Source organism: Ahaetulla prasina, chromosome 3 (assembly GCF_028640845.1).
Source record: "Ahaetulla prasina isolate Xishuangbanna chromosome 3, ASM2864084v1, whole genome shotgun sequence".
In the NCBI taxonomy this organism is placed as follows: Eukaryota; Metazoa; Chordata; class Lepidosauria; order Squamata; family Colubridae; genus Ahaetulla; species Ahaetulla prasina.
In genome coordinates this window covers 210,891,102-211,015,049 of record NC_080541.1, presented here as the reverse complement: position 1 = coordinate 211,015,049, position 123,948 = coordinate 210,891,102, and the positions used below count along the sequence as shown (strand labels likewise).

Sequence of the window (123,948 nt, the reverse complement as noted above, 5' to 3'; positions counted from 1 at the left end):
CTCCCAGGAGGCTTCAGGGCAGTCTCCTAGGCCCAAAACAGGATGCATCTGAACACCCAGATATTGGCATGGAAGCGTGCCCAGTGAACACCTGGCCACCTGGCCTGGAAGGTTGAGTGCTGGCCTGCCCATCTGTGACAGAACGTTGCTCTTCCGGGTTCCGCCACTCCTACGCGTGCGACGGCCAGCTGACTGGTGCGCATGTGATCACAGGAATGCAGAATAGGAGCCAACGAGGCCACACATTCTTTGCAGGATGGTTTTGCGTCCATAGGTTCACCAACACTGGCCTAGAGGGTTGCCCCTGCATGGCCCCATGGGAGTCTGACAACCAATCAGAATACAAGTTCAAATTCAGAAGCCCAGAAAGGGCATAAAACTGAGGCACTCTCAGTATCTCTTCCCTTTTTCTTCTTCACCCAACACCATCAAGGCATATGATCCTGTCCACCATTAAAAACTATCTTTCCAAGCAGCCACCATGTTTCCAGTGTCTTTCTCCCCACTTGGAACTGAACCCAGAAGGATATTTCTTCCAACACTTCCAATCCACGTCTTTGGTCCGTCCATTCTCTTGATTCTCTTGGTTACTCCTCCCCACCAGAGGAAGAGCAGAGAATCAGCAACGCACTAACTTGGTTGCAGTTTTATTCTTGGCTGATCAACTGAAACGTTCGGGAGAAGCACCAACACCTCTTGGGTCACTGTGTCAGTCCAGACCTTTTGACTCATGAGTGTAATTAAAAAAATGCTCTGGAATGCAGCTCACCTCCCTTTTCAAAAACAAATGCACTGGGAACTCCGGCATGATGTATGATGAAAATATTCCGAATCGTTTCCTAGATTGCATGGAGAGGGGAAAACATTCTGCTGTGAATTGTGAAGGGAAAAAAAAAAAGAATTAATGGGAAATGTTAGCCTTGGCTCTTGGTGCTCAGTAAAATGTGTATCCGGGAGAAGGGAATCTAGCTGGAACAGGGAGAGCAGAGCAGGGAGCAAGGCTGGCCATTTCCACTTCTCAAAATACCCAGGGGGGAGGAGGAGGAGGGGGGCTTTAGGGAAGGGGTGGGGGATTGCTGGATACTTTGCAGCTGCCTTCGATTTGCATGCTGCTATTGGGTTTTGGCTCTGGTGCTGTTCTTGTGTTTCAAATGCAAATCTTCCCTCTGAAAATGAAATTAGCAGTGGCAGAGGGAGCATGCAAACCATACCGATATGGATATATGTTTTTTTTTTAAAAAATAACTAATAGAAAGCTTTGGGGAGGGTCTGTACATCAGAGGAACAGTTAACCGTTTACTTCCCAAAAGCTATTATGCTCTTGTGTAAAGCAAGGCAGTCTGGGGCTTTTTTGGGGAGTTAAAACCTTGCAAAATTATAACGTTGAGACTCTTTTGAATCTAAAGCAGGGGTGAAATGCCCCCTGTTCGGACCGGATCGCCCAATCTGGTAGAAATGGCAGAGGGTGGTTTGGAGAAGCAAAAATCCCTGTCCCCTACATGCCCAGCTGAGCCACGTGATCATCAGAGGTTTTTTTTTTTTAATTTTTAAAAGCATTTTTCTTCACCCGAAAAAATGCTTTTAAAAGTAAAAAGCCTCTGATGATCGCCTCAGCTGGGATTATCAGAGGCTTTTAAAAGTATTTTTCTACAGCCTCTTGGCCAAGTGGTTATAAAAATGCTTTTAAAAAGTTCTAGCGATCCCAGCTGAGTTGCCTGATTGTCAGACGCTATTAAAAGCATTTTTTTACAACCTCCTCGGCCGAAGAGGTTGTAGAAAAAATGCTTTTAAAAGTAAAAAAATAAAATAAAAATTTGCTTCACCCACCCAGTCACATTACCCCCCAAGCCATGCCCACATAACCGGTAGTAACAAATTTTACATTTCACCCCTGGTCTAAAGGTTTTGTTTTCTTTCTTATGCTTAATGCCAAGAAAAGATGTGTGGCTTCTTTAAAAGCAGTAATTGAATTAATGTTCACAATATTTCTTTTCCCAGGTTCCAGGAAGTTTTCTTCCTCTATAAAAGAGGCTCCCCCTCCCTCCCCCAATCTCATTCGCAGGATCCTTGTTTGACATAATCCTTCATTCATAGTTGCAAAGTGTCAACAATATCTGTTTTACAGGAAGTCCTTGACTTACTGCCACAATTGAGCCCAACATTTCTGTTGCTAAGTGAGATAGTTGTTCAGTGAATTCTGCCCCATTTTACAACTTTTCTTGCCACCGTTGTTCAGTGAATCACTGCAGTTGTTAAAGTTAGTAACAGGGTTGTAAAGTGAATCTGGCTTGCCCCATTGACTTTGCTTGTCAGAAGGTCGCAAAAAAACTTGGCCCCAGGAGGACATTGCATTCATCATAAATATGAGTCAGTTACCTAGTGTCCAGATTTTGACCATGGGACCATGGGGATGCTGCAATGGCCATAAGTGTGAAAAAGATCTTCAGTCACTTTTTTCAGTGTCGCTGTCTTGGAAGACACTGGGTCCATCTGGGTTCAGTTCAAGTGGAAAAACACACTAGATTCATGGAAGTTGCTTGGAAAGAAGGTTTATTGATGAACAGGATCACATGCCTTGAAAATCTTTGGCAAAGAAAAAGGTAAGAGATGCTGAGAGTGCCTGGGTTATATGGCCTCTCTGGGCTTTTGAATTTGAGCTTGCATTCTGATTGGTTGTCAGACTCCCATGGGGCCATGCAGGGGTAACTTTATAGGTTGTCTTTTGAATACCAGGCTTGGTTGAGCCTTGCTGGGTGATGATGTGATTAAAGGGTTTTGGGCAATTCCTAGTATGGCTCTGCTTGAAGGCGGGAGATCTTTGTTATGTAGAATTGACTGGCCCAGGCCCTAATGGCCCATTGACAAAGGTGGGGTGGGGCCTGAGTTTCTGCCTCTCTTTTAGGGGAAATATTCTGCCTTTTTAATATTTCCTAAAATAACTCATTTTCCTAGGAGAGGGGTGGATGCTAGCTTCCTACAATTGTAACAAAATGAACTGTTGTAAGTTGAAGACTATTTGTGTTTTATTGAATGCCTGTTCTCCAAAATTGCCATCTTCCTGACGTTTTGTTCTGTTTTACCTGAAAAAGCTCCTTCGCTGGCTTTCTCTTCCTTTCATCTTCCACTGAGGCTTAAATGGAAGGTAGGAAGACAGGAAAGGATTTTTACATAGACAATCAAGTACAAAGAGTGACAGGTCACTCATTCAGATACATGCTCTCAGCCATCAGGTAAGTAACTTAGCTCCAGAAACCTTCCCGTCAATTATGGAAAAAACTTTTCTTCTTTTAAAAAAGTTTTATTAAAGTTCATCATGAGATAAAATATAAATAGAAACAAAGTCAAGAAACATAAAGAGGAAAAGGAAAAGTGCAAAAAATAATGGGAAAAAAGATAATGAGGGTTTTTTTTCAGTGCAGTAGGGTATAGGTAGAGTATATGATTTACATTTCTAATTTTTCCAGTACTGGACTTGTTCAACCATCCATCTTACGTATAGTGACCAGACGTCCCACTTTTGGCAGGACAGTCCCGCTTTTTAATAATTTGTCCCGCTTCCAGCGGCAATTCCAAAAAGTCCTGATTTTTTTTTTGTTTCACTCCCATTCTGGAAATGGGAGGCGGCAACGCAAGAGGAGGAGGCGGAGAAGGGGGAGTGGTGGAGAAGGGGGCGCGAGAGGGAGGAGAGATGCTGCTTGTCTTCACCAGAGAGGAAGAGAAGAGCCGAGAGGAGAGCCGAGGAGAGCCGAATCTGCCTGAAAGAGCCGAGAGGAGAGCCGAGCCTGCCTGGAAGAGCGAAGCAGCAGCAGCTGGTCCTCCTCCTTCAGGCAGGTGGCAAGACTCAGCACGCATGTGCAGCGCCCCCCCCTCCCGGTCAATGGTGTCCCGCTTTGCCATCGCTGAAATCTGGTCACTTTAATCTTACCTCCCAATTATTTTTTAAATCACACAAAATCTTGCAACATTATCAGTTGTCCTAGGATTCCAAGGGTTGTGTAAATATCTCCCTCAAGTTAAGCTTGTAACTAAATAGACACATCTAAGTTATTTCCTTGGTTACAATGCTGAAGTTCTTTCTCACTATATTCAACTAGGATTTTCCAGTGGTCTCCCATCCTTGTACTAATAGGAGTCAGCTGATCTCAGAAGAAAATACCAAAAATCACAAAAGATGTTGGCCTCTAGGCCAAATTTAGATTTATTTATTAAAATATTTATATGGCTGCCCAATTCACTCACAGTGACTCTGGGCAGCTTACAAAATAAGTATAATGTCAGGGTGAACTTGAAATCTTGCAAAAATCTCAGAACAGAATGTTAAACATCTTGCAAGAGTTTTGAGATGAAAGAGGTGAACCACTTAATTTCTTTAATTATTTTTGTATTAATTAATTTTTGGAGTCCACGTTGCACACTCTCTTGTATTGGTTGATTTTTTTTTGGATGTAATCTGTTTTGTTTAATTAGCTTTTCAACCAAAGACGTCTCCCTGCCTAATTTCTATCTATTTTAAATAAAAGCATTATTTGTCCTCTTTGTCTTGGCTGGATTGTATTTTTATCATCAACTACCCACTAATAAACTTTTAACACTGCTAAATAGTGGCTCTATTACGGAAGATACTTCAATGGTGGTTTCTAAAATGCCCCTGGTTTTTTGGGTTTTTTTCTACCAAAAACGTCACAATAATAAAATCTTGTTCGTGTATATCCAAACTCACCACCAAGGAGTTCAGAACGGTGAACGGTGTTCTCTTTTTCTCAATATTATTCCTGCAAAAGCACTAGGTAAACTGGGAGACATATCCAGGGTGGATTAAACTTCTTTTTAATAGCTAGATTTCTGTGTTCAAAGAAGATTTGGCATTCAATCAACATACAAGTCCCTGCCTGTTGCAGACTAAAATGAATCAGTCCAAGAAGGGAGAAAAAAAGATACATGCATTAGTACCAGTGGTGGGTTTCAAATTTTTTTACTACCGTTTCTGTGGCTGTGGCTTGGTGGGCATGGCATAGCTTGTTGGCGTGTCAGGGGCAGGATACTGTCAAATCCTCATTCCCTCCCATTCCATGGGAAGGATACTGCAAAATCCCCATTTCCTCCTGATCAGCTGGGACTCGGGAGGCAGAGAATAGATGGGGGCAGGGCCAGTCAGAATTTTTACTACCAGTTCTCCGAACTACTCAAAATTTCTGCTACCGGTCCTCCAGAACTGGTCAGAACCTGCTGAAACCCATCTCTGGTTAGTATTTCATTTACTTTTTGTAATAATAAGTTTAGCCTGCCCTTCTTTTTGTTTTATTTTTCCAGTGTATATGGTATGTACAGGCCTGAGGAGAGGGGGTTACAGCTGATACATTGTTCTGGGACCCATGGAGCTCAAAGGGGGCCCATGAAGGGAATTTTTTAAAAAATTTTTTACAAAACCAAATTTTTAAAAAGAAAAACAATATTGGATATTTACTTCATACTCTATACTTCGTGTGTATAGCAAAACTGCCTTGCAGCCTTGTTTGACATAACCTTTATTAATCTGAAACTCAGTGAACAGTAATTTAGGTAATTTATTGAATTTTAATTTCATTACTTATTTATTCAAGTTTGCAAGTTTAGTTTCATTTCGCTTATGAGTATATAAATTCATTGCTTATATATATTGTTTCATTATTGTTCATACACTAATGCAGGGGTCACCAACCTTTTGGACCTCCAGGACCACCAAATTCATAATTTTAAATCTGGCAGACCACTAATAGGAATGTTTTTTAAAAGACAAATAGTATTTAGTGCAATATAAAAAATGCAAATCATCTTTCTGTGGACTACCACAATTTTCACGCGGACCACCAGTGGTCCACGGACCACCAGTTGGTGACTGCTGCACTAATGTGTATTATTGTTTTTATTATCTTTTACAGAAGTACCAGTCCTCTTTCTAATATATTTACAAGTATGTTTGAACGTAATTAATAAATGTGCAATTATAATATTATTGATTTATGTGTCCATGTGTAGATGTGGGGGCCCATATTAGTCTTGTTCCAGCACTTAATAATCCTCTTGGCCGCCCGTGTGTGTGTGTGTGTGTGTGTGTGTGTGTGAGAGAGAGAGGGGGGGGGGGAGAAGGCAACTGGGAGGTAGCTTGCTCTTTCTAATTTCATTGACAGCGGTGGTGATATATAGGGTAATTTTATCTTCACAACCTGTAACAAAGGATAAGACAGTAGTCATCTTACATTCCCCAGACAGTAGGAGATGTTTACTTATTCTCACAGTGAACTCTCTCATCATTCATCTAGCTTTATTAGCCTGCCAGGAAGCTGTAAACCTATAATTTAAGAAATGTATCACGAAGGGGAAAGTCTTTGTTTGCTTATTTGTTGGTTTAGTAAATATAGCTTGAGATCTGGAATTAATTCTTTTTGATTCTGCTTCTCTCCCCCTCCCTGCTCATCTAGACATAATGCCTCCCACAAGGCATAGCTTTGCAGGAAAGTAGCCATGGTTGCAGACTTGTGGCTAATGCCGTATCTTTCAGAGATGGGCACAAATGAAAGAAACAGAAAGAGAGGGAGTGGAAGTTGGAGAGGGAGAGAGAACATTGGGTTATGTGTTATGGATCACAGTTCTAGCGCTAGCACATAGACTTACATACCGCTTCACAGGACTTTGCAGCCTTCTCTAAGCAGTTTGCAGAGTCAGCATATTGCCCCCAACATCCTGGATCCTCATTTGACTGACCTTGGAAGTCTGGAAGGCTTGAGCAGCTCAGAATTGAACTCCTGGAGTGAGCAGTAGAGCTGCATAGCTGCATTCTAACCACTATGACACCACGATAACCATGATAACACCACCATGATAACATCTATTTCTGAAATAACTTATTGTAACAATCATAATCTTGTAAGGAACTTCACAGTTCAAGCCCTTTCAACGCAGGATGTGGTCCGGATTAGTAACTTATATACCACATTTTTCGGACTATAAGACACACCAGAGTATAAGACACACCTTAAATTTTGGGGAAGAAAATAAGAAAAAAGCTGATTGGCGGGTAGATGGCCTCCTGAAATCAGCTGTTCCCAGAGGTGAACTTTAGCAACAGGTTCGTTGGTTGTGAGCTCTGCGCCTTGGCTTTTTTTCAGCCTCTGAAACCTCTGTTTCAGAGGCTTTTTTTCAGCCTCTCAAAGGGAATTTTGGAGGCTTTTTTCATCTTCTGAAACCTCCGTTTGAGAGGTTTTTTTCATCCTCTGAAATCTCCATTTGAGAGGCTGGGTGGGGCTACATTCGGTGTATAAGACACACCCAAATTTTCACCCTCTTTTAGGGGGGAAAAAGGTGCGTCTTATACTCTGAAAAATACGGTAGTTTCTAGCAAATAAAACACCTGAAACCTTGGAATTTTGTTCAAGTAACTCATGGAATCCAACAGGTCCAGAATGAATGATCATAGAATCACAGAAAGGACCTTTTGGTCAGTGAGGCCAATCTAGAGAGCTAATTTGGTCTACTAGTTAAGGCACCACGTTTGAAACTGGGAGACTGTGAATTCTAGTTCCACCTTAGTCATGAAAGCCAGTTAGGTGCCTTGGGCCAGTCATTCTCTCAGCCCAACTCACCTCATAGGGTTGTGGTTGTGGGGAAAAGAGAAGGAAGGCGTGTTGGATATGTTCATCAGCTTGAGTTATTTGTAAGAAAATATAAAACCTCTTGTTCAGAGTAGGAATCCATGTTAAGGCCCCTGTGGCTAACACATGCAATGACCTTCCTAGGTAAGTGGTTCCATGGCGTGATTACTGCTACTGTTATAGACTTTTTCTAACGTTCAATTAGAATTTGCCTTCCTGTAATTTGAATCCATTATTTTATGTCATGTAATTTGAGATAAAGGAGAACAGTTTTGATATGCTTCTGCATGATAACTTTTCAGGTCTATAGCACTAGTATATTCCCCCCAGCAATCTGGCTCCTCATTTTACCGACCTTGGAAAGATGGAAGGCTGAGTCAACCTTGAGTCAGTCAGGATCGAACTCCTGGCTGTGGGCTTTCAATATTGCATTCTAACCATGTACCACCACGGCTCACATCTCCTGTTAATTATAATTCTCAAGGCTAAACTTAGCCAGCTTTTTTAGTTTTTCTTTATAGGGGTTAGTTTCCAGTTTCACAATCAACTTTTTTGCATTCTTTAAAGCTGCTTTCATTTTTCCAAACCCTTCTTAACCTGTGGTACCCAGAATTGGACACAGTGCTCAAGGCAGAGTCTGACCAGAGAAGAGATGGAACAATTACTTCACACAGATTGGAAATCATAAGCCTGAAGATGCACCCTGATATTGCAATTATCTTTTAGACAGCCATATGATTTTGTTAATTCATGCTCAGTTCAGAACCAGTTATGATTCCAAGAATTTTTTCACAAGTACCAATACCAAAGCAGGTAATGCTCTGAGCTTATTAAAGTCTGACTTATTGAAGGTGAAGATGTACATCGTATGTTCAGGTTTAGAACCTAAAATAAAGAACTCCAGCATTAGAAGAGAAAAATAAAAAGAGGGAGGAAAGTGGGGGAAGGAGGACCCAGCTACAGATATTCACTTTAGTACATGGTGAGCTTCAAATTAAGGGTATTGATACTTTGAAAATCATCAGAAAAAAAATGTTCTACATTAAACCAGCTGCCTTTTCCCAAGCTTCCATGCATTCAAAAGAAAATAGAATAGAATAGAATAGAATAGAATAGAGAAAAGAAGAGAAGTGAAGTGAAGAGAAGAGAAGAGAAGAGAAGAGGGAGGAGAGGATAGGAGAGGGGAGGGGAGGGGAGGGGAGAGGAGAGGAGAGAAGAGACGAGAGAGGAGAGAGGAGAGGAGAGAGAGGAGAGGAGAGGAGAGGAGAGGAGAGGAGAGGAGAGGAGAGGAGAAGAGGGAGGAGAGAAAAGGAGAAGAAGGAGGAGAGGAGAGGAGAGGAGAAGAGAAGAGAAGAGAAGAGAAGAGAAGAGGGAGGAGAGAAGAGAAGAGGAGAAGAAGGAGGAGAGAAGAGAAGAAGGAGGAGAGAAGAGAAGAGAAGAGAAGAGACATGTCTGCTTTTAAAGGGTTGATGGGCCTGGTAGAAAATGGCGCCAAACATGAATGCCTATCACTTTCTCTTCTCATTTACCACATGTTCAATTGGAAAATTTAAAAAATAAAAATCACAAATAGAGTTTCTCTTCAAACATCCCGGTTTAACCAAAGTATTTGAGAACCTAGGACTATGTGTCCCATTTTGTGTTCAGTAAAAGCCTTTTGTGCATGCAGTTACTAAGGGCTAAATTGTTGTTGTTTTTTCAAACTCGTCAATTTTAAGATGGGTGGGCTTCAATTCCCAGAATTCCCCATCCGACATATTTCTTTGTAGGCATTTTGTCCCATTGGAAATGGTCCTGGATTCTGAGAACCAAAGAGGCCTGTTTAGTGTGCAGGCTCCCCACTACTGTTTCTCTGCACTAGGTTTTTTTTTTTATCATTCACATACACACACACACTCCTTGCATCTCCTCTATTATTTGGCTTTTCTCCAGGCTCGAAAAACACCAAAGTAGGGGAATTCTTATCTATGCATGAAAACCAGCCTTTATTATCTGAGAGGAAGTATCTCTATAGAGACCGAACCTGCCCTCTCAATAATAGGAGATAGAGGTTTGGCTGTTGAAATCTAACCAGCCCTCAGTCAGGGAGGGTATTTGTAGCTGGCGTTTCCCAGCTGCAAACACATTTCACAGCCACAGAAATCCAGAGTTTGGCTGACTTTATAACTCTGCAATATCACCTCCTCCTTTGGGACTGTACTTCAGAATTCTGTGTTGCAGCTGAAATACAAAGAGATGCCTGTTGATAAGTAACCCTTGAAGACTGGGCTTTGTGTGAAATGAAACACACACACACACAAATATCCCACCATTTAGTGACTTTGGCAGGGATCATAAATAACTCTTGACTAATTTTGGGGAGAATTCTTAGCTCCATAATGGGCTCCCTGAGGATTCCTTTCTTTGAAGGGGCTGATAGTAATGAAATGTATTTATCAGAGCTTGATTATTTTGAAAGCAAAGTTATATAAAAGTAGAAAACCCCTCAAGCCGGCAATCAAATTTGCTAAGAAAAACAACAATAAGGAGGTACCCTTCGACGTATGACCATAACGGGGACCAGAATTTCCACAGCTAAGCAAGGCAATTGTTAAGTGAGTCATACCTGATTGTATTACCTTTTTTGACATGGTTGGTAAGTGAATCATGTGATCATTAAGAGAATCTGGCTTCCCTCATTGATTTGGCTTGTCGGAAATCATCTGAGAAGGGTTGCCAGTTGTGCTTCCTTGACTCAGGGATGCTGCTAGTGTCTGAATTTTGATCATGTGACAACGGGGATTCATTTTTGGGTGCACACATGCGCCCTGGGAAGCTCCTCTTCTGGTTTGCGACCCAGATGAGCATGCACACACGCTGTCCCTTTTTGGCACATGGCGAAAAGGTTCGCCATCACTGTGCTACAGTAACACACAATCATGTTGTCTCACAGGTGCTTTTCCAAAAGGCAACTGGACTTGATTGGTTTTTTTCCCATGAAAACATTTTGCTTCTCATTGAAGAAACTTCTTCAGTTCTAGAATAAATTCTAGAAGAACTGAAGAAGCTTCTTGGATGAGAAGCAAAACATTTTCAAGGAAAAAAACCAAGAAAGTCCAGTTGCCCTTTGGAAAAGTACGTTGACCCAACTACGACCTGGATGATTGAGAACTTCCATAGCTACCCACATGTTATTTTATTTCTGGGGTGGAAACAGATTACAAAGGAGCAATTTTCCCACCAAGACTCTAGGTTGGCTTATTTAAAGGTTAGTTTGTTAGATTGTGACTTAATAATTACACTGTCTTTTGCAAACATTAGTAACCAAATAAATAATGCAACTTTAATCCTTCTGCAATCCTTTGAGATATTATTCTTGTTGCTAGCAGATACCTGACTCTGTGGCTTTGGAGGTGGAATGGGTTCCGAGAAGAAAAATGATTTTTTGCGATAGGGTAGCAGAAGAATGTCAAAGAAACAAAAGAGTTAGCTAAATATGTATATTTATGCCTGAGTTTTCTAGTAAAATTTCCTATCATTTGCAATCTATCTTTTTGTAATTGGGATTGAACTAGGGTCTTTTAGCTGCTGCTGATCTATTTAGTCTTGAAAATAAAAGAATCATGAATTTGTTCCTAGTCGTGAAATGGAAAAAAATATAAGTTGGGTTTTGTCATTTGCAATTGTTCAGTGTGGCCTTTGGCCAACTTACGGGCTTTGATGGTGGTATTCAAAAGCAGGAATATAAAGCACTTTATTTATTTGTGGTGAGTGCTGTGAGACCAGATCTCATTCACAACAGGTCGTTCTAAAGTAGTTGACTTCCTATCTGCCCCATATCTGACAACAGTTCCTAAAATAGGTTACCCCTAGCTGCCTGTCCACTTCTGCAATTCTGAAGAGCTCTTATCAGAACTGTAGAGGTAGCAGAAGTATATATATATACACATATATTTTTATACTTATACATACTTATACATACATACCTATACTTATATACTTATAGATACACACACACACACACACACACACACACACACACACACACAAACCTCACAAAGCTACTTCAATCAACCAAGTTCCTGCATTTTGCACCCACTTTGTAATGGATGCAAGTGAGTGTTGTTGATCTTCTGATCTGATTACAGGGCAGGAGAACTGAACTTCGTTACGCAGGTCAAACAGCTTCATTTAAACAGAGTGGCAGAACTGGATTCAAAGAAAGAGTTCCATATAGGCTAGAAATCTAGAGTTTCCAGGCTCAGAAAATCCAGAAACAATTACAGGATGGTTATGTTTTCTATTATCAGGAGTGTCTTGAATACATAGGTTTTCCCTTTTTATTATTTTGTAGTGTAAGCAGGGGTGGGCTTCGAAAATTTTAGCAAGGGGTTCTCTGCCTGGTTGCAGAGAACCCCTTGCTAAAGGGGTTCTCAGTGGCCATGGTGGTGAAGCTGGTCATAGTATTGATAGGGGTAATTACCTTCCAACTCTAAATCCTTTTTCAACCTAAGGGGTGGCTAATCCTGTTGTGGATGGCTGAGCCTCTTGGTGCTGTTTAACTTGTTACAACTTGTCATCTTATTTGAAGTCTCCATCCCCATAAGAGTAATGTCAGGAGTATCACTTCCCTAACTTTAGAAACATCTGTGATGCTATCAGTTCTTCTCATTAAACAAATGTGTCATTATAAAAACTTGGATGATGCATTGATGTTAGGACATTCTCCTTTTCAAGAAGTTGTCTGGCCCCACTTTTATACTTGGCTGTATACAGGTGGTCCTTGACTTATGACCACAATAGAGCCCAAAATTTCTGTTGCCAACTGAGACATTTGTTAAGTGAATTTCACCCCATTTTACAAGCTTTCTTGCCACTGTTGCTAAGTGTATCACTGCAGTTAAGTTAGTAACACAGTTGTTAAGAGAATTTGACTTCTGGATTTTACTTGTCAGAAGGTTGCAAAAACACATCAACCCAGGGCCTTGCAACCATCATAAATATCAACCAGTTGCCAAGCATCTGAATTTTGATCGCAAGACCATGGCTATGCTACAATGGTTGTAAATATGAACAATGGTCATAAGTCACTTTTTTCAGTGCGGCTGTAATTTCAAACGGATACTAAACAAATGGTTGTAAATTGAGGATTACCTGTATAAATATCTGTTAATTATTTATAGAACAACTTCATATCCTTTAGGAAAATGTTTCACAACCTTGGAAGCCTTAAGATGGAGGGACTTCAACTCCCAGAATTCTTCCACCCATTTGAACATACAGACATTAATGTCCTAAAGCAGTGTTTTTTAAAAAATTTTGGTAACTTTAAGATGGGTGGACTTCAACTCCCAAAATTCCCCACTTCAGTTCTGAGGGTTGAAGTCCACCCATCTTAAAGTTACCAAAATTTTAAAAAAGCACTGCTTTAGGACATTAATGCCTGCATGTTCAAATCCTCAAATCCATGCCACCATTGTTATCCTTCTAATCTGAAATATGCAAACATTTTATTTCTCTTGCCATTCTGGTCTCTTGGATTCATTTCCAGTAATTTTTCTGTTCACATAAAGTTTAATAATTTTATGTACATTTTATGCATTGACAACTCATTTCATATTTTTTTATGAATACGTGATAATCCCCTGATTTTATTATGGAACCACAGTGCCCTCTAAAGCATTTTGTAAATTGACCCAATGTTGGGAGGTTTGGATTCAGCTTATGTTCTTTTGCTTGTATAGAAAAACAAAGCTGGTAAAAAGCAGTTTATCTTTTATAATTCTATCAACAGTTATTAGAAAAGTATAACTTCTCTAATGTAATATCTAATATCTGTATAACTTCTACAGATGTAAATAATTTAAGCTATTTATCTCAGATTACTGTAATATTAATATTAATACAAAGAGATAGTTAAAAATCCTAATGAGCTTCTGAGGAAAGATAAATGTAAAAGTGAATGTTAGTTCACTATTAAAATATGTGCTTGGAAATATTCCCTTCGTATCTAAATATCTTCATTAATTTCATATAGATTGATAAATTGTTAATATTTTTATGAGAAGGACAATCTACTGAATTGTCTTTAAGTTATATGGTAGTTGCCATACAATGTATGGTTGTATTTTAATTTCCCTATATTGCAACTGTATTGCTAGGTATAAATTTTGACTTTTATTCCTCGATAGAAGCCAAGCAGTCAAGTCCAAAAACTTGGGTCCAGTTAGTCATTTATGCTGTGATCCTTATGATATAATAGCAGGAATGTGGTTCCTTTCCAGGCAGTATTCTGTATTTTTTACTATGAAAGACTGCTAGATATATTTGGAAGTCATGGTGGAAGTATGCATTTGATCTTTACAGTATTTACAATGAAGGTACTATGCCAGATTTATAGTCCTGAGTTAATAAAGTATATTCACTCCAGAGGTGGGTTTCAGCAGGTTCTGATCAGTTCTGGAGAACCAGTAGTGGACATTTTGAGTAGTTCGGAGAACCGGTAGTAAAAATTCTGAATGGCCCTGCCCCCATCTAGTCTCTGCCTCCCAAGTCCCAGCTGATTGGGAGGAAATGAGGATTTTTCAGTAACCTTCCCCTGGATTGGGAAGGGAATGGAGATTTTACAGTATCCTTCCCCTAGAGTGGGGAAGGAATGGAGATTTTACAGTATCCTTCCCCTGCCACGCCCACCAAGCCACACCCACGGAACCGGTAGTAAAAAAATTTGAAACCCACCATTCACTCTGTTTATAAACTGGACCAGTGGTGGGCTGCAACCGGTTTAACAACTGGTTTTGTGAGCGTGGGCTTTACGTGCGCACGTGGACTTTGCCAAGAATTTATTCAAGAAGATAAGAACAACTCATTTAGATAAGTGGCAATATTGACTTGATTTATGCATCATTGTTGATTTCCCTTGATTTCCCTATATTCCTCCCCACCTCTCAATGAACTCATTTTTGTGTTTATCAAGGTGGCTCCATTGCTTATAAAAACATCCTCATTGCAAAATTACAGTAATGTAATTTTAAGCAAACTTCCTTTGCTTCAGAACTGATATACGGTTTATTACATCTTCTGTTACTTGGTATTGGGTAGGAAGATCCAAAATACTTTTTCTCTGATTTTCCTAGAATTGTGCTAAGGGGAATGTTAGGTAGAAGAGAAGGGTTAGGTTACAATAGGTACTGTATGTTTCAGGTCCCCATCCCACATGATGGAAAATAGTGGGGGTTCAGAGTTACTCCTTGGTCTCAGTCCCTTCACTACAGAACAACCTCTCCTCTTCAAGGTTTGTGCATTTTCATATTCAGTTCAAACCTTTATTGTCAGAGTACAACATGTGTGCAATGAGATTGGCTGAGCCTCCCTTTGTATATAATTGGTTAGAAAATAATATTGCAATGAACAGAGTAATGTAATGTAGAGTCCAACTTGATTTGAGGAAGACTATTTTTATCCTTTACCGGTTGTGAAAGTCTTAGGGGGAAAAAACAGCATCTGTCAAATTAAACATCAGGTTTAACAACTTCTAGCTGACCTTCTTTAATTATCTTAAGAATCCAAACCCAGCTTTCCAAAGCATTTTAGTAAGGTTTGCTGACCTCTGCTGGCGAAAGGGTTGTAAATTGTACTAAAATTCCTATATCTTTCTCTCCACTAGTAACAATCAATTACATTGTAAGGAGATCTTCCCAAACTGATGGACTTCAGATATGTTAGATAAGAGTATTGGTGACCTACCCTTCCTTGATAAGATAAAGGGTAGTATCAGGTTGGGGAAAACAGCTTTAATTTTTTTTTTTTACAGCATGAGTATTCACAAAGTGAAGGGTAAACAATCCGAAATTAGACTCAAACCAGATGGAAGTGGAACTAGATAGTAGAAGACTTGACTTAAAGTCAGTTTTAGACTATTCAGGCTCAGACTGTGGAGACATTTGGCTAACAGGTTATTACAGAGACTTTCATCTCACTAATATTGATAATCAGTGGTGGGCTGCTGCCGGTTCAGACTGGTTCGGGAAAACTGGTAGTTCCAATAATCACCTGGCCCCGCCCACCCTCCCCCACCCTATCCTGTCCTATATTTCCTTTTTTCCAGCTCAGCTGATTCGTGCAGCACAGCTGATTTCCACACTTCCATTGTTCTACTTACGGGGGCTGCCTTAGAAGGTAAGCAGATGAGCTTCAAATTGCTATATTTTGAATGCTACGTGCAAACACGTCAGGTGCATGTGTGCGCAAAGCCTGCATGCATGCGCAAAGTCCACATGTGAGCGCAAAGCACATGCTCACAGAACTGGTTGTTAAACCGGTTGCAGCCCACCACCGTTGATAGTGAAACAGTGGAACAACTTACCTCCAGAAGTTGTAAATGCTCCAACACTGGAAGTTTTTAAGAAGAGATTGGACAACCATTTGTCTGAAATGGTATAGAGTTTTCTGCCTGAGCAGGGGGTTGGACTAGAAGACCACCAAGGTCCCTTCCAACAGAATAATAATTCTGTTCCAAGATTAGTATCTCATTTGTATTAATTACGATCTTACACACTCTGCTGTATTGTAATGTGTACTTGTAAATAAGTATGGTTGCTATGTTTGGATTTGTTTTAGTTGTAAATTGTTACCTAAGTTGTTAGGTTGTGAATTATTTATATGGGATTGCATTTTTGTAATTACAGAATCTCTTTGACATGTACCACACCTTAGTAAATGTGAGTAATAAATTTCTATTATTATTATTCTTCAGCTGTGCCTGGATATCCAAATAGTGTCAGGGACATCCAAGTAGTGTCAGGGATAAAGAACACACTTGAAGTTGGGAATATCATCCATTCCTGCCTTGTCACCAAGTGTCATATCTCACCACATGGTGAAAAATAAACAAATTGGTTTTTATAATGGGCATATAATATTGACTAATACCACACATGTTTGGGTAGCTGGCTCCAACTCCAGATGTTGGAAAGTGTTGCTTTAATATTTAAAAGTTGTGTACTGGGATTGTACCACTTTTTCTGAGCTAAGAGCTTGAAGGCCAAAGATCAAAAGAAGCAGTTAGAGTCAGCCAAGCCCAAAATTTAGTACTGTTATGTAGACATTGAACTGCGATGAAATAGAGTTCCTTTCCACATCTTTAATGCTTTCCATTCTGCTAGTTTGGTAACAATTTTTTGAAATATCAGAAAGTTACAGACAAGCTAGCCCCCAGGGGAAGGGCCTTCTCTGTGGGGGCTCCTACCCTATGGAACGAACTTCCCCCTGGACTTCGACTGCTCCCTGACCTTCGGACATTTCGCCGCGAACTTAAGACATACTTATTTTTACACGCAGGACTGTCATAGGATTTTAGATGATTTTATGGGTTTTTAACTTTTAATTAGTTTTTAGGGTTTTATATGTATTTTAATAATTGGGCCAAATTTGAATAAGTTTTTAGCTATTGTTTTTATTTGTATTGTATGTGTTTTGATTATTGTTTTTATATGGCTGTTAACCGCCCTGAGTCCTTCAAATACAAATTAAATTATTATTATTATTATTATTATTATTATTATTATTATTATTATTATTATTATTATTATTATTATTATTATTATTATTATTATTATTATTATTATGCTGCACACGCAGCACTGGGGCCTCAGGTAATGGTCCTCTGATTTTAACAGTTGAAGGGCCTACTGGATTTGAGGGACCCTCAGTCTCCATCAGTCCCCATAGTACCAGCAGGAGTGGCATTCTCTGGGTCCCATCATTTGAAAGATGTCACCTTGTAGGAATCAGGAAGTGTCCTTGTCATTTGAAATGTCACATGACCTGAGATTAGGTTGGCCCTGACCTTGACCATTAGAAAGGCCTCAAAATCTGTTATGTCCTCATAATAACAACTGCATCTCAGCTGGATAGTTGCCTACCGCTCTCATTGGCTGAGACGCCGGCAACTATACTAGCTCCTATTGGTTCACATGTTTTGACAGTTCCTTTTTAAGCAGTTGTCAGTTGGGTTTGTTTTTCTGCTTAGGTCTGGAGCCGGCGCGAAGTTGCTCATTACTTGTTCTTGCTAATAAAGTGTTATTGTATCAACAACGTTATCAACCTAAGCTGATACTTAACTCGCAGACATATTAAAATCCGTTTTTTTCTCTAGGGCACATGGATTAGGATGTTAACTGAGCCCAAGAAATATTGATTTATTGCTTTCCTCAATTGCCATTCCATGCTTCTTTATGATTACAATTGCTTTTAATTTTATTATTTTAACTTCTGCTAGCTGCCTAGAATTGTAACTATAAGGTTAGTGGTCAGATAAATCAACATAAAGTCACTGGCAGCCTGGTTAGATGATAAGAGCATTCAGAAATATCATCTTATTTTCCTTCTGATTTCCAGGATCTTTTAGTAAGAAACATGAACTCTTGATTAGAAGGGATCAGTGGTGAAATCCAAAAATTTTTACTATTGGTTTTGTGGACGTCGCTTGGTAGGCATGGTGTGGCTTGGTGGGCATGGCATGGTGGGCATGGCAGGGGAAGGTTACTGCAAAATCTCCATTCCCACCCCACTCCTGGGGGAAGGATATTGCAAAATGTCCATTCCCACCCCTCTCTGGGGCCAGCCAGAGGTGGTATTTGCCAGTTCTCTGAACTGCTCAAAATTTCCACTACAGATTCTCAAGAACCTGTCAGAACCTGCTGGATTTCACCCCTGGAAGGGATCCTGTAGAAATTCTTAATTCCTGTCAGTTCCACCTTTAGCAAAAATAAATGTTCAATTTTTTAAGGCTGTCTTTATTATTTTTAATATACTAGAATAGAATAGAAGTTTTATTGGCCAAGTGTGATTGGACACACAAGGAATTTGTCTTGGTGCATATGCTCTCAGTGTACATAAAAGAAAAGATACCTTCATCAAGGTACAACATTTACAACACAATGATGGTCGTAACACTTAATGATACAACACTTAATGATAATCATAGGGTACAAATAAGCAATCAGGAACAATCATTACCAATATAAATCATAAGGATTACCAGCAACAAAGTTACAGTCATACAGTCATAAGTGGAAAGAGATTGGTGATGGGAACGATGAGAAGATTAATAGTAGTGCAGATTTAGTAAATAGTTATTATGTGTTTACCAGAGTGATGGCCTTTGGGAAAAAACTGTTCTTGTGTCTAGTTGTTCTTGTGTGCAGTGCTCTATAATCTATAATTCAAGCTTACAAATTTATTTATTTATTTATTTATTTATTTATTTTGTCGAATATATATTAAATAATATATATAAGTACATTTATATGAGTATATAAGTATATATGAATACATAAAATGAATACAATTAAAGGGAACATTAAGACAGGAACAGTAGGCATGCTGGTGCTCTTATGCATGCCCCTTACAGACTTCTTAGGAATGGGGTGAGGTCAACAGTAGACAGTCTTAGGTTAAAGTTTTGGGGATTTGGGGATGAGACAACAGAGTCTAATAGTGCATTCCAGGCATTAACAACTCTGTTATTGAAGTCATATTTTCTGCAATCGAGATTGGAGCGGTTCACTTTACGTTTGAATCTATTGTGTGCTCATGTATTGTTGTGGTTGAAGCTGAAGTAGTAATTGACAGGGTGGACAGTGTAGCAGATGATTTTATGAGCTATGCTCAGGTCATACCGAAGGCAGCGTAGTTCTAAATTTTCTAAACCCAGAATTTCAAGTCTGGGGGCATAAGGTATTTTGTTGTGATCAGAGGAGTGGAGAACTCTTCTTGTGAAATATTTCTGAACATGCTCAATTGTATTAATGTCCGATATGCAATGTGGGTTCCAGACAGATGAGCTGTATTCAAGAATTGGTCTAGCAAATGTTTTGTATGCTCTGGTTAGTAGTGTAATCTTAACAGAGAAGAAGCTACGCAAGGTTAGGTTTACCACTCTTAATGCCTTTTTGGTGATGTTGTTACAGTGGGCTTCCTTTCCTCTAACCTCCTTTCCGCCTTCTATTTTCCCCACAGCAACAACAACCCTGTGAGGTAAGTTGGACTGAGATCGAAAAACTGGCTCAAGGTCATCAGGCCAATTTTCCTGTATAAGGTGCAACTAGAACTCTCAGTCTCTTGGTGATTGACTCAAATCACCCAGCCAGTTTGCATGCATAAAGCAGGACTCACAGCTTTCTGTTTTCTAGCCTGATGACTTAATTATTAGAATTGAGACTGATATATTCATTCAAGCTTTTGGAATTGTTCTGTGACTTTAGGGTTTATTGCATGGGTGTTAATTATGCCTTAATTATTATTTTTATTTTTAAATGGTATTTCATATATTTTTATCTTGAGGTTTCTGACACCATTACCTGATTATTTATTTATTTATTTTATTTATTTTGTCACAACAGTATATATAAGCGTAAGCATGAAAGTAACTATATAATATATAAGCATATATATATAAGCATAAGTATGTAATAACTATATTGATTGGATATAATGAAATAAAACAATAGGACAGGAACAGTAGGCATGTTTGTGCTCTTATGCACGCCCCTTACGGACCTCTTAGGAATGGGGTGAGGTCAATAGTAGACAGTTTTTGGTTAAAGCTGTGGGGATTTTGTGAAGAGACCACAGAGTCAGGTAGTGTGTTCCAAGCATTAACAACTCTGTTACAGAAGTCATATTTTCTGCAATCAAGATTGAAGCGGTTAACATTAAGTTTAAATCTATTGTTTAACATAACATAACATAACAACAGAGTTGGAAGGGACCTTGGAGGCCTTCTAGTCCAAACCCCTGCCCAGGCAGGAAACCCTACACCATCTCAGTCAGATGGTTATCCAACATTTTCTTAAAAATTTCCAGTTTTGGAGCATTCACAACTTCTGAAGGCAAGTCGTTCCACTTATTAATTGTTTTAACTGTCAGGAAATTTCTCCTTAGTTCTAAGTTGCTTCTTTCTTTGATCAGTTTCCACCCATTGCTTCTTGTTCTACCCTCAGGTGCTTTGGAGAACAGCCCGACTCCCTCTTCTTTGTGGCAGCCCCTGAGATATTGGAACACAGCTATCATGTCTCCCCTAGTCCTTCTTTTTGTTAAACTAGACATACCCAGTTCCTGCAACTGTTCTTCATATGTTTTATCCTCCAGTCCTCTAATCATCTTTGTTGCTCTTCTCTGCACTCTTTCTAGAGTCTCAACATCTTTTTTACATTGTGGCGACCAAAACTGGATGCAATATTCCAAGTGTGGCCTTACCAAGGCATTATAAAGTGGTACTAACACTTCACGTGATCTTGATTCTATCCCTCTGTTTATGCAGCCCAGAACTGTGTTGGCTTTTTTAACAGCTGCTGCACACTGCTGGCTCATATCTAAATGGTTATCCACTAGGACTCCAAGATCCCTCGTATTTGCTCTTGTATTGTTGTGATTGAAGCTGAAGTAGTCTTTAACAGGAAGGACATTGCAATAGATGATTCTATGAGTTAAACACAGGTCCTGTTGAAGGGGGCCGAGTTCTAAGTTTTCTAAACCCAAGATTTCAAGTCTGGTGGCATAAGGTATTTTGTTGTATTCAGAGGAGTGGAGAACTCTTTTTGTAAAATATTTCTGGACACGTTCAATTGTACTGATGTCTGAAATGTGGTATGGGTTCCAGACAGGCGAGCTGTATTCAAGAATTGGTCTAGCAAATGTTTTATAAGCTCTGGTAAGTAGTGTAGTGTTTCTGGAGAAGAAGCTACGTAAGATTAGGTTTACTCTTAAAGCCTTTATTATATCATGCAAGAACCTTGATATTTGTTTTAGTTTTCTGAATTTCTTTTCTTTTTTTTTAAAGCATCTTGTAAATGCAACGAAGTGGGCAGTTTTGTCTGTATAAATACATTTGACTGCTATAGTCATCTGCTGCAGAGACAAATACAGAAAAGAAATTCAGTGGAGAAAAATATTTCTATTACCTGCACACAGGGGGAGCTAAAGATACATGAATAGAATGCTGTAGTTTCTAAGTAGCTGTTGGGATTGGTTTTAATTCTAAAAGAGAATGAGGAAAGAAAGGAAGGAAGGAAGGAAGGAAGGAAGGAAGGAAGGAAGGAAGGAAGGAAGGAAGGAAGGAAGGAAGGAAGGAAGGAAGGAAGGAAGGAAGTTTCTTTGTGTAAGAGTGATTCATTATGTGCCATCAAGTTGGTGTTAACTCCTAGCCATTGCATAGATGGATTTTCCACAGGAATGTGCATATTTTGGGGTTTTCATTTCTGTAAACCCCCCTGGAGTTCAATCAATCAATCAATCAGAATAGAGCTGGAAGGGACCTTAGAGGTCTTCTAATCCAACCCCCTGCTCAAGCAGGAGAACCTATACCATTTGAGACAAGTGACTATTCAGCCTCTTCTTAAGAACCTCCAGTGATAATAAAATGATTTCTTGTCCTAAGATAGGAGGAAGGAAGGCAAAGCCAACCCTCCAATGTTTCTGTAAACATAACAGGCAAGTTCCTTGATGGTGCCATCAGTTGGGACTGGAGAAGAAGTGAACTACTCCTAATTTGGCAGATTTGGGTTCTTTCCAAAGTCATGCACAGTGCTACTTGCAGACTCCTTGAAATTGTTTTTGACTCTTTTGAAATCTATGATCTAAATTCCTTAAGCTGGAACAATCAATTGCTGAGATTGTTCACAGCAAGGAACACTGAGCACGATTTTTGACCTTTGATAATATCTGTGCATGAAACTGGCCCAATGCAACAATTCACAACTCCCACTGTTTGGAAGGAATATTCATCAATATTTTGCAGCGTTCCTTTATACTTTTAAAAAGGTTTTTGTATATGAAGGCTGGAAAGAATATACAGCTGCATTTGGAACACATACAAGGAAAATTTCCAATTAACATAGATATATTTTGCTCTTTTCAAAACTTGTTTTTACTTGTTGAAAGGTGTTATAATAAAAAAACCTATTTTCCTGCTACCTTTCTTCTTCCCTCTTTAACTGATATCTAATCCTCAGATGATCTTGCTGCTATTCTAATAGGAGAAAATTATCCACAAAACAGGGATGATCCACAGTATCAGGATTGCTCTAGAATCCTAAGAGAAGAATACTATGGACCAGGGGTGAAATCTACTTATCGTCCTTACTGGTTGGGAAGTGCACCCGCCGCGCACCCGCGCAGACCTTCTGCATATGCGCAAAACCTTCTGCGCTCGTGCAGAAAGCAAAAAACACATTACTTCCTGGTTAAAACCAGGTTAAAACCAGGAAGTAATGACACCTGGGCGGGTGGGCAGAGCTTTGCTCTGCCATCACTATTCGATCGCCGAACCACCAGCCACAATTGCTACTGGATCATGAGATCCGTTCAGAACCGGGAGCATTTCACCCCTGCTATGGACCCTTCAGATATATTATCATTATTTCAAAATCCTGGCTTTTCTTTTGAAACGAAGCTTCTCATCCTCTTGAAGAACAATTTAAGAACAAAGGAGAAGCATTTTAAAGAGAAACAGAAATAATGTAAACCTACTTTTGGAGTGCTGTGCTGGATCTGACAAACGCATGCTTTTCCAGAGTGACCAGCTAGATGCCTATAGGAAAACCATAAAAGGATAGGATTCTTTCTTTGATATCGTCCAATAGCAACAAGAACTAATATTCAGAGGCATCCCAATTGTTGTCCTCACTGTTAGGAAGTTTCTCCTTAATTCCAGGTTGCTTCTCTCCTTGATTAGTTTCCAATCATTGTTTCTTGTCCTGCCCTCTGGTGCTTTGGAAAATAATTTGACCCCGTCTTTGTGTCAGCTCCTAAAATATTGGAATACTGCTATCATGTCACCCCTAATTCTTCTCTAGACTAGCCAAAAACAAATCCTGCAGCCGTTCTTCATATGTTTTAGTCTCCAGGCCTTTGATCATCTTGGTTGCTCTTCTGTTGGACTGCAAGAAATGAAGGAATGCACTTTCTTCCCCTTCAGTCTTCCACCATTTTACTGGACAACTTCCAGATCCATTTCTCTTGAATACTTGAAATGTTAAATATGCCTCTCATGTGCCTCACCTGCCTTTTTTTTAAGCCAAAAGTTTGTAATGCAAACTTCCTTTCATGGGAAAATGTTCTAATCCTTAATCATTCTGGTCCCTTTTGTACATCCTTACCACTTCTACAGTTCCCCCCCCCCTTTTTTTGGAAGTGCAGTGACCAGAACTGTTTGTAGAATTCTGAACTTTGTCAACCTACACATTTTTTAAAAAATAAACAATTTACAGTGTTGGCAGTTCCTTTTCTAATGATCTCCAATGCAGACTTTGCCTGTCCCATCCACAGTAGTTCCATAGGCACAGTTGATCCAGAAACTGAACAATTTACATCTTTTGAGTCAAATCTAACCAGTTTAGACTGCAATAAGATGTCTATAAACTTAAGGTACCTTCTTTTGTCCCTCACTAACTCTGAAACCCGTTTTCCCATTTGAAAGTCAATTCTACTAGCCTTGAAAATTCAGAAACAAGAAGGAGTATCTTTTTAGCCTAAAAAATGTATTAAAAGGCTTAAGCTATCATGAGCTGTAGCTCACTTCATCAGATGCATGGAGTGGCTAAACTGTTGAAGGATTCAAAATGGGATGAGGTGAGATAAAAGGAAAGAGAAGGATGGTTTTCCAGATTCAGGTTACATGTGGGACAAATTTTCATTATTTTATTTAAATTTTATTTTATTTTATTATTTTTTTCTATGGCCACTACTGTCAACCAAATGATCTGGGTGGCTACAGATTATGGCTACCTTATTAATGAACAGTAATGTATTGGTAAAAACCCACTGTGCTTTTTGGTATTTTCTGAGACAGCGTGAAACCTTTATATATATGTAAACTCAACAATCTATTGCTTAATTGCAACAGATTAACTACTACCAACAGATTAACCAACTACTCCATCCAGTTTTGGTCAGCATATTACAAAAAAAAGATGTTGAGATTTTGGAACAAATGCAAAGAAGAGCAACTAAGATGATTAAAGGCCTGGAGTCTAAAACATGAAAAATGGTGGCAGGATTTGGGCATGGCTAGTCTAGAAAAAAGGAGGACAAGTGGGGACGTGATAGCAGTATTCCAGTATTTGAGAGGCTGCCACAAAGAGGAAGGGGTCAACTTATTTCCCAAAGCACCAGAAAGCACCAGAAGAAACAATGGATGGAAACTAATCAAGGAGAGAAGCAACCTGGAATTAAGGAGAAACTACCTAACAGTGAGGACAATGCACCAGTGGAATAGCTTTGCCTTCAGAAGTTGTGGATGCTTCATCACTGGAGGTTTTTAAGAAGAGACTGGACAGTCACTTGTCTGAAATGGTTTAGGGGGCTGAGCAGGGGGGCTGGATTAAAATACCTCCAAGATCCCTTCCATGATTCTGATTCTAATTGTGTTGGTAAAACTTCTTTGTCAAAACTATGCACTTTCAAATCTGCCCTGCAGTCCTTGATTAAAAGGCTCTGATATTATTTTTTTCTTATTTGGAGTGTCAAAATTCTGTCCATTGATTCTTTTCTGCAAAGTTTGGCTTCTTTGTCCTGCATAGAATGCAGAGGCATCGTTGGCACATGATGGCTTGTATCACTTTAGAAAAAAAAGCACCTGAAAGCACCTCTAACCTTGTCTGTGAAGTTGCTGGGGTCTGAGATGATGCTGTTGGTGTAAATGTGGGGCAAGTAGACACGTGGGTTTGTTGCAGGGTCTGCTTCCCATGTTACCATCATTATCCTGTGGTTTCTGGTTGCTGGTAGGAATTTGCATCAGGTTGTGTGGTTGTGTTTGGGTTTGTTATCAGTGCCTGAGAAAGTACGGTATGGTTGCTCTGTAGGTATTGCAGCTCATTAATAATGTTGTGTGACTTGAACTGTGAGCAATAGTGATAAACAGTGGCATGCCCCTTTGTTTCTATAATCTGTCTTTTAATAGTCCTCTCTAGAAATCAATCCGGTATGTATATCAGTCTCTTGAACGCCAGGTTTCATTCCATAAGTTTAGATCTTTGTGGCCCAAAACAAATATAATTGTAAGTATAGAGAGTGGCTATAGAGTGTAGACCAGGGGTCTCCAACCTTGACAACTTTAAGACTTGTGGACTTCAACTCCCAGAATTCCTCAGCCAGCAAAGCTGGCTGAGGTATTCTGGGAGTTGAAGTCCACAAGTCTTAAAGTTGCCAAGGTTGGAGACCCCTGGTCTAGATAATAGATTTGGTGATGTGTTCTGGCTGGAAGCTGGAAGCATATAGTAACGTATGGTAATCTGTAGTTTTTCTATATGATAGTGCTTATGTGTGCACTGTGTAGGTTTACAATGATATCAAGGAAGTAAGAGACTGAGTGAGATAGAATGTATCCAGATTCACAGGAGGGAGGGAGAGCATTCCAGAGAAGCAAGAGACAACTCAGTTCGGATAGTTTGTGTGAGAGAAAGAGGCAAAGACAATTCCTCCCTAATAATTTCCAAAGTATATGCTTTAATGTAGGGGTCTCCAACCTTGGTGCTTTGCTGGCTGAGGGACTCTGGGAGTTGAAGTCCTCAAGTCTTAAAGGGACCAAGGTTGGAGACCCCTGCTTTAGTGGGATATCAGCAAGATTCTGTCTATGGGTGAAAAACAATAAAGAAATCTACTTGGAAGAATCACAGCATCTATTCTTGGCTGTTGGACCCTGACATTAAGATTAAACTTGACGGTAAAGTGGAAAAATACTTGGTGAAGTTTGATAAAGGATTCTTTTCCATGCGTGGTTTGATTAAAATGTAATTAATTATGTCCCATGGACCAGTTCGTAGAACAGTATTAGCAAATAAATAACATGTTGCAAAACAGATAAATTTCACATTTTCGTTCATCAAATGAACAGCCAGATCCAAGGGCAATGTCTCCTCTTCCTTGCAATTCTATGTAGGAAACAGCAGGTGAAGCTAAGCAAAATCACATCAAATACCTGTACAATTAGCACATCAAATACCTTAGCCCAAGCTCTCCCCATTTCTCTTCTCTCTGTATACCAATGACTGTACCTCTAACGATCCATCTGTTAAACTACTGAAGTTCGCAGATGACACAACAGTGATCAGTCTCATTTGAGACAATGATGAATCCACATACAGACGGGAGGTTGAACGACCAGCCTCATAGTGTGATCAGAACAATCTGGAACTGAACACACTCAAAACCATAGAAATGGTGGTAGACTTTAGGAGAAATCTTCCATACTTCCACCTCTCACAATACTAGACAACACAGTATCAACAGTAGAGACCTTCAAATTTCTAGATTCAAGATCTAAAATGGACAGCTAACATCAAAAACATCATCAAAAAAGCACAACAAAGAATGTTTTTTCTATGCCAACTCAGAAAGCTCAAACTGCCCAAGGAGTTGCTGATCCAGTTCTACAGAGGAATTATTGAGTCTGTCATCTGCACCTCTATAACTGTCTGGTTTGGTTCTGCAACCCAACAAGACAGACACAGACTTCAGAGGATAATTAGAACTGCAGAAAAAACAATTGCTACCAACCTGCCTTCCATTGAGGACCTGTATACTGCACGAATCAAAAAGAGGGCTGTGAAAATATTTACAGACCCCTCACATCCTGGACATAAACTGTTTCAACTCCTACCCTCAAAACGATGCTATAGAGCACTGCACACCAGAACAATTAGAGACAAGAACAGTTTCTTCCCGAACGCCATCACTCTGCTAAACAAATAATTCTTTCAACACTGCCAAACTATTTACTAAATCTGTGCTACTATTAATCTTCTCATCATTCCCATCACCCATTTCCTTCCACTTATGACTGTAACTTTGTTGCTTGGATTCTTACGATTTATACAGATATTGATTGTTTCCTAATTGCTTATTTGTACTCTATGACTATCATTAACTATTGTACCTTAGAATTATTGATGATTTTTTCTTTCATGTACACTGAGAGCATATGCACCAAAACAAATTCCTTGTGTGTCCATTCACACTTGGCCAATAAAAAATTCTATTCTATTCTATTCTATTCTATTCTATTCTATTCTATTCTATTCTATTCTATTCTATTCTATTCTATAGCTACATTTTAGGGGACAGTTAGCTATTTTACACTTAATATAACCTTTTGAAGTTAGTAAAGAAAGAGAGCTTCCTATAAGAAGAAAACTCTGTTCCCAGCCATCATAGTTATCATAATAATTCCATTTCCTTTAATTTTAATATGGCCCAGATCCAAATAATAGGATGAAAAGTATGCAGATCTAAGATAATTCTATTCTTATATATCATGCAAAGAAAAATGATAGTTGTACATTCAGATGGGAATCATGTTTGTTGAGAGTCTGAACTCAGTAATTCACTACTATACTTCAACATTCCTTCACCATAAGATCTTTATAGTAGCTTATTAACAAAGCTATGGAGTATGAAGAGAAGGACTCTACACTACAGCTGAGCTATGGTGCTATATCCACCTGAACATGACATAAAGCCCATTCTGAAGGCATTTGGCTAACCATGTATCAAACCATGATGTCTTCCTCACTGCCACACCCACAGTGGTATATTATCTACTAAAATTATTTTATGCGTGAACAGTTTTGTTTTGCCAGTAGTCTGACCATATAAATGTTAGTCATAAATGGCTTGTAATATGTTCAGACAGTCATTTGGACTTAGGCAAAGTCCAACAGCAGACTAATAACTTTGATAAATGTAAGCTAGTGTTAGATCATCTCTACATGGTGAACATAGAGCACATACATGCATAACATGCCTTATTTTTCCATATGTAAATCTACTTTTTGACTCTAGTTTCATATGATATTAAAATCTGGTTGTGTTTTTTTTTACATATTCACAAGGGCAATTTCTTTTCAGTGATTTAGTAGGTGGTGAAATCTGGTGACTCTTCTAGTTGGCTAAGATGAGATTTGGAAATATAACCAGCCTTCTCTACTTAGGAATGCATCTGTGGGCTTCTGACCTTTACTTTACTGTGATAAATCAGAGGGAACTATTGGAGGCATTATTCCATCTCTAACACTAATTCCAGATTCAATTTGGCTCAAGGAATCCTAGGGTCTGGGTTAGTTTCATCTGTTTATGCTGTTGGTTTGAGCTCCGAGCTTGGCAATTGGTTGCAAACGTTTCGTCAGCATTTGAGAAGACATGTCTCCTCAATGTATCCTTGAATGGTGACGGAACGTTTGCAACCAAATTGACAAGCTCAGAGCTCAAACCAACAGTCTAACCACCGAGCCAAGCTACTAATATTCAAACACATTTCAATTTCATCTATTCATCTAGACCAGGGGTGTCAAATTCACGTCATCACAGTGGCATCACGTGACATATCAGGACTTTCACCCCATTTGCTAAACCGGCATGGGTGTGGCCAGCGCATGACGCATCCAGCCCGCGGGCTGGGAGTTTGATGGCCCTAATCTAGACTATTTTCTTTTTTTAGCATTGAAGATCTGGTGGCCATCATTTATATATTTATCCCAATGAGATCACTGCAAAAAACTTGATATATAAGACATCCCTTGAAACTATTCAAAAGCTACATTTAATGTAGTTTATAGTTTGGGGAAAAAATGACTAATATTGCATTTGTTCATTGTTTCCTTATTTATAACATTTATGTGCTGCTTATTTTGCAAACCATCAGCTAATAGCATGTAGCAGTAAATCAAAAATAATTTTAAAAACGGGGGAGTGGTAGAGAATAGTTGCTTTAACCAGTGTACTCCTTTCAAAATAAATTAATTCTTGAAATAATTGAATATCATTATTATTACCCTTCCTATTTATTAATGCATGTTATTATTTTTAAAGTTCTAAGAAACTTTGTCATCCAAATGGATACCTGGCTACACAGATTTCTGGGCAAAAAAAGTGCTTTAGGAGCACAATCAGGGGGGAAAAAAACCCATTTGAATGACAGGAGTAGCATTCCTGATGGAGGTCTGTATAACACTCAAGGGCGGGGGGCAGGGAAGGAGTACCCTTCCTCCTAAGAGTAAAGAACACCTGGACTGAATTAAGCCACGCAGATCTTTGAGCTGCTGGACAAGCTGATTTGGCAATGTCCATTTTCACAGGGTCTGAGAACTTGCAACAAATAGGAGACAATTAACAAGAACAAAGACATTTAACATCAAACATCCCTTTGCCTCTGAAAATTAATTGGGGGAAAATAGGCCTCTTAATCAGTTGCAGACTTGCAACTGTAATAGCTAGCGTGACTCCACTTAATTATGACACTGTAGTCTGGAGCGAAGAGCGGGGTTCTCAGTTTTGTCCTGTAGGAGGTGAGAGGGCAAAAGAGGAACTGCATTAAAAGGTCACCAGAGGAAGGCAAGAGGCTGCCAGTCAATATGGTAGCCTTGCATGATATAAAGCAAACCAATTAAAAAGAAGACGAAAAAAAGCTTGTCAAAGGGGTGCAAAATATGTCCATGTTATTTATATCTGAAATCCCTCCAGGGAGTTCAAAGACATTGTGCAGGGCATTTTTGCATGAATCATATTTCATAGCAAAAAACACCAACAAAACAACACCAACACCCAAACCAAAATAAAACAGAAATGAAAAATACAAAACTCTACCCTTCTTTGCATGAGCATCCTTCCAAAAAGCAAAGAGAGAAAGTCCTTTGAATTTTTTATTTTGGACAGGCTATAGGACACTTGCTAATAGCAATAGCACTTAGATTTATATACTGCTTTATAGTGTTTTACAGCCCTCTCTAAGCGGTTTACAGTGTCAGCATATTGCCCCCCCCCACAACAATCTGGGTCCTTATTTTACTGACCTTGGAAGGATGGAAGGCTGAATCAACCTTGAGCCTGGTGAGATTCAAACTGCCGAACTGCTGGCAGCCGACAGTCAGCAGGAGGAGCCTGCAGTACTGCATTCTAACCACTGCACCACCACAGCTCAAAATATCTGGAATTTCTGAATTTTGGCCCAGCAAAAGAGCAGAGTAGTGGGATGATTAAGCTCAAAAATAATATTCTTAGCACTGTTTAAGATACAAAGGGAGGCCTCAGATCATGCCTACAAGCATCTCAAGAGCTTCCTTGGGAAACATGGTCCAGAGGGAAGGTAGGGGAGGGCAAATACCAAGGCAGAAGGTTCTTTCAGGCAAGGAGGAAGCAAACAAATTGGCTACAACAGGGGTCCCCAACCACCAATCCATCAACTGGAACTGGTCCGTGGCATGCCAGCAACCGGGTTGTGCAAACAAGTGAAACTCCATCCACGGGATGGAAGCAGCACACAAAATCACACACCCTCTAGTCTGTGGAAAAACCAGTTCCTGGTGTCCGAAATGTTGGGGTCTGCTAGGCTGCAAGGGTACTAGAGGAAGCTGGAATGCTTTCTAGCTTGCAATCAATCCCAGTGGAACACTCTTTGAATGATGCAGGAGTAGGAATGGATTTCCAGAGAGAAAAATGGCAGACTACAGGACCCAGGAGCAATATTCAGGTGACCCTGAGGACACAGATAAACCTCCAAGGGCTTCAATGACCCTCTAAAAGGATGCAAATGACCAGCTGTCTGCAAGGAATATAAATCCTCCCATTCCCCACTATCCTGTCAGAGCTGAAGAAGCTTCTTGGATGAGAAGCGAAATGTCTTCAAAGAAAAAACAAGAAAGTCCAGTTGCCTTCTGAAAAAAGCAACTTTGGGAATCCCAGTGATCCACTGAACTAGTGTTATGATTAGGCTACATGATTAGCAGGCTGGGACAGGCTACAAATTGGAGAAGTCTTCTGATCCACCACTAGCAGTGCTGGGTTTCAAATTTTTTTGCTACCGGTTCTATGGGTGTGGCTTGGTGGGCATGGCTTGGAGGGCGTGAACTGTAAAATCTCCATTCTCACCCCAATCCAGGGGAAGGTTACTGCAAAATCCCTATTTGCTCCTGATCAGCTGAGACTTGGGAGGCAGAGAATAGATGGGGGCAGGGCCAGTCAGAATTTTTACTACCGGTTTTCCAAACTACTCAAAATTTCCACTACCGGTTCTCCAGAATTGGTTTGAACCTGCTGAAACCCATCTCTGACCGCTAGGAACAGCTGAAATTACTTCTTGACCCATTTGCAGCCATAAGCTTAGTGGTGAGTCTCCCCTTGGTGAAGCTGTCCTATAATCTCGATTTTATAGAATGTGGGCTGAAAATATCAAATAGGAGCTTCAAAATCCAGGATTCAGTTCTGTGGCATTGTTTAGATGAAAATTTCCTGGGTTGACAAGAAGTAAAATGGTTTGTACATTTTACTTCTTGTCAACAAAAGAGTTCATAATCTTTGCCATTGTGGGTGACCAGCTTTCCTTAGCTTGTGCTCAGCAGATGGGCTGGACTATGAACAAGGGCCAAAAGTCATGCTAAATAAATTGTGAGAGGTGGGAACTCCTTCCCTCCAAACAGCACTGCATTGAGAAATATGCTGATAGAACATGAGAAACAAATGATTCACAACTGGTCTGCGAACCTCATCACATTTTACTTTTTTGCTCTTCTTTAAAATTACTTTAGATGGAGTGATGGTAAAGTAAAGTAAAATTACTTTAGGTGGAATTAAGATGCTGGGCTTGTCCGTTGGAAAGATGACAGCCTGGGTTTGAGACCCAAGTGTTGTGTGGCGTGGTGAGCGTCCCTCTTTGCCTAGCTTCTGCTCACCTTGCAGTTCGAAAGCATGCAAATGCGAGTAGATAAATAGGTACCACTTTAGAAGAGAGGAAGCAGCGCTCTGCAACATCATGATTGCGGAAATGTCTTTGGACAGTGCTGATTCAATGACCTTGAAATGGAGATGAGCAGTGCCTCCTTATAGTCGGCAACAACTAGCAGGGATTATGCAGTGGAGTACCCCAAGGCTCTGTTTTAGGCCCAGTACTCTTCAACATCTTCATCAATGACTTGGACGAGGGGATAGATGGGGAACTCATCAAATTTGCAGATGACACCAAGCTGGCAGGAATAGCCAACACTCCAGAAGATAGGCTCAAGTTACAGAAAGATCTTGACAGACTTGAACATTGGGCGCTATCTAACAAAATGAAATTCAACAGTGAAAAAAGTAAGGTTCTACATTTAGGCCAAAAAAACAAAATGCAAAATGCTCAATAGTAGTACTTGTGAGAGGGATCTTGGAGTCCTAGTGGATAACCATTTAGATATGAGCCAGCAGTGTGCAGCAGCTGTTAAAAAAGCCAACACAGTTCTGGGCTGCATAAACAGAGGGATAGAATCAAGATCACATGAAGTGTTAGTACCACTTTATAATGCCTTGGTAAGGCCACACTTGGAATATTGCATCCAGTTTTGGTCGCCACAATGTAAAAAAGATGTTGAGACTCTAGAAAGAGTGCAGAGAAGAGCAACAAAGATGATTAGAGGACTGGAGGATAAAACATATGAAGAACGGTTGCAGGAACTGGGTATGTCTAGTTTAACAAAAAGAAGGACTAGGGGAGACATGATAGCTGTGTTCCAATATCTCAGGGGCTGCCACAAAGAAGAGGGAGTCGGGCTGTTCTCCAAAGCACCTGAGGGTAGAACAAGAAGCAATGGGTGGAAACTGATCAAAGAAAGAAGCAACTTAGAACTAAGGAGAAATTTCCTGACAGTTAGAACAATTAATAAGCGGAACGACTTGCCTGCAGAAGTTGTGAATGCTCCAACACTGGAAATTTTTAAGAAAATGTTGGATAACCATCTGACTGAGATGGTGTAGGGTTTCCTGCCTGGGGGGTTGGACTAGAAGGCCTCCAAGGTCCCTTCCAACTCTGATGTTATGTTATGTTATGTTATGATTCCTTTCCTTAAAATCACTTAGACAATCTAGACTTTTATGATCTTGTCTGTATAGTACTATAAAAGTGAATTCTGGACTTACAACAGCTCGTTTACTGACCGTTCGAAGTTACAAACGGCACTGAAAAAAGTGACATGACCATTTTTCATGCTTATGACCATTGCAACATTCCCATGGCCACGTGATCAAAATTCAGATGCCTGGCAATTGGTCCATATTTATGACCGTTGCTATGTCCCAAGGACGTCTGACAGGCAAAATCAATGGGGAAGCCAGGTTCACTGAACAACTGTGTTGCTAACTGAACAACGGCAGCGATTCTCTTAGCAAACACGACAAGAAAATTCATACAATGGGGCAGAACTCACTTAAAAAATTTCTCACTCAGCAGTCTAAATTTTGGGCTCAGTTGTGGTCATAAGTCGAGGACTACCTGTAGATAGAAGTCGAGATTAGCCACATGAAAAAGTCCTGGGGATTCCACAACTGAACATGTTGTGAATACAGTTTACTGTAGGAGCTGTCATGATTGGTGAATTGTTAAAGGATATTAACAACATCAGCATAAAGCCCAGAGCAACCAAGTCTGCTGTTCTGAACAGGCCAATGCTGGAATAATATTTGCAAACTTATTTATGCTTAGCTCATTCACAACTCCAGCTTTGACCAATGATATTTGTCCTACCTCCCCAACTGTCATTGGACTAAATGTCATTGGACTAGCTGTTGAATTATTCTGGTTTGCTTGTTTCATCCAAGTTTTGAACCACCATGCTGATATTTTGGGCTTCCTTTTGAATGCATAATTCAAATTCAAGTTACATGCCTGTGTAAATTACTTAGCTCCAGAATCATATCCAAGATGAAGGGGGAAATGTCATTCATATTTTTGAGACTGGATTAACATCATTATTAGTTTTGTTTTTCAATCAAGCACACAGTGAATGAATTAATACCCTCTGATATTAGACACTCCAGGTTTTTAACAGTTTAACAGAGTTGGAAGGGGCTTTGTAAGTCTTCTATCTAGTCCAACCCTCTTCCCAGGCAGGAGACCCTCTACACCATTTCTGACAAATGGCAGTCCAGTCTCTTCTTAAAAGCTTCCAGTGATGTAGCTCCCACAACTTGTTATCTATTCTGGCTAAAGATAATCAGTGTTATACTTTAAGTTGGAAAACAGTATTCTAAGAGTTGTAGAATAGAATAGAATAACGGAAGGGACCTTGAAGGTCTTCTAGTCTGCTTAGGCAGGAAGCCCTACACCACTTCAGAAAAATGGTTCTCCAACATCTTCTTAAAAACTTCCAGTGTTGGAGCGTTCACAACTTCTGGAGGCAATTTCTGTTCCATTGGTTGATTGTTCTCACTGTCAGAAAATTTCTCCTTATTTCTAGGTTGAATCTCTCCTTGTTCAGTTTCCATCCATTATTCCTTCTTTGACCTTTGGGTGCTGTGGAAAATAGTTTAACCCCTTCCTCTCTGTGACAACCCCTCAAATACTGGAACACTGCTATCATGTCTCCCCTGGTCCTTCTCTTTACTAGACTAGTATAAGTCGAAGTTAGCCGAAGAAAGGTTGAAGCTGTTCCGTATGAACTTTATGGTCTCTTGGCTCAAAATCGTGTGTGTGTGTGTGTGTGTTGAGAAACAGTATATGGACAGTTCTAAAAATACACCATGAATTGTTCCCCGTCAGTCCTTCCAAGCAAATGCTAGCTGCCCTGTAGTATCCATGATAAGAATTGTGTACAGCTTTTAACCCTGAGCAGGCAGATGTGCTAATTCTTCAGGACAGGCTGCACATATAAGTGTGTGTTTATAGAAACAATACGTCTCCCTTAAAGAGAAAATCGGACCATCAAAGAGCGAGCAAACAAAGTCCTTGTGTTTTGTTTGGTCTTTTACTAGTCAAAAATGGCTGTCCTTTAATAAGCCCTGGAGCCAGGACTCAGTAGGATAAGGCTTTTATAGGCCAGAGACCCCCATGTCAGCTTTCCTTTTCACTGACCTGTGTGCAGCTGAACTGAATTTTCTTCCTAAAGAAAATGATGATTTGCCAGTGCAGATTAAAGAAGAAAAGCAAGGGCAGGGGGGGGAGGCGGGTATAAATGTGACATTTCTAGACCACCATTTTACATGCAACTGGCAGCTTAGGAATGTTACACAAGATTTGAAGTTTAAAACAACTCTCACCGTTCCATAGGAGAACTAAAACAGATGGAGTTTTGCTCTGACCTCCTGATCTAGGAAGCCCCGTTGACCCATATTTTCATTCGAAGAGAAGTTTATTTTTGGATTCGGGTTACATTTGGGGATGAGACAACGGGGTTATAATTAGAGCTTGGACAAAACGAGAGGGAACTTGGAGACATTTTTTCCACCACCCCCAAGACATCTGGCCAAAATATGGACGCCTATTAAATTATAATCTGGTCAGATCAAGCTTTTACACACTGGTCCTATTCCAAATAAAGGTTCACTTAAGACCTCGTTACATCAGTGGTCTTAAATAAAGAAATGGGAGGGGATGTCAGTCAGATGTTAAGTGTGGTGCTTGGTCTGGAAAAAGCAGAACTTGCTTATTGTAGATAGAAAGTCTTTCCCAGTCAGGTCAATCTTAACTTTTGACAACTGCCCAAAGACTGTAGTTTTCTTAGCAACATCTTAGCTGTGATTTGTCATTGCCTTCTTTTTTCCTAATGCTAAATGGAGGAAAGGGACACGGTGGCTCAGTGGCTAAGATGCTGAGCTTGTCGATCGAAAGGTCAGCAGTTCAGTGGTTCGAATCCATAGTGCCATGTAACAGGGTGAGCTCCCGTTACTTGTCCCAGCTTCTGCCAACCTAGCAGTTTCAAAGCACATAAAAATGCAAGTAGAAAAATAGGGACCACCTTTGGTGGGAAGGTAACAGCGTTCCGTGCGCCTTTGGCATTTAGTCATGCCGACCACGGAGACGTCTTCAGACAGCGCTGGCTCTTCGGCTTTGAAATGCAGATGAGCACCGCCCCCTAGAGTTGGGAATGACTAGCACATATGTGCAAGGGGAACCTTTACCTTTACCTAAATGGAAGAAAATAGTCCAAAATTATGCAGCTGGCTTTGTTCCTAAGGCAGAACTAGAATCTAGACTTTCCGGGTTTCTAGCTAAGTGACTTTAACCACTAGACCAACTAGCCCTCCTTCTAACTTTGCTTTTGTGGAAAATGGTTGGAACTTGGTGCTTCCTTCTCATCTTGCTTGTGACTGGTAGCTCAACATCCTCTTTACAGAGACAATAGCCAGGAATCCTTTCTGATTCCATTTCCAATCCGAGTATCTTTGCTTGTTGAATGTCTTGCTATCATCAGGGTTACATATAATATATATATATATATATATATATATATATATATATATATATATATATATATATATATATATATATAACCTCAGTGCTGGAATCTTATAAACTTCAGGACTGCTGTGGTTTTTCACTTCAGTTAACTTTCAGTCAAATGTATATTGGCTTTAAACAAAACCACAGGAGAAATATGCTTGCAGGGTTTGAACTGATTGGGTCAGCCAATCAGTTCAAACCCCACCAGCAGTTAAAAGGAAGAAAATAGCTGCGATCACACATTGCTCCCGAAGCTACGGGTTTGAAGCCTGAAGATGACGAATGAGACTTCGTCGAAACGTCGCCAAGACACTTCCAATTTTACACGGGAGAAAACCCGAACAACCAAAGACCTATATACAAACACCCGTGAAAACCTCAGAAAACAAATATATATATATATATATATATATATATATATATAACCTCAGTGCTGGAATCTTATAAACTTCAGGACTGCTGTGGTTTTTCACTTCAGTTAACTTTCAGTCAAATGTATATTGGCTTTAAACAAAACCACAGGAGAAGGAAACAAATGGCATCTTGATTCTATTTCCTCAGCGCAGTAACTGTGAAAGGTTAGCAAAATGTCTGTCAGTTGTACTTCCTGATTATGCAGTTCTGACCCCACAAGAGACTCAGCCCTATGGACTCTCAGCAGTCCCACTGCAAATAATATTACACCCTTGTCCTGGCACCTATTGTGCTCCGTGTTCAGGGGTCAGGAGAGCATAAACTAGCATCCCACATAGTACTTCCTACTGAAATCTTGTAAGATTTCGGGGTAGGAATATATTTTAGGAGGTTAAAAAAAAAGTAAAGCAAGAATTTGGGGGAAAAAAGAAGATACTTTTTGAGGGTTATTAGCAGGGGTGGGCTTCAAAAATTTTAGCAAAGGGTTCTCTGCCCGGTTGCTGGGTGGGTGTGGCCCTGGTGGGTGTGGCCTAGTTGCAGTGGTGAAATCCAAATTTTTTACTACTGGTTCTGTGGGCGTGGTTGGTGGGCGTGGCAGGGGAAGGATACTGCAAAATCTCCATTCCCTCCCTACTCCTGGGGGAAGGATATTCCAAAATCTCCATTCCCACCCCATTCTGGGGCCAGCCAGAGGTGGTATCTGCTGGTTCTCCAAACTACTTAAAATTTCTGCTGCTGGTTCTCCGAACTGCTCAAAATTTCTCGAGCCTCTGGAAGGATGAAAATGGCCTCCCCAGGCTCTGGAGGCCCTTTCCGAATTTCTGGTAGGCCCGTTTTTTGCCCTCCCCAAGCCTCCACACATACCCTGCACTTATCTTCATCCAAAATGGGCCATTTTGGGGACTCCTGGCAGGGGGTGGGCTGGGCTGGGTGGGTGGGGCCAGCCAGGAGTGGGATTTTCGGGGTTCTTTGAACTGCACAGAATCTTAGCTAGAGGTTTTCCCAAACCTCTGCAAACCCCCAGCAGCCCACCCCTGCCGCTAACCATGAATAACTCTAAATAAATATCTGAATATGTGCAATTACACAACTTAAAAGTTATTTCAGTGGATACCATCCTGAACGTCAGGAATCAAAGGCTGTTCCTGCTGTCCTCATTTAGTAGGGGAGAGAGCCACATGAAAAGTGTTGCTAAAATAAATGGGAAAGGATAAGATATAGGTGCCCTCCATAACTGAATGGCCTGTTCCTTCAACCAACATATTTTAAAAAATATAAGGAAAGAAAAACTATTACAGTAATAAGCTTTGACTCCCAGTGGGCCTGGAATCCCTATACTGATCCAGATGATCTGCCTGTTTCTTTAAAGTGATCCCATCATTATCTTCTCTCTGAGGGATAGTCCCATGTTCCTGGGCTGTACAACTCCAGACACTTCCAAGGTTTAATTTAGCTGCATCACTGCCTGGAAGTACAACTCCTAATTTCTAGTTCCAATGTGGTTGTGGCAGTGCTGGTGGCACGAGGAATACCATACTTGGGGTGCAAACATCCAGATCGCCATTGGGTGGCAGAAAATAGAAAAAGCCCTCTCTTGGCTGCTATCTAGTGGTTGTCTGGAAGGTTGATGGCAGATATGGTAGTCATGGTTTAGAGCCTTGCTTGATGGAATCCCAATCTGGAAATAATCTGTAGACAAGATGGTTTCCACCTTTTCTGTAACTGCCGCAGACATAACAAAGAAAGACTGTCAAAAACCACAAACAAGCCATATGAAGATTAGTTCCTGTTTATCAGTCTTTTATTTATACAGTGTCTTTTGATGGTTAGATAACTGAGAATCTCAAACGTTGAGCATTTCCACCCCTTCTTGCCTCTTACTTTAGTCTTTCCATGTTTGAGATCTGAGAAACAATTTGGGTTAGACAAAAGACACAAAGAGAGAAGGTGTTTATGACAACTTGTGTTCTTTTAGAAACCGCGAGCTCATTTTTGTTTCAGAAAATATAGAAGAACTGCAGATCCATGAGTAAAAAATAGAGAATAAAATAAAGATTAGAACAATAGAAAAAGTTACCCATTTTAACTTTCCCGTTTTGTTCTTTTGCTTACATAATTCATAGGATTTACAGTCAATCTATATCTAATGGTATTTTTTAATGTATAGAATCTCTTTGTATCATAGAATGAGTTACATTCCTCAGTTCATCTTTGGAATTAATTAACATATATTTGGATGGATGGAAGGATGGATCATGGATGGATAGATAAATGGATGGATCATGGATGGATAGCTAGATAGCTAGACAGACAGACAGACAGATGGATAGATAGATGATGGATGGATGGAGATAGATAGATATACATACATACATACAGACAGACAGACAGATAGATGATAGATAGACAGATAGACAGACAGACAGACAGACAGACAGATAGATAGATAGATAGATAGATAGATGATAGAGTTTTCTAGGAAACTCTAGGAAATAGGTGAAGTATTTTTGGAATCTCCACAATATTCTATTCTCCCTTAAGAACAGATCTTCTGGAATGGCCAAAGCAAGTATGGAATATTCTAGAATTCCCTGGGAGATTTCCTAGTTCTCTAACATGACTAAGCCCAACCTATATGAGAGTTGTCACAATGCACTTGATTTAATTGTGCAAAAGCATTGCCAGTTTGGGCAAATTAATGATTAGGGTTGCATTAATACTGGGAACCATCAGGACCATGCTATCCCTCCTGAACAATATCTCTCCATTGAATAGCCCAAGGGTGCTTTTTCAAGAGGCAACTGGACTTTCTAGGTTTCCTTTGAAGATGTTTCACTTCTTATCCAAGAAGCTTCTTTAGCTCTGTATTCATCTTCATTGAACAGTTGTTTGCCTTGGATAAGGGGACCTTACTGGTGTGGGAAACTGGTGTGACTCCTGATATTGATATAGAACAGATGGATTGCCCCACCTTTTCTTTAATATAATAGTGCTGGTAGATTCTCCTGGTTGTTTTTTAAAATCAGCTTCTTGCATCAAACATCAACAGCTAGCATTAAAAAAATCAAATAAATAAATTAAATAAATAGCCAGATAGTTACCCCCCCATAACTTTAACCTTAAACTGTCTACTGTGGACCTCACACCATTTCTAAGAGGTCTGTAAGGGGCATGCATAAGCACACCAGTGTGCCTACCGACCCTGTCCCAATGTTCCCCTTTTATTCGTACCCATTTCCTGTGTATGAACACAGGAAATCCATGTTTATACTTATATCTGTTATCTCATACATCTTTGACAAACTAAATAAAATGAAATAAAATAAAATAAACAAATATACATGGCTGGGATTGATCTGGGGCTGGGGAGCAGGTGAGTTTTGCAATCTATCCAAAGTTATTCCAGACTTTGCACAAAGGGTGGGTTCTACTTACCTTTACTACTGGTTTGCAACAGGGTGAACCCTGATGACGTCCGGGTCAGTGGGTGGAGCCTCCTGCCGGTTTTACTACCGGTTCTTGGAGCAACCCACCACTGCTTTGCACGTGAGCCAATTTTTTATCTGTCAGTTTATCAGCTTATCATTCCATAGAGCTGGTCAGTGGGCTCAGAGACTGAGTGGGTAAGGAGCCAGCTCCTCACTCTTTCTTCCAGCCTGGAGATCACTGTAGAGCCTCCCCCGCAAACATCTGTTAAGGAAGTGCGGGGAAAAAAACTGACAGGTATTGTGTGTGTCATGAAGCAGGGAATTTGCACTCTTGTTAAAGACAGGCGTAAGGCTTTTTTGAAAGAGGGCTACATCTGTGTTCAGGCTGTTTCTGGAGATGAATTTATAGTGCCGCAGCCTGAATAACAGATGACATCTGAGGGTACAGTACGGAGCCTATCAGCTTTCGAAGCAGGCCATTTTAAATATGTGTATAGACATTTCCTGTGTGTGAAGTGGTTTTCAGACAGATAAAGATCCATGTAAACAGATAATTGCAAGCTTCTCCGTTATCAGTAAAGGAGAAAAAAGGGTAACTCTTCTTGCTGCATCATAGGAAGACCTTTAGAAAGAAAAGTTTCATCTCAAATGTCTATAGAGATTCTCAGTCAACCAGGTCATGGTTGTCCCAAAACAGAGGTGGTATATAGCCGGTTCGAACCAATTCGCCCAAACCAGTAGCGGAAATCACAGGTGGGCCTGCCCACCTGTCTTGGCTCTATACCATCCTATTTAGGCACGTTTTTGAAGCCGGGCACATGTGCGGAAGGCGTGTGTGTGAGGAATGTGCATGCATGGAAGGGCGGGTTCATGCATGGAAGGCAGGCATGCTCGCACGAACCAATCATGTGCACATGGGGCAAACCAGTTGTAAAATAATCCAAACCCACCATTGTCCCAAAGGTGTTTTTTTTTTTCAAAAGGCAACTGGACTTTGTTTTTTCTTTGAAGATATTTCGCTTGTCATCCAAGAAGCTTCTTTGGTTCTGACTGAATGGTAGAGAATGGAAGAATCATAACTGAAGAAGCTCCTTGGATGAGAACTGAAGAAGCTTCTTGGTTGAGAAGCGAAATGTCTTCAAAGAAAAACAAGAAAGTCCAGTTGCCTTAAAAAAAAAAAGCACCTTTGAGACAATCTTCATTTCAAAGCAGGGGTCTCCAACCTTGGTCCCTTTAAGACTTGCGGACTTCAACTGCCAGAGTCCCTCAGCCAGCCAAGCTGGCTGAGGAACTCTGGGAGTTGAAGTCCACAAGTCTTAAAGGGACCAAGGTTGGAGACCCCTACTTCAAAGGACATGAGGAAAAATTGGTTCTAAATAAGAAGTAGGTCAGTTGCCGAAATTTTTATAATCCTATTGACAATTTGGTTATATAAATTTGTGTTTCCGAATGTGTGATGGACTTCTAGAGATGAAGGTCTGTGTTGTGTAAATGTGGGCACCTAATCTCCACTCTGGCAGTTTTGGACTTTGGAAAAAATGCCGATGCATCCATGTCTTATGGTAGCAGTTTCCAAAATTTTCAGATCACGAGTTCCAACCAGAAACATGTTCATTTAAAAAAAAATCCTGATTATATGAACCTAACCAAGAGGCTGAGTGGCAATGCAGAAGATCCTTGTTATTCCAAAACATTTAGTGATATATTTTGGATTCTTCATTATTAAGAAAAGTATAAAAATTTAGAACTCGCTCTGAGCTAACCTGCTTGTTTTTTATTCTTATTTACTGAATAAAGGATATCTCTCTCTCTCCCTCTCTCTCTCTCTCCCTCTCTCTCTCTCTTGTGTGTGTGAAATCATCACATAGCTGCAGAGGTTTTCTTATTTGTGAAATGGGTGAAATGCTCCCGATTCGGACTGGATCGCCTGATCCGGTAGCAATGGTGGCAGGTGGTTCGGAGAATCGGTAGCAAAAATCCCTGCCCTCCCCATGCCCAGCTGAGCTGCGCGATCATCAGAGCCTTTTTTTTTCTTTTTACTTCTAAAAGCATTTTTTTAAACAACCTCTTCGGCCAAAGAGGTTGTAAAAAATATGCTTTTAAAGGTTTAAAACAAGGCTCTGACGATCCCAGGTGAGGTGCCTGATTGTCAGAGGCTTTTTTTACCTTTTTTTACTTTTTTTTTTTAGGGTGGGGGGTTCGTTTGAGAGAGAGAGAGAGAGAGGGAGGGAGGAAAAAGGAGAGGAAGGAAGGACTACAAACCTAGCACCAGACGAAGCTTCAGAGGAAAATCCAAGGCTGGAAGGGACCTGGAGGTCATCTAGTCCAACCCTGCTCCAGCAGGACATTCTTAGTGAGTTTCTGTCTTTTGATCCCACAGTCAAATAGCCACACCTACCCAGTCACATGACCCCCCCCACCAAGCCACGCCCACCATGCCACACCCACAGAACTGGAAATTTAGGAAAGGAAAGAAATTTAGATTTCACCACTGTTGTGAAAGTCTGAGACTTTCTTATTTACTGGTTGCCATATACGCTAAATAAATAAATGTATTTTGTGTTCATTGTCTCTGGATCGAAAAGAACCAATTGCCTGAGAACGTGATCACTTTCCCTGACACTTTGCAGCTTTAGTGGGAGAAAATTGGTTATATCTAAATGTATACTCCCCCCACCTTTCTTAGTCTTTAAGAGGAGAGTAACGGAAGCCTACCAAGTTCAAGCACACACAACATTCTTACTGGTAGAGCTGCATTGGTTACCAGTTTGCTTCCAGATACAATTCAAGGTGTTGGTTGTTACCTTTAAAGCCCTAAATGGCATGGATCCAGGGTATCTGAAGAGCTACCTCTCCCCCATGGGACAAGCCTGCCTCACTTGTGCCAGCAGAAGAGGCCTGCTACCTATCTCATCTGGTAAAGATTTAAAGCATGTGGGGTTAAGAGAATAGCCTTTTCCATTGTGGTCCCATCCCTGTAGAACAGGGGTCTCCAACTTTAAGACTTCTGGACTTCAACTCCCAGAATTCAAGATGGCTGAGGAATTCTGGGAATTGAAGTCTTAACTCACTGAATTCACAAGTCTTAGAGCTGTCAAGGTTGGAGACCCCTGCTGTAGAACATTCTACCACCAGAGGTGAGCACTGCCCTTCTCTGCGCAGGCACGATGTGAACTGGTAGTAAAGGTAATGTAGGAATTTAGCACCCACCCCCCTCCTAGAAGAATGAAATATTTTAGAAAATATTTAAAAGGCAGAATATATTTCCCTGGATGAGAAATGGAGAAACATGTTTTAAAGACAAAGCAGCTTCCTGACTCCCCCCCACCTTTATCAATGGGCCATTAAAGCCTCAACCAAGCTCACTCCTTTCCCCCCACCTTTGTCAATGGGTCAGAGGTAGAAACTCATCCCCCCACCTTTGTCAATGGACCATCATTTGCAACACAATAGAACAGAAACTCACCACATGACACCTGGGAAGATTACATCAGCCAGCAAGGCTAGCTAAGACTCCCACCCCCTGGGAGTCTGACAACCAATCAGGATACTCTTCCTGTGCCCCAGAAAGTTCAAAGCTCAGAGAAAGCATAAAGCCAGGGAGCGCACAGGATCTCAGCCTTTTTCTGTTCAGGATCTCAAGCCATGTGATCCTGACCACCATTAAACCATCTTTCCAAGCAGCCTCCATGTTTCCAGTGTCTTTGTCCCCACTTGGAACTGAACCCAGATGGATATTTCTTTCAACAGTAAGTAGAACCCACCCCTGGTTAAAATGTATTTTAACCTTTTAACTAGTTTATAAAATAACTTATTTTATAACTACAGGTAGCCCTTGACTTATAACGGTCCATTTTGTGACGGTTCAAAGTTACAACAGCACTAAAAAAAGTGACTTATGACCATTTTTTACACTTATGACTTTTGTGGTGTATCCATGGCCACATGATCAAAATTCAGACAATTGGCAACTATTTATGATGGCTGCGGTATCCTGGAGTCATGTGATCACTATTTGTGAGCTTCTGACAAACAAGGTCAATGGGAAAGCCAGATTCACTTAACAACCGTGTTAGTAATTTAACTACGGCATTGATTCACTTAACAACTGTGGCAAGAACGGTCATAAGATGGTGCAATACTCACTCAATAAATGTCTCGCTTAGCAATGGAAATTTTGGGTTTAATTGTGATCGTTTCAAAGATTACCTGTAATAAGCCCCCCAGAATCATCTTGTAGGGGAGATGGGTGGGATAACAAACAAACAAACAAACAAACAAACAAACAAACAAACACACAAACAAACAAATTCTCACGGAATTTCTGAGGTTCTGCCGAAAAGTTTGAAAAACTCTGCTTTATGGCATGTACAATTTTAGGAAGTAATGTACTGTATTAAAACTATGCAATATGATCTGATATAACTTCATCACGAACATGAAAAAAAGTACATTCATTTTATTATCTTTATTAGAAATCATCATCAGTCATAATCCTACGTTTTATTTTTGGCTGGAAAGATAGATATTGTTCTTTGTACAAGCTGATTAAGATGGATCGTTCTTTCCTTTTTTTAATAAAAGAAATGTCATCGAGCCAATATTTAGAGGCATTGCAAAAAGCAAGTTTTCAACTTAAAGATCCAGCTATAAGCACATTTCTGGTTCATGTACATCTGTAAGACTTCAATTCATTGGATTCAAGTGAACCTGAAGGACAGCTGTGGAATTAAATCCAGTCAAACGTTTCTACATGGGAGGGGGAAATTGTGTCTTGAGGGCATGGCTCATCTTTATTATTTTCCAAGTTCAGTTTGAAAGAAAGTAGAATAAGTTAAAAGAGCATTCTTCAAAGATTTAAGAGTGAAAGGGTAATTTAATGCTTACAAGGTGCTGGAGAACAGATAGTACATTTAATTAAATTGTACTTTACCATCTTCAGAAGGCTTGTGGCAAGCAGCGTACCCTGCATATTTTTAATTGGCAGAATTTAAACTAAAGTTTGACTGAATTGCCAAGACTTCTCAAAATGGATTGTTTTGTTTTATTATATTTCAGGCTTGAGATGAAATCACTTGGAAGGGGAGGGACTGGGAAATTACCAGCAAAGCAAGACTATATTTATTCTGTTTATTTTTATTTCTATTAAAATGCAGAGTACACCTTACTGGTGTTTATGTACCACCCAGCTCAGAAATGTATGAATGCCCTAATCTGTTATTTATTTGATTTAGCATGTATTATATCAACTTGCCTCCAGAAGTTGTGAATGCTCCAACACTGGGAGTTTTTAAGAAGATGTTGGATAACCATTTGTCTGAAGTGGTGTAGGGTTTCCTACCTAAGCAGGGGGTTGGATTAGAAGACTTCCAAGGTCCTTTCCAACTCTGTTGCTCTGTTCTGTTCTGTTCTGTAGAAAAAAAAAATCAGCTGTTATTAACTCAGTTATGTATTTAAAGTTGGCCTCTTGGTCTTTTGGCCCATAGCAGAGGTCTCCAAACTTTAAAGACTTGTGGACTTCAACTCTCAGAATTACTCTCAGAATTCATGCTAGCTGAAATCCAGAAGTCTTAAAGTTGCCAAGTGTGTAGAGCCTTGGTCTTTAGCAGGGGTCTCCAACCTTGACAATTTTAAGACTTGTGGACTTCAGCTCCCAGAGTTCCTCAGCCAGCTTTGCTTTGCTGGTTGAGGAATTCTGGGAGTTGAAGTCCACAAGTCTTAAAATTGCCAAGGTTGGAGACCCCTGGTCTATAGTCTGCCCTGGATACATAATGCACTTAAAGTTACACTAAAGGCTGAGAATACTGGTAGCTGAGCACTCTACACATTTGGGCAGTATTTAATTTTCTGTCTATTCTTCTTTCCCTGGTGGAGGCCATCTTCAATTCAGGGTCAACTTACATTAGGGCAGTGTTTCTCAATTGTGACAACTTGAAGAGGTATGGACTTCAATTCCCAGAATTCCCCAGCCAGCACAGCTGGCTGGGGAATTCTGGGAGTTGAAGTCCACACCTCTTCAAGTTGTCACAATTGAGAAACTCTGCATTAGGGTAAGATTATATTTGTTTTATAACAAATATCTTCCATGTTTAAATAAAAAAAAACCATAGGCCTGACTAGCAGCAATATCCAGTGCTACTGTTTTTCCATGAATTGCTGCAGAATGGCATATTAATTAAGATCCTGGAGGGCTGTATTTATCTATCATTCTTAATAATTAGTCTGGGTTCATCATTTTTTAAAGCTGGTGGATTTTACCAGCTAGTTGGGTGCATCTAACCTAAACAACGTCTATGGAGATTCTCAGTCATCCAGCTAATGTTTGTTCCAAAGTGCTTTTTCAAAAGGCAGCTGGACTTCCTTTTGTTTTTTTCCTTGAAGAGCTTTCTCTTCTCATCCAAGAAGTTTCTTCAGTTCTGACTGAATAGTGAAGAATGGAAAATCAGAACTGAAGAAGTTTCTTGGACGAGAAGCAAAACGTCTTCAAGGAAAAAACAAAGAAAGTCCAGTTGCCTTTTGAAAAAGCACTTTTGGGACAACCTAAACACCACACCATTCAGTTCTATTCGATAATTTCTTCTTCTTCTTCCATTTTAGTGCAGTGCAGGGGTCTTGCAGATTTTGAAATCTCCTGCTCTTTGATAATGATCTGTACTGCTCAGTGGTTATAATGTATACTATTTTGGTAATTAGATTTCTGATTTAATTACACAACACATTTTTTTATAGTAGCAAGAAACTTTCAGCGTTTTCTTAAACTTTTTTCTCTCTCTTACTATAATAATTTAGATAAGACGCCAGAGGGGAAGGCCAGGGCCAATTGTCTCATTGCGTGCCAAAGTCTGAAGCTACCAGTTACACTTGTCAATCTCTTGGCTTAAGTATTTAGCAGTTATAAAGAACTCATTAAAAGAGCAAAGATTTATTTGAAGTACCCTGAGCAGATGGAAGATTGACTTCACGGCACCTTGAACAAAAGCAACTCATTGTGGGTGCAACCCAGCAAAAAATGCTGCTCTTGAGGAGAGTGGTGTGTGTTTTGAAAGATCACAACATGAGGTTGAAATACAGGGGTGACCTCAGGTATCTAAAGAATAGGGTAGAATAGAATAGAATTTTTTATTGGCCAAGTGTGATTGGACACACAAGGAATTTGTCTTGGTGCATATGCTCTCAGTGTACATAAAAGAAAAGATATGTTCATCAAGAATTCTAAGGTACAACACCTAATGATAGTCATAGGGTACAAATAAGCAGTCAGGAAACAATCACTATCAATATAAAGCGTAAGGATACAAGCAACAAAGTTACAGTCATACAGTCATAAGTGGGAGGAGATGGGTGATAGGAATGATGAGAAGATTAATAGTATTGCAGACTTAGTAACTAGTTCGACAGTGGTGAGGGAATTATTTGTTTAGCAGAGTGAAGGCGTTCAGGAAAAAATTGTTCTTTTGTCTAATTGTTCTGTTGTGCAGTTTTCTGTAGCCTCGTTTTGAGTTGAAAAATTTATGTCCAGGATGTGAGGGGTGTGTAAATATTTTCACAGCCCTCGTTTTGACTTGTGCAGTATACAGGTCCTCAGTGGAAGGCAGGTTGGTAGCAATTGTTTTTCTGCAAAAACTAGAGCAAAACTAGATTCCCAATATCCAGTGCCTGAAGATCTCTCAATCTTTAACTCTTACAAAAGGATTTTGCTCTTGCAGAGCGTACTTCAAGCAATTAATTCTTAAACATAAATTGAGCACAATTATACATCAGGCATGCATAACATTTCTCCCCCCCCCCAGTTTATGGGTTGGACACGGTTTTTGAGAAATGCACAATCTCACAAAAGAACATAACCTGAGAAAGAAGTAGATGAGACAGGATAAAAGATAATTTTGATTTAAGTTCATTGAATATTATCAAAACAAAGTTAATTCCACAGAGTGCAGATAAGAATTCCAATATATACTAAACTACTTACTTATCCTTTCTGTTATACACAAAATGGCAATTTGGTGGCAATTGTTAGAAAGATTTCAGGGGCCGCAATTCAGAGAAAACAGAGGTGCTAAAGGATAACAGTGGCCCAAAATAATTATCAGACAGAAACAATATTTAATAAAATTCACAAGAGCCTTATGGAGAAAAAAATATTCCCCCCCCACACACAATTCTCTGTTATATCTAAATCCAACCTAGGTATGTCTCTTTTGCAATTGGGAAAGAGTCCAACTTACTTCCCAAGGCAGTTAGCTTTCATATTGTGTCAAAGACCTCATTATATTTGACAGGCTGCTCACTGAAAGAATCTCACCTGTTCTTTTATCAAACTTTTTTTAAAAAAATTCTCTTATCTTTTTATCTTAAAAATTGTATTGAAGCTAGTTACAAAATGTTCAGATGGATGAGATGCAACTTTGCATATAGGATCTATCTCTTCTTCTTCTTCTTCTTCTTCTTCTTCTTCTTCTTCTTCTTCTTCTTCTTCTTCTTCTTCTTCTTCTTCTTCCTCCTCCTCCTCCTCCTCCTCCTCCTCCTCCTCCTCCTCCTCCTCCTCCTTCTCCTCCTCTCCCTTTTATGACTTTTATTTTATATCATCATCATCATCATCATGATGATTATGATCATCATGATTAATCAAAGAAAGTGACAGAAAAATAGAAAAAGAAAAAGAGATTGCAAGGAATACTAGGACCAGAAAAAGTTAAACAATCTTCACAAGAAGGATCTTCCCTTTCTTCTTTTCTCATGCAGTTAATCAAGCAATTCAAAGTGACAGAGGGAAGTTTTGTACTTTCAGATTTGCAAGATGAATCTCAGCCATCTTAATAAATCAGATAGGAAACATGACAAGATGAGCTACTTTATTGTAAGGCTACATGAAAAGAATCTTTCTCCTTTCACTTTTAACTGCTTGGTCCATTAGGGCAGGTCCTTCTTAAGTGAGGGACGTGGTGGCTCAATGGCTAAGACACTGAGCTTGTCAATCAAAAGGTCGGCAGTTCAGTGGTTCAAATCCCTAGTGCCGCATAATGGGGTGAGCTCCCATTACTTGTCCCAGCTTCTGCCAACCTAGCAGTTCAAAAGCACGTAAAAAACGCAAGTAGAAAAATAGGGACCATCTTTGGTGGGAAGGTAACAGCGTTCCGTGCACCTTTGGCATTTAGTCATGCTGACCACATGACCATGGAGATGTCTTTGGACAGCGCTGGCTCTTCGGCTTTGAAACGGAGATGAGCACTGCCCCCTAGAGTTGGGAACGACTAACACATATGTGCGAGGGGAATCTTTACTTTTATTTCTTTCTCTAAGTTTCTTTCTCTGATCATTCAGCCACTGGGGGCACCTGAGTTTCTTGTCTAATTGTTTCGTAGTTAGCATATCTTCTCTTTCCCCACATTACAGCAGCTTATATAGCAAACAAACACTATTCCAGGAACAGGCTATGAAAAGGTGAGGTTCAAAAAATATTATCTGTGGAAAATAGTCCTTATATAATTTGCTGCCCAAACAAAACACAGAACATTACAAAGATGAACACAACAACAAACAATTTGTTTCTTTCTTGAAATCAACTTGATTTCACATAGATTTTAAATTGCTGGCTATTATTCTTACAGTTGAAGACAAACCCAACCCTGGTGCCAGCTCATCAGATTTCCAGAGCTACAGAAGTCTGGCCGATGAATGTCTTTGAAGAGAGAAAGAAGTAGCCAGTTTCAACTTGAAAAGGAGAAGCTTCCAAACCGAAATCTAAATATTTGGCTATATTAATCAAGCTCAGAACAGTTTCTGTACAGGAGATGCCATATGAGAGTAAAAAAAACCTGGAACATTTCCATTTATGATCATTATTTATGGCCTATTTGTAGCTTATTAGTTGCCTCATAACAAATTTCCTCGGTGATATACAGAGTAGAAAACCAGACAAATAAGAACCGTAGTAGAAAAACCAATAAAAACAATGCTGCTTTAAAATCCGCCCCCTCAAAAAAGACTGGAGACCATACTATATATTTTGATTTTATATATATATATATAAGAATATATATATATTCTTTGTTTACCAAATATCATGATCCCTCTTTGCAGATATTATTTTTGTTCTTCTATGTGGGTTACCTTGAACTGTTTAATTTTGTTATGTTTCTTGTTTAAAATGTTTAATTAAAAAAGCACACCTTCATCCTAAATTTTTCATTAACCTGAGTCAGTCCATATGGGTGCCTTATCAAGGAATTATATATTTGCACTGACCTATTAATAGAATAGAATAGAACAGAACAGAACAGAATAGAATAGAATAGAATAGAATAGAATAGAATAGAATAGAATAGAATAGAATAGAATAATAGAGTTGGAAGGGACCCTAACATAAGAAAAAGTTTTTGGTTATGGCAAGATATTAATTGAATATCAGAAGTCAAACAAGAAGTTAAAGGCAGGATCAAAGATAAAGTATGTTTTTCTGCCTCTGTATATCAAGGTATGCATCAGGCTTGATTTGCCAGATCCTTTCTATCAAAATATAGATAGCAATAGCAATAGCACTTAGACTTATATAGCGCTTCATGGTGCTTTGTAACCCCCCTCTAAGCAGTTTACAGAGTCAGCTATGGACTCCAACAATCTGGGTCCTTATTTTACCGACCTTGGAAGGATGGAAGGCTGAGTCAATCTGGAGCCAGTGAAAATTGAACTGTCGGCAGAATTAGCCTGCAATACTGCATACTAACCACTGCACCTCCATGGCTCTTCACCTCTTGTCCCCATTATATCCCTAAGAAAAATGAACCCCTTGCACAAAGTATGCAAATATTGTTTTTGTCCTGACCTGCTAATTCCTTGGCTGTCCTCTTTATCCAACTGAGATGGGAATTCCTTTTTTTTCAATAAGAGATGAAAGGAAAAGAGCTAATAATGTAGACATGGATTTAGGTAGCTTTCTTGATTTTCTCTTTGCTCATTGAAAATTATTCAAGGTATAAGGGAGAAATTATGAGAAAGGTGGGGCTGGATGAATCAAAAGTTGGAGTTAAGATTGCCGGGAGAAATATCAACAACCTCAGATATGCAGATGATACCACTCTAATGGCAGAAAGCGAAGAGGAACTAAAGAGCCTCTTGATGCGGGTGAAGGAGAGTGCAAAAGTTGGCTTGAAACTCAACATTAAGAAAACTAAGATCATGACATCCGGCCGTCTCAATTCCTGGCAAATAGATGGGGAAGAAATGGAGGTAGTGACAGATTTTATTTTCCTGGGCTCCAAGATCACCACAGAAAGGGACTGCAGCCAAGAAATTAAAAGACGCTTGCTCCTGGGGAGGAAAGCTATGGCAAATCTAGACAGCTTACTAAAAAGCAGAGACATAACCCTGCCAACCAAAGTGCGTATAGTCAAGGCTTTGGTTTTCCCAGTTGCAATGTATGGCTGTGAAAGTTGGACCATAAGGAAGGCTGAGAGGCAAAGAATTGAGGCCTTTGAACTATGGTGCTGGAGAAGACTCCTGCGAGTCCCTTGGACTGCAAAGCGAACAAACCAGTCAGTCCTAGAGGAGATCAACCCTGACTGCTCTTAAGAAGGCCAGATCCTGAAGATGAAACTCAAATACTTTGGCCACCTAATGAGAAGAAAGGGCTCACTGGAGAAGAGCCTAATGCTGGGAAAGACTGAGGGCAAAAGAAGAAGGGGATGACAGAGAAGGTGGTGGTTAGATGGAGTCAGTGAAGCAGTTGGCGTGAACTTAAATGGACTTCAGAGGATGGTAGAGGACAGGAAGGCCTGGAGGAACGTTGTCCATGGGGTCGCAATGGGTTGGACACGACTTCGCAACTAACAACAACAAAGGGGAAATGTAATCAGGATCCCCTGCCTACATGGGACTAGATTCAAAGATAACATGTTTTGTAGTTTTATTAAGAAAGAATCGCAGAATCTAAATAATTTGGCAAACTAAGGTTAAACCCATGTGCTCCAAATTAACCTAAACAGGGCAAACTTTTCTGCGCCAAAGGAGGAGATACAATCTTTTGAACATTGTCTTTCTTTGGTCTCTCAAGAGGCAGAGAACTGCAGCTCCAGCCAACAAGATAATGACATCATACCAGGCATGTTAGAATTTGCAACTCGGAGTCATAGCCCTGCAGTTAATAATACAAGTAAAAACAATTCCAAAGGCATGGAACTTGATTCCTCACTCCAGTACCATTCGGACAGGCATGGTTGTTAGTTCACTTTATCTTGTTCAAGGGGATAAGAGTTTGTAAAAAAATATATAATTCTTTACAGCTTTTGGAAAATAATCAGCTCCTCAGCAGGAATACATATCCATTTCCTATCCCTTTAAGCTTCTTCTTGAATGAGGTTGGTTCTACTCTTAACAGAATAACAGGGACCTTGGAAGGGACCTTGGAGGTCTTCTAGTCCAACCTCCTGTTGAAGCAGATACAGGGGTGGTATTCACTTACCTTCGCTACTGGTTCTCAAATGTGACCCCATGCTTCGCTCGCACGTGCCACCTCCGTGCGTGTGCAGGACCTCCCATGCATGCGCAGAGCGTCAAAAACAGGACGTGATTACGTCCTGGTTGGTGGGTGGAGCCTCCTGCTGCCGCCCTACTGGTTCACCTGAGCTGGATAGAACCGGCTGATTACCACCACTGAGCAGATACCCAAACCATTTCAGGAAAGTGGTTGTCCGATCTCTTCTTTAAAAGTTGTGGAGCAACCGCAACTTCTGGAGGCAAGTCAGATGTAGCCTTGAAGTCAGAGGTGAAATCTAAAAATTTTCCCATTGATGGGCATGGCTTGGTGGTCAGGTGACTGAATGGGCATGGCCAATAATAAAAATAATAAAGTATACAAAACTTGGGAGTGCACTGGTCTACCTTCTTTAAAAATAGAGGCACCAGTCTACCAACTTCCTTTTTTTGCGAGGCACCTGTCTACCTTCTTTAAAAATAGAGGCACCAGTCTACTAATTGCCTTTTTTTGGGAGGCACCAGTTTACCTTCTTTAAAAATAGAGGCACTGGTCTACTAACTGCCTACAGCGCTAATCAGCTGTAGTGTGGCCCTTTGAAGCGCCGCGGCAGTCATTTAAGGCCGTTTGCAGCTATATCATCACCGAGAACTTCAGGGACAGGAAAGAGGAACAGCAAGGCATGGGCGGTCGGGGGGGACGGGGGACAGGGATTTTTGCTACCGGTTCTCCGTACTACCTGCCCCCATCGCTACCGGATCGGCGATCTGGTCCAAACCGGGAGCATTTCACCCCTGCTTGAAGTCCATTGTAGCTTCGAATGGTAGCTTAGCAACCAATCGTAAATTGAATCAAAATTAAGATGTGCTTCAAAATGTGCAGATGCTACATTAGGCTTCATTAGTCCATGTTTAGTTTTCAGTCTACAATTAATAATAATTTCACTCTGCCTTGATCAGAATGCATCACAATTGCAGTTATAAATGCAACACTTTAGGATTAAAACCTGCAACTTTCCCCCTAAAATTTCTCCCTGCACAGGGTAGTAGGAATTGTGTCATATAATTTATCACTTAAAAGATCTGGAAATGCTGAGTTTGGTTTTCTTGAGCTTTGCGTGCTTTTGTGCACGTCTATTTTTATGTCTTGAGATGAGTGTGTGTGAATGATAAAACTGTTTTCTTCCACACTTTCATTGAAAAATTGCATCCCTTTTGGCACTAGTTAAGTCTGGCTTGTTATGAACATGCCAAGGGCAGAATAAGATGTTTTAATGCCTTTGCCACTTAAAAAAAAAAATCTGATTCATAGACTGCTTTGATGCAATTGGTACAATGAATTCACACTGAGGATAGTCAAGTCTTCCTTTGTTCTACCAGTCCATTGTTGCTTCTCCACTAGTCAATTTCCTGTCTCTGCACAATCATTCATCAACACAAACTTACCCCATTAACTTTTTCTCCTTCTCTCTCTCATCTCTCCTCTTCCTAACAGCTCCTGGGGCATTATTTTCTAACAGAAAAAACGAAAGAAGAAGTCTAATTGCAATGAATACCACTCACAATTCTACAGCTTGGGAATGCTACATACTTTGCATGAGAAGAAAGTAAAGGTAAAGAGTTTCCCTACCCAGTTGTGTCTGACTCAAGGGCGCAGTGTTCATCTCTGTTTCTTAGCTGAGGGAGCCGGCATTGTCCAAAGACACTTTTTGTGGTCATGTGGCCAGTATGACTATATGTCAAGGCACACAGAATGCTGTTACCTTCAAAGTGGTACCTGTTTGTCTACTTGCATTTGCATGCTTTCATTAGGTGGGCAGGAGCTAGAGCAAGTAACGGGAACTCACCCCCATCACACAGCACTCTGGTCACAAACCTGGGCTATCAGCTTTTCAGTTAAGATGAGGGGTCCTTATTAATCTCTGAGCTTGCTTGTTTTCTTGCAGACATATTACCCAAACTAGGTACCATCATCATTAGCACTGATGATATTATCAAGCTTGGGTAATGAAACATCTGCAAGAAAACAAGCAAGCTCAGAGAGCACCAAGAACCCCTCTTGTTAACCCTGAGCTACAAATATTTTCCTTTATTTGTTCCAGCTGACAAACTCAGCGTCTTTAACCACTGAGCCATTGCGCCTCTGTGTATGAGAAGAAAAAATGGAATATAAATTTAATAGATAGCTATAACAAGGTTGACTCAGCCTTCCATCCTTTATAAGGTAGGTAAAATGAGGACCCAGATTGTTGGGGGTAATAAGTTGACTTTGTATATAAATATACAAATAGGATGAAGACTATTGCTAACATAGTGTAAGCCGCCCTGAGTCTTTGGAGAAGGGCGGGATATAAATGCAAATAAAAATAAATAAATAAATAAAAATAACAGCAAGTAAAAGCCTTGGAACTGCAGAAGTACAGAAGCAACAGGTATTAAACAATAATACAATAATACAAGCAATATATTTTGAACGCATGGGCATCATGTAATTCCTTTTTTTCTCCTGTAAGAACTCAAGGTAGGGTCTGCTAACTCATTTATTTGTTTTATATAGTCACCCACCTCATAAGCGACTCTTTTACAGAGGGTAGAAATATATATTTCTTTATATATACTTGATCAGCTTGCCTTCAGAAGTTGTGTGTGCTCCAATACTGGAGCCCTAATTTAGAATATATTAACCATCAAGATATCAATCAATTAAATGTATTAATTTTAAGTTTCATGAGATTCTTCGTTGAGTCGTAACAGATGGCAACACCCCACCAATCTGGACTCATCTTGAAAAAAAAGAAAGCATGGTTGGTGCTGATTATGAGGTTGTCAACTAGTCTAGGGAGAGCTTGGTGGCTTATATGATTAGAACATTGGGTTGACAATCAGCAAGCCCGTGTTTGAGACCTGAGTGTTGCTGTGTGATGGGGTGAGTTCAGGGGTAAAATGCTCCCAGTTTGGACCGGTTCGCCTGATCTGGTAGTGATGGTGGCTGCTGGTTCGAAGAACCGGTGGCAAAAATCCCTGGCCCTGCCCCCCTGCCTCTGCTGAACCGCACCATCAGCAGAGGTTTGTTTTTTCAGCCGAAAACATGCCTTTAAAAGTAAAAAAAAGCCTTTGAGGATCCCGACCCTCAGCTGAGATCGGCAGAGCCTTTAAACTTAAAAAAAATTTTTTTAAAGGCTCTTCTGGTGGTCTCACCTGAGTTCCTCATCAGCAGAACCTTAAAAAACAAGTAGAAAACTTCCTTTTAAGAGATTCTAAGTCACTTACCTGATTACTTATCTAACGCATGGCTTTCCCAGCCCGAAAGGAGCAGTTTCACTTTCAGTACCATGCAGAATCAGTTGCTAGCTAATCTATTTCCTCAGCGAGCAACTAATGCTGGCTGGCTTTGCTGGCTGAGGAACTCTGGGAATTGAAGTCCACAAACCTTAAAGTTACTAAGGTTGGAGATTCTGATCTAAAAAAATATAAATAAAATAAAATAATAAAATAAAATATTTGTGCAGCTTTCTGAGATTTGGTGTGTTTCTGTAGTGTTTCACTCTAACTACACAAACACACAAAATCTCACAAAGCTGTATGTTGCATTTTGTGTGTGTGTGTCAGTTGTGTTGTGTTGTGTTGTGTTGTGTGTGTATAAAGTGTGAAAGTCAGTTTTTGAGCTTTTTATGGCTGTGTGAGGTTCCTGCTTGTTGCAAGGGCCATTTTGTGTGAAGTGCAGCTGCTTTTACATTGTGTGTGTGTCAGTTGTGTTGTGTTGTGTGTGTGTAAAGTATGAAAGATGGTTTTTGGTACCACTTATTGTTTTGTATACTTTGTTTATTATTTTTATTATTTATTGTTATTGGCCACGCCCACCCAGTCATCTGACCACCAAGTCACGCCCACCAATTAAGCCACGCCCACAGAACCGGTAGGGAAAATTTTTAGATTTCACCCCTGGGTGAGTTCTTGTCATTTGCTCCAGCTCATCCCCACTTAACAATTTGAAAGCATGCAAATGTGAGTAGGTAAATGGGTACCATTTTGGTAGGCACATTTACGGAGACATGAAAGAACCCCCCAACTGGGCATGCCCTGGACAACAGTGATGCCACTGGCTAATCTTTTTAACCTGGAAGTGCCTTGGCACTTCCAACATGAAAGCAGCAACTAGACTAAAATTTTTGGAGGGGCGGGGTCGATCATGGAGGAAGGCAATGGGAAACTATTTCCATTTGGTGTCATGAAAACTATGTAGACCTATCCAACCAGATCTGGTGTCAAGCTCGACTTGAGGGAGACTTTATTCCTTCAAGATTATTTTATTTCTTTATTGCCTGAAACTGCTTCTTTCTAATCTCTGACCAAAACTCCCTTTTCTCGCATGACTTATTTCTGTACTGTAGAATAGAATAGAATAGAATAGAATAGAATAGAATAGAATAGAATAGAATAGAATAGAATAGAATAGAATAACAGAGTTGGAAGGGACCTTGGAGGTCTTCTAGTCCAACCCCCTGCTTAGGCAGGAAACCCTACACCACTTCAGGCAAAATGGTTATCCAACATCTTCTTAAAAACATCCAGTGTTGGAGCATTCACAACTTCTGGAGGCAAGTTGTTCCACTGATGAATTGTTCTAACTGTCAGGAAATTTCTCCTTAGTTCTAAGTTGCTTCTCTCCTTGGCTAGTTTCCACCCATTGCTTCTTGTCCTGCCTTCAGGTGCTTTGAAGAATAGCTGGACTCCCTCTTCTTTGCGGCAGCCCCTGAGATATGGGAACACTGCTATCAACTCAGCTGAAGTATTCATGATTGAAATATAGGCACTTTCATAGCTCTGTTGCTTCATAATATCCTTGCATTGCTTTCTAGATTGTAACCACCTTGGGGCAAAAAGCTGATCTCTTGTCTTGGTACGCCGTTTTGCTCACCGATGGCATTACTTTAGTACTGCTGTTATCACCACATCAAAATAGCCTGAGAATTACAAATCCACAATCATGTTCAATTACCAATGGCTCAAACTACTGACATGCTTTGTGGATGAACAGGAGCAGATTTTCGGGTTATATTGCCAACAGAAGGGGGGGGAAATAACCCTCGGGCTTTCTAATTCATATCTAATCAAGACATAAAGGATTTGCTACGTAGAGAATTACTGTAGCCTATTCAATATTCAGTAGCTCACCTTATTAAACAAAGGAGATTGTTTATACTTTCTTCTTACCTTGTCAAGTTGTCTTTTTCAGTGCTATGTAGTCCCAACTCATTAACAGAGTAATGTGTTGCAGTTCCCCCAAATGAATAATAAATAAATAATAAATCCCGGAACAATTGTAACAACCTGAGGCTGAAGAATAATATTCCAAAATGATTTTATACAGTACAAATTATGAGCATTTCGGAGAGGTTATCTAATTTTAATTTTAAAAACGCCTCAGGCACTTTTTTAAACTTCTTTTGAAAGCACTGGAGTTTTGTCATCATTGGGTGGCAAACGGATTATCAGCCTGTCAGCTTCTCCGTGTCCAAAAAAATGTACCTACATTACACAAATTAATCTATATTATGTACTATGTACCACAAGATTTCAGCTAGAAGGTTGTGAATTTGGGGCTACTTTTAATTTTCCACCATTCCTTTATGACAAGGGTGGTTAAAACCTAAGTGTAAAATTATTCCTTTCAGCAAGAAAGAAGGGAGGGGGAGGGATATTATTATTATTTTTCCCACTGGCGATTTTGAGAAAATGCTCTTGATATTCCAGACCATTTACTGCTGGAAAATAGCTTCTATAATTGAAGAGACTCTGGTTCTTCCAGCCCTTGGATCTTGGTTTGAATGATCTCACCAGGCTCATATTTCTGCCTTTGAGTTAGTGACCTCCAAGGTTCTACCATTTTCTCTTTATTTCTCTTTACTTCTCTCATCCAATTATTTAATCCTGCCTTTATTTATCATGTGGTTTTAGTAAGCCCATACCTGGAAGACTGCATCTAGTTTTGGTCACCACAATATATATAAAAAAAGGTTGAGACACCAAAAAGAATGCAGAGAAGAGCAACAAGGATGATTCAGGGGTTGGAGGCTAAAGTTTATGAAGAATGGTTGCAGGAATTGGATATGTCTAGTCTAGTGAAAAAGAAGGACTAGGGGAGATATAATAACAGTGTTCCAATATTTGAGGGGCTGCCACAAAGATATTTAATATCTATTTTTTCAAAGCACCAGAAGGCAAGACAAAAAAAGGGCCTCTCGTGGCTCAGACTGCTAAGACAGTCTGTTATTAACAGCAGCTGCTTGCAATTACTGCAGGCTCAAGTCCCACCAGGCCCAAGGTTGACTCAGCCTTTCATCCTTTATAAGGTAGGTAAAATGAGGACCCAGGTTGTTGGGGGCAGTAAGTTGACTTTGTATATAATATACAAATGGATGAAGACTGTTGCTTAACATAGTGTACGCCGCCCTGAGTCTTCAGAGAAGGGCGGGATATAAATGCAAATTAAAAAAAATGGATGGAAATTAATCAAGGAAAGAAGCAACCTACACTAGCAATAGCGCTTAGAGTTATATACCCCTTCATAGCCTGCTCTCAGTGTCGCCATATTGTCACCAACAATTTGACTCCTCATTTTACTGATCTCAGAAGATAAAGGCTGAGTCAAACTTGAACTGTTCAGAATTGAATTGCTGCCAGTCACCAGAATTAGTCTGTAGTGTTGCGTTCTAACCACTGCGCCACCAACTAGGAAGAAATTTCCAAACAGGAAGAACAATTAACCGGTGGAATGGCTTGCCTTCAGACGTTGTGGGTGCCCCATCAATGGAGGCTATTAAGAAGAGACTGGATAGTCTTGAATAGTATAGGATCTCCTGCTCGAGCAGGGGGTTGGATTAGAAGACCTCCAAGGTCTCTTCCAAGACTGTTATTCTGTTATTCTGTTATTCTGTAAGAGCTGAAAAATCTCAATTTTAAATGGAAGAAGCCAGAGACAATAGTTGCAGACAGAACTGTGGAGCATGCGTGTAGTCCAATATGCTTAGCACATGATGTGATAGAACACATCATGGAAGGGTTGGAAGGGACCTTGAAGGTCTTCTAGTCCAACCCCCTGCTCGAGGAGGAGACCCTATACCATTTCACACAAATGGCTGTCCAGTATCTTCTTAAAAACCTCCAGTATTGGAGCACACACAACTTCTGAAAGCAAGCTGATCAAGTATATATAAAGAATATATGAGAGTTTTTTTTCCGTGTAAGATTGAGTGAGAACGTTGATGAGATCTCACTCATCATCTTCAGGCTTTGGCTTTGTTCTTACTTTGCTCACATAAGAACAAAGCCAAAGCCTGAAGATGATGAGTGAGATCTCATCGAAACGTTGCCTAAATACTTCCAATCTTACACGGGAAAAGACCCGAACATACCAAAACCTTCATACATATACTCATGAAAATCTACAAAAACAAAGAAATATATATTTATATATTTCTAATATACTTATATGACTAGAATGCTTTTTAAAAACCCATTGTATTTTATATAAATGAGTCCCATATTTCCTTAATCCATACTAAGACTACATCTATAAGCAGTCTGCTTATAGGCAGAAAGTATAATCGTATCCTCAATTAATTGAGCCACACATTTATCTTTCCAATAGCAGCCAATACTTACCTTTACAGATCTGAAAAAGTCTGCTGTAGCATTGGCCGCCATTAGCTCAAGAGTCCTTTAGACCTGGATCTCATCATATTCCGAAAGTTCATGCTAATGGCAGCTGCATTTTAGATTTATCCATGGATAAATTAATTTATTTTGAGAGGAAATTGGTTTAGGCTTCAATGGCTTGGTCGTCTCTGAATAATTGCCTTTCAGCAAGTACATCAATTGTTAGAAACAGGGTTGGGGTTGGGAGAATTTGTCCAATTCATTTTTTAAAAATTTCTCATACTTCTGAATATGTCTAGTCTAGTTCATTGCATCTAATACTTTTTTCTCCCCCCAAAAAAGTTTGCACTAAAATTTGAATGTACCATTTATCCACAAATATGTCAGTAGTGAAATGCTACTGGTTCGCACTGGTTCGGATGAACCGGTAGTAATAAAAACTACCGGTTTGGGTGAACTGGTAGTAAAAAAAAGCTACCGGTTCCTCCAAACTGGTATTTCTGATAATCATCTGTGCTGCACAATCTAAATCGCGTGGCACAGCTGTCCCCCCCTCGCTGTTCTACTTACCTTCCCAAGCCTTCTTTTTCAATGCGCAGCGCACGTTTGGCACGCACTGCACATGTGTGGCCAGAAAACCTGTGGCAAACTGGTTCAGATTTCACCATTGGAATATGAGCTTTAGGAGACATGCATAATTTTGCTTAATGTATAGATTTTGCAATTCATATCCCCGATATGTATTTCTTTCAATTATTTTCATCAATACATGCACTTTAAATACATGTAAAAAAGAGCATTTCCCTAAACAATTTCCATAAAATAATTCTGGTATATACTTTTCTGTAGCATATATTGTATTGTTAAAAAAAGTAATTGACAAGTTAACATTGCAAAATTTAAGGACTTATAATTGTCGAATGAAAACTTTCATTTGAGTTGTATCATGGTTCAAAAATGTACCTCTAGGAAAGACTGCATTCAAATGCAAACTTAATAAATATCCCCATTATTTCCATACAGGCCCCTCTGGGTCACTGTTGGGGGGTGGGGTGCACAATCCCTGCAGCACACCCTGGACTAGGGATATATGACTGTTTCTGGATGTTTTGCCTTTCCATATTCCTATAAATGGTTAATGGGACCAAGAGAAAAAAATTATTGCTTTTCATTTACATTTCTTAACACTGCATATCATTAACACAATCACTCTCCAGAAATGTATTTAATAATTTTCAGTTTCTGTCACATTAAGCACTGTAATTTACTCACAATTTCGTAGGACTATCTCCAAAGTTTTGGGAAGCTTATTCAGAGTAGAGGCCTCAGATGAACATCTGCAATCTAGGCTGTCACTTTCTAGTTTGAGTGCTAAGCTGTGAGGTTGCCCTTTGAATTTCCATAGCCTACTGTAGTAGAATCTCAGCACACAGTGTTTCTCTGAACTTGTCTCACCAAGCAGAGTCAAAGCTGGATAATAAATGCAGGGGAAACTACCTAAAACTCCCAGGATTGTTGAAGGACCATTTCCATACTATTGTTAAGAAGCTACATGGATATAACTTCAGAATCCTCAGAAGTAGAGTTTTGTTCAAATGAGATGTTACCATTAAACACAGAGGCATTTTGTGAAATTGATATATTGTGTATCCAGTGTCAGTTAGAAGAATGATGAATTGCCATCATGTTTGTATAGTCCAATGCCTTGAACTTTGGCTGAAATGTATTTTATATATGAGTACATATAAACATATGAATATATATTTGTGTCTGGAGATCTCTCTCTCTCTCTCTCTCTCTCTCTCTCTCTCTCTCTCTCTCTCCCTCCCTCCCTCCCTCCCTCACACACACACACACACACACACACACAAAGAGAGATTTAGTAAGGATTTTAATTGCAGTAGTAAAATCTAATGCAAACTAAAAGAAAGAAAGAATATAAAGAAAATGAAAGTTGCAAAGGAGAAGATAAAAAAACTGAATAAAAAGAAAACAAAGAAAATAAAAGTAAGAATGTACTAGAGAGAAAAGAAATATATAAAGAAGCAACTGCCAACTTTCTTCACAAGTATAAACAATTTTATAACTCTTCATCCCCTCGTATAGTATATATAATACTAAACTTGATCAAATACACCCACTTTATATTCCTTCCTTTTACATCTGAACAATCTTAATCTTTAATCCATTCAGTTTTTTTCTCATAGTGTTTTTAATTAATATTTTTTTCCATTTCTTCTCTGTCCCTTCTCAAAGGTTCTTAAAAGCTTCAATAAGCCTCTTTAAAAAATAGAGTTGTTTTCTTAGGAATAATTCTTAATATAAATATAGGAGCAGCAGTTTCTACAGATCCAACAGAAGAGATGCAAGCGGTATCACAGTGTCATGATCAGAGGTGGTATTCAGCCAGTTCAGACTGGTTTGGGTGAACTCGTAACTCTAACAATCAGCTGGCCCTGCCCACCTGCCCCCGCCCTATCCTGTCCTTTATTTCCTGCTTTCTAGCTTATCTCAATCACGCGGCACAGCTGATTCCCCCCCCTCGCTGTTCTATTTACCATTGCTGACATGGAAGGTAAGCAACTGAGCTTCTAAATGCTCCATTTTCAGCATGAAGGCACACTCACTGAACTGGTTATTAAATTGGCAACATCCCACCACTGGTCATGATGCAAGACTTTTGTACATTCATCACAATATCCTAAGTGCACTTGCAAAGGTGTGATACTGAGAGACTGTGTTCATCACACTGATGAAAGATGGAAGAGCCTATAGGGGCGACCATGCAGGAAAGTGATTTACTGACAATTTTATTCAACCTAATCAAATGTTTATCTCATATCTTAAGGCATCTGCAGTTGGTCTACATGAATCTCTTGCAGGGAAAGAATTCCTATCCAGCTGCTCAGCCAGCCATTCCATTATTGGTGTGGGGAACAATTCATAAATTAGGGAGAGGAGAGAAAATACCAGCGAGTCATTGCAAAGGAGGGGAAGAAAGGATAAATTTGTCACTGCAAGCTGTACTTTGACATCAAAGCACCATCATTTTCTTAAAGGTTTTCTCTTTTCCCTTCTGAGCTGACAGGAATCTATTTAACAGGTAACTCAGAGAGATGTAGCCCCTAGCAATGAGTTCACATTTCATGCAGTTTTAGCAACAATCTGTATTGAATTTCACCTGATTTCTTTCCTCTGCAGTATTTCATGTTGCTTACTGTCTGTTTGGCAGCCACTTCTTTGGGTGTTTATGTGCGCACATGTATAGAGGGGGGAAATATCCTTTCACCAACATAGTTTACATCCTCTGGAGTAAATATGTAACAAATATTAATTTACCTGATTTTCCCCCTTCTTAATCCATATCTCTGGTAGAGAGAATATTGTTCTGGACAGATAACTTTAGCAGAAAAATTATTAGGGCTAAGCAAGCTCTTCGAAAAAGGAACATAGGAGTGCTCTTCTTTTGGATTATTAAAGCAGCTACATCTCTTCCCACACACATGGGTTTGTATTCGAGCTGTTCCCCCAGACATGTATATACTTAGCTACCGGTATCAACAAGTTTAGACAAGCTTCCAAAATAGCCCCATGAGATTGAAAAAAATGATATGGCTGCTTTAATGATTCGAAAAAGGTGCTTGGTGCCCTCTCGTATTCATCCCAAAGTACTTCTGACAAAGGGGTTGCAGAGTCCTAGAAATGATGCATTTTTTAAAAAAATGATGAGATTCTTACTCTGCTTTTTTAGTCAATCTTGAAGCTTGCCATTGGTGCCTTAAACTGACTAAGGCTCTTTGAGTTTCAGACAGGAAGCCTTTCCAGCTACACTGGGACTTTTGTAGGATTGAATGAAACTCCCTCTCCATGCAGAACAGTGTGCTGCATGGTGAACAACTTTCGCTGTGCGACAGCTGTATCTTTAAAGATGCATTTCATACACATGTACAACATATATTTAGCCTTCTAAATCTGTTCTTTTTTAAACAACAGGGGCAAGAGTGAAATCTACTTACCTTCCTTGCCGGTTCGGAAGTACACGTGCCGCGTGTCACATGCGCGCGCAGACCCTCTGCACATGCACAAAACCTTTCTGCGCATGCGCAGAGGGCACAAAACACATTACTTCCTGGTTAAAACCAGGAAGTAATGACAGCCGACGGGTGGGTGGGGCCTTGCACCACAATTGCTACGGGTTTTCCGAACCACCTGCCACAATCGCTACTGGATCAGGGGATCCGGTCCGAACTGGGAGCATTTCACCCCTGAACAGGGCATATTTTTAAAGTAAAAAAAAAAATCCATCCCCATCACACAATTGCTCATTAAAGGATCAAGAAAGACTAAGTCAAGCAAACAGACACCCTGTTCACAGATTTGTTAAATTACACTGACACTTCATAAGTAAACCACTTCCATATTTTGACATTTTTTCAGGAGCACCGTCTACTCCAGCACACATAGTACTAATTTCCAACATTCTGAAAGTATTTATGATTTCCTTTTCCTCAATTTTTCCTCAATGGGCACTAGCATTTATAGTGTTTGCTTTAATTCTACTGTTTCCCTTGTCACTCTCATGACCACTGCTGCCCAGAGTTCTTGGAAATGGGTGATAATTTAAATAAATAAACTCATCCCCAAACCAATCTCCCAAATATGTCTTCCAACATTTTTTGCTCTATGTGGGACTGTCCATACTAATTTCCCCCAGTAATTATAGGTTTTGTGTATTTTGATGATGTTGTTGTTGTTAGTTGCAAAGTCGTGTCTGACCCATTGAGACCCCATGGACAATGTTCCTCCAGGCCTTCCTGTCCTCTACCATCCTCGGGAGTCCATTTAAGCTCACACCTACTGCTTCAGTGACTCCATCCAGCCACCTCATTCTCTGCCGTCCCGTTCTTCTTTTGCCCTCAATCTTTCCCAGCATTAGGCTCTTCTCCAGTGAGTCCTTCCTTCTCATTAGGTGGCCAAAGTATTTCAGTTTCATCTTCAGGATCTGGCCTTCTAAAGAGCAGTCAGGATTGATCTCCTCTAGGACTCACTTGTTTGTTTGTCTTGCAGTCCAAGGGACTCGCAGGAGTCATTTTGTTTTGATATAGGTAGTTACAAAGATAAAAATAATATAAATTTTTGCTGGTTTTTTTCTGTCTTTCTTAGCTTGCATTTGTTCCTGTTTTGCCAATTATTGGGGTTTTTCTTATGTTTGCTGATGTTTACTAAGGAAACACCAAGCTAAGTATCTAAGGATACTAGAATATCACTTGGTAAAGTTGTCTAGGAGATGGGGAGAAACCAGTTTCCTGCCCCCCGGCAAGTCAGCTGCCCAGAATTGTAAAATAAATAAATAAAATTAAAAATAATGAAATGAAAAGTATGAGATTTTTGATGAGATTGTAACGGATAGTGGATTTAAAAACAACAGTGAAAATATTTGGCCGTCACCTAACAACGTGGTGTTTGTGTCAGGTCCATTTAGTTTACCTACGAATAAATGACAAGCAGAGTCCAATCCCAAGTGTTGACATGTGCTGTCAAGTTTGCTGATGGACATGTTTGAAGTCCGCTTTGAAGAGAAGTGATCCAAGACTGTAAAACCCTGTAAACATTGTTCTTCAAATAACCTTCCATGGCACTTTTCTAAATTACCAATCAAAAGTATAAATAAGGGCATATACTGTGGGCACTTCAATCTGTGTTTAAGAGACAAAAACTAAACAGCAGCGTTTTTGTGAAAAGCCCTGGTCATGGTTTAAGCCATCAGCTGATAAATGTATTAAGAATAACTTTTTAGATCTCTGCATGATGCTGTGGTTTTGTGCTAGGGAAAAGTAAATCGGACTGAAACCTGAAACTGTTCCCAGTGGCCCGTCGTCTTTTAGAATATCATTTAAACCAAGGGCATTCTGACACAAAGTCAAGGTCTTTTTGAAGGGTAGCTGTATTGTTGGTAGTGTTAAATAGTTTGACATCATCAGCGAAAAGAACACAATTACTTTTAATATGGTCACAGAGATCATTAATGTATAATATGAAGAGTGTTGGTCCAAGAACACCGTCTTGGGGAACGCCACTATTGATAGGAACAGGATTTGATAGGGCACTGCCTATTTTGACCACTTGTTGTCTGACAGGAACGCTGATATCCAATTGTGGAGGGGTCCGGAGATGCCGTAGGATTTTAGTTTTAGGAGAAGTTTGTCATGTACCACTGAGTCTTGTTTAGCAATGGAAATTTTGGGCCCAGTTGTGGTCATAAATCAAGGATTAACTGTATGAGCATTTTTTTTTCCTAGGTGAAGAAGAAGCAGGGCAACTAGAAAGTTGCTCAGAACTGGAGAAAAATTACAACATCAAAATCAACATCAACGTATTTTCTTCTCTTATTTCAATGCAGGCTCAAGGCCACTACCACTCCGAGGCTATCTTGAAAATGCAATGGAAACAGAAGCTTCTTTTCCCTGTTCACAGAAGAAAACAAATCAGGAAATTAGAGGGCAGAAGCCAACCCAACGAAAGTACAGGAATGCACACCTCTTGCCGTTAAACCTCCTTCCATCTCTGTAACTACTAAATCCATCTTTAGGAGATTGTAGGGCGACTCTGCCACTTTCCTTAATGTCAGGAGGGAATTTCAAACGGCTAGCTGTCTGTCATCCAGGGTGAGACGGCTACCCCACCGCCCCTTCTCCTTTTCAAAACTGGGATTAGTGTCATGGAAAGCTGGGAGCTTGTCGTTTTTGGCATTTGTCTACCGAGTGTTTGTTTCATGCAAATCAATCAATCTCATTGCAAGTTGCAAAGGAGGCTGAAACTTCAAACCTTTCTGCCAAGTAGCTTCACGTTACCATACACTCCTCCTGTTTTGCCCTCAAGTCTCTATTCTGCAGTTTTGTGCAAGCTGAGATGCCAAGTCCTGCACAGGTATTCACATTATCATCTAGATCTGCCCTTAGGGGAAAGGAGGTGGGGAGGCCCTTGGTTTAAATGATATTCTAAAAGATGACGGGCCACTGGGAACAGTTTCAGGTTTGAGATTTCTCCCCCCCCTTCCTTCTTGTTATTTTGTTTTAAGTGCTATCCGCGGGCAATAAGAAACAAAAGACTTCAGCGGCATTAACACTGGTGCTCTTTACAGAGCATAAACAATAATATAAAGAACATCAATAGCTTTAATCTAGCATCAAACCACAAGCATTAAGCTGTAGCAGAAAGTCAGTGTTTAGGCATAGCAATCACAAAATGGGTCCAGCTGCATTTGCTCTCTGTTTAAGCATTCTCTCTCCAAATTCTGCTTCTTTTTAAAGTTTTTTTTCCCTTGCTCTCCGAGTTCAGTTTGCATTTTTAAACTTGCTTTGTTTTGCATCATGTCTTATGAGACAGTGACTGATGATGGAAAAGGCTACGTGGCCCAGTAAAAGCAAGCATTAACCAGAACATATATAAAAAACCTTTCTATGGTTTGTCGAATGTCAAAATTTAAACAAAAACCAAAAACAGAGTTTGTTTTGGAAATAAGTACGGGTAGTCCTTGATCTATGACCATAATTGTGCCCAAAGTGTATGTTGCTAAGTGAGACCTTTTCTTAAGTGACTTTTGCCCTATTTTACGATTTTCCTTGTTAAATGAATCACTGCAGTTGTTAAGTTAGTAACCTGGTCGTTAAGTGAATCTGGTTTCCCCATTGACTCTGCTTGTCAGAATATCGCAAAAGGGGGTCTCATGAACCCAGGATACCACAACCGTTGTAAATATGAACCAGTTGTCAAGCATCAAATATAAGTCCTGTGACTATGGAGATGTGGCGATGGTCATAAGTCTGAAAAATGGTCATATGCCACTTTTTTCAGTGATGTTGTAACATCAAATGGTCACTAAATGAACTGTTGTAAGTCGATGACTACTTGTATTGAACATCACATCCAAAGGTGGTATTCAGCTGGTTCGGACTGTTTTGCCCGAACCGGTACGGAAATCACAGGTGGGCCTGTCCACCTGCCCTAGCTCTATGCTGTCCTATTTAGGCACGTTTTTGAGGTCTGCACGAGCGAGAAAAGCACATGCGCGTAAGGCCATGTGCATGCGTGGAAGTGGCGCGTGCAAGCGAAGCCAGCGTGAACGTGCGCGTGCTCACATTTGTGAACCAGTCGGGAAAGTAAGTGAATACCACCCCTGGTCACATCATGCATTACCTGTTTACAGTTGTGCAGAATTGCAATATATAAACAGGAAACAAATCTCCTGCTTTAGGCACTCTCTCTCATAATCATACTAGGACGGGGGGGGGGAAAAGTAATGACACAGAAAGCCCTAGAAACTGAGATTTGGGGAAAAGGCTTAAGTATCTGTTTTGGTTTTACTTAGTTTCTCATTTTTCTAACACTAAGTTAATTTCAGCTGGTTTCTGCATGACATCACAATTTGTTTCTTCAAAAGTCAGCATGGTATGTACAACATTTCTGAGACTGTTTATTCCAACATTTACCATCTTGGAAGCATTTCCTCCTAGTCTACGCATTGTTGATATAGTTTGTGTGTTGTTTGGATGATTTTTACTCAGACATGCATACCAGATATGTGTTGGTACCTTACATGTACCTCCTTGTTGATGGGATGCGGGCAAAAATATAATAACTCACAACATTGTAAAAGCATAAAGTGTTATTTTTTTGGAGTTCTGCGGGTTTTGTTATTGCTTTTTGTTTTGTTCAAAGTTTTAGTATTTTTGCATTTTTTTCAATGTCCTGTTCCTTCCTTGAATATTCAGTCCAACAAAAAAAGGACAAGATATAATATTGTCAGCCACAATAATGGCATGCGGAGTTATTTGCTTTATTGTTCTTTACCTATAGACAGAATCTTGCCAGACTATAGTAACTATTTGCCTAACTATAGATATACTCTAGAAATAGCTAGGAAGAAGTCCCAAAGGTGCTTTTTCAAGAGGCAATTGGACTTTCTGGTTTTTCTTTGCCTTGGATGAGAAACGAAACGTCTTCAAAGAAAAACCAGGAAGTCCAGTTGCCTCTTGAAAAAGCACTTTTGGGACAATCATGACCAGGATCACTAAGAATCTCTAAAGACAGTTAGGAAGGAGCCATTTTAATCCTCTTCCTGCTATCCAAACTTTGTAAGCTCAGCTGTTTCATTGCTCTGAAAAGCAGCCCCCTCTCTCCTGGGAATCCAGACTACATTCCACCACAGATATAAATTGAATAAATAAATAAACAAGCAAGCAAACAATCCAATTAGGTGACCACGTGGCAGGGTAGATGGCAATCCTAGCTCAATCCAATCAAATGGCAAAATATGTATGGTTGGATTTTTCAAGGGTCAAAACATCTGTAGGTCATAAAAAGCATTCATAGACATTAAATCAGACAGGGAGAAAGGAAAGTATAACTTTCTTTTATTTTTTTCCCCTTCCCTCTCCTGTCCTCCCACTCTAGAGGGAAAAAGTAGGGATCACTGTCTTTTTTTGAAGTTAAGAACTGTTTTGTGAATATACAGTAGTGGCCAAAATTGTGGAAACCTTTTGAGAAAAGTGTATTTTCTAAAACTAGCTAATAATAACACCACTTTTTTTTGGAGTAGTACCATAAATTTATATATCAATGGAAAGATAATTTAATCAAGAATGTAATGCAATAACTTTTATGAAGGATTTGCCATTAGAATGGCAGTTAGAGTATAAAGAAAAAAAGTGAAACACATAGAAAAAATGAGATATACAAAAATTATCACCATGTCAGTTAATATTTAGTTGGGTAACCTTTAGCATGAATTATGGCCTTAAAACATCTTCCCCTGGAGTGAACCAAGTCTTTTAGTTCTGCAGCTGTTATAATGTGAAACCAAGACTGAATGATTGCTTCTATTAACTGGGTTTTGTTGCTGGGTCGCTTCTGATTAACAAGTTTTTTAGGCAGCTTCATAGATTTTCAGTTGGGTTAAGGTCTGGGCTATTCCCAGGCCATTCCAGCAGTGGAATATGATTATCTTGAAACTAAAAAAAAAAAAAGTGGTGTTATTAGACATCAAACCTCAAAAATGCACTTTTCCCAAAAGGTTTCCACAATTTTGGCCACTACTGTAGCTTTGAAATAACCAAAGAGAGAAAATAAAGATTTGATCAGTATGTCCCACTGTCCATTTTCACCCTCCAAAGATAACTTTAAAATGCTTAGGGAGATGGACTAGGAGTAGGGAAACCTGCAATAAGTTTCATCAAAACTCACAGGATAATTTTGAGCCAGTCTCTCTCAGATCAATTTATCACACAAGATTATTGTTGAGGGATTAAAGGAAGAGGATCTCCATTTTGAGCTCCTAGAGAAAAAAAGGGGAAATAAATCATATAAACTTTAAGAAAATTTATAGGAAAGATGAACATGGAATTCTAGGTCATGTTTAGTTTGGTAATAAAAGGAAGAAGAAAATTCTTTTTATTTGGCATAGATTTCAAACAAACATTACTAATTGTACCCAGTTCCTCAAATCAGCCCACAATCAACAAAAACAGTCTGTTTTGGCCAAAAATCAAAAGTCTGCAAATTGACGCAAAATACAAATGGATGTTCAGATAGGAGATTCGCAAAATATGGTTTTGCAATAGAGAATGAAACTGTTCCTCTAAACAGATAAGTTTCAAACAGTGCAAGCAAAAGTTTCTGAAATGTGTTTAACATCTGATGTGATAATTGCAATGCAGGGAACACGACTTTCCAAAGTATCCATCTTTGTACATTCATGACCGACTGGAGATCAAAAGTGGTTGAATGAATGAATAATATGTAGGACTGCCATGATTCCAAAATATATCAAAATGTAAACAGTGGGCTTTTATCCCCCAACATTTTTACTTAGGGGACATGAAGACATAGCAGCTATTGGTATAAAATGCTGACATTGATTAGCTTTGCTGGCTGAGGGACTCTGGGTGTTGAAGTCCACAAGTCTTAAAGGGACCAAGGTTGGAGACCCCTGATTTATATAGTGCAGCAATGAAGGCCTCAGAAACTATATTCAATATTCAATATTCAATATATCTAGAGCTACAAAGGTCAAAATTATGCAGACTATAATGTTCTCTGAAGACACTCTATGGAAACGACACTCTATGGAAGTGAAGGTTGGACTTTAAAGAAGCAGGATGGGAAGAGTATTGATGACTTTAAAATTTGAGAATACTGTGACCAGTCAAGAAAACAAACTGATGGATCATCAACTCAATAAAGTCATAGTCATTATTCAAGGTACAAATGACCACACTCATAATATCCTATCCATCACTGGAAGACTTAAAAGAACAGGTTAGGCTTCAATTGTCATATGAAAATCTATCTAGGTGGTTATTAGAAGTAGAAAATCATAATAAAAATATTGTGTGAACACAGAAAAGAGGTTAATTCAAGAGTCAAGCATGTTGGGTGAATGCAACAAATAGTTTTAGAATCTGATTTTCCAATAGCTAGCTTTTTAACCAATGTAAGATATAATACATAAGTTAAAGAGTTGTACTGCTTAAGGACAGACTCTCTGAAGAGCCATTAACATGTCTTGTCCTGTATTGTTCTGAGAACATGGAAAGTATTTTCTTCACAGCTGTTCTGTCCCCTCCCGGCCTCAGCCACGCAAGCTGGCTAAACGAGCCAGTAATTGAGTTCACGGCTGCTATCAGTCCTGGCAGGGAATCTGCAGCTGCCTGCCAAAGTCTCCCTTATCTTGGAGTTGTTGGGCAACCAGGAAATCAGCAATCCAGGGCGAATGTTCAGCTCAATTCTCCATGAGTCAAAGAGTTCAGCTCACTTCTCCACCAGTCAAATAGTTCAGCTCAATTTTTGCTCGTCACAGAGCAGAAGAGCAGCCAGGGCTGCTTTTATACTCTGTGGGGTGTGGCTCCATGACTCAGCACTCTCTAGGCCTGCCCCACTTCTTCCTTTGTTGTAGCCGCCTCTTGTATCTCCGAAATCTGGGATCTAGCCAGGCCTGGTTGCCATCAGCCGGGTCTAGAGGCGTGGCCTGGGGGGAGGAGAGTAGGGGATGGAGGCCTCATTATCTCCTCCACCTGGCCTGCATCTGGCTCCTGGAGCTGAGCCAGAGGAGTCGGTGCTCCAGAGGTAAATCCTGATGGCCCTTCCCCCTCACTTTCCGAGTCACTTTCTGGCAGGGGGCCTGGCTCGGGGGGCGCAGACACAACAACAGCCATGTTTAGTCCCTATTTTCTCCACTTATAGAAAATCTATAAAGACCCAACAATTTTGCCAGGTTTTTAATTGCCACTTGATTTTAGTTCTAGTAGCAGTTAAATTATAATCTTTTGTATTTTTTAATTTTTTTGTTAGCTGCCTCGAGTACTCATCTAAAGAGGTTGCAGTATAGCTGCAGAAATAAATAGTTAATTTTTTTTAGATTAAAGGAAACTGGTTAACCAATTTGGAAAGTTATGAATTGCTGTGGATCAGAAAGGAAGTAGAAAATATATAGTATTCTTATGTTCAAATCTTTTAAGATAACAGACCATAATATATGTAGCTGTGTTTCCTAAATTTGGATCTATGTCTTCAAAGGTAGCTTTGATAAATGGAAACTGCAACATGTTTAATTAAAATATTACTTCAAAGATGGAAGAGCTAAGTTAGCGTTTTAACATCATGAATCAGATTACAACAAGCTGCAATAGAAATTTTGTAATGCTGTTGAAAATGGTGAGTTTATTCCATATGGACACATATTAAGGGATAAAAAGCTATTATGATAATATTAAGGAACATTAACTCCTCAAATGGCTTAGTTAGGCTCTCAGGATTATTAGAAATTACCAACAATAAGTTATATTTCAAGGATAAACTTAATATAGTTTCCTCCAGTTATTCCATTTCCTTTTACAATAAACACAACACAACACAATACAGTACTATACCATGCCATGCCATGCCATGCCATGCCATGCCATGCCATGCCATGCCATACAATAAAAATAAAATATAAAATTTCTAGCACTTGCTGTATTTCAGGACACCTTTAATTGTTGACAATCATATATACCTAAATAACATAAATGTAGAAATTCAAACTTTAAATGCTTCATACTGTTATAAAAGAAATACTTAACTATTTTAAAAGGGGCATTTAAAACAGAAACAGTCATCTCAAGGACTATTGCAATTATGAATTTCAGTGTCTCTCTCTTCCCATTGATAAACTAGTACTCCATTTTGTTACTTTATGGGTTTGATCCTATAATTTGAAAGGTGTGTAAAGGTGTTGGTATATTGGACTGATAAAAGATAGAGAATGGAGAAAGGAAGAGCGAGGCTCAAATAATAATGAAAAAGAGAACATTTTGGCATGAACAAGCTGTTATTACAAACGTGTAATGTGAGAATCAATTAATTCCTTTAGAAGTAAATCCCATCTGAATACTCCATGACTATTGGTCATTCTCTTCTGATGAAAAGCAAATATGTTTTAAGTATCAACAGGTATTTTCTCATTGTAAATAGTTGAGCGAGTGGGGCAGAACTCCAGAACTGGGGAACAGTCAGAATGAGGTCTCTTTAAGACCAAACAAAAGGTTTGCTGGACTTCTTCCAGAGTCGAGGATTCAGTTATGAGATTCCTTTCGGTCAACTTTGACCCCAGTACTGTTGTTTTGATAAGTGACTTCCAACCAGTGGTGAGATGCTGCCAGTTTAACAACTGGTTTGGTGATAGCACGCTTTGCACATATGTGCCCAATGCATACTGTGTGCGCTTGCACAGTTTTACAAATACTAAACTTCTGTGTTACCACTTGGGAGTAACACAGCTGAGGCGCTACAATCTGCTCTGCCACTCCCAGCTGATCATTGGAGCTACCGATTCGCCCGAACTGGTCCGAATCGGTAGAATTCCACCCCTGCTTCCAACAAGAAGCACTGATACTCTAACGCAGGGGTCAGCAACCTTAAACATTCAAAGAGCCACAAAGGTCCTAACCGGAAGCCCCTATTCAATTTTGGAGCTGACCGGAAGTCCAGGTCCCCCATCATAGTCTCCTCCTAGCGTGATGTCCTTTTCCCTCTGCTGATCCGAAGTCCGGTTCCCCCACCATAGAGTCTCCTCCTAGCACAGCATCCTTTTTCCTCTGCCGACTGGAAGTTGGTTACCCCACCAAAAAGTCTCCTCCTAGCGCGACATCCTTTCCCCTCTACCTATCCTAACCGAAAGCCCTATCAATTGTGGAGCTGACCAGCAACAGGGAGCCAAAGCAGAAGGATGAAAGAGCCACATGCGGCTCCAGAGCCACGGGTTGCTGACTCCTGCTCTAACACAGTTTCCTGTTTATTGTTGTCTCCCATACAAGTTGCAACCTGGCCCAGTCCTGCTTAGTTTCCAGTCCAGACAAAAACATCCAGGTGCTGCCACCTGTGTTTTGCTTTTGAGTGATTATTTGCAATCATAGAATTTTAGTTGTATTCCTTTGGTTATATTGTGAACTATATCAAAGCAGGCTTTTCAACTGCAACTAGGATATAAATCTCAGACTAAAGGAATATTTAGATATTATTGATGTAGAGTGCCTGATGCATTGATATTGACATTGACATTGTTTTATGACAAATATGCTTTTCTATTTCATGGAGGTTATGCTTCTCAAGCCTCAGACATTTGGAGAAACAATTCTTAGAAGTTAAAAATGCAAAAGAAAGGGGGAAAAAGTGTTTTTTATTCCACATAGAGGTTGTCCTCAATTGACAATGGATGCCTCCAAAGGTGTGGTGAAATCTGAACCAGTTTACTACTGGTTCACTGGCTGCGCGTGCACGCTGTGTGCACGTGCGTGCATGCAGTGTGCACCACGCATCAAATGCGAGGTGGCTCGTGGCTCCCATATAACACCGATCCTGCGCAGGCTGCACTGGCTACCTGTGGTTTTCCGAGTGCACTTCAAGGTGCTGGTTACCACCTTTAAAGCGCTCCATGGCATAGGACCGGGATATCTTCGGGACCGCCTTCTGCTACCACATGCCTCCCACCGGCCGGTACGCTCCCATAGAGAGGGTCTCCTCAGGGTGCCGTCAGCCAAACAGTGTAGGCTGGCGACCCCCAGGGGGAGAGCCTTCTCTGTGGGGGCACCTACCCTCTGGAATGAGCTTCCCCCAGGACTTCGACAACTTCCTGACCTCCGGACCTTTCGCCGCGAGCTGAAGACGTATCTATTCTTCCGAGCAGGACTGGCTTAAATAGGGTTTTTAAATATGGATTTTATTGGGGTTTATTTTATATTTTGTATTGTATTTTAAATTTTAGGCCATATTGAATAAGTTTTTTAAAGAGTGTTTTTATTGTAATATATGGTATTATTTTATCTGCCTGTTCACCGCCCTGAGTCCTTCGGGAGAAGGGCGGTATAAAAATTAAATTATTATTATTATTATTATTATTAAGCAGTGCAAGCCAAAAGGAGGCATGGGGTAAGTAGAACAGCGTGTGTGTGTGTGTGTGTGTGTGTGTGTGAGAGAGAGATCAGCTGTGGCACGCGATCTTTTTTTTCTTTTAAAATCATTTTTTTACAACCTATTCAGCCTATATAACCTATTTTAAAATGCTTTTAAAAGAAAAAAAAGGCTCTGATGATCACGTGGCTCAGCTGTGATCATCAGGGCCTTTTTTTTTTTTTACGTTTTAAAAGCATTTTTTAAAAGAACCAGCAAGTCGGCAAGCTGGCAACCGGGTGATTGGGCGGGCATGGAAGGTGGGGGGAGGGCAGTGATTTTTGCTACCAGTTAATAATAACAGAGTTGGAAGGGACCTTGGAGGTCTTCTAGTCCAACCCCCTGCCCAGGCAGGAAACCCTACACTATTTCAGAAAAATGGCTATCCAACATTTTCTTAAAAATTTCCAGTGTTGGGGCATTCACAACTTCTGCAGGCAAGTTGTTCAACTGGTTAATTGTTCTAACTGTCAGGAAATGTCTCCTTAGTTCTAGGTTGCTTCTCTCCTTGATCAGTTTCCACCCATTGCTTCTTGTCCTGCCCTCAGGTGCTTTGGAGAATAGCTTGACTCCCTCTTCTTTGTGGCAACCCCTGAGATATTGGAACACTGCTATCATGTCTCCCCTAGTCCTTCTTTTCATTAAACTAGACATATCCAGTTCCTGCAACCATTCTTCATATGTTTTAGCCTCCAGTCCCGTAATCATCTTTGTTGCTCTTTTCTGCACTCTTTCTAGAGTCTCAGCATCTTTTTTACATTGTGGTGACCAAAACTGAATGCATTATTCCAAGTGTGGCCTTACCAAGGCATTATAAAGTGGTATTAACACTTCACATGATCTTGATTCTATCCCTCTGTTTATGCAGCCCAGAACTGTGTTGGCTTTTTTGGCAGCTGCTGCACACTGCTGGCTCATATCTAAATGGTTGTCCACTAGGACTCCGAGATCCCTCTCACAGTTACTACTTTTGAGCAAGGTACCACATATCCAGTACCTGTGCGTTTTGGTTTTTTTGGCCTAAATGTAGAACCTTACTTTTTTCACTGTTGAATTTCATTTTGTTAGATAGCACCTAATGTTCTAGTCTGTCAAGATCTTTCTGTATCTTGAGCCTATCTTCTGGGAGTGTTGGCTATTCCTGCCAGCTTGGTGTCATTTGCAAATTTGATGAGTTCCCCATCTATCCCCTCATCCAAGTCATTGATGAAGATGTTGAAGAGTACTGGGCCTAAAACAGAGCCTTGGGGTACTCCAATGCATACTTCCCTTCCATACTTCTCCGAACCACCCACCGCCATCGCTACTGGATCGGCTGATCCAGTCCGAACTGGGAGCATTTCACCCCTGCCCCAAAGTACTTATGATTGGTTTCTGACATTATAATGGCCGACCTCTACTTGGTGACATAACCACATTTTGGTTCCTTGGCCTGCATTTGCATTCATTTGCAGCATTCTATGATGATTTACAATGTTTTTGCCAATGTTTTGCATATAGCAAAACAATGAGTTCACTTAACAACATGCAATTACTTAACAATCAAGGTGGTTTGCAAACAAAGATTGTAAAATTGGGTTGGCCGTGTGCTGACCTGCTTTGCAATCATGATGACCTATGACTATGATGGGCAAGCTCTGTTATGGTCATAAGTTGTGGACTACTTGTAATAACTTGAGAAATCTCTTCCATAGCAAATTTCACAAACTTAGGAAACATGTAATGTTGTCTCCAGAAATTTCAGCTGCTTATATTTTATAGTATGTGCGAGAAGTCCTTCTTCTTGTGCCATATCCGCCATTGGACATTGGCGATCGTGTTGGCAATCCTATTTTTATCAACAGCCACATGAAAAAGTGCTGCTGAGTTTTGTCCAAACCAGTTCCTTAGATCTTGAAGCCATGATGTTCTTCTTCTGCCTGGACCTCCTTTGCCTTCAATCTTTCCTTGGAAGATTAAGTGAAGTATGCCGTATTTTTCTGGGTGTCGCATCACCCAGAAATGCTCCTGTTAAATAAATTGACAATAATTCTGTGAGGTTAATACTCACCACAAAAACATGTACATTTTGAAACATTATTTCATTTTTAAAAATTGCTGCCAATACTTAAGAGCCATGGTGGTGCAGTGGCTAGAATGCAGTACTGCAGGCTACTTCTACTGACTGCCTACTGCCAGCAGTTCGGCAGTTCGATTCTCACTGGCTCAAGGTTGACTCAGCCTTCCATCCTTCTGAGGTCGGTAAAATGAGGACCCAGATTGTTGGGGGCAATAGGCTGACTCTGTAAATCAGTTAAGGAGTGCTGTAAAGCGGCATATAAGTCTATATGTTATTGCTATTGTGGGCTCTTCAATATTAGTTAGTATGGCAAACAGAAAGGGCTTGTGGAAGTTGTAATCCAAATATCTAGATTGTCTCATATTGCCTACCTTTCTTTTAGGAGTATTTGTATTTGTGCTATTTACTAACATTTAAAAAGTTTTAATCTCTCTCAAAATAAAAGAAAAAAGAAAAAAAACATGCTGTATAGGGAACAGAACAAAATACAGGTTTAAAATTATCTGGCAGAAGGTTCATGAACTTAATGCAAGTTTCTAAACTTCCTGAAATAACTTGCAAGCTTAGTTCACAAAATGGGAAAGTCCCCATGATCTTCAGTGGGTTTCAACAACTGTGCAAGGTCTTTATATGATGGCATTAAATAACCAAAGACAGGTATGAAAAAAGAAACAGAAGAAATAAAAAAAAAGAAATAAAAACACTTTTTAAATCCCACTAATTTCCATAGGAAAGTTTAAAGCAACTACTTAAGACTCCTACAAAAAATAAAAATAAAAATAGAAGTTGACCACACGGCCGACTCAATCATTTGGGCTTCTGTCTTTTTCCAAAATGGTTTCTGCAGCTGTGGTGGTGCAGTGGTTAGAATGCAGTACTGCAGACCACTTCTGCTGCCTGCCGGCTGCCTGCAATTTGGCAGTTGGAATCTCACCAGGCTCAAGGTTGACTCAGCCTTCCAACCTTCCAAGTTCGGTAAAATGAGGACCCAGATTGTTGGGAAGAATTATGCTGACTCTGTAAACCATTTAGAGAGGGATGCAAAGCACTGTGAAGCGGTATATAAATCTAAGTGTTATTGCTAGTGCTATTATACTTGTGTGTTTTTGAACATAGATAGAATCAGAGAAAGATAGGTAAAGGTTCCCCTCACACATATGTGCTAGTCATTCCCGACTCTAGGGGGCGGTGCTCATCTCTGTTACAAAGCCAAAGAGCCAGCACTGTCCGAAGACATCTCCATAGTCATGTGGCCGGCATGACTCAACGCCAAAGGCGCACGGAACGCTGTTACTTTCCCACCAAAGGCGGTTCCTATTTTTCTACTTGCATTTTTATGTGCTTTCGAACTGCTCGGTTGACAGAAGCGGGGACAAGTAACGGGAGCTCACCCCATTACGCAGCACTAGGGATTCGAACTGCTGAACTGCCAACCTTTCGATCGACAAGCTCAGCATCTTAGCCACTAAGCCACTGCATCCTGAAAGATAGGTACACCGTTCTTTTTGTGATTTGACCTTTCTTGGTTAGGTCATTGAGGGTTCTCTTGATCAGGTTGTCCAGTTTCTGTATTGGGTTTTTGTTTACCGGAATGTAGTTTGCTTTGTCTTTCAGTAATTCTTTGGCACTTCTTTTTGGTAGATATCTGTGTTTATTTTACAATGCCAGCTAGACATTTTTCTTCACTGAAATCAGAGCAAGTGGAGTTGTTTTGAAGTCAAAGAAATGCCAGCATTTTAAGAAAAAAAAAGCTATGAAAGTTTGTACATGTCTGCCTGCCTGCCTGCTTGTTATCTGCTTATCTGTTTGTCTGTCCGTCTGTTCGTCTGTCTATCATCTATCTGCCCCGGTTTTATACCTTTTGCAAGAGTAGATGGGAAAAGATATATTACAGAGAGAGAATTTGTGTCATAGGTAAAAAAAAGGCTCAGCTTCCTCTTGTAGTTCAGATCGTCTTGAGGTTGGAGAGATTTATATTGTCAAGGAAAATAGCCATATTAAGTGCATTCGGATAAGTTTGCTCACATGTCACATTAGAGAGATGGGAACATTCCAAGAAAGAGCAATCTCTCACCAAAACATCGCCTTTCTGCTGCATCTTATGTCATATCATGATGTCATTGCGTCTTTCTTTCTTTCTTTCTTTCTTTCTTTCTTTCTTTCTTTCTTTCTTTCTTTCTTTCTTTCTTTCTTTCTTTCTTTCTTTCTTTCCTTCCTTCCTTCCTTCCTTCCTTCCTTCCTTCCTTCCTTCCTTCCTTCCTTCCTTCATTTCTCTTTCTTTTTGCTGGAAGTAGATAGAAATAACATCAGAAAGACAGCAGACACTAAAATCTCTCTCTCTCTCTCTCTCTGTATGTGTGACATACATGCACACACACACACACACACACAGATTTTAGTGTCTTCTGACTTTTTGATGTTATTTCTATCTGTTCCAGTCAGAAGAAAGAAAAAGAAGAAAGAATGACATGCACACATGCATACACACACAGAGCCAGAGCCAGAGCTAGAGAGCAAGCGAGAGCGAGACCGAGAGAGAGAGAGAGAGAGAGAGAGAGAGAGAGAGAGAGAGAGAGAGAGAGAGAGAGAGAGAGAGCATGTAGGAACAAATACAAACGTATTTGGCTTTGAGGTAAAAAAATGACTCTGGTTCTTACCTTAAACTTAAGTAACAACTGGATTCTGCAGTTTTCAGAGCTTTGTTATAAGGCATACAACTCAAAACCATCAAACAACAAACAAAGAAACAAATTCACAGGAAGCAACACACATTTAATGGAAAAGTGCACCGAAAATGGCATGAAGATGCATGAAGATTTTAAGACTTTCGAGGCAAATTTTTATTTGCCCAATTGGCAAACTGAGTCGGACTGAGCCAAAACGAGCTCATTTCTGGAGGAAAGTCCCTTGCATAAAGCTACCGATTCCAGGAGCCACTTTGCATTTCTGATGGCCTCATATACAAGGAATTGTGTTACAATACACGCCAAATCCTCAGCAGCAAAGCTTGTGGAAAAACAGGACTCTAGAATCACTAGATATTTGTCAAATCTCACCTTTGGCCTCAGACAGTAGACTTCAGTAGACTGGTCTTCTACCTTCTGTACGAAGGTCAATCGAGTTGCATCTTTCAGGAACGTCCAAAAAGACATGTTGCTTGCTGAATTCAATGAGCTTCCAGATGTTCAAAGAAATCAGATAAAGCTCTGGAGTTGTTTCAACCAGTAGCTTGATATTTAACCTGAATGAATATTTTCCCTCATCAACAAGTGTCGTTGTTTTTGAAGATTTTTCTACGAAAGAGATTGGATTGTTTCTGATGTTCTGATCTGATCAGGCCAATAGAAAGTCATGGAATTGTCTTCCCCAAATAATTGGATTGTTTAACAAATATCCTTTCCCCATGTAGTATCCTCAGAATGGACTGGGACTACAATTCTTAGAATTAGCTAGCTAGTTTGAAGACCACAGATAAGGAACATCCTTGGGGATATGTGTGAAAAGGGCTGGAGCTTCAACTATACGGTCCTTGTTGCCATCTTAACATTTTTGACTATAACCATCTCTCCTACCTCTGATGTGACTCTCTGGGTCACACTGCCTGGAAATTCATAATTGTGGTCGACCAACTAGGAAAATGCCAGTGTGTAACGTTAGGCAGTTGCCAGGGAAAATGTAAAGGTGAGGTGCTGAATGAAAAATTTAGGGTAGAAGTTAATACAGTCAGCAAAGGTTCATTGCAAAATTTTATTCCGTAATATTTTGGTCATTTTGTTCAGAGACTTTGGTTTCTTCTACTTTTACCAGCAACTATTTTGTGTTATAGCAATACTGTTATACTACCTAGCAATACTGCATCACTTTGAGTTTTCCCCGTGCTTTCCAAGACCAACGATCTGAAGGCTGAAAAACACTTGAACTTGTTTATAGCTCTAATTTGTCAGTAGGTAAAACTAGATTTACTCTCCCCCTGTCGTGTCCCACTCCTCCGCTGACGGCCGGGTCAGGGAAATCCGAATCAGGTGTTCCTCTGCAGCTCTGCCAAAGTCCTAGCAAAGTCCTCAGGGCAGGCAGGAGACCAGAAAGTGACTTCAGCAAGATATGTTTAGACTTTGCCTGACTCAGAAAATGCCAGAAAGCAGATCCTTTATATAGGCCATGGGGTGTGGCTCCATGACTCAGCACCTTTCCAGGCCTGCCCCTCCCTTCCTTCTGTTGCCTCCACCTATCAAGTCTTCTGACGCGAGGGTCACTCCAGTCTGCAGCTGTTGGCAATTGACCTCCCTCAGGCTCACATGCTGTGGAGGAGGGGGAGGGGTCTAGTTGCTCCGTTTGCCTGGGCATGGAGCCAGAGCTGGGGGCTGGAGGTATTTCCTCCTCTTCAGCCTGTCTGGACATGGAGCCAGGGCTGGGGCCGGGAGGCATACTAGGACATTCCTCCGTGTTCGGAAACAGATAAGAAGGCCCCGGCTGTGGTGAGATCGGACGAGACACAACACCCCCTCTCCTTATAAAAACTAGCAAGAGCAGCCAGTAGCACCCTATCTGGTTGGTAGGACTGACCTTGTTTCTGTCTTTTCCTAACAGCAATAATAACAATATCAATTTTCCCTCTTGGTGATTGAAATCCAAGGCACAAATGTACTTCTTAGCTGTGCAGTTTTTGTGCAAGCTCCAGTTTAATCAAAGGCTTCATCTGTGTGTGACCTTCTAAGGTGAAGAAATGCTGCATTTTTAACTGGTCCAGGCTTGACTCTTGTGTTAGGCTGGGAAAAATAGAATTATCGGTACAGGCAACCCTATTTCCAAACTTTCTAATTTGCTCTTTCTGATAAACCCTCCTAGCCCTTCTGTACATACATAAATCAGTAAAGGAACTGATAAGAAAAACAACAATATAGTTTATAACAGGGGTGAAATCCAACAGGTTCTGAAGAACTGGTAGCAGAAATGTTGAATAGTTCGGAAAACCGGCAAATACCACCTCTGGCTGGCCCCAAAGTGGGATGGAAATGGAGATTTTGCAACATCCTTCTCCCAGGAGGGGAGGGAATGGAGATTTTTCAATATCCTTCCCTGCACACCCATCAAGCCACACCCACAGAACCGGTAGGGAAAAATTTTCTGGATTTCACCCCTGGTTTATAACATACCGGATTACGGTGCATGAGATAGTAGCTATATACATCTTCTAGATAAATAAATATTGTATGCAGGGTAAATCCATAACTCTTTCTTCAGCGGTAAATTCTAATTTCTGAGATTTTGGTGCCAGAGAATTCACATCTTTATATACCGATGGCTATATAAATGTTTTTTTTTAAAAAAATAAATAAATAAGCCTTGATGTTTGGGAGATAAAAAACATCTCTTTAATTAGAAATAGCTTACTTAATATTCTGCAGCTTTTTAAATCAGACATCCCAGGGTTTTTTGTATACTGTAGGTCCTGCCATGCTTCCTTTTATAAAATAAACAAGGTTTTGTTAGCAGTCTGTTCTGATGTTGTTTTGCTTACGCTGATGAAGTTGAGATGCTTATGTTTGTTCTTTACTAGGGAGCCTTGTGTGCTTGTAACTTCTGTGGAATCTTTTGTGAGTTATAAAACCAGCGGTGAGATTAAGTTATTGTTTTCTAGAAAGAATTGTATTTGCTTTTGAATTAAGGGTTTCAACATGCTGCTTGGATCTAATGCTATTATCCTAGGAAGGCCCTCAGATGATTTGGTCTGAAGCAAATCCCTCTTCCCTTCTCAATTGTTTCACTTTAATTAAATTCACATTTCCCTCCTAAATTCATGTGTGGGTTCTCAGAAATGATTGGCATTTGTTTTAACCAGAAGAGGGCAGTAATTCCTCTAAGAAGAAACAAAACAGAGCAGTAAGCAAAAGATTGTTGAAATAAATTTTGAAAAGAAAACAATCTTTAGAATTGAGGCAACTTGGTCCAGAAAGGGCTTGAAAAAAATATCTAATTGTGTGTGTGTGTGTGTTGGTAGGCAGAGAGAAAAATGATCATATCCAGGTTACCCTCCTATCATTCAGTTCAAAGACATTGCCATGCAACAGTAACAGAGTTGGAAGGGACCTTGGAGGTCATCTAGTCCAACCCCCTGCTCACACAGGATACCTGTACTAGGGATTCGAACTGCTGATCTTTCTGATCAACAAGCTCAGTGTCTTAGCCACTGAGCCACTTAGTCAGGCTGATTTGGCAGTATGGCTTATCTGTACACTTCCGGATAATAAAGTTCAACATTGGTTCTTGTGTTTTTCATGCTGGAATTGCATCCAACTTTAATTAAGAGATGCGCTGAAAATAATGTGCATTCTCTAATTGAGGACACTTATCCAGAACTTTTGAAAGAGATCTTCTTCTTCTTGTGCCATATCTGTCATCTGATTAGTTTTCCATTAGGGTGGGCTGCTGTGGGTTCGCAGGGGTTTGGGAGAAACTCTAGCTAAGATTCTGTGCAGTTCAGAGAACCCTCAAATTCCACTCCTGGCTGGCCCTGCCCTGCCCTGCCCACCCCACCCTTCCCAGGAGTCCCCACACAGCCTGTGGGGATGCAGGTAAGTGAAGGGTGTGCGCAGAGGCTCAGGGACGGTGAAAAACGGGCCTACTGGATGTTCAGGAAGGCTGGAAATGGGCCTGTTTTCGGCCTCCAGAGGGCCTCCGGAGCCTGGGGAGGCCATTTTCGTCCTCCCGGAGGCTCAAGAAAAGCCTCCGGAGCCTGGGGAGGGCAAAAATCCCCCCCTGTGGTGCAGGAGGCTGACTTGACCACACCCACCATGTCCATGCCCACCCAGCAACTGGGCAAAGAACCCCTTGCTAAAATTTTTGAAGCCCACCCCTGGTTTCCATCCATTGCTTGTTGTTTTGTCTTCAAGTCCTTTGGAGAATAGGTTGACTCTCTTCTTCTTTGTAGTATTTATTTATTTATTTATTTATTATTTAAATTTATTTATATACCGCCTTCTCCCGAAGGACTCAGGGCGTGTACAGGCAAAATAAAACAACAATACAAATATACACAATTTAAATACCCTTAAAAACTTATTCAATGCCCTATCATTAAAAATAGAAATATAAATATTAAAATCAATTAAAACCCTATAAAATTTAAAATCTAAGCCAGTCCTGCACAGATGAATAAATGTGTCTTGAGCTCGACGGAAGGTGAAGGTCCGGAAGTTGACGAGTCCTGGGGAGCCCAGAGGGCGGAGCCCCACAGAGAAGGCCTTCCTGGGCGCCGCCAGACACACACTGCCTAGCTGACGGCACCCTGAGAAGTCCCTCTGTGAGAGCGCACGGTCGGTGAGAGGTATCTGGTCGCAGTAGGCGGTCCCGTGAGATAACCCGGCCCTATGCCATGGAGCGCTTTAAAGGTGGTCACTAAAACCTGAAGCGCACCCGAAGGCCACAGGCAGCCAGTGCAGCCTGCGAGGATGGGTGTTAGCGCGGAGCCACGAGGGGCTCCATCTATCACCCGCGCAGCCGCATTCTGGACTAACTGTAGCCTCCGGATGCCCTTCAAGGGAGCCCATGTAGAGAGCGCAGTAATCCAGGCGAGACGTCACGAGGCGTGAGTGCTGCATAGGGCCTCCCGGTCCAGAAAGGCGAACTGGCGCACCAGGCGAACCTGGTAGAACGCTTCCCTGAGACGGCCTCAAATGATCTTCTAGAGACAGCCGCTCATCCAGGAGGACGCTTAAGTTGCGCACCCTCTCCATCGGGGCCAGTGACTCGCCACCGATGGTCAGCGGATTTAGCTGACTGTACCGGGATGCCGGCATCCACAGCCACTCCGCCTTGGAGGGATTGAGCTTGAGCCTGTTTCTCCCCATCCAGACCAGACGGCTTCCAGACACCGGGACAGCACTCGATAGCTTTTGGGGTGGTCCGTGGAAAAGTACAGCTGGGTGTCATCCGACAGCTGGTACTCACACCAAACCACTGATGATCTCACCCAGCGTTCATGTAGATGTTGAACAGAAGGCGAGAGATCGACCCCTGCGGCACCCCACAAGTGAGGCGCCGGGCCGACCTCTGCCCCCTGTCAACACCGATCATGCACCGTCGGAGAGATAGAGGAGAACCACCGATAAACGGTGCCTCCCACTCCCAATCCTCCAATCGCGCAGCAGGATACCATGGTCGATGGTATCAAGCCGCTGAGAGGTCTAATAGACCAGGGCAGAGGAACAACCCCATCCCTGGCCCTCCAGAGATCATCCACCAACGCGACCTCGGAAACCGACTGAACGGGTCTAGATAGACAGTTTCATCCAGGTGCAAGGGAAACTGATATGCCACCATATTCTACAACCTTCGGCGAAGGTTGAGACCGACGATAATTACCTAAAACAGCCGGGTCCAGGGAAGGCTTTGAGGAGGGCCTCACCACCGCCTCTTTCAAGGCGGCCGGAAAGACTCCCTCCACCAAAGAAGCGTCGAATCGCCTGAGCCAGCCTCGTCACCTCCTGCGTGGCCAGCACCAACCAGGAGGGGCACGGGTCCAGTAAACATGTGGTGGCATTTAGCCTCCCAACAACCTGTCCATGTCCTCGGAGCGACAGGGTCAAACTCATCCCATACAATGTAGATCACCGCAATCTTGGTCCAAACCATCCAGTTGAACGATTTTATCGTATAGATAACGTTAAACTCCTCAGCACGTCCCTGCATCGGGTCATCCCCCCTGATGTAGGAGGGAGGGGACCTCAGCCCTGTGTTTAAATAAGGGGTCTTTTGTTTCCGCTATTTGTTCAGTTATTCGCCTCCCTCCCAGATCTATGTGGCGCCCATTTACTATTGTCTTGTTATTTTTCGACGCAAATATACTTTGGGCCTTAATTTTGCTTTTATGATTTGCCCTGCAGAGCCAACTTGGGCTGCCCCCATAGTTGCGGGCCCACACTCGGTCGCCTATGCCCATTTCTCTTGTTTTTCTATTTCCCCTTGTAACCCTCTGGTGTGTAATGGGATTCAAACGGTCAAGTGGGCACCGGAGCTTCGTCCCATCAATAATTCGGCTGGACTTCTGCCTGTAGCAGTGCTTGGGGTTCTGTGCTGACGGCCAGAAAGAAATCTATCTTTGTTTGCCAGTCACCTGGCTTGAGTCTGACAATGCCTCCTTAGCGCTCCGGACGGAACGCCTCTGCAAGGCCATTCGACGAGGGTGGAAAGGCGCAGAGAGGGCATGTCGGATGCCCTCCTCTGCCAAGTATTCTCAAACTGGGCTGCCGTGAATTGCGGGCCGTTGTCGGACACCAGAGTGTCAGGCAACCCGTGGGTTGCGAATAGGTGGCGAGGGCTGCGATTACTGCCTCGGCCGTAGTGGATTTCATGAAGTATGATCTCCAACCATTTAGAGAAATGCATCCGACAACCACTAGGAAGGTTTGGCCGTGAAAGGGCCAGCAAAATCAATGTGGATTCTTGACCAGGGCCCTTGGGGTTTTCCCATTCCTGACTGGGGCCGTTGGGGTAGAGGTCTGGACTCTTGGCAAGCCTGGCATTTCCTACCCTCTCAGCAATCTCTGAGTCCATGAGTGGCCACCACACATAGCTTCTGCTAGCCCTTCATCCACGATCCCTGGGTGACCGTGGAGGAGGTCCAATACCTTTCCCTTAATTTATCCGGGAATTACCACACGATCACCCCATAACAGGCACCCCTTGAGCGAGAGCTCATCACGTTTTAACAAATTCCTTAAACTTCGCCCGGGCAGGGCCACCCTCTTTGTACCCAACCGAGTACAGTCCTTAACATAATGTCCCGGTATGATGCCCGAGCCACTTCCTTAGATGTGACTGGGCCAGAGTCCAAAGAGTCAATAAGCAGGATGGGCGTCGGAGTGGGGTCTTGATCGCCCTGGTAGTGGGCATCTGCTTAACGCGTCCGCATGCCCCACTTCTTTTCCTGGTCGATGCTGCAGCTTGTAAGAATAAGCGCCAAGAAAATAGTCCATCGAGTCAATCGTGGCGAAAGTGCCACAGGCGTGGGCGGTCGCCAGCCAGTATTCCTAACAGCGGTCTGTGGTCAGTCACAATTTCAAAGTCTCCCAAAAAACATATTCGTGAAATTTTTTACCCTGACACAATTGCTAGCTTCCTTATCTAACTGGCTATAGTTCCTCTCTGGGGAGGACATCGCTCTAGAGTAGAAGGCTATAGGGGCTTCTGTGCCGCTTTGGAAGTCTGTGGCTGAGTACAGCCCCCCCGTAAGGGAGGCATCGCAAACCAGCACTAATGGCAATGAGCTATGATATTGGATGAGCAGGCTATCGCCGAGAGCAGGTTTTTACTGCTTCAAAGCCCTATTTTCCGACTTTCCCAAGACCAAACAGTATTTTTCCTAGAAGCTTATGCAGCGGTTCAGCAACGGTCGCTTTGTTTTTTAAAAGACCGAAAAATTCACTAGCCCAGGAATGCCTGTAGCTCTGTTTTGTTTTTGGGCGCTGGAGCCTTTCTGATTGCCTTGACCTTGCTCTCAGTGGGTGAATTCCTTTCTTGTCTATTCGGTAGCCCAAGAATTCGGATTCTACCCCTATCTGGCATTTGTTCACTTTAACCTTTAGTCCGCTGACCGAAAATGCCCAGAACCTTTCTCAAACGCTCCCCAATTCCTCTATGTTTCGGCTGATATCAATACATCATCGAAGTAGGGAACTACCCTGGGAGCCCTTGCAGAAGTCGTTCCATTAAATTTTGAACAGCCTGGTGCCACACTCACCCCAAATTGTAATCGGGTACACTTGAATGCACCCCTGTGAGTTACAATCGCTTTGGGCTTCGGCTGTGTTGGCGCTCACGGGCAGTTGTTGGTAGGCAGCCAAGTCTAACTTTGCAAAGACTTGCCTTTGTCCAATGAACTGATCTGCTCCATCTATTGGACTAGTGCATCCTATTATGATATTAGATACAACTTTATTAGGTATTATCCGGGCTGTTCATGGTAAAAAAAAAGAAGTCAATATGGCAGCTGCAACTATGCACCTCTTTGTTTACAAGCATTGCATATTAGCATATTGTATCTTGAAAACCGATAGAAGAGAATATTTGTAGCTCAGGGTTGAACTGTGGGGTCCTTAGAACGCTCTGACCTTGGTTGTTTTCTTGCAGACATTTTATTACCAATGTAGGTAACATCATCAGTGCCAAGATACACCAGAATGTCTTGAAAACCCTGGGAGAGGAAGTGCTGCAGTACTGGATGAGTGGGCCAAGAAGGAGAAATGATAAAATAGGCATGACGGTGTTGTAAGGCAGATTCTACAACTTGTAGACTTCCCTCAGACGTCAGGACTCATGTTCATATAGATGGCATTTGCGCAATGACATCCCTGCACAAGTGTTGCAGTGTTGGTGTCTCTAGTACATGCTACAGATGCCAATGACACCATATCAGATATATCTTTGTCCCATTCTTTTAAGATGCCTCCAAATACATTTTTCAGAGTTAAGCTGCTGCCGTGCATTTTCATTTAGCCCTATATCTAAATTTGGTGATCGGACCACACAAATAATCATGTTTAAAAGAAGAAACATCAACCTCTTTTTGCTGAGTGATCTGATACTGTAATGACAGAGAAATAAAGCCTTATTTTTATAGTGAGCCATTGTCCTATGCTTTGACATCCCTCTCCTCAGTTTCTATACCTTTTGGTGAAAGAAATATATACAGTAGCATTAGTGATAGTGTCACGCATGACCAAATTCCAGATATTCCCACCAATGTCATCACTCATAGAGAAGAATCTGGAAAAAGGCACTTTATTCCTTAAACCAAACATGTAGCTTTTGTTTCAGATGGGTGTTCACATGGGGGGGGAGGGTGGGGAAGCACTTGGTAATGTGTGAAGCCATTTCACATGAATCACTTGGTTGATATGTACGTCAACCAAGAAGTAAGCTTTCTCACTAAAATGTCTTGCTTCGAACTAACAGAATAACAGAGTTGGAAGGGACCTTGGTGGTCTTCTAGTCCAGGGGTCTCCAACCTTGGTCCCTTTAAGACTTGTGGACTTCAACTCCCAGAGTCCCTCAGCCAGCAAAGCAAAGCTGGCTGAGGAACTCTGGGAGTTGAAGTCCACAAGTCTTAAAGGGACCAAGATTGGAGACCCCTGGACTAGTCCAACCCCCTGCTCAAACAGGAAGCACCATACCATTTCAGACCAATGGTTGTCCAATGTCTTCTTAAGAACCTGAGTCCTTCGGGAGAAGGGCGGTATACAAATCTAATAAATAAATAAATAAATAAATAAATAAATAAATAAATAAATAAATAAATAAATAAATAAATAAACCTCCAGTGTTGAAGCACCCACAACTCTTAAAGGCAAGTCGTTACACCGATTAATTGTTCTCACTGTCAGGAAATTTCTCCTTACTTCTAGGTTGGTTTTTTCTTGATTAGTTTTCCATTAGGGGTGGGCTGCTGTGGGTTCGCAGGGGTTTGGGAGAAACTCTAGCTAAGATTCTGTGCAGTTCAGAGAACCCTCAAATTCCACTCCTGGCTGGCCCTGCCCTGCCCTGCCCACCCCACCCTTCTCAGGAGTCCCCACACAGCCTGTGGGGATGCAGGTAAGTGAAGGGTGTGCGCAGGGACGGTGAAAAACGGGCCTACTGGATGTTCAGGAAGGCTGGAAATGGGCCTGTTTTCGGCCTCCAGAGGGCCTCCGGAGCCTGGGGAGGCCATTTTCGTCCTCCCGGAGGCTCAAGAAAAGCCTCCGGAGCCTGGGGAGGGCAAAAATCCCCCCCTGTGGTGCAGGAGGCTGACTTGACCACACCCACCATGTCCATGCCCACCCAGCAACTGGGCAAAGAACCCCTTGCTAAAATTTTTGAAGCCCACCCCTGGTTTCCACCCATTGCTTGTTGTTTTGTCTTCAAGTCCTTTGGAGAATAGGTTGACTCTCTTCTTCTTTGTAGTAGCCCCTTAGATATTGGAACACTGCTATCATGTCACCCCTAGCCCTATTCTCCCATTAAACTAGATATAACCAATTCCTGCAACTGTTCTTTATATGTTTTAACTTCCAGCCCCCTAATCCTCTTTGCAACCTTGTCAATTTGATCTCCCTGGTAGAGAAACGTGTAAATGGTATCTGACAAAAGCACAATTTGGATCCTACCATGGTTTATTTTATTATTTTTTTGAATATATTTTTTACACAACCATTTCTACCTTCCATTAGTTGATTTTTCCAACACAATTTTCATACACTAGAAAAGAATTACATAGTTACTGCATAGCTATGATTTAAGCCGAATACAAGGTCTGGGTAAATAGACACATTTTCAGCAAACATAAAGAAAACAATACAACGGTGTTAACAGCAGGCGAGTCTCCTCGAGAGAACTTTACAAAGTCACAGAAGGGTCTGTCATTTGTCATTAGTTACTCTTCTTCAACCAGCCCAAGATTTTTTTACTGCCTGGAGCTAATATTTGCTTCCCGAAAGTGATGCTGTTAAGGTACATGGCATCCAGACTACCCAAGCTATTTTGTCACAAGAGGCATAACACTTTCTTTTCTGGATAATAAAAATGCAGCAATGAACCAAGCACCTGATGCTTTCCTGCCTTTTCATTTTCAAATTTTAATGGTCTCCCTTATGGAGGAATAGTCTTAAGAGACACCTATATTAAGCACCATCATGATTTAGATCAGTGGTCACCAACTGATGGTCCGTGGACCACTGGTGGTCCATGAGGAAATTTTGATGGTCCACAGAAAAATTATTTGCATTTTTTATATTGCAGTAAATCAGGGGTCCTCAAACTACGGCCCCTGGGATGGATACGTGCAATGAACGTTTGTGTTGCTGCATTGAGTCTCCCACTTCGGGGTCTTTTTGTGTGGGTCAGAGGGGGGCAGAAATTCCGACTCAGGCTTCAGCCTCCTGGTGTGGGGCTTTGGGCAAAGGCTGGAGGGAAGCGCTGCTGGTGGTATAGAGCTGGAGGGCCTCATTCCAGTGGAACTGCATCATGGCCTGGAACTGGCTGACCATCTCAGCCTGCTGAGCCTCCAGGCGCCGGTACCTGGCCTTGTACTCCCGCAGGTCATCCCTCTGCTTGGAAAGCCTATGCTCCTAGTCCTCAGTGAGGTGCTTCTGCTGAGCCTCCTTGATTAGATCCAATTTGAATTGAGCCAGCTGTTTTGCCAACTCTTTCTCGTGGTGGCTGCTTACTCCAACAACTGCTTCCTGTTGGGGCCCTAAGGAGCCCAGGCGAGGTGAGGAATGGCTGGGAGGGGAGGGGTGAGTAGAGGCACATAAGTGACATCAAGTTGGCCACACCCACCCAGTCACATGAGCACCTAGCCACGCCCACCCAGCCAGTCATTAGGCAGATCATATTAATGGTCCACGGGATTTAAAATTATGAAGTTAGTGGTCCCTGAGGTCAGAAAGGATGGTGACCACTGATTTAGATTATTTAGAAAAATTCCTGTGAGAGGAGGCAGCACAAGGCCTTCACCTGGTTCTAATGTAAAAAAACTTCATTAAAGTTATTAAGTTTTTTTTTAACATTGATGCAGTAGCCTCTATTGGCAAGTATGGTTCTTATACTAGAATTCCCAGTAAGATCAGGCTGCAATAGCTGAGTAGTGATACTTCATCACCAGGAGATAGCAGCAAAGAGAAAGAGAGAGAGAGAGAATAACTGCTGCCATCTAGTGGTGATCTCAGTTAGTGCAGTTGTAGTACTGCCAAGGATGGAAAAAAATCTGTTATTGAACCTAGATGTCAGACTTTACAAAAATATTGTGTGTACAAATAAGTAAACTTATTTTGGGCAATTCCCTATGGCAGCTTTAAGCGGCTGTCTTCTATAACGTTCTCAGATGGAACTGAACCCAACTGAAGACATTTCTGATTAAACTTCAAGCTTTGGCATTTATTTGATCTGTCTGGATGTTAAAAGACAGGCAAGTTTAATATAGTGGTTGAAGGCACTGGGAGATTATGAGTTCTAGTCATGCCTTAATCATGAAAACCATAAAAAGACCCTTCTATTGATGATATTCCCTGTATTCTATTCCCTCTACTGATGATACGTGTCTTCCTTAGTTTTGGGTCCTCCACCAGAGGCCTGGGAGTTTGAGGGTTCTGTGCAATATCATAGCTCAGGGGTGTCCAAACTTGGTCCCTTTAAGACTTTTGGACTTCAACTCCCAGAGTTCCTCAGCCAGCTTTGCTGGCTGAGGAACTCTGGGAGTTGAAGTCCAAAAGTCTTAAAGGGACCAAGTTTGGACACCCCTGTCATAGCTGCTCTGAGCAATGCAATCTTTTACACAGAGAGTGCTGAAGTTGTTCCTCAGATCAGTTCTTATACTATACCTTAGAAGAGCCACTGTCCCACAATCCTGAGTGCTCCGACCACCACTGGATCACTTTGGCCTTTACTTTTTAATATTCTCTCTAGTTTCTCCTTTAGATCCTGATACTTCTCCAGTTTCTCATACTCTTTCTTCCTGATGTTGCTGTCATTTGGCACCACTACGTCCAGAGGTGGGTTTCAGCAGGTTCTGACCAGTTCTGGCGAACCGGTAGCAGAAATTTTGAGCAGTTCGGAGAACTGGCAACCACTGGCTAGCCCCAGAGTGGGTGAGAACGGAGATTTTGCGATATCCTTCCCCCAGGAGTGGGGAGGGAATGGGATTTTACAGTATCCTTCCCCTGCCATGCCCACCAAGCCACATGCACCAAGCTACACCACACCCACCAAGCCACACCCACAGAACTGGTAGTAAAAATACTGGATTTCACCATTGCCCCACCCCCATTTATTCTCTGCCTCCCAAGTCCCAGCTGATTGGGAGGAAATGGGGATTTTGCAGTAACCTTCCACTGCCACGCCCACCAAGCCACATCCACAGAACTGGTAGTAAAGAATTTTGAAACCCACCACTGATTATATCTCCACCATCACTGTTTTCTGCTCCTTGTCTACTATCACAATGTCTGACTGAGTGGCTACTACCTGCCTGTCTGCCTGGATCTGGAAGCCCCATGGGATCTATTCTTACCCAAGTTGCAATCGTGTGACTGCAGGGATGGTGTGGCGGTCATAATTTCAAAGACAGGTCACAGGTCACTTTTCTTAAGCTCCCATAACTTTGAAGCATCACTAAATGATTGGTTGAAGATTGAGGACTATCTATACACACATACATACACACAAAATATATAAGGTAGAACTATATTTCCTTAATTCATTCAAGTCAACACAGGCAAGGTTCCTGCTCTCTCTATATCATATGATGGATGAAATATAGGCAAACTGAAGTCATTTTTTGAACGTGCAAAAATTACATGAGTGAAATAGCACCATGCACAAGAGGGATGCATCAACTAAGCATGTTTCCTGTTGATGGGGCTGGAGGCAAATAAATAAGTAAATACAGATACTGGTAGTCCTTGACTTGTGACCACAATTGAGCCCAACTTTTCTGTTGTTCTGTTGTTAAGTAGGACATTTGTTAAGTGGGTTTTGCCCCATTTTACAACCTTTCTTGCCACAGTTGATAAGTGGATAACTGCAGTTGATAAGTTAGTAGCTTGGTTGTTAAGTGAACCTGGCCTTCCCATTTTCATTTCATTTCATTTCATTTCATTTATTTGATTTTTATACCGCCCTTCTCCCGAAGGACTCAGGGCGGTGTACAGGCAAATAAAAACAAACAAGACACTATATATAAAATGTAAATTAAAAAACTTATTATAATTTGCCTAAAAATTTAAAAATATATAAAAACTAAAACCCCGTTTAAAATTAATAATAACTATAAAATCCATAAAAGTTAACCCAGCCCCGCGCGAATAAAAAGATGTGTCTTCAGTTCGCGGCGAAAGGTCCGAAGGTCAGGTATTTGGCGTAAACCCGGGGGAAGCTCGTTCCAGAGTGTGGGAGCCCCCACAGAGAAGGACCTTCCCCTGGGGGCCGCCAGCCGACATTGCTTGGCGGACGGCACCCTGAGAAGTCCCTCTCTGTGAGAGCGTACGGGTCGGTGGGAGGCATATGGTAACAGTAGGCGGTCCCGTAAGTACCCAGGCCCTAAGCCATGGAGCGCTTTAAAGGTCATAACCAAAACCTTAAAGTGCACCCGAAAAGCCACAGGGAGCCAGTGCAGTCTGCGCAGGAGAGGTGTTACATGGGAGGTACGCGACACTCCCTCTATCACCCGCGCAGCTACATTCTGGACTAGCTGAAGCCTTCGAGTGCACCTCAAGGGGAGCCCCATGTAGAGAGCATTACAATAATCCAAGCGAGAGGTAACGAGTGCGTGACTTTGCTTGTGAGAAGGTCGCAAAAGGTGATCACGTGATCTTGGGGCACAGCAACAGTCACAAATATGGACCAGTTGCCAAGCATCTGAATCTTGATCATGTGATGCTGCAAAGGTCATAACTGAAAAAGGGTCAAAAATCACATTTTTCAGTACCGTTGTAACTTTGAATGGTCACAAAATGAACTGTTGTAAGTCGAGGACTACCTGTAGACAAATGGATAAACATAATAAAACAGATAAGCAGAACATTCTGCTCTGCACACTGTGATTGTTAAATTTAGGTATTTACAGCCACATATACCATAGGGGTGGCGGGAATCAAGTCTTGCCCAAATAAATGAAGAAATGCCTGCTGCCTTGTTCACCTGATATCTGGTTAATCTGGATTCTTTTTTTTTTTTTTTTATAAAAAAAGTTTTATTTTTACAATCTTATCAAATAATTCATCCAATGTACAGTTATATACAATTAGTCGGGCCTGCCCAGTCACCACCCCCCTTTTTAACCTTCTTCCCTCTTCTACCTTCTTTTACTTTCCAAACCTTCCTCTCCTTCTCTTATCTACCTCCTCTCCTCCCTCCACCCTACACTCTTCTCCCTCTTCTACCCCTCTTCCTTCCTCTTCTCCTCTTTCCTACCTCCTACTCTCTTTTTCCTCCCCACCGTTCTAAAATGGCAGCTGGTCAGACCCGACCCTACATTAATTATATTTATACATCTTCAATAATCCCTGTACATTAACCATCACTCCATCACTAACCTCAACCCCCCAATTCCCTTCCCCTTTACCCCCCACCCCCCACCCCGACTTCCCAGAACAAAATGCAGGGTATCAAAACTAACAATCATAATCTAAAATAATTCCTAAATTATAATCTCTAGTCTCTCACGCTTATTCACACTCTCAATTCCCTCTCCTTCAAAAATATATCTAATACAAATTATTTCCTAAATTTACTCATATGCTATTTGATATTTTTTTATCTGATACTTATTTTGAATATAATCAATCCACATTTTCCATTCTAAAATATATTTTTCTTGTGTATAGTCTTTCAAGTAAGCAGAGATTTTTGCCATTTCTGCCAGATTTGATACTTTAAGAGTCCATTCTTCAATTGTAGGTAATTCTTCTTTCTTCCAATATTGAGCAATCAAAAGTCTTGCGGCTGTTATTAAGTTCAGAATCAATTTAGTCTCTATAGCTGTACAATCCATAATTATTCCTAGTAAAAAGAACTGCGGGGTAAACTTAATCTTCTTTTTCAAAATATTCTGCATGATCCACCATACTTTAATCCAAAATGCTTTAACTTTTTTGCAAGTCCACCATATATGATAATAAGTAGCATCTTCACAATCACATCTCCAGCATTTAGCCTGTACATTAGGATACATACATGACAATTTTTTGGGGTCTAAATGCCATCTATAAAACATCTTATAAAAATTAATCTGGATTCTTCTCCACCATATTTTATATATTTATACATTTGACTCAGTGATGACTCCTGATGACTGCCTGGACTAGTTCCTGCAGTTTTCTTGACAAGGTTTTTCAGAAGAGGTTTGCCATTGCCTTCTTCCTAGGGCTGAGAGGGAGGGTCTGCCCAAGGTCACCCAGCTGGTTTTGTGCCTAAGGCAGAGACTAAAACTCATGGTCTCTTGCTTTTTAGTTAGGCATCTTAACCATGACACCAGATTATCTTTCTTCTAGAGTCGTGATGGCAAACAGGTGGCACGCGTAGCCATATCAGTGGGCACGCGAGCCAGCTGATTTTTGGGCCTCTGGGCCCACCAGAAGTAGAGAAACAGACTGTTTCCTGCCTCCGGAGGACCTCAGGGAATGGTGGGGAAGGCCTATTTTTCTCTCTCACCTGGCTCCAGAGCCTCTCTAGGAGTGGGGGGGGGCAAAAACAGCCTTTTCCACCCCCCTGGAGGTCCTCCAGAGGCCGAAAATGGCCCGTTTGCCAACTTTGGGTCCCACCAGGAGGGGAGGCAGGGGAACCACCTGGCCCCTCTCCTGGCACGCGATGGCAAAAAGGTTAGCCATCACTGTTCTAGATCAGGGGTCTCCAACCTTGGTCCCTTTAAGACTTGTGGACTTCAACTCCCAGAGTCTCCCAGCAAAGCTGCCTGAGGAACTCTGTGAGTTGAAGTCCACAAGTCTTAAAGGGACCAAGGTTGGAGACCCCTGTTCTAGATCATACCAAGTTCTGTTGGCACTCAAGATGAAAACAATCTGGAGAGAGCAAGAGGGAGGGAGAAAGGGATGGACAGAAGACAGCAGGTGATAACTATTATACACCTGCTTGATTGGACTTCTTCCTTCTTCAGGCTCTGTAAGAGGGATCCTAGCTTTGAAATTTGAGAAGTGTGTTTTCTCGATCATACCAATTTCATTTTTATTTATAGTTGCTTCTATTGATTGCAGTGTAAGACACTTTGGGGTGGGAATGGGGATTGTGGGTTTAATGTTAACCACTCCAATCTTGATTGCAGAAACAGTAACAGAGTTGTTAATGCCTGGAATGCACTACCAGACTCTGTGGTCTCTTCCCAAAATCCCCAAAGCTTTAACCAAAAACTATCTACTATTGACCTCACCCCATTCCTAAGAGATCTGTAAGGGGCATGCATAACAGCACCAACATACCTACCGTTCCTGTCCTAATGTTCCCTTTGATTGTATCCAGTTTCATATAGTTATTATATACTTATGATTATATATATGCTTATATATCGTATAGTTATTTCATGCTTATGCTTATATATACAGTTGTGACAAATAAATAAATAAATAAAATAAAATAAAAACCAGGATCTAAGTAAAAGAATGTATTTAAGAATGTATTTGGTTCAGGGAAACAAAACCATCACCCTGAAGAACGTCTCCTTGATATCTACCTGGATGTAAATCAGAATTGTGCCACTGTTTCGTGCTTTTATTAGTGATTAGCTAAGAGAAGGTACAGAATTCAGGAAAATGAGGCCCGAATAACTGTATCACTTCCCTCCAGCTTTGTTTCTTGTCTTCTGCAACCTCCATGTTTCCTTGGGCTAAACCTTCAAAGTTGGAATCAAGTGCTTCTCCACCCCACATAAATCCCACTGTGGTTCTACCCTTAACTCAGCTAGATGTTGTCAATCACATTCATATTAGGTGCCTCCAGCAATAAAGAAACAAGCTTATGTGGGGGGGGGAGCATTGGTGGTTGGGGAGAGACAGATTAGACCAGTGGTTCCCAACCAGTGTGCCGCGGCACTAAGGGGTGCCGTGAGATCTTTTGAGGGTGCCGGGAACTTTTGAGCTACGGAGATTTTAAATATCTATTTCCTTATAAGGGTGCCGGGAACTTTTGAAAGGCTTTCCAAGGGTGCCTCAAACAAGAAAAGGTTGTGCCTCAAACAAGAAAAGGTTGGGAACCACTGGATTAGACATTCCTTTGGAAAAGAGACAGTGCTTTGTAATTAACTGCTGCAGTCATTCTCTGGGTTTTCTTAAGCAAATGAGGCAGGAGAAGGACAAGGAAGGTTAGATCATTTTCCCTCCAGGGAAAGTTGACTTGTCAGATGTGAATTGCCAGAAGGTTACTGTTACCTAGTTAGGCAGATGAAAACAGTAGCTTGCTTGCCCTGGAGAACAACCATAGGATTGCCGTTTTAAGTTTTCCAGAAAGGCTTGGGCTATGTGAGGGCTGGAGAGAACAGCCTCATCTCACAACTGATCAAAACTATCAAAACTGGTTAAAATAAATCTGATTTCCACTTTGGCTTTGCACATATAATTAGCCTAGACCAGGGGTCTGCAAACTTGGCTCTTTTAAGACTTGTGGACTTCAACACCCAGAGTTCCTCAGCCAGTCTTAAAAGAGCCAAGTTTGCAGATCCCTGGCCTAGACTAATTGCGTTGACAGAAATTGATTTATTTGAGCATACCACGTTCCCATAAGGGCTGAACATATGATCTATAGACACAAGTTTGGGGCTGTTAAATGCAACTTGAAAATTAAAATTGTTATGGATTTCATAGAATAGAATAGAATAGAATAGAATAGAATAGAATAGAATAGAATAGAATTGAATTGAATTGAATTGAATTGAATTGAATTGAATTGAATTTTTTATTGGCCAAGTGTGATTGGACACACAAGGAATTTGTCTTGGTGCATATGCTCTCAGTGTACATAAAAGAAAATATACGTTCATCAAGGTACAACATTTACAACACAATTGATGGTCAATATATCAATATAAATCATAAGGATTGCCGGCAACAAAGTTACAGTCATACAGTCATAAGTGGAAAGAGATTGGTGATGGGAACGATGAGAAGATTAATAGTAGTGCAGATTTAGTAAATAGTTTGACAGTGTTGAGGGAATTATTTGTTTAGCAGAATGATGGCCTTCAGGAAAAAACTGTTCTTGTGTCTAGTTGTTCTGGTGTGCAGTGCTCTATAGCGTCGTTTTGAGGGTAGGAGTTGAAACAGTTTATGTCCAGGATGTGAGGGATCTGTAAATATTTTCACGGTCCTCTTCTTGATTCGTGCAGTATACAGGTCCTCAATGGAAGGCAGGTTGGTAGCAATTATTTTTTCTGCAGTTCTAATTATCCTCTGAAGTCTGTGTCTTTCTTGTTGGGTTGCAGAACCGAACCAGACAGTTATAGAGATGCAAATGACAGACTCAATAATTCCTCTGTAGAACTGAATCAGCAGCTCCTTGGGCAGTTTGAGCTTACTGAGTTGGCGCAGAAAGAATAATAGAGATGTAGACCAGGTTCACTGTACATATCTTGTGGCCAGATTTTCCAGGCTTTGGACATTCAAAACTCAGGTATTAATCAGGTCGTCTAAAGATATTTTCATTCCACACTGATGTAAATCTTTCTTTGTAAGATGGTTTAAAGGGACATGTCTGTGTGAGTACTTTGCGGTATTTGCAATGATAGAATATTTGAACTCAGGGGCATTGATTAGTGATTGGAGTTTTCCTAGGAAGTGTTGAACATCTAGTTGTTGAGAATGTATTAGGCACAAGCAATAAAATTTACTCATGAAAAGTTCTAGTCAGCTACTTTATTGCATTCTACTTATATTACAAGAATCTCTACAGTCAGGTTGCAAAGGTTTATTGCTGGAGAACTGAACCATCGCTTCTGTTCCAAAGGTTTGTATATAATTGGATAGAGAAGAGATACAGGCAGGTTTAGGCATAAAAAAGTTTACTTGAGCTTTTGATCTTTTTCCTGTTAGTCTTTTGTAAAATATTCACAGAACTTGGTTTAAAAATAGGAAATATTAATAAAATAAACAAATAATATTCAAGTTGCCAATCAGAAGGGAGTGAACTCTTCTAGTCTGGCACTGACCAGATTTTGTGTAATGCTCAGGGCTCCCCTTACAAAAATGCCCAGATCTCATTAGCGTTGTTTTTTTTTTTCTTTGTCGTGTGTTGTTTTTCTGTGTCATAAAATATATATGGGCATATACATAATCTTGTATTTATTTATATATTTTGTCATGTTTATGTAGTGTATATTGGAGGTGGTGACCCTTTGAGAGCTGTATGCAACAAAATTTCATTTTAATGTATGCTGATTAGTGATCATTCAAAGTGACAATAAATTTATTATCCTATCCTATCCTATCCTATCCTATCCTATCCTATCCTATCCTATCCTATCCTATCCTATTCTATTCTATTCTATTCTATTCTATTCTATTCTATTCTATTCTATTCTGAGATCCCATGCAAGAATTCTATAATCCAATATCACTGAATATTAGAGATGTTGTGATTGTGGGTGATTAAAAAAAGTGGGTGAGGTAGATGCAAATTTTGGGAAACTAGCAGATGCCTTGGCACTCAGGTGTTCCATGTTGGTAACTCCTACAATACATCCTTGAAAATCACTGCAAAGGGCAGCAGTTCAAAACTATGCAATAAAGAGGAATAAAGTTTAGTCACTGGTGAAGGTGGGAACAAATCCCATTTTGACCATTTTTCCTTTTCTAGAGGAAGAAGAAGACATGGATCAGCCTGTAAATATTATTCTAATTAAGAGTAATTAAATAGATCTGGAAAATCACAGTGCTATAAATGAACTTCCTTCTTCCAATTTATGTTATGTTTCTTAATGAATTTGTCCTGCTCTTGGCGTAAGGGGTTAAGAAGGGAAGAATGTTTGTGTGTGTGTGTGTGTTTGCAAGAGAGATGGAGATGGAGAAAGAGAGAGAGGGAGAGGGAGAGGGAGAGAGAGAATGAGAATAAACGAATCCTAAGTTCATTTGGCTTCCTATTGGCTTTAGCTTTCCTCTAATTCAGTTTAGTGTATGTAAAGTTCTTTAGGGACTCATCTATCTATCTATCTATCTATCTATCTATCTATCTATCTATCTATCTATCTATCTATCTATCTATCTATCTATCTATCTATCTATCTATCTATCTATCTATCTATCTATCTATCTATCTATCTATCTATCTATCTTTCTATCTTTATCTCTATCTATCTATCTTTCTATCTTTATCTCTATCTATCTATCTATCTATCTATCTATCTATCTATCTATCTATCTATCTATCTATCTATCTATCTATCTATCTATCTATCTATCTATCTATCTATCTATCTATCTATCTATCTATCTATCTATCTATCTATCTTTATCTCTATCTATTATTTATTATTATTTATTATTTAAATTTTTATACCGCCCTTCTCCCGAAGGACTCAGGGCGGTTTACAGCCAGATAAAATAAACAGTACTATTACAAAATAAATACTATTAAAATACCACTAAAAAACTTATTCAATTTGGCCGCAATTAAAATTTAGCAAATAATAAAACCCATTAAAACCCATTAAAACCCATTTAAAACCCTTAAAACCCACGAATTTAAAACTAATCCAGTCCTGCGCAGATGAATAAATGTGTTTTAAGCTCATGACGGAAGGTTGAGGTCCGGAAGTTGACGAAGTCCTGGGGAGTTCGTTCCAGAGGTGGGAGCCCCCACAGAGAAGGCCCTTTCCTGGGTGTCGCCAGGCGACACTGTCTCGCTGACGGCACCCTGAGGAGTCCCTCTCTGTGAGAGCGCACGGTCGGTGAGAGGTATCCGGTAGCAGTAGGCGGTCCCGTAAGTAACCCGGCCCTATCCCATGGAGCGCTTTGAAGATGTTCACCAAAACCTTGAAGCGCACCCGCAAGGCCACAGGCAGCCAGTGCAGTCTGCGCAGGATAGGTGTCACACGGAGCCACGAGGGCTCCCTCTATCACCCGCAGCTGCATTCTGGACTAACTGAAGCCTCCGGATGCCCTTCAAGGAGCCCCATGTAGAGCATTGCAGTAATCCAGGCGAGGCGTCACGAGGCGTGGTGACCGTGCACAGGGCATCCCGGTCTAGAAAGGGGCGCAACTGGCGCACCAGGCGAACCTGGTAAAAAGCTCTCCTGGAGACGGCCGTCAAGTGATCTTCAAAAGACAGCCGTTCATCCAGGAGGACGCCCAAGTTGCGCACCCGTTCCATCGGGGCCAATGACTCGCCCCCGACAGTCAGCCGAAGACTCAGCTGACTGTACCGAGATGCCGCATCCACAGCCACTCTGTCTTGGAGGATTGAGCCTGAGCCTGTTTCTCCCCATCCAGACCCGTCGGCTTCCAAGCACCGGGACAACACTCCGATAGCTTCGTTGGGGTGGCCCGGTGTGGAAAAGTACAGCTGGGTGTCATCAGCGTATAGCTGGTACCTCACACCGAAGCCACTGATGATCTCACCCAGCGGCTTCATATAGATGTTGAACAGAAGGCGAGAGGATCGACCCTGCGGCACCCACAAGTGAGGTGTCTCGGGCCGACCTCTGCCCCCTGTCAACACCGTCTGCGACCGATCGGAGAGATAGGAGGAGAACCACCGATAAACGGTGCCTCCACTCCCAATCCTCCAACCGGCGCAGCAGGATACCATGGTCGATGGTATCAAAAGCCGCTGAGAGGTCTAATAGGACCAGGGCAGAGGAGCATCCTCTATCCCTGGCCCTCCAGAGATCATCCACCAACGCGACAAAAGCCGTCTCAGTGCTGTAACCGGGCGGAAGCCGGACTGGAACGGGTCTAGATAGACAGTTTCATCCAGGTGCAAGGAAACTGATATGCCACCATACTCTCTACAACCTTCGCCACGAAGGGAAGGTTGGAGACGACGATAATTACCTAAAACAGCCGGGTCCAGGAAGGCTTCTTGAGGAGGGTCTCACCACCGCCTCTTTCAAGGCGGTCGGAAAGACTCCCTCCACCAAGGAAGCGCTCGTAATAGCCTGGAGCCAGCCTCGTGTCACCTCCTGAGTGGCCAGTACCAGCCAGGAGGGGCACGGGTCCAGTAAACATGTGGTGGCATTCAACCTCCCCAGCAACCTGTCCATGTCCTCGGGAGCGACAGGGTCAAACTCATCCCATAAAATGTCCCCAAGACCACCCTCAACCGTCTCACCCACGTCACTGCAATCTTGGTCTAGGCCCTCCCGGAGCTGAACAATTTTATCGTATAGATAACCGTTAAACTCCTCAGCATGTCCCTGCAACGGGTCATCCCGCTCCCCCTGATGTAAGAGGGAGCGAGTCACCCGAAACAGGGCGGCTGGGCGGTTATCTGCCGATGCAATGAGGGAGGAGGCATAGCTACGCCTCGCTTCCCTCATTGCCACTAGGTAAGCCCTAGTATAGGACTTCACTAGTGTCCGATCAGCCTCCGAACGGCTAGACCTCCAAGAACTCTCTAGGCATCTTCTCCGGCGCTTCATCCCTCTCAACTCCTCGGAGAACCAAGGAGCCGGTTGGGACCTGCGCCGGGTCAGAGGCCGCAAAGGCACGACACGGTCTAAGGCCCCGCGCGGCCCGTTCCCAGGCCGCAACAAGTTCCTCAGCAGAGCCGTGAGCCAGACCGTCAGGAAATGGCCCAAGCTCCGTCCGGAACCCCTCCGGCTCCACCAGGCGCCTGGGACGGAGCCAGCGTATCGGCACCGTCTCCCTGCGGTGGTGAATGGCGGTCAGAAAGTCCAGGCGAAGAAGAGAGTGATCTGACCATGACAAAGGTTCAATGACTATTTCCTTTAAGTCCAGATCTCTCAACCACTGACCAGAGACAAAAACCAGGTCCAGAGTGCCACCCCCGATGTGAGTAGGGCCATCAACTACTTGGGTCAGGTCCAAGGCCGTCATGGAAGCTATGAACTCCCGAGCTGCCGTTGATGACGAGCCGGAAGATGGCAAGTTAAAGTCCCCCATGACTAAAGTCTGGGGTCTCAACTGCCATTCCAGCCAGCACCTCCAGGAGCTCGGGCAGGGCAGCTGACACGCAGCAAGGAGCCAGGTACGTGATCAGCAAACCCATCTGACACCTATGGCCCCATCTCACAAAGAGGGATTCACACCCGGCAATCTGAGGTACAGTGGTCTCCCTCGGCTCTAGACTCTCTCTAATCACAACCGCCACCCCCCACCCCTACCCTGAGCCCTCGGCTGATGGAATGCACGGAAACCCGGCGGGCACATCTCAACAAGGGGCACACCCCCTTCCGTGCCCAGCTAGGTTTCCGTAACGCCTATAAGGTCCGCGGCGCCCCCCTGAATAAGATCGTATATTAGGGGGGCCTTATTGACTACGGACCGTGCGTTGCATAACATCAGCCGAAGGCCCAGGCTCTGAGGGTCTTGACCATCCGGGAACGGAAAAGGGCGAGGATCGGGCGCGATCGCCTGCAAACACCGAGCGCGCGCCCCCCTAGGATGATATGATCCCCCCCTTCCGCCATATCTGCCCCTCCCACTTACCGTGCAAATCAGACCACCCTCACCAGCAGGAACGCAATCTTCCCCCCTAACCTCCGAACCCGTTAAAAAACCGTCACGAGCACGCGCAGGACTGGCTCCCCACCCGACGGGCTACCCCAACGCCCGCCCTAACCCTCCCTCCCTTAAAAACCCTATCTAAAACCCCAAAGGCTCTTTTTTTTCGCATGCCACCTCTGTGGGTCCCAAGACCCATCATTGAGGCCGGCCCTTGATAGTGCGGCGGGCCATTCCTGCGAGGCGGGGGCACCTCGCAGGCGCAAGAGTTCGAGTGCTGAATATCGCATAAATAGAGTACATAAATAGAGGATAGAGGCCGACGAGAGGCGATGCTGTCCGGAGTGGTCAAATGTCATACCAAGTTCAAATGGACACCCATTGACTAATGAAGATCAAATGGTGGCTGGCTTAAAGATGACGAAAGCTGGAACATAGGCAGAGCAAAGTCCATGATGACAAAAATACTACTGCTCTGCCCAGAGCTCAGTCCTAAAATCCATGACCTGGAGGAGGTGGTGTCACTCTCCCTGACAGCGGATCTATTATCTATCTTTCTTCTATCTATCTATCTATCTATCTATCTATCTATCTATCTATCTATCTATCTATCTATCTATCTATCTATCTATCTATCTATCTATCTATCTATCTATCTATCTATCTATCTATCTATCTATCTATCTATCTTTATCTCTATCTATCTATCTATCTATCTATCTATCTATCTATCTATCTATCTATCTATCTTTATCTCTATCTATTATCTATCTTTCTTTCTTCTATCTATCTATCTATCTATCTATCTATCTATCTATCTATCTATCTATCTATCTATCTATCTATCTATCTACCTATCATCTATTTCTACTTCACTATATTTTTATTATTTACTGTACTATGTCAGTTTCTTACAATTTAGCTGCCTCCTGGTGATTAATTTCCAAAACACAGCCAAACAGGTGGGATTGCATTTTTGTTGTCAAAAATGATTTTATATATTTACATTGACTTCAAGTAATTATAGGCCCTGCTTCCTGTTGTATCTCCAGCAAGCAGCTATTGTATAAGCAGCCAGGGAAAGAAAAAAGAAGAAGACCAGATTGTCTACAGAAAGCCTGAACCCAAGGAAGAAAGATATTATTATAAGTGGGAGTTTGAACTCTTTGATTTTTCATAAAGTTCTCTTTCAATAAGGTTTTGCCTTTTCTTTGCAAATTCTCAGAGTTGCCATTATTTTCCTTATGTTTCCAAAACTTCTAAGTCACTCACCTGAACACATTGTTTGTTCAGAACTATTGATGGGAAGGTTATCAAAAAAGTATAAAAAAGTCAATTCCTTGCTCCTTTGTACACGTGTCCCACGTGTAATGCATTTGAAAGGCCTAATAAAGGAGAATATTTGTAGCTCAGGATTGAAATGAGGGGGTCTTTGGTGCTCTCTGACCTTGGTTGTTTCCTTTCAGGTATTTTATTACCCCAACTAGGTAACATCAGGAGCAGCCTACAATCATATGGTCCACAGCTGTCATTTTCACTTTTTTGACACTCTCATGGTCATCTCCTGTGCTTGCTAGCCTGCTGACATTACCTATTTTTTTAAATGTTAATTTGAAAACTCTTTAGACAATACCCCATGTCTCCCAATAAGCTTCATTTTCTCTTAAAGATAAGGAACTCTAAGAAGGAAGTCAGATGCAAATATTGTTTATGAATTGACAGTTTAGGGTGGCAGATTAATCAGATGTATTATTTGATTGGTGGTCACGATAGCTAGGGATAAAAATGATGAGCCATCCAATATTGCACTTAAAGCCCTGGGAAAACAATGCAAAATCTATAGTAGGATAATAATTTTGCCTCTATTATTTTATGACACTAATGAATGTGAAAACTTTGAGTCACCCAGAACTCTTTATGAAAATGTAATGGGAATTCTAGCTGTTGCAAGACAGAAATAATTGTGAATTTATGGACCATAAAACAGTACCTGAAAAGTGGATCTATTACATATCAATTTGGTTTGGACACACAATCAGCCCTTAATGCAGACCAGATAAAAATCCATCCTCTTAGAAAGCCAATTGGTTGATTGATTAACTTCTGTTAAAAGGGTAATGATGAATAACTTTTCGAGGAAGTACACCTATTACATACTTTGTTTTCCATGCTTCTTCACCTTAATTTTTAACATATCTGATGCTAGATTGTTCTGTTTGTCTTTGCTTACAGTTTGCATCTGACAATTCTGTTTCTATAAATCTGCATGATTGTATTTTTTTTTAAAAAAATTGTGTATGACAAGGAAAGCATTTAAAAAGGGTAAAATGTCAATTTCTAAAACACAGATATATAACTGGAGCATAGCAATGCACTCCATTCTATCTTTGTCATCTGCTTATTATTATAATTAGCTTATTATACTTTAAGTGGCCTTCCTCTTAAAATGTTTTTGCATTAACACACACATATACATCTATCAGTTCTGAATTCTGCTTGCTTGGCCCCTTTGTGGTGCAACCTGACAAGCAGGGCACAGCCCATTCAACAGCAGTTAAAAGCTGCTGCCCCCTTTTATTTAAGATGAGTTTGGGTAACATCCGCGGAAACATGGTTTGCTACAGATTCTCAGGGAGAAAGAACTATAAGGCAATTAGCAGGCACAATCCCCAGACCCCTCTGTTAAACCGCCTTGGGAAGTACAAAGACTTATGTCACAGGCATGGAAACAATTACGGCCACCACTCATCGTGGAAAAGGAAACCCTAAAAAACAAGAACACAGCAAATGACCTTGTAAACATTCCCCACCCGTCTTTAATATACATTGCATCTGGGATTCACATGTATAATTTAGCCGGGATTTTCCTGCCTCCCCACTCCTCCCAGGATAATGACTTCCCTTTGCAATTTCCTGGAGGAAGTTGTTGGGACCTTCTAGTGATAAAATTGTTTCGTTATTTTGAGTCAAAGAAGACTGCCAAATCCCCGATTCAGGATTACTGGATATTATGGATTCCCCATCCCTTTCCTCATTTCCATAAAAAGCATATGTTATGGTACATGAAATCCACAGCAATAGTAAAACAGATTTGAGAAGACAATAGCCATCATTGATCACCTGTCTGGAATATTTGACATAGTTCATGCACCTTGCATGCAAAGCAAAGGATTCTTTCTTTCTGAGGTAGTGACAAAGGAAAAGGAAGGCATATATGCATGCCTATGAATAGAGCACAAAGGGTCCTTCCTTCTAGCCCAACCCCCTATACCAGGGGTCTGCAAACTTGGCTCTTTTAAGACTTGTGGACTTCAACTCCCAGAGTTCCTCAGCCAGCAAGCTGGCTGAGGAACTCTGGGAGTTGAAGTCCACAAGTCTTAAAAGAGCCAAGTTTGCAGACCCCTGCCCTATACCATTTCAGAAAAATGGCTGTCCAGTCTCTTCTTAAAAGCCTCCAGTGATGAAGCACCCACAGCCTCTGAAGGCAAGCTGTTAACAGAATAACAGAGTTGGAAGGGACCTTGGAGGTCTTCTAGTCAGTGGTGGGATTCAAATAATTTAACAACCGGTTCTCTGCCCTAATGATTTCTTCCAACAACCAGTTCACCAAACTGCTCAGAAAGTTAACAACCGGTTCTCCCGAAGTGGTGCGAATTGGCTGAATCCCACCACTGCTTTTAGTCCAACTAGTCAAATATGAGACTTTCTCTATTAAATATTTAGGTGCCTTCATTCTTTTGTTTGGTATCTGTTCTTCTTAAAAAACCTCCCGTGATGGATCACCCACAACTTTGGTGAAATTTTAAAATAAATCCGACATGAAGTCCCCAGACAGCAAGCTCAGCTTGAAGGTGGCCTTACATATTTTACTGCAGGTCCCCCCAATTTCCAGGCTGCGGCCCAGTGCTGGGCTGCAGCCCATTTGTAACACGGCCACAGAAGTGGTAGCGTGTGTATGCATGAAGATGCATGTGTGAAAATTTCTTCCCCCCCCCCCCCGCCGCTGCCACCTCCACTGATCCATGTGTCGGAAAGGTTGGAGACCACTGCTAAAAGACTATTTTTGTATGGTATTTGGTACCAGACAGGTGACAAAAGTCTCATATTTAGAATAGAACAGAATAGAATAGAACAGAACAGAACAGAATAGAATAGAATAGAATAGAATAACAGAGTTGGAAGGGACCTTGGAGGTCTTCTAGTCCAACCCCCTGCTTGGGCAGGAAACCCTATACCATTTCAGACAAATGATTATCCAATCTCTTCTTAAAAACTTCCAATGTTGGAACATTCACAACTTCTGGAGGTAAGTTGTTCCACTGATTTATTGTTCTAACTGTCAGGAAATTTCTACTTAGTTCTAAGTTGCTTCTCTCCTGGTTTAATTTCCACCCATTGCTTCTTGTCCTGCCCTCAGGTGCTTTGGAGAATAGCTTGACTCCCACTTCTTTGTGGCAGCCCCTGAGATATTGGAACACTGCTATCATGTCACCCCAAGTCCTTCTTTTCATAAGACTAGACATACCCAATTCCAACAACCATTCTTCATATGTTTTAGCCTCCAGTCCCCTAATCATCTTTGTTGCTTTTCTCTGCACTCTTTCTAGAGTCTCCACATCTTTTTTTACATTGTGGTGACCAAAACTGAATGCAGTATTCCAAGTGTGGCCTTACCAAGGCATTATAAAGTGGTATTAATATATTAAAGTAATATATTTGCCTTCGTTTTCCTTGGTCACTGCCTCAGAGAGCCATGCCCCAAATCAACGTCAGCCTTCAGAAAAATCGTGAGAAATAACACCGCAGAATCAAGACGTATGCCTTTGTAGCCTCCTCCCAAATCAAATATTTATACTGAAGATTATCGCAACCCATTACAAGGAATGTACTGCAGATGATCACGCATGGTGACTTGTTGCCAAGCTCTTACTGGAAAATAGAAAATGGCTGGTGACTGGCAGTTGTTAAACAGGGTCTTGGCCCCTCATGTCAGTTTCTTCACAATACCTGTCATCACTTCTTGACAGGAATCTTGCTCTAGTTATGTTTTAATTTATGCCTTGTGTTCCAACCTAGCCGAAGCTTTATACCCCCTCCCCCACTTTTCGGTGAATCTCTTTGTTGATCAGCCATGTTTTCTCATGACAAATGTAGGTGCTGGTGCTAAGATGCTTCAGAAGGATTTTGGTCCTCGCTTCCTTCCGAACAGCCACCATCGCTGGGCAAAGAACACAAATGGTTGGTAGAGACTTCCAAATACAACACAGCCTCCAAATTTCTATAGGTCTGAGAAAAATGTTGTACTTGGCATAGTTCAAACACAACTTAAGAACTGACTTTTGAAGGAGCACCATACCTCTGTCTAAAAATAGACAGGTTACAGACACAGAACAAGGGTTTGGGGTAAAGTGGTACAGCGTGATTACTAAATGCTTCAAGGAAATGGTACTGCTGGTGGTATATTGTTGGGGGCCAATTGCTTCACATGACTGTAAAGTTTGCTGGTTTTGTTACTTGGAGGAAGGGCCAAAATAGCCATGATGGGTAGTACTCAGTGGTGGGATTCAGCCAGTTCTCACCACTTCGGGAGAACCCATTGTTAACTTTCTGAGCAGTTTGATGAACTGGTTGTTGGAAGAAATCATGAGGGCAGAGAACCGATTGTTAAATTATTTGAATCCCACCACTGGTAGTACTTACTGACTGGAGGGGACAGGGTATGCCCCCCATGGCCTAAGTGGAACAACAGGAGCTGTAGAAAATATCACAGAGCAATAGGAATTTGTCAAGGAACCATCCTAGATTACGTCCATGGCCAAAATTTTGATATTGTGGGTTTTTAGTGGGCTTTTAAATAGGGGTTTTATTCTATTTTTGTAATTTTCTTAATTAATATTTTTAACCTACAGCAATCGAATTAGATTTTTAAACTTGATATTGTATTTTAAATTTTTTGGATTATTGGTGTTTTATCTGCTGCCTGAGTCTTCAGAGAAGGGCGGTATAAAAATTTGAATAAATAAATAAATAAATAAATAAACTAAGGGAAAGGAAAGCTCTACCTAAAAACTGAGATGACTAAAGGCACTTCCTGCAGTGTCCACTGTGATTGGACAAAGGAAACATCAAAGCCATGTAATGGGAAAATTGGTGGGATTCAAATTTTTTTTACTATCAGTTCTGTGGGCGTGGCTTGGTGGGCGTAGCATGGCTTGGTGGGTGTGGCAGGGGAAGAATACTATAAAATCTCCATCCCCACCCCACTCCAGGGGAAGGTTACTGCAAAATCCCCATTTCTGGGGATCCTGATCAGCTGGGACTTGGGAGGCAGAGAATAGATGGGGGCGGGGCCAGTCAGAGGTGGGATTTACCGGTTCTCTGAACTACTCAAAATTTCCGCTACTGGTTCTCCAGAACTGGTCAGAACCTGCTGAATACCCTCCTCTGGTGAAAAGGATTCTGGGGCTTTTCATCCTTCAGGTAAAGAGGATCACATAGCTATGTAATTGGACTGCCTAGTTGTACCAAATACCACTATCATATAAGATTCCATTTCATACTGAACTTCACTTTGTTTCTGACATCATGCCTTAGCTCTGACTTTGTCAACCAGCTGACCTGTGGACGGTTTGGAATCAAATTTGCATTAGTTTCCAAACATGGAGGAACAAATAAAGCTCTCAGCTAAAACATTTGCAGGGAGGCACATGTATGGAATGGAGGACAAAAAAAACCCCTTAAGATGATGCCCACTTCCTTGTGTCTGAAAGTCCATTTTTTCTTCCATCCTTCTTAGTCATAAAAAAACAACTAGTTGATCTTGGACCAATCACTCTCTCTCTCTCCAGCCGAACCTGCCTCACAGGGTTGTTGTTGTGGGGAAAAATAGGAGGAGCAAGAGGTATTGGATATTTTCGCTTCCTTAAGTTATTTTTAAAAATAATAAAGGCAATAAATAAAATAAATAAATAGTTCATGCATGAAAAAGTACTTTTTAGACAAAACAGGCCTACAGTATGGTGAGATGGCCTTCTGAATCTCACCTTAAATTGGTAATTTATTTTTTTATTTTTTTATTTATTAATTTTCTACCAGTTCCAGCCTGTTTTTCAGACATTCCCCATCCTCCTCCACCTCTTTTCTTCTTCTTCCTCTTCCTCCTTTCTCAAATTAGACTTAGAATTTAGACTTAGAATAATTTTATTGTCACTTTGAATGTACACTAATTGGCTACATTAAAATGCATTTGTTATTGATATATTAGGGTTTTAAAAAAATATTGGTGACAGTCAAAAAACAGTGAGTGAAACTCTCATAAAATAGCTTTTTCTGGAAAAAAAACCAAGGACTTTTTAAAAAAAAAAATTCAGCCAACTGTTCATAAAATGGTGTTATTTGTAGAAAATACTCTGTGGATAATAACAGCACCCCAAATGTAATCACACGAGGTCCACAAATTGCTCTGCCTGAACAAAAACTGTATTCTTTCGTCTTTTTTGGTAAAAAGGAATAATTCAAAGCTGCAATGATCTTCAGAGTTGAATATCGCAGGTCCTTAAACCATCAAGAAAGAGATGTTCAAGAAGTTATGCCAACCTCCGTTGTAAACCGAAGTTCTTTTATGTGGCAAAAGTCTTTGTCAAGAATTTCCCCTCAAGGCAGCATTTGTTTGCAAAGCGCAGAAGAATATATCTGGATAAATACACACATACATGCATTCAATCAACTATTTTGAGCTGATTGGCACGATGTGTGTACTTTAGATTTTAAACTGAACATGTTTGGTGGATAAATATACTCAAGCCTGGCTGACATATGCACATCTATTGTTTTCTTGATAGATGGCACCAGCTGCTGGTCTCACCAATGGTACTACCGATAGTTAAACTTAAAGCCACAATTGAGTCCAAAATATTTGTTACTAAGCAAGGCAGTTGTTAAGGGAGTTTTGCCCCATGTTATGACCTTTCTTTCCACAGTTTTTAAGTGAATCACTGTGGTTGTTAAATTAGTAAGTGTTGTGGTCCGCCGGCAGCCTGCAGAGCTGGCAACACAGTTGAACAGTGATGAGGCTGAGAAAGAGCGTGGGCCAGTCCTGGAGGCTGGGGAAGGCCCAGATGAGGGCTCTGCGTCGGAGGCTGAGGTGGGCCAGGGCCATCGGGTAGTGAGGTGCGGATTCCAGAGCCTCCAGAGATTGATAGTAGTGAGGCAGAGGAACAGGAGGAGCCTGTTCCTAATGCACGCATGAGAAGAGCTGCCAGAAGGCAAGAGCAGCTCAAGCAAAAAGGATGACTCGGGAGTAGGACCAAGAGATGATTGGCCCCTCCCATAAGGCTTAAAACAGACCAGCAACGGCATTTGGGCTTTGCTGGAAAACAACGTTGGTAGCTTTGTCTTCTTGAATTTAAATATTGGAACACTACTATCATGTCACCCCTAGTCCTTCTTTTCACTAGACTAGACAAGCCCAATTCCTGAACATCAACATTTTCTTTTATGGAGAGAGATACTGGTTGTACCAGTACCACTTTTAACAGTGAAGGTGTAAGTGAGTTCATTCTGTACAAGTATCCTTTGAACTTAATGAGGTAAGAGTTTAATAAGACATCTCATTAATAAAAATCTACAAAATACAAGTTACAATTATATGCCAAAATTACAGGTCATATTAGAGAGACGGGGCAAGAAATATAAATGTAAAGGAATTCCAGTGAATCTGAACGCTTCTAAAGGCAATATTCAGAATTCATTGAAATTCGCTGTCCATATATGAAAGCTTAAATCTCTCTTCACCTACTTATCCTCCACCATTTTTTTAAACTTATAAAATTCAAACGCTTCAAATAAGAATAGCTTAAATACCTACCGGTTTCTTGAGCCTAGTGCTAGAGAACTATCCGACAGAGCTCTAAATGAAATGAGTGCTTAGAAATAATTCACAGGCCAAAGTATTTTATTTTGAGAGAGAAATATAGAAGATACCTGACTTGATAACCCATCAGGCTTACACTGACCAAACAAATATTCTTCGATAGATCTCAAATCATCTAAAACCCAACAGATCTTGTTTATTCCTGCTCCTGGATAACCAGTTTTCAGTAATATATATCCTGAAGGTATGGAAGTTCCATTATCAAATGATAGTGAATAGTCGTCATTTTTTTTACTTCTATGAGTGGGTCTAAAATACCTCACAGGACATTTAAGACCATGGCCATCATCATGTTTTGTGCCAGCAAATTCTATACATAAAAATGTTATAAGCTTTTACTAGATGGAATCTACCCTTAGAATAGGAGGAGATGGAGGAGCAAAGGAACAGGAACCACAAAATTTATTTAACCCTCTAGGTTGAAAGTCTGGTTTAGCAGAGAGAAGCTTGTTTGTCTAGGAATGTTATATAAACAGAATCAGCTTCTTTTGCTCCTTGTTGGGGTCAATCTAGGGGTGAAATCGAGCAGGTTTTTATAGGTTCTGGAGAACCGGTAGCAGAAATTTTGAGTAGTTCAGAGAACCGGCAAATATCACCTCTGGCTGGCCCCAAAGTGGGGTGGAAATGGAGATTTTGCAATATACTTCCCCCAGGAGTGGGGAAGGAATGGGAATTTTGCAATATCCTTCCCCTGGAGTGGGGTGGGAATGGGGATTTTGCAGTAGCCTTCCTCTGCCACGACCACTAAGCCATGCCTACCAAGCCACATCACTCTCACCAAACCACACCCAAGAACAAACAAAAATTGAATTCCACCACTGGGACAATCCCCAAAGAAAGCTTCATTTGCAATTTTCCAGGGGAAAAAAACCCGCTCCCTACTATGTTCGTCATGAGGAAAGTATCTTATTCCAAAGAGAGCATCTGCTTGAAAAGTGGGAAATTTGGGGGAAAGAGTTCTCAAATCCTTTTGTCTAAAGGAACCCTGCTTGTTTACTAGTCATGCGTGTGATGTAATTGGCAGGATGTGAAAAGGCATATTTTGGATTCATAACTTGTTGTATCATTGTCTACACAAACAACTTAATTGTTCGTCTGTTGATAAAAATGTTATAAAAATTTTTTTTGAAGACAAAGATGACCTGTTGCTTATGGCCTATTAATATCTCAGTACAAAAATAATTTGGACATAAATATTGTTAAGTTCGGGAAGTAACGAGGCTGGAGACCAGGGTAGTGACAACAGCTCTTTAATATAGGGTGAACCCAGCAACAGGCTGGGGGGAAAAACCTCTCCTTTTATACAGTTCTGCTGGAGGCTTCGTCCAATCAGCAACGTGCTGATTTCCCGCTCAAATATTTAAAGGCACAACTGTTAATACATAACACTCCTCCCCTCCCAGAAAACACTTGGTCTTATTTACATATTTATTTACATGTTATTTTTCGACGTAGTCACGCAAATAACCTGGGCGTCTCCTAGTTCTTTCTGACCTCGCGGTTCAGTTCTGGGTGGTGTTTGAGCTGGTCGGAGGGCTGTTTTCTCCTCCCAGCTCTTTCTCTGGGCCATCGGGCTCTGGATTATTGGCCGACTCTTTTCTTGGCCATCCGGCCTTGGATTAATTTTGGAATTTTCCTTGCTGTTTCCCTCGGGGACCTGATGGCGTCGCTGGAACTCTGGGACCTCAGCTAAGTCTTGCGCCTCCCCCGGGTCATTGTCAGCTGTGGATTCAAAGTGGTATTGGTCATTACCTGTCTCTGTTGGTTGGGTTTGGTCAGTTATTCGTTTCCTTAACTGACCTATGTGGCGCCGCCACATTCGGTTGTCTGGTAGCTCTACCACATACGATTTTGGCCCTGTTACTCTTGTTACTTGTCCTGCGAGCCAACTAGGGCCGTCCCCATAGTTTCGGCCCACACCCGTCGCCTATGCTCATTTCCTTGTTTTTCTAGCTCCCCTTGTAACCCTCGGGTGTGTAATGGGGTTCAAGCAGTCAAGTGGGCACGGAGTTTCGTCCCATTAGCAATTCGGCTGGGCTTTTCCCAGTGGCTGTGCTTGGGGTTCTGTGCTGGACGGCTAGGAAAAGTCTATTTTGTTTGCCAGTCACCTGGCTTGAGCCTGGACAATGCCTCCTTAGCGCTCGGACGGGCGCTCTGCAAGGCCATTCGACGCAGGGTGGAAAGGTGCAGAGAGGGCATGTCGGCTGCCTTCCTCTGCCAGGTACTCTTCAAACTGCGCTGCCGTGAATTGGGGCCCATTGTCGGACCCCAGAGTGTCCGGCAACCCGTGAGTTGCGAATAGGTGGCGCAGGGTTGCGATTACTGCTTGGCGGTGGTGGACTTCATGAGTATGATCGCTAACCATTTGGAAAATGCGTCGACCACCACTAGGAGCGTTTGGCCGTGAAAGGGGCCAGCAAAGTCAATGTGGATTCTTGACCAAGGCCCTTGGGGCTTTTCCCATTCGCTGACTGGGGCTGTTGGAGGTAGCGGTCTGGACTCTTGGCAAGCTTGGCATTTCCCTACCCTCTCAGCAATCTCTGCGTCCATGGTGGCCACCATACATAGCTTCTAGCTAACCCCTTCATCCTTACGATGCCTGGGTGACCCTCGTGGAGGAGGTCCAATACCTTGCCCTTAACTTAACAGGAATTATTACACGATCACCCCATAACAGGCACCCCCTTGAGCCGAGAGCTCATCACGTTTCTTAACAAATTCTTTGAACCGTTAAGCGGCGCAATGACACCCTCTCTGTACCCAACCGAGTACAGTCCTTAACACAATGTCGGTATGATGCCGAGCCACTTCCTTTGATGTGACTGGGCCAGAGTCAACGAGTCAATAAGGAGGATGGGTGTCCCGGGTGGGGTCTTGATCGCCCCTGGCAGTGGGCATCGGCTCAAGCGTCTGCATGCCCACTTCTTTTCCCGGTCGATGCTGCAGCTTGTATGAGTAAGCGGCTAAAAATATAGTCCATCGAGTCAAGCGTGGCGAAAGTGCCACAGGCGTTGGCGATCGCCAGCCAGTAATCCCAATAACGGTCTGTGGTCAGTCACGATTTCAAAATTCCGCCCAAAGACATACTCATGGAATTTTTTGACCCCTGATACAATGGCTAATGCTTCTTTGTCTAATTGGCTGTAGTTCCTCTCTGGGGAGGACATCGTTCTAGAGTAGAACGCCATAGGGGCTTCTGTGCCGTTTGGAAGTCTATGGCTGGGTACAGCCCCACCCCATAAGGGACGCCATGAAACCAGCACTAGGGGTAGTGAGTCGTGATATTGGATGAGCAGGCTATCACTTGAGAGCAGGTTCTTTACTGCTTCAAAAGCCCTATTTTCTGACTTTCCCCAAGACCAAACAGTATTTTTCCCTAAGAGCCTATGCAGCGGTTCCATAGCAGTTGCTTTGTTCTTTAAAAGACCGCGTAAAATTAACCAATCCAGGAATGCCTGCAGCTCTGCTTTGTTTTTGGGCGCTGGAGCCTTCCTAATTGCCTTAACCTTGCTCTCAGTAGGGTGAATTCCTTTCTTGTCTATCCGGTAGCCCAAGAAATCGACCGATTCGACCCCTATCTGACATTTATTTGTCTTGACTTTTAATCCGGCTGTCGGAAAATGCTCAAGACCTTTCTTAACCGCTCCCCAATTCCTCCATGTTTTCCCTGAAATTAGGACATCATCAGTAGGAACTACCCTGGGAGCCCTTGCAGTAGTCGTTCCATCAGGTTTTGGAACAGCCCTGGTGCCACACTAACCCCAAATTGCAATCGGGTGCACTTGAATGCCCCCTGTGCGTCTGTCGTTTGGGCTTGGCTGTGCGGGCGTCTACTGGCAGTTGTTGGTAGGCTTGGGCCAAGTCTAACTTTGCAAAGACTTGCCCTTGCCCCAAGGAGTGCAATAAATGTTGCACTACGGGCGGTACAGCGCTTTTCTGTAAGGCTTTGTTAAGCGTCGCCTTGTAGTCAGCGCAAATTCTAATTGACCCGTCCGATTTGATGGGGTGACGATTGGCGTCTCCCACTGCGTGATCGACTGGCACCAAAACCCCTGATTTATGAGCTTGTCCAGCTCCTTATCAATTTTGGTTTTAGGGCAAAGGACTCTCCTCGCCTTAAGCCTAATGGGGCTACCTGGGGTCTAAGTTGAAGGAAATAGGGGTCCCCTTGTACTTGCCCAGGCAGTCCTTGAAGACATCTTGAACTCGTTAAAGAGAATGTCTTTCAAATTGCAGTCACTTCTGTAGATGCCAGTCACTCCCATGCCCAGGGCACGAAACCAGTCTAGTCCCAACAGACTGGGCAGAGTTCCTTCGACGATCGTGATGGGCAGGGTCTTTTGTGAGGGCCGTACTCGACTCGGACGGAGGTGGTCCCTCGAACAGGGATGCGATTCCCTGGTAGTCGTGCACTCGTAGCCGCTGTGCTTGCAGATGGCGCTTCGACGGACGGCAGCGACTTTGCCAGAGTGTCCCAGGACATGATGGTGATCGCTGATCCGTGTCTACTTCAAGCCTGCACCGTACTCCCTCGATCTTGGGCTTTGTGAAAATCTTCTTTTCCACTTTGGTTGAGGCGCGCCTATAATGACAGTCGTTTGGTTAGACTTGCGCCTTTCTTGTTTGAACCAATCGCGGGCCGCCTTTCCGGTTCCGGCTTGATTGGCCGATTTGAATTTTCGGCGGGAAGGTTGGGCGCTCTGCAAACCTGAGCTAAGTGTCCTTTCTTCCCACACCGCCGGCATGTTGCGTCTTTAAACCTGCAGCGTTGGCGCTGATGCTGCCCTCCGCAGCTTCCGCACTCGTCACGGTCCTCAGTGTCGCGTTTCTCGGTCCGGCAGACCCTTCCTCATCCTCGCCTCACCTTCGGATTCGGACTGAATCTCCTCCTGGTGTACTGGCGTTGGCTTTGCGCCGCCTTGGATTGAAGAGGCTTTGCAGGGTCTCTGCTGCTTTAGTAGACATTTCGTGTGCTCTGGCTTCGTCCAGAGCGGTGGCTAGTGTCAGGTTGCTCCTGGCTAGCAGTCGTCGCCGTGGCGGATGTCCTTGACCCCTCGGATGAGTTGCTCGAGTAGCACCTCGTCTAAGTCTCGGTATCCGCAGTCCTTGGACGCTCTTCTTAAAGCGGCCATGTAGTCTCCGATGGACTCGCCCTCCATCTGTCTACGTTCTCCGAATTCAAACCGCTGCACGTATTTGGACGGCGTCGGTGCGAAATGGTTCTTCATCAAAGTTTGCAGAGTCGGCCACGATACCGATTGTATCGGCGTTGGCTCTGCCAGGGCTTCCGCAATCTCGATTACCTCCGGCCCGCAATGGCTTAGGAAGTAAGCCCGTTTGCGGTTATCAGGGATCCCCTGTAGCTCGTTGGCTTCTAGAAAGCTTTCGAAACGGGTCATATATGTTCCCCATTTCTCCTTTCCCGGGTTGTACGGTGCGGGCGGCGTGTTTGCCATTTCCGCGTTTCTGCCCTGAGTTTGCTGGGTTCGGAACTAGCGTGCTGGGGTTAGCGTGCTTCAGCTCGGTTCTGGTTCCCCTTAGCCTCGAGATCCCATCCTCGTCGCCAATGTTAAGTTCGGGAAGTAACGAGGCTGGAGACCAGGGTAGTGACAACAGCTCTTTAATATAGGGTGAACCCAGCAACAGGCTGGGGGAAAAACCTCTCCTTTTATACAGTTCTGCTGGAGGCTTCGTCCAATCAGCAACGTGCTGATTTCCCGCTCAAATATTTAAAGGCACAACTGTTAATACATAACAAATATATATGGAAGTTAATAGCATATGAGGAAATTAGTAATACACTCTTATGTTATTTTATGTAGTGTATTCCAAGAACCAGTGTGATATAGTGGTTTTGGTGCTGGACTAGGGAATGTAATACCCAGGTCTTAATCCTCTTTTAGGCATGGAAGTCACTTGATGAGCTTGAGGCCAAACTCACTCCTAAGACATGTTAGGCTCTATGAATAACTAGCTGATAAACAAAACTCTCTCATTGCATCATGCTTTGGTAACTTCACAGTAAGAGCTAGACCAGTGTAGTGAAATAGCAGGCAGAACCTACAGCCATGTTGGGCAAATTTCAAGGACTGTTAGTGTATTCTTTCCAAGGAACAATTTAGGACTCTTCAACTGCTTTTAAAGATGTATTAAATAAGCTCCTGGTGAACAAAGAATGCCAGGACACTTTGAGATACCTGCAACATGATGACGTTATTTAGTGACAGAATGGACCTTCAACACATTATAAATGTATGTTAAATATGTAGCATTTACAGCAGGGGTGGATTCAGCCGGTTCGCATAAACCGGATGCTAATTTTACATCTGGTTTGCTGAATCGGTAGTGGCAAGGACTGGCTGGCCCCACCTACCTTTCCCCTTCCCTCTCAGGAATCTCCATGAGGCCTGTTTTGCATGCTAGGTAAGTGCAGCGCCCTTACGTAGGCTCTGGGAGGGTGAAAAATGGGCCTCCTGAAAGTTCCAGAAGTCTGGAAACAGGCCTGTTTCTGGCCTCTGGAAAGCCTCTGGAGCCCAGTGGAGGACATTTTCGTCCTCCAGGAGGTTTCAAGAAAGCCTCTGGAGCCTGGGGAGGGCAAAAAATGGGCCTCCATGAAGTTCTGGAAGTCCGAAAACGGGCCTGTTTCCTGGAGGGCCTCCAGAACCCATGGGAGGCTGTTTTCACCCTCCCAGAGGCTCAAGAAAAGCCTCCGGAGCTTGGAGAAGGCAAAAACACCCCCCTGCCATGGTGTAGGAGGCCAAGTAGGCCATGACCACCATGGCCACGCCCACCCAGCGATGCGGCAGAGAACCGGTTGCTAAAGTTTTTGAATCCCACCCCTGATATACAGGTCTCATTTTGTTGTTGTTGTTGTTGTTTTTACTCAGAAATAAATATGCCTCTTGCCTGATATGGATCAAAACTAGATGATGCAAAAGGAGATTTGCATTATTTATTTATTTATTTATTTATTTATTTATTTATTTATTTATTTATTTATTTATTTATTTATTATTATTTATTATTCAAATTTCTATACCGCCCTATCTCCCGAAGGACTCAGGGCGGTTTACAGCCTTATAAAACATAAAGTATAAAATAAATACATGTTAAAACAACATTTAAAAAACTTATTCCATTAGGCCAAATTTAAAACTATAGTTAAAAGTACAAAACCCCGTTTAAAATTAATTTTAAAATTAAACCCTAGGCCAGCCCTGCACAAATAAATAGATGTGTCTTAAGCTCGCGGCGGAAGGTTCGAAGGTCTGGAAGAAGACGTAATCCTGGGGGGAGCTCATTCCAGAGGGTGGGGGCCCCCACAGACAAGGCCCTTCCCCTGGGTGTCGCCAGTCAGCACTGCCTGGCGGACGGCACCCTAAGGAGTCCCTCCCTGTGAGAGCATACGGGTCGGTGGGAGGTAGTCGGTGGCAGCAGGCGGTCCCGTAAATAACCCGGCCCTATGCCATGGAGCGCTTTGAAGATGGTAACCAAAACCTTGAAGCACACCCGAAAGGCCACAGGTAGCCAGTGCAGTCTGCGCAGGAGAGGTGTCACGTGGGAGCCACGAGGGGCTCCCTCTATCACCCGCGCAGCTTACATACTGACCCACAGAAACCTCAGCCATGGAAAGTTACCCAATTTAGTTTTCTACACAGAAGGCATTGATCATTGCCCACTACCTTCAGGAATATTCTTCCACCAACACCCCTCATCTCCCTTCCAATGCCTTCTTCCTCTTCAAATGTGGATTGGGAGCAATTGTAGCGTAGGAAGATGCCTTTTCGTTCATGCTACTAGGCTATATATACAAAAGTGTATGAGTGTGCATTTCATATTGGTTGTTCTATTTTGTGGTTGACTTGTGTTATTTTTGTTACTGCATACAGGTAGTTCTCAACTTACAACAGTGGAGTTCCATCAGCCCCAATGAGCATGTGCATTACATTAGAGCAGTGTTTCTCAATTGTGTCCATTGGAAGGTGTGTGGACTTCAACTCCCAGAATTCCTCAGCCAGCCATGGAGTTCAGTAGATGTGAAAGTCACTTGGTCACTCCAGGTGCTGTAAAACCTAGTCACAGATCACCTTAGATAGGTGAAGTTGCTACATGAACATTTGGATGACCACGTGGAGGTTAGGAACTGAGATCAGCCTCCAGGCATGATGCTGCCTTCTTGTTTCTCTCTTTACAAACCCTAGAATTTCATTGACTAAACTGGAAGTGTATTTGTGCCAGAAAATTAGGCAATTAAAAATAATGCAAAACTAAGCATGTATTTTGCCATAAAACAGCTATGAGACAACTGTCTCCAGCTCTTTGTTTATCAGATAAATAACAGTAGAAAGAAGGAGGGTTTTGGGAAAAAAAAGAGAGATTTCATCATGCTTTTTGGCTGTCAGAGAGATCTAGTCTGACTACTGTATTTTTCCACTACAGAAATTAGCACTATACATTACTGGCATGTTAAGAAACTTGGAACTGTTTAAGAAAATCTCTGCCAAATCCGGAGCAGAGCATGTGACAAAAGATAAGAGCGGAACCTCTTGAATTCTTGATCGGAGTAATGGAAAGGGTTATTTCAACCTGGTAGTCCTCAACTTACAACCACAATTGAGCCTAACAATTCTGCTGTTAAGCACGACATACGTTGTGAATTTTGCCCCATTTTACGACCTTTCTTGCCACAGTTGTTGAGTGAACCCCTGCAGCTGTTAAGTTAGCAACAGGGTTGTTGAGTGAATCTGTCTTCCCCGCTGACTCTGCTTGTCAGAAGGTCACAAAAGGGGATCATAGTACCCCAGGACATAAATACGAGTCAGTTGCCAAGCATCTGAATTTTGATCACATGATCACGGGGATGCCACAATGGTCGTAAATGTCAAAAACATCCCTAAGTCACTTTTTTTCCAATTCCGTTGTAACTCTGAAAAGTCACTAAATGAACTTTTGTAAGTTGAGGACTACCTGTACAACTGCACATGAACACACCCTTCAAACATAGCCTATGGCTCCACATCCAGTGGTGGGACTCAAGTAATTTTTATTTTTTATTTTATTTGAATTTATATCCCGCCCTTCTCCGAAGACTCAGGGCGGCTTACATTGTGTAAGGCAATAGTCTCATCCATTTGTATATTATATACAGAGTCAATTTGTATTGCCCCCCCCCCCAACAATCTGGGTCCTCATTTTACCTACCTTATAAAGGATGGAAGGCTGAGTCAACCTTGGGCCTGGTGGGATTCGAGCCTGCAGTAATTGTAATTGCAGACTGCATTAGCCTGTTGAGCCACTTCCCAGCTTCTAATAATTTCTCCCAACAACCAGTTTGCCAAACTGCTCAGAAAGTTAACAACTGGTTCTCCCGAAGTGGTGCGAATTGGCTGAATCCCACCACTGTCCACATCCCATTCAGAAGTGACTTCGTTTTATTTATTTTACTGTTCCTTGATACCTAGTCGGCCTTATCAGGTAAACTAGACAAGAAACACGGCCAATTGCAGTTTC

At 41.5% G+C, this 123,948-nt stretch overlaps 1 long non-coding RNA gene across 1 annotated transcript; it reads left to right on the top strand.

The window, feature by feature from the left end:
* The first annotated feature begins 4,927 nt into the window (after window positions 1–4,927).
* Window positions 4,928–67,312, top strand: LOC131196278 (uncharacterized). The gene is made up of 3 exons (XR_009154683.1): window positions 4,928–4,955; window positions 54,652–54,769; window positions 67,216–67,312. It is a non-coding gene; the product is annotated as an uncharacterized LOC131196278 (long non-coding RNA).
* The last annotated feature ends 56,636 nt before the right edge of the window (window positions 67,313–123,948 follow it).